Source organism: Manihot esculenta, chromosome 2 (genome assembly GCF_001659605.2).
Source record: "Manihot esculenta cultivar AM560-2 chromosome 2, M.esculenta_v8, whole genome shotgun sequence".
NCBI lineage: Eukaryota > Viridiplantae > Streptophyta > Magnoliopsida > Malpighiales > Euphorbiaceae > Manihot > Manihot esculenta.
The window spans coordinates 6,486,375-6,613,778 of NC_035162.2; the positions used below are offsets into that span (position 1 = coordinate 6,486,375).

General features: G+C 35.7%; 18 protein-coding genes, 2 long non-coding RNA genes, 1 other non-coding gene and 1 pseudogene across 31 annotated transcripts; 9 read left to right on the top strand and 13 right to left on the bottom strand.

Moving 5' to 3' along the window:
• Nucleotides 1-7,528: 7,528 nt before the first annotated feature.
• On the top strand, nt 7,529-16,048 carry LOC110608599 (auxin response factor 8). 2 transcript variants are annotated; one of them, XM_021747866.2, is made up of 14 exons: nt 7,529-8,231; nt 8,475-8,587; nt 8,695-8,793; nt 8,928-8,984; nt 9,107-9,262; nt 9,358-9,442; nt 10,902-10,992; nt 11,069-11,233; nt 11,309-11,431; nt 12,067-12,142; nt 12,664-12,811; nt 14,216-15,219; nt 15,309-15,499; nt 15,602-16,048. In XM_021747866.2, the coding sequence occupies exons 1-14, from the start codon at nt 8,189-8,191 to the stop codon at nt 15,714-15,716; spliced, it is 2,466 nt and encodes an 821-aa protein (XP_021603558.1). In that variant the 5' UTR covers nt 7,529-8,188; the 3' UTR covers nt 15,717-16,048. The 2 variants fall into 2 exon arrangements, with proteins under 2 accessions (XP_021603558.1, XP_021603560.1); XM_021747868.2 differs by having other exon boundaries at nt 8,216-8,231; nt 8,666-8,793.
• Nucleotides 16,049-18,336: 2,288 nt separating this feature from the next.
• On the bottom strand, nt 18,337-19,236 carry LOC110605036. The gene has a single exon (XM_021743334.2). The coding sequence runs from the start codon at nt 19,146-19,148 to the stop codon at nt 18,555-18,557; it is 594 nt and encodes a 197-aa protein (XP_021599026.1). The 5' UTR covers nt 19,149-19,236; the 3' UTR covers nt 18,337-18,554.
• A 1,242-nt stretch (nt 19,237-20,478) lies between these two features.
• LOC110603098 (protein LEAD-SENSITIVE 1) lies at nt 20,479-23,576 on the top strand. Its single transcript, XM_021740779.2, has 2 exons — nt 20,479-20,733; nt 22,714-23,576. The coding sequence occupies exons 1-2, from the start codon at nt 20,640-20,642 to the stop codon at nt 23,385-23,387; spliced, it is 768 nt and encodes a 255-aa protein (XP_021596471.1). The 5' UTR covers nt 20,479-20,639; the 3' UTR covers nt 23,388-23,576.
• Nucleotides 23,577-23,820: 244 nt separating this feature from the next.
• On the bottom strand, nt 23,821-33,890 carry LOC110609353 (glycogen synthase). Of its 7 annotated transcripts, none has more exons than XM_021748874.2 (16): nt 33,712-33,890; nt 33,427-33,597; nt 32,633-33,154; nt 32,092-32,190; nt 31,950-32,002; nt 31,418-31,475; nt 30,969-31,051; nt 30,327-30,404; nt 29,564-29,643; nt 28,917-29,113; nt 28,061-28,135; nt 26,870-26,910; nt 26,426-26,531; nt 25,931-26,013; nt 24,989-25,062; nt 23,821-24,349 (listed from the first exon to the last, which is right to left on the bottom strand). In XM_021748874.2, exons 2-16 carry the CDS (start codon nt 33,589-33,591, stop codon nt 24,237-24,239), a joined length of 1,827 nt encoding a protein of 608 aa, XP_021604566.1. In that variant the 5' UTR covers nt 33,592-33,597; nt 33,712-33,890; the 3' UTR covers nt 23,821-24,236. The 7 variants fall into 7 exon arrangements, 5 of the variants coding, with proteins under 5 accessions (XP_021604566.1, XP_021604567.1, XP_021604565.1 ...); XM_021748875.2 differs by having other exon boundaries at nt 25,947-26,013; nt 33,427-33,606; XM_021748873.2 differs by having other exon boundaries at nt 33,427-33,606; nt 33,712-33,889.
• A 1,934-nt stretch (nt 33,891-35,824) lies between these two features.
• On the bottom strand, nt 35,825-41,970 carry LOC110609359 (serine/threonine-protein kinase STY13). Its single transcript, XM_021748888.2, has 4 exons — nt 41,824-41,970; nt 41,519-41,745; nt 37,711-38,697; nt 35,825-36,456 (listed from the first exon to the last, which is right to left on the bottom strand). Exons 3-4 carry the CDS (start codon nt 38,613-38,615, stop codon nt 36,117-36,119), a joined length of 1,245 nt encoding a protein of 414 aa, XP_021604580.1. The 5' UTR covers nt 38,616-38,697; nt 41,519-41,745; nt 41,824-41,970; the 3' UTR covers nt 35,825-36,116.
• Nucleotides 41,971-42,850: 880 nt separating this feature from the next.
• On the bottom strand, nt 42,851-48,196 carry LOC110609973 (annotated as a pseudogene).
• A 1,846-nt stretch (nt 48,197-50,042) lies between these two features.
• LOC110609868 lies at nt 50,043-50,839 on the top strand. The gene is made up of 2 exons (XR_002487091.2): nt 50,043-50,224; nt 50,348-50,839. It is a non-coding gene; the product is annotated as an uncharacterized LOC110609868 (long non-coding RNA).
• A 665-nt stretch (nt 50,840-51,504) lies between these two features.
• Nucleotides 51,505-53,891, bottom strand: LOC110609867 (basic leucine zipper 34). The gene is made up of 5 exons (XM_021749693.2): nt 53,673-53,891; nt 52,572-53,076; nt 52,219-52,294; nt 51,986-52,112; nt 51,505-51,880 (listed from the first exon to the last, which is right to left on the bottom strand). Exons 2-5 carry the CDS (start codon nt 53,063-53,065, stop codon nt 51,732-51,734), a joined length of 846 nt encoding a protein of 281 aa, XP_021605385.1. The 5' UTR covers nt 53,066-53,076; nt 53,673-53,891; the 3' UTR covers nt 51,505-51,731.
• A 756-nt stretch (nt 53,892-54,647) lies between these two features.
• Nucleotides 54,648-57,345, top strand: LOC110608455 (uncharacterized protein At1g65710). Its single transcript, XM_021747674.2, has 2 exons — nt 54,648-56,168; nt 56,262-57,345. The coding sequence occupies exons 1-2, from the start codon at nt 54,897-54,899 to the stop codon at nt 57,171-57,173; spliced, it is 2,184 nt and encodes a 727-aa protein (XP_021603366.1). The 5' UTR covers nt 54,648-54,896; the 3' UTR covers nt 57,174-57,345.
• A 1,459-nt stretch (nt 57,346-58,804) lies between these two features.
• On the top strand, nt 58,805-59,716 carry LOC110609883 (NDR1/HIN1-like protein 6). The gene has a single exon (XM_021749716.2). It carries the CDS (start codon nt 58,920-58,922, stop codon nt 59,676-59,678), a length of 759 nt encoding a protein of 252 aa, XP_021605408.1. The 5' UTR covers nt 58,805-58,919; the 3' UTR covers nt 59,679-59,716.
• Nucleotides 59,717-59,897: 181 nt separating this feature from the next.
• On the bottom strand, nt 59,898-60,707 carry LOC110609702 (kunitz type trypsin inhibitor 111). The gene has a single exon (XM_021749476.2). The coding sequence runs from the start codon at nt 60,639-60,641 to the stop codon at nt 60,054-60,056; it is 588 nt and encodes a 195-aa protein (XP_021605168.1). The 5' UTR covers nt 60,642-60,707; the 3' UTR covers nt 59,898-60,053.
• Nucleotides 60,708-62,372: 1,665 nt separating this feature from the next.
• LOC110605101 (probable metal-nicotianamine transporter YSL7) lies at nt 62,373-67,035 on the bottom strand. Its single transcript, XM_021743421.2, has 6 exons — nt 66,459-67,035; nt 64,495-64,658; nt 64,265-64,362; nt 64,040-64,174; nt 63,715-63,901; nt 62,373-63,607 (listed from the first exon to the last, which is right to left on the bottom strand). Exons 1-6 carry the CDS (start codon nt 66,901-66,903, stop codon nt 62,504-62,506), a joined length of 2,133 nt encoding a protein of 710 aa, XP_021599113.1. The 5' UTR covers nt 66,904-67,035; the 3' UTR covers nt 62,373-62,503.
• Nucleotides 67,036-71,268: 4,233 nt separating this feature from the next.
• Nucleotides 71,269-71,342, bottom strand: TRNAI-AAU. The gene has a single exon. It is a non-coding gene; the product is annotated as a tRNA-Ile (tRNA).
• A 1,061-nt stretch (nt 71,343-72,403) lies between these two features.
• Nucleotides 72,404-74,337, bottom strand: LOC110605107 (2-methylpropanoate--CoA ligase CCL4). Its single transcript, XM_021743432.2, has one exon. The coding sequence runs from the start codon at nt 74,240-74,242 to the stop codon at nt 72,569-72,571; it is 1,674 nt and encodes a 557-aa protein (XP_021599124.1). The 5' UTR covers nt 74,243-74,337; the 3' UTR covers nt 72,404-72,568.
• A 3,228-nt stretch (nt 74,338-77,565) lies between these two features.
• LOC110609257 (U4/U6.U5 tri-snRNP-associated protein 2) lies at nt 77,566-83,008 on the top strand. Of its 2 annotated transcripts, XM_021748711.2 has the most exons (10): nt 77,566-77,735; nt 78,373-78,762; nt 78,856-79,100; nt 79,455-79,539; nt 79,672-79,857; nt 79,958-80,125; nt 80,245-80,448; nt 82,077-82,248; nt 82,352-82,523; nt 82,620-83,008. In XM_021748711.2, the coding sequence occupies exons 2-10, from the start codon at nt 78,394-78,396 to the stop codon at nt 82,711-82,713; spliced, it is 1,695 nt and encodes a 564-aa protein (XP_021604403.1). In that variant the 5' UTR covers nt 77,566-77,735; nt 78,373-78,393; the 3' UTR covers nt 82,714-83,008. The 2 variants fall into 2 exon arrangements, with proteins under 2 accessions (XP_021604403.1, XP_043810010.1); XM_043954075.1 differs by lacking the exons at nt 77,566-77,735; nt 78,373-78,762 and having other exon boundaries at nt 78,960-79,100; nt 79,340-79,539.
• Nucleotides 83,009-84,281: 1,273 nt separating this feature from the next.
• On the top strand, nt 84,282-86,740 carry LOC110607107 (taxadiene 5-alpha hydroxylase). Its single transcript, XM_021746178.2, has 3 exons — nt 84,282-85,554; nt 85,967-86,154; nt 86,441-86,740. The coding sequence occupies exons 1-3, from the start codon at nt 84,591-84,593 to the stop codon at nt 86,738-86,740; spliced, it is 1,452 nt and encodes a 483-aa protein (XP_021601870.1). The 5' UTR covers nt 84,282-84,590.
• A 711-nt stretch (nt 86,741-87,451) lies between these two features.
• LOC110607115 (phosphatidylglycerophosphate phosphatase 1, chloroplastic/mitochondrial) lies at nt 87,452-89,211 on the bottom strand. 2 transcript variants are annotated; one of them, XM_021746189.2, is made up of 5 exons: nt 88,493-89,207; nt 88,311-88,388; nt 88,022-88,095; nt 87,825-87,932; nt 87,452-87,678 (listed from the first exon to the last, which is right to left on the bottom strand). In XM_021746189.2, exons 1-5 carry the CDS (start codon nt 89,172-89,174, stop codon nt 87,565-87,567), a joined length of 1,056 nt encoding a protein of 351 aa, XP_021601881.1. In that variant the 5' UTR covers nt 89,175-89,207; the 3' UTR covers nt 87,452-87,564. The 2 variants fall into 2 exon arrangements, 1 of the variants encoding a protein (XP_021601881.1); XR_002486640.2 differs by having other exon boundaries at nt 87,661-87,678; nt 87,825-87,928; nt 88,493-89,211.
• A 1,274-nt stretch (nt 89,212-90,485) lies between these two features.
• LOC110608720 lies at nt 90,486-92,658 on the top strand. The gene is made up of 3 exons (XM_021748000.2): nt 90,486-91,699; nt 91,844-91,942; nt 92,378-92,658. The coding sequence occupies exons 1-2, from the start codon at nt 90,950-90,952 to the stop codon at nt 91,934-91,936; spliced, it is 843 nt and encodes a 280-aa protein (XP_021603692.1). The 5' UTR covers nt 90,486-90,949; the 3' UTR covers nt 91,937-91,942; nt 92,378-92,658.
• Nucleotides 92,659-93,138: 480 nt separating this feature from the next.
• On the bottom strand, nt 93,139-95,900 carry LOC110608719 (peroxisomal and mitochondrial division factor 2). The gene is made up of 3 exons (XM_021747998.2): nt 95,690-95,900; nt 94,635-95,586; nt 93,139-93,667 (listed from the first exon to the last, which is right to left on the bottom strand). Exon 2 carries the CDS (start codon nt 95,573-95,575, stop codon nt 94,643-94,645), a length of 933 nt encoding a protein of 310 aa, XP_021603690.1. The 5' UTR covers nt 95,576-95,586; nt 95,690-95,900; the 3' UTR covers nt 93,139-93,667; nt 94,635-94,642.
• Nucleotides 95,901-96,855: 955 nt separating this feature from the next.
• On the bottom strand, nt 96,856-98,103 carry LOC110609748 (transcription factor PAR1). The gene has a single exon (XM_021749528.2). The coding sequence runs from the start codon at nt 97,504-97,506 to the stop codon at nt 97,087-97,089; it is 420 nt and encodes a 139-aa protein (XP_021605220.1). The 5' UTR covers nt 97,507-98,103; the 3' UTR covers nt 96,856-97,086.
• A 688-nt stretch (nt 98,104-98,791) lies between these two features.
• On the top strand, nt 98,792-99,725 carry LOC110608711. Its single transcript, XR_002486928.2, has 2 exons — nt 98,792-99,334; nt 99,506-99,725. It is a non-coding gene; the product is annotated as an uncharacterized LOC110608711 (long non-coding RNA).
• A 417-nt stretch (nt 99,726-100,142) lies between these two features.
• On the bottom strand, nt 100,143-109,204 carry LOC110608710 (mitogen-activated protein kinase 10). 2 transcript variants are annotated; one of them, XM_021747989.2, is made up of 10 exons: nt 108,602-109,204; nt 107,373-107,781; nt 106,897-107,024; nt 106,711-106,770; nt 105,643-105,792; nt 103,897-104,052; nt 103,517-103,728; nt 103,264-103,365; nt 101,200-101,369; nt 100,143-101,131 (listed from the first exon to the last, which is right to left on the bottom strand). In XM_021747989.2, the coding sequence occupies exons 1-10, from the start codon at nt 108,623-108,625 to the stop codon at nt 100,968-100,970; spliced, it is 1,575 nt and encodes a 524-aa protein (XP_021603681.1). In that variant the 5' UTR covers nt 108,626-109,204; the 3' UTR covers nt 100,143-100,967. The 2 variants fall into 2 exon arrangements, with proteins under 2 accessions (XP_021603681.1, XP_021603682.1); XM_021747990.2 differs by having other exon boundaries at nt 101,209-101,369; nt 108,602-109,202.
• Nucleotides 109,205-127,404: the final 18,200 nt, after the last annotated feature.

Sequence of the window (127,404 nt, forward strand, 5' to 3'; positions counted from 1 at the left end):
CCATATGGAGTCCAATCTGTTGGACGTCGCCGGTAACCCCACTACGAAGTCCATAGCTATATTTTCCCATTTCCACTCTGGAATAGGTAGCGGGTTAAGCATTCCAGCCGGCTTCTGATGTTCCAGCTTCACCCTCTGACATATCTCGCAGGCTGACACAAACTGTGCCACTTCTTTCTTCATCGCTGGCCACCAATAAACCTTCTTTAAATCCTGATACATCTTGGTGGCTCCGGGGTGAATGCTGTATCTTGCATTATGAGCCTCTCTCATAATGTCTCCTTTTAGCCCTATGTCATCTGGTACACACAATCGACTCCCATAGCGGAGGATCCCCTTATTGTCAAATCTGAACTCACTGTCCTTGCCTGACTGAACAGTCCTGGCAATCTTCACTAACTCTGGGTCCTCATGCTGTTTCTGAGCCACCTGCTCCAGAAACACGGGTGTCACTTTCATCTGAGCAACCAAGGCACCTGTACCAGACAACTCCAACTGTAGACCTTCCTCAATGAGCTTGTAAAACTCCTTCACCACCGGTCTCCTCTCTGCCGTGATGTGGGATAGACTGCCTAGTGACTTCCGGCTTAGGGCGTCTGCCACGACATTCGCCTTACCCGGATGATACTGAATCCTGCAATCATAGTCACTCAGCAACTCTACCCATCTCCTCTGTCTCAAATTCAAATCTCTTTGACTCAGGATGTACTGCAGGCTTTTATGATCTGTGAAGATCTCACATTTTACCCCATAGAGGTAGTGCCTCCACATCTTGAGTGCAAAGATTACTGCTGCCATCTCAAGGTCATGCGTGGGGTAATTCAACTCATGCTTCTTCAGCTGCCTAGAAGCATAAGCAATCACCCTCTCATTCTGCATAAGCACACAACCCAGTCCCACACGGGACGCATCACAAAAGACTGTAAAGTCCTCTCCACTAGATGGCAGAGCTAAAACTGGTGCTGAAGTCAACCTCTTCTTGAGCTCTTCAAAACTCTCTTCGCACTGGTCGGTCCACAGAAACTTCTGATTCTTCCTGGTTAGTCTGGTTAGAGGAGCTGCTATCTTTGAGAAGTCCTGTACGAACCTCCTGTAGTAACCTGCCAAACCCAAGAAACTCCTGATCTCTGTCACTGAAGTGGGTCTAGGCCAGTTAGCCACAGTCTCTGTCTTCTTGGGGTCTACCTCTATCCCATTCTCTGACACTACATGCCCCAAGAATGAAATACTCCTCAGCCAGAACTCGCACTTGGAGAACTTGGCATACAAGCCATGTTCCCTCAGGGTCTGTAAAACCAACCGCAGATGATGGGCATGCTCCTCTGCATTCCTGGAATACACTAAGATATCATCTATGAAGACAATAACAAAGTGATCCAGGTACTGGCTAAACACTCTGTTCATGAGGTCCATGAATGCTGCAGGGGCGTTAGTTAGCCCGAACGGCATTACAAGGAACTCAAAATGCCCATATCTGGTCCTGAAAGCTGTCTTTGGTACGTCTTCTTCCCTGATCCTCAACTGATGATACCCAGATCTCAGATCTATTTTGGAGAAACAACCCGCTCCTGCTAGCTGGTCGAATAGATCGTCGATCCTTGGCAATGGGTACTTGTTCTTGGTAGTGACTTTGTTCAACTGCCTGTAGTCGATACAAAGTCTAAGGAATCCATCCTTCTTCCTCACAAACAGAACTGGAGCACCCCAAGGTGAGGTACTCGGTCGGATGAAGCCCTTGTCTACCAGCTCCTGCAACTGCTCCTTCAACTCTTTCAATTCTGCTGGCGCCATCCTGTAGGGAGGGATAGAGATCGGTCTGGTACCAGGCATTAACTCAATCTCGAACTCTATCTCCCTAGCAGGTGGTAACCCTGGCAGCTCGTCTGGGAACACATCTAAGAACTCTCTAACCACTGGCACCGAGGCGGGCTCTCTAATCTGACTATTTAGCTCTCTCACGTGAGCCAAATACCCCTGACATCCCTTCCTAAGCAACCTACGAGCCTGAAGAGCTGAGATCATACCTCTAGGTGTACCCCTCCTGTCTCCTCTGAAGACAACCTCTGATCCATCCTGACCTCTGAACCTGACTACCTTGTCCCTGCAGTCCAAGGTAGCACCATGGGTAGATAACCAGTCCATCCCTAGAATGACGTCAAAATCTGTCAAATCTAGAACCACAAGGTCGGCGGACATGCATCTCCCCTCAACAAACACAGGACTACACTGACAGACTGACTCTGCCACTGATGGATCACACTTGGGTCCACTGACCCAGAGAGGACACTCTAACTCAGAGATCATCAACCCCAACCTCTGTACGGCTCTCGGAGCAATAAATGAATGAGATGCACCAGGGTCCATCAATGCATATACATCCGAACATCCAATGACGAGATTACCTGCCACCACGGTGTTGGATGCGTCTGCCTCCTGCTGTGTCATTGTGAAGATCCGTGCTGGGGCTGACGGACCTTCACCTCTGAAACCCGCTGAAGAAGAGGCTGCTCCTCTCCCTCTGCCTCTGCCACTGGCCTGAGTCATGGCTGGAGCTGCTGGCTGCGCTACACTGCCTGAAGCTGTCTGCTGGGACTGAGCCATCGGGACTGCTCTTGGACAATCTCGAGCCATATGCCCCTCCTGACCACATCTGAAACAGGCGTTCGTCCCAAACCGACATACTCCCCTGTGTGGCTTACCACACCTCGCACAAACTGCATTATCTGCACCAGAGCTTGAGCCACTCCCAAATCCCAGACTGGACTTGACTTTACTCCAGAACTTATTCTTCTTACCCTTGGGTTTACCCCATCTCTTGCTGCCTGAAGCTGCTGCACTAAGGGTAGAGGGATCTAACTTTCCCCCTCCCGGAGTTTTAGAACCCGAAGCTTGTGCCACTGTCTGCTTAACTGTCCCCTGAACGATGGCACTAGCCTCCATTCTCCTAGCCATGTCTACTATGGCGTGAAAACTCTCTCTATCTGCTGACTGTACCAAGGAGGAATATCTGGGATGGAGCTTCATGATATACCTCCTCGACTTCTTCTGGTCTGTGCTAAGGTCTTGCCCTGCAAATGGCAGCAACTCCATAAACCTGTCGGTATATTCGTCTACACTCATGTCATCAGTTTGCCTCAACTGCTCGAATTCTATCATCTTCAATTCCCTTGAACTATCAGGGAAAGCCCATCCTGCAAACTCATTTGCAAATTCTTCCCAAGTCATGCTGTCCACTCTCGGGTTCACATAATTCTTGAACCACTCCCGTGCCTTTTTGCACTTAAGCGTGAACCCGGCCATCTGAATGGCTCTACTGTCATCCGCCCCTATCTCATCTGTAATTGCCTTGACCCGCTCCAAGTACACAAACGGATCATTACCGGTTTCAAACTGGGGAGCACCCAGCTTCATATAGTCTGTCATCTTAACCTTGCTCCCACTGGCTGAGCTAGGTCTAGGTGGTTGAGCAACTGGGGCTGCTGGTTCTGTAGGTGGTGGAGATGGTGCAACATTTTCTGAGGTAGGATTTGCTGGATTTGGATAATAGGGTGGAGGTGGATACATTGGGTACTGAGAGTACGGTGGGTAGTATGGTGGGTATGGCATCTGTGTGGGATAAGGGGTGAAACTAGGGTAATCCGATGTACCTCCCATCGAATACCCTGGATGGTGTGAATAGGGTGGGTAGTGAGGTGGCTGTACATAACTCGAGGCCTGAGCGCCTCCTTCTGATTCTCCCATGCCTTCTTCCGGCATGCTCACACCGAGACTGCCATCCCTCCTCTGATCTACTTCCATATCCTCAGACGCTCCTCCTTGCACTGTTCCTCTTACTGATCTGCTTCTACCCAGATCCAAAGACCTTCTAGGGTCTCTTGCTACTCTGTCCCTGTTGGACCTGCTAGACATTGCCCTAGGCAATGCTGGAGGACGGGCGCTCATGCCCTCATCCTCAGGTGGTACTCCAGTCAATCTTGCTGATCGACGAGTTCCTCTCATCCTGTTTTCTGAAAAACAGTACACAACACATAAACATTAGCATTATATGGTTCATGTGGGCACACATGAACCCTCATCACATACATCACATATCATAGCATATCATTAATGCGCATGCATACAGTCATGGCATTTCACATCATCATGCAAGACAGGACTCCACATCCTATCCTAGTGGACATGATCTTTTCCTATTGTGCTTGACCTTCTATAACATCTATGAGCCCGACACTCTAGGTCCGACCATATGAACCTAGGGCTTTGATACCATTCTGTAACGACCCGAAAATCGGACCGCTACCGGCGCTAGGATCCGGGTCGACTTAAGGCCGCCGGGACCCGTAGCAAGCCTGACATAAAACCTGTAAACCTGTATAATCCCATACATGATCAACAATATGCATAAAAATTTAAAACTTTTCTTTCCTTTGAACATCAACCAAACTCAACCTGTGCATAACATTAACATAACTTTGATCCCTCTGTGGGATCTCATCTGTGCCCTCAATGGGTAACATACATCTGTTGAGTTGGTTTACATAAACATCAGCAAAATCTCTAAGATCATGTATAAAAGGGATACAACCATCTATGGTCAAGCACATACTAACATCCATGAAACTCATTACATAACTATACTGTACTTTTACATTACAATTTGATCATGTCCATTACTAGCTATTACAAAGGCATAACTTCTTCACTCTAACCGAACTCCCGCACTATACTGTACCTGCAAGCCTGGGGGAAAAGGGAGAGGGATGAGCTAAAAGCCCAGTGAGCTGAACTATTAAAAACACATTAACACTATGCTCTATGAAATGCATCATAACACAAACATTTCACATAAGGGTTGGGTGAACTTGTCACCAATTAGTCCAAGCTAACATAGTGCCAGGCCGTAGCATGGGGTCCTGGTCTTCCTGTCATACATACATTACTCACCATTATCCCAGGGCCTCCTCTGGGCTCCTGGTCTTCGAGTCCACAATCGTGCCAGGCCGTAGAATGGGGTCCTGGTCTTTCATTTCCGTGCCAGGCCGTAGAATGGGGTCCTGGTCTTCCTGTCATGGACTAATTGGGTCATCCAACATTCACCCACATCAACAACAATAGATGCAATGCGGCATATTCGTGAAGCTAATGAAATCATCCTATTGCATAATCATGATGCATGAAACATGATAAAACATTTAATTTAAAAGAGTAAGTTTAGTTCCACTCACCTCTGGCTGACTCTGACAACACCGCAGCTGAACTCACTGCTGGGGTCCTCGGTTCCTCGGGTCCGAACCTACACAGGTGGACTCAAATGAGGGACCAAACATGCTAGAACATAACTCCAAACTACTCCCCAAAAACCCCCTAAAACATCATAAATTAACCATAAGAATACATGCATGAAATGGCTGGACAGGGCACTTTCGGCGGCAGGTTCGGCGGCCAAAAGTCCCTCCAGAGACGAAAGTCAGGCAGGTTCGGCGGCACCTTCGGCGGCCGAAAGTGCCAGACAGAGACGAAAGTCTCTTTTCGGGGGCACCTTCGGCAGCCGAATGCTGCCTCCACAAAAGAGGTTCGGCGGCCGAAACTCCCTTCGGCTGCCGAACCTGGTTTCTGCCAAACGGGCAGAAACTTGGTTCAAACGAACCTCCTGCCTCCCAAAACCATAAATCATGCATATATCTCAACCAAAACATGCATACAAGTTCCTAGGGGCCTCAAACATACATATACCCCATCTACAACACTTCAATCACACACAAACAAGCTACATTGTTCAAAACATCAATATATACCCATAACATCAACATATAACCTAACATGCATTTCTACCCATAGATCTTGCATAAAACTTATTAAAAACCCATAAGGAGCTTAAGATCGGCTCTTACCTCTTGAAGATCGAGAGGAAGACGACCTAAACTTGGAGATCCACGGAAATGAGCTCCTGAGTTCCCAAAGCTCCAAAACTTGTTTCAAAAGCTTAAATCTTCAAAACCAAGTGAAAACAAGTGAGAATATTGAAAGATTTAGAGGAAGAACATTGAAAATGGGTGAGGGACGGCGGGAAGCTCACCTTGGCCGAAAATAGGGGAAAAAAGCTCGCCCGTTTTCGGCTAAGGGACCCTTTTATAGTGGCTGGCCAGACCACGTTCGGGGGCCGAATGTGCCTCCGCATCCTTGCAAATGTTCGGCGGCCGAACTTCACTTTCGGCGGCCGAACCTTTACTTCCCTCACTCATGCTTTCGGGGGCCTAACGTGCCTCCAAAACGCATGCATGTTCGGCGGCCGAACTTGACTTTCGGCGGCCGAACCTGGGTTTTCCTCTAAAGACTTTTCTTGTAAAAACTCATTTAATTTCATACTTAAAATCATAAAACACCTTAAAACATTTTTATAAAACATGATTCTACCCTTCTAGAGGTCTCCGACATCCGAGATTCCACCGGACGGTAGGAATCCCGATACCGGAGTCTAGCCGGGTATTACAATAATTTTAAGTCCGTAATTGATTGAATTGTTCAAACATAAGAACACTTGGTGTAACAACTAAGGAATTGTATGATCTAGCAACATCTCATGCATTTGAGTAGTTAGGATTTGATCTCTCTCTTTCTTCATGCAATTAACAATTGTTTGATGCCTAAGGCCCAATGACGTTTCTTGGCAATTTGTTAATTGGTAATTAATTAGAGAACGTTTCCTATTTGGTTTAATCATAAGGAGAGACATGGTGGTGAGAAGCGTTTTCCATCTTCATAACTAATCTATTGAATCAACCTAAATAACATAAGTTTCAATGATTAATCCAAACAACCAAGGTGGATCAATCTCTTCAACTAAACCTTTCTCAAATTGAATTCCCCTTTTATTTGTTAATTCAGTTTATTCGTTCTCAGTGCGTTCTCTTGGTCCTGATAAGGAAGGTAAGTTTATAATTCTCTGTGGATTCGATCCTTTACCACTATCTGCAGTAGTAATATTGTTGATAATCGAAAATATTATTTTTGATCGATTTCGACAATCGCGGATAAGAGTGCATAAATTTAAAACACAGTTTTACTTAAAAATTTAAAAATATAATTACTACAAAGTTAAAATTCAGGAAAATAACTAATTAACCATGTAAATGGTTTTTGAAATGCTCTTCTTAAAAATTTGCAAATATCAAAAAGCAAGTTGATTCGTTTTTTTTTTAAATTATAAAAATTTAAATCCCTGAAAAAGGGGCAAAAAAAAAAAAACGTGGGATGATGGAATGAGATGGGAGTCATCACTCACTCGCACTCGGTCTTACTTGTCTATCTATCATTCTTTGCTAAATTATTTTTTGTAAACAATAAAATTTTAAAATTCCTGTTTTTTACATAATCCGTACTCTGACAACGACCACTGAAGGATGGTGGCACATGCCTGCTGTCATTTCAGCACCTAACCAACGGCTAAGATCTTTCTGTACGGATCCTTCAACGTTCCAGATTCCATTTCCCCCACCTATTTCTCTCTCTCTCTCTCCCTTTCTGCTCACTACTGCTCTCAGGTCCAGTTTGGTCGGGTCCCTTATAAGAGAGAGAGAACTCACTCTTTCTCTCTCCTTCTCACTGGCTAGTGAGCTTCGAAGCCGAGCCCAAAACCGCACTCTATCTTTCTCAATCGAGATAGTGATAGTTTACTTCGTTTCCTTTCCTTTCTTTGTTTCCCTCCTTAACTCTCTCTCTCTCTTTCTGCTCTTTCATGGGGATCTCGAAGACTGGCTGCTTTATTTCGGGGCTTGATTCATAGTGAAATTACTGGATACTAGATGTTTGAAATAGTAAAGAAGAAGATCTCTATGGATTTGGGTTTGATCTGATTGCAGATGTGTTTGCTTTTTTAGGGCTTTATGTGTTTTAGGGTTTTTGAAGCTGCAGGTGTACTGTCTAATTTTTAGTTTTGATTTCTCTTCCTTTTCCCCTAATTTTTCGGCTGAGTGTTTGTAATAGTAATGGTGTGAATTAAGGAGTGAAGTTGGAAGAGATGAGAGAATGCGAGGGTTTTTTGTTGGATTGGAAGATGATTACTATTATTACTATGGTAGCTGTGAGTGAGGGTTTTATATAGCTAATATTTGTATTAATTAATTAAGACAGTTTACAATTAATATATATATATATAGAAACAAAAGGAGAAATAAATTAAGAGTGGAAGATGAAGCTTTCTACGTCAGGTTTGGGTCAGCAGGGTCATGAAGGTATCTTATTTGTTTTCCCCTTTTATCTCCACCGCCCCCCTTCCCACTTTTTTTATATTTTTCCCCTTGATTTTCTCAAGTCTATTTGTTATTTATGCGTCATTAGAGCTTATTGTTTTCTCATTAAACTTTGCATTTAATTTAGGAGGATGATTAAACCTTCTCGCCGTAAGTAATGAGCAATTGAACTACATTTAGTTTATTTTTCACTGGGTTTTCTTGTTGTATATGTCATGATGATAGGCGAGAAGAAATGTTTGAATTCGGAGCTATGGCATGCCTGCGCTGGACCACTTGTGTCCTTACCAACAGTGGGGAGCCGAGTGGTCTACTTCCCTCAGGGACATAGCGAGCAGGTCTTCTTTTCTTAATTTCTCTTTATTATTCTGGTTTCAAATTGATCCTGTTCCATTTACTTATTTTCAATTTTTCAGTTTTGATTCGAACGGAATGAACTGTGTAGGTAGCTGCCACTACTAACAAAGAAGTTGATGGGCACATACCTAATTACCCAAGCTTGCCGCCCCAGTTGATATGCCAACTCCACAATGTCACTATGCATGTGGGTTCTATTTATTTTTCTCAATTTAAAATTAATTTCCCACTTTTTCTTAAGTTCTTTTTAATTATGTTTATTATTTTTAGCTCCGTTAATGGCGTAAAAAACTGAATTGTGGAATATGCTTGGAATTTCAGGCAGATGTAGAAACAGATGAAGTGTACGCCCAGATGACTTTACAGCCTTTGACACCGGTAATTGTGCATTTGTTTTTAATCGTAAATTGGGTTTATCAAATTGAATTCCAGTTTGGTGATGTTGGTTTGTTTCTATTTAATATTATTTCTAAATTATTTTTGTCATATTGCGTGTATAGCAAGAGCAAAAGGATACATTTCTTCCCATGGAATTGGGAATGCCAAGCAAGCAGCCAACTAATTATTTTTGCAAGACATTGACTGCCAGTGATACTAGTACGCATGGAGGATTCTCTGTTCCCCGTCGTGCTGCAGAGAAAGTGTTTCCTCCCTTGGTAGTCTCTGCCTAGTTTCTCGCTTTCATTTACATTTAGTTCAATGCTAAGGATGTTATATGTATATGTGAATATCTTTTTTTTCTTTTATCCAGGATTTCTCGCAGCAGCCTCCAGCTCAGGAACTTATTGCAAGAGATTTGCATGATGTTGAATGGAAATTTAGGCATATTTTCCGAGGTAGGTATTGGATTTTTTTTTTGGCTCAATAACTATTTTTTTGTGGCTCAATAACTATTTTTTTGGACTTGGCCTTATATTTTAATCTTTTTTAATAAATTGTATTAATATGTATAAGTTGTTAAAATACCGATACAGTTAACACACCATTGTTGTTATATGCTTGCAAGTAGAAATTTCAAGAAGTACTCCATTTCTCTAAAGTGCTATTGCAATTGGCAGTGAAAAAGCTCTGCACTTGGTCAAAATAAGAGTGTCTTACTATGGCAGTATCCATCTTACCTGATCTTTTGTGCTATCAATTGCAATCTAATTGTTGAACCATCTGATCACATTTCTCCATAGCGTTTTACATCTGTGAAATTATTTTTCAATTGTGAGGCAGTTTGGCTCAACTCCTCTATTGGAAGTGCACCTGTCTTCATTGTCAGGTTATCACATTTTTCCCTTTTTTGTGTTTGGGATGGCTATTTTTTTCCCCTGTTGAGAGAGTCTTTCAAGTTAGTGCTCACATCAATTGAGTGTCAAAAATCACAGGTATTTTGAAGAGATGGATGCTACCCAGACTTGGCCTCTAAATTTTTGTCCCTATCAAACAAGAAGAGCTCAAAGTAAATATAGAACATAGGTCTAAAAGTAACTTTCTAGGAAAATCAGTTACTACGTCCTTTGGCGAATTAACCCGCGAAATGGGTTCCATAGAAATTTCAAACTTGAGTTGTTAGATTTAGGAAATAAAAGATCTGAAAAGAATTAACATTGGAAGCCCATCAGTGGTTCATAGTATCAGTGACCTTACACCAACCTTACTGACTTGTGAAAAATTGACATCTTTCTTGATTTCTCTGGTTTGTCTTGTAGGATGTCAGAATAAGTTGTGATGATCTGCTTTAGTATCCATCTGCCTGAAATCTTCCTGGATGGTATTAGTAACCGAATGCAATCGTGTCCATGAGACCCTATAAGTTATTTTAAGAGGCATGGGTGAAAAGCATTGTTTGCGCGTGTGAATTTGGTTCTTTAGTATTTAAGCTAATGATATGTGGTTCAGTAAGATGTGCTGAATTTTATGTTACTATCACAGTGCTCGAGTCATTGGAGGTTGAGATGGGTCTAAATATCCTATGGTCTGCTGGCAGGGAGTTCAACACGATTCTGTTTAAGGGGTTGCTTCTCATATGATTTTTGAATTGAAGTCTTAGATGTTGCCACATGCATTTTGAGATGTTCTTTGAGGATTGTGAACGAGTACTTTTCTATACTAGTTTGCCTGTTGATCCTGTCTGAGGGATAGGGGCAACATGATTGTCTTAGCTTTATTCTAGTAGCTTTTGATGATTCATTTGCAATAATAACTGGTTGTATCATTGCATACATTTTCCAGGATGGTATTCTCATTTTCTTTTTAGCCAGATTGTCATGGCTAGCTGAAATCTTCTATTCCTTGCTCATACTGCAGGACAGCCCAAACGGCATCTGCTCACAACTGGGTGGAGTGTATTTGTTAGTGCCAAAAGACTTGTTGCTGGAGACTCTGTTCTCTTTATCTGGTATATAAAACCTTGTTTCTTTGTCCCACAAAAGTTTTCAGTCAATGCAGATAACATGTAAAATTTCTGCCTCCAGGAATGAGAAAAATCAGCTTCTTTTGGGAATTCGTCGGGCTACTCGACCACAAACTGTAATGCCATCATCCGTATTATCTAGTGATAGTATGCATATTGGGCTTCTTGCAGCTGCAGCTCATGCAGCAGCAACTAATAGCTGTTTTACAGTTTTCTATAATCCAAGGTGCCAAACATATTTTTAAGTTTTATTTTCTTTTAATTGTTTAGTTCTTCCATCTAAAATATTTATTTTTTGCAGGGCTAGTCCATCTGAGTTTGTTATACCCCTTTCCAAATACGTCAAAGCAGTATTCCACACACGTGTTTCAGTTGGGATGCGCTTCCGAATGCTCTTTGAGACTGAAGAATCAAGTGTCCGTAGGTATTATGGTAGTTGATAGTTTACTTTGGTATTCATTATTTACATGTAGGATCATGTATTAATTTATCAGATATTGTATTTTTGTTATCTAATTATTTATGCTTCCTAAATGTCCATCTTATTGATAAATGCTTTAGTGATATGATGATATCTAACTAATATATTCTTTCTATAAAATTCTAACTTATTAGGTCTTTTTAGTATATAATTCATCTTTCAATTGGTTCTGTCTGAACTTCATTGGAAAGTGAACTGTATAAAGCAGAAATAGTTTTCTTGTTTTTTTTATTTTTTATTTTTTATGTCATGCTACTGAGGGTTAGATGGAATGCTTGTCCATTTACTTTTGGAGCATCAGCTGGTCTCTCAAGCTATGGCTTCCATGAATCTGTGCATATGATTTACACATCATTATTTGTTCAGTGAGGAAACAATGTAGTAAATGCACAGCTGTAGAAATATTGTTTAGCTGTTGTGTGAATTGGATTGATGAGTAGGCCATTGGCTGTGACTGTGATAGCATCACATCAAAATCGTTTGAAATGCTGTGCGCGGTACCATGAAATTGCTGCCTGTAACATGATGTATTCTATTGTAACATATTTGTGTTGATGTTGGAAACTTCTATTGGCCAGGTATATGGGCACGATAACGGGCATAAGTGATCTGGATCCTGTCCGGTGGCCCAATTCTCATTGGCGTTCTGTCAAGGTATTTGGACTTAATGTGTATGCTCTGTCCGAACAACCTCAGGCTTGCTTATGCCATTGTTTATTAGTATCATCCTATCAGAATGGCACATCCCCTGATTTTGTGCTTAAAGAGTTGAATGTTCCCCTTGTTCTTTTAGGTTTCCTTTTCAAATGCTCCTCATGTGCCGAGCCCTTTATAGTAGGGTTCGAAATTTTCCTATATTTTAGCGCATATATTGCATTGTGCCATAAATTCTGGATTGTCTAACACAAAGATTGTGATTTGTATACTGACTGTATTAACTTCTGGCGAATGGGTATTAGAGAATTTTAAACAAATGTAAATTCTAGGTAATGTAAATTCTAGGTAATGGAGATTATGCCTATTAGTTGAGAAACTAAAATAACCAGATTTAACTGTATGGTTCTTAACAATTCCTGCGTGTAATAGCCATGCATATTGTTAATATCACATGACGGCCTTGTGTAATTTTATTCCTTGTCCCTTACACTGATTCATACAGTTTCAATTCCTTGTAGGTTGGCTGGGATGAGTCAACTGCTGGTGAGAGGCAACCAAGGGTATCCTTATGGGAGATTGAGCCTTTAACAACTTTCCCCATGTATCCGTCGCTGTTTCCCCTCAGACTCAGGCGTCCTTGGCATCCTGGGCCTTCATCTCTGCTTGGTATTTATTATTTCAATTTGTGGACCTTGCATCTTTTCCTTCATATAATTTCCTGGATTCGTAATATGGATTTGGAGATGTGAAAATACAATTGGATTTTGTCTTATATAAAGAAAGAAGTAGAATAGTAGATAGAGACAAGCCAGTAGAAGTGGAATAGAGGAATAACGTAGTTACTTACTTCACTTTCAGAAAAACACTTTAGTCAGATTTTTACTCAAACATCTGGCCAGGTTACATTGAAACATGATTCTTTAAAGTAATTGGAAATCATGAGTCTGAGAATATTAGTCAAAACTTGGAATGGACCCTTTCTTTTCATAAAAAAAGAGACTTTATTCTTTAATTTTTTTAGGGACAATGTGTTTTGTTTTCTTTTCCAATTTCTGTGGGCTTGTCCTTATGGATCTTTTGGGATGGGGGGAATTCCTTAAGATTTATTCCTGAATGTTGAAGACTAGAATTCCTGATTTATATGAGTTCATGGTTTTGAGTCTCCTTTTGATATAGGATTGAATATGTTTTGTTTTGAGTTACTAGTTATATATTTCTGTACTGCAGGCAACATGCTATTTAATGAGATGTAATATGTAAATGGGTTTTTTGGTTTGTCCCATGGAAGTGAACATAACTTAAGTGTCCACATCTCACATTGTGTTTAATCAATATTTGGTTGTGTACGAGAAAAAAAAATAAAAATTAATAGAATTTCTAAATTTATAGAATTTACTCCATGGATGAAATGGGATTTTATCATTCAGTTAGATACATTGGATCAGTATCTATTTTTCTTTCTTATGGTGTACCATTCAGTATCATTCAGTTAGACACAGTTACACTGACTAAATTGTCATTCCAAGTTCCAATTGCACTCCTGGCTACTCTTAGGCTTTCTGAGACTGGCTAAGTAAATTGCAATAGCTATAATTAATGGCGTGGCAAAGTGCTCTTTGGTGGCAAAGTGCTCTTTGGTGGCAAAGAGTTGTTTCTTCCTTTATTCTTGTGTATTGCATACTTCAACATTTTGTTAGAGTTCTCCTATCTCCACCCCCACAAAAAATATTTTGCTTTAATTCCTGTGAATTCCTTTCTCTTAAACCAATTGCAAAGTCTTTTTGATAGTTTTAAAAAATTTGAATTTTTTTTAAAGCAAGGAAAAAGACCTGTGTATGCTCTAGTGGTTTATTGAGCTTGTGTAGTTAATTTGCAAATATCTAAACTGGTAGTGAAACTGCTTCAGGTAATGTCGGTGTAAAATGCAGTCCAAGCTTTTTGTACCCCTGGCCTTTAGAAGTTTGGCTATTTTGTCCACTATGCTTGCCCTCTGCCTGAAAAGCCCTTTCTCTCTTCACCTCTCCTTGGGTTTTCAATTTTTCTTTATTCTTAAAACTGATTCTTTTGCAGATAACAGAGATGAAGCTGGCAATGGTTTAATGTGGCTAAGGGGTGGTACTGGTGAGCAGGGTCTTCACTCTCTGAATTTTCAAGCTGTTAATATGTTTCCATGGACACAGCAGAGGTTGGATCCAGCATTGCTAGGGAATGATCAGAACCAGTGGTACCAGGCTATGCTTGCAAGTGGTTTAGGAGATCCCCTGAGACAGCAATTTATGCAGTTTCAGCAGCCTTTTCAATATCTTCAACAGTCGAGCAATCATTATCCGCTGTTGCAGCTGCAGCAGCAACAGCAAGCAATTCAACAATCGACCTCTCATAATATACTGCAGGCACAAAATCAGATTTCCACTGAAAGCTTGCCCCGGCATTTACTGCAGCAACAACTGAACAATCAGCCTGATGATCAGGCACAGCAGCAACAACATAATTACCATGATGCACTTCAGATTCAAGGTGAACAACTCAAGAGACAGCAGTCAAATTTGCCATCTCCATCTTTTTCAAAAACAGATTTCATGGACTCAAGCACCAAGTTCTCAGCATCTACTACCCCCATGCAGAACATGCTTGGTTCTCTATGTGCTGAAGGGAGTGGTAATCTTTTGGACTTCACCAGGACTGGTCAGTCTCCGCTAACTACACTAACTGAACAGTTGCCACAACAGTCTTGGGTCCCCAAGTATGCACATTCACAGGTCAATGCCTTTACCAATGCGGTGTCACTTCCACGACCATATCCTGAGAAAGATCATGCTGTGGAGCCAGAAAATTGCAGCTTGGATGCTCAGAATGCTACTAATTTTGGTGTGAATATTGATTCGTCTGGACTCCTACTGCCTACCACACTGCCCAGATATGCCACTTCTACAGTTGATTCTGATGTGTCATCAATGCCTTTAGGGGATCCTGGGTTTCAGAGCTCTATGTATGGTGGTGTCCAAGACTCTTCTGAATTATTGCCTAGTGCAGGGCAAGTTGACCCACCGACCCCAAGTCGAACATTTGTCAAGGTATGATCTAAATGCAACCAATTGGATTCTGCCTTTGTTGCTCAACAGTCATGGTTAAGTGATTCCACTCCTATCTATGCTTTCTTTAGGTTTATAAGTCGGGGTCGGTTGGGCGCTCACTGGACATCTCTCGGTTCAGCAGCTACCATGAGCTGCGAGAGGAACTGGCTCAGATGTTTGGCATTGAGGGGAAGTTAGAAAACCCTCATAGATCAGGCTGGCAGCTTGTATTTGTCGACAGGGAGAATGATGTGCTTCTCCTTGGAGATGACCCATGGGAGTAAGTATACATAATAGCTAATAGAACTGAGATATTTGTCGTGTTTTCTGATAGGATGTCCTCCTATGTTGTAGCCTTATTTTGGTTATTTTTCACCTGCAGAGCATTTGTGAATAATGTTTGGTACATCAAGATACTTTCTCCAGGGGATGTACAAAAGATGGGGGAGCAGGGGTTGGAATCCTTCAGCCCAAATGTAGGCCAAAGGATTGAGTAGAGGTGGGGCTAGAGGCCTTGCCTGCAGCTCTGCACGAATACTGGCGTTTGAGAGCTGTACGACATCCTTCCACGTATTACATGAAATTCTCGCGCTCTAGTGTCGAGATAAGATTTACTAAGTTTTCAACTAGTGTGTTACTATGCATTGTCTCGTAAAATTTATTATATGCTACCCGTTTTGACTAGACTAACTAGTTCTGATGAATTATTTGACTATCTTTGTGGTGGATAAAATACATGTAAATTCACCACAGGCACTTGAAAATTTTTTTTAGAATGTTAGCATATCTCAATTTGTGTGAGCAATCAAAATCTTAGAATCTTTGCTGACTGCTGTTATGAAAAAATAAATTTTCGTTAGCTGCTTTCGATATGTTTCTTTATTTTAACATGCTGAGTGATGTGATTTGCATATTGACTAGAAGGGGATGATGAGATTACAATAGGCCTTGGAATATTTAGGTATACCTCTTCATTTTGAAGGTCTTTTTTTATATATGCATGTCTGCGTGTGTGCCTGTATACATGTGCACACTTTTTTTCTATAATGCAATTCCAAGGTTTTCTTTTACAAAAAGAGTACCGAAATGCATACAATATTAACCAAGTAAAGAAGAAATTGGAAGTCTTTAATAGAGTTTCAAAATATTGTGAATTGATGTTCAATATTAGATGGGTTTGAATACCGGCACGCACAAACCATCACAGGTTCGTGCTAGAAAAGTTATTTCTTTTAGTATTTTATTATTTATTTAGTTATTATTTTACGTGAGAAATTTCTTAAATTCATGTGATTTTGCCAAAGTTCAATTACTCTTCAATAAGCAAGGGGAGAAGAACGTAAATATAAAAGAGAGAGATAAAGGGAAGGAAAGAGAAAAATAGAAACTCATGGGAGAGAATTGGGCGGATCAAGTACTAAAGAAGAAATATTTTGAAATTTAATGCATTGCTTTAACAAACGATTAAATTCTATTACCAATATTCTTTTAAAAGCTTCTTTTTCTGCCAGTCTCGTGTTGGATTCTTTAAATTGGATCGAATAGAAAAATGATTTATACAAAAAAAAAGCCATTCTCCATGGTTTGTTTCATTTGGATTTTTTTTTTTTTTTTCTAAATCAGCATGAATTTTCGAAGGAAAGTGTTCATGTAAACATTATAATAAACGTTCAACGCGTCCCTTGGTTACTTTTACCCCTTTCTTTCTTTTACCATATCTCCACAAAAGTTCTAGAAACCCAGATTGGAGACTATGCTAGCAATTTACGTCTAACGTCTATATTATGCAATTGCAGAACATGAAACACGCATTATATAAAAATAAATTTAGTAGATATTCTTCGTTTTGATTCAAATGTGCTAATTTATAAAGTACTTCTCATAAAAAAAAGGCGAATCTTCAGAATTTTTGAAATATAAAATAAATTTTTATAGATGGATAACTATTCATTCATCAATATTCTCCAACCGTAAATCATTAAATATCAATTATCATTAGTATATATCATATATGTGAATTCTATTTTTCCTAAATTCGATCCTCTAGCAATTCGATCATTTTACAGAGGGGGAAAAAAAGTACGGAGGGTCCGTAATCAACCGCTCAAATGTTAGTGCTCATTGACGATGCGCCAATTCTATTATGATCGACTTTCAGAATTCCAGATCCACTCAAATGTTCGTGCTCAGAATTCTAAAATGGCACAATGCTCCCTTGATCAATTGATTCAATGTATATCTATCAATTTACCCAAAATTGATTCAATGTATTGGGGGAGTAAAGTTTCAGGGTTATATGAATTTAACGATTATGCAAGTTGCAATACTTCATTTTATCAATTATATGAATATGAAATTCACCCAAGAATATGCAAGTATAAGCTATCGCAACATGATTGAACATCCACACACAAGTGATATGCAACCATAATCACAAAGAAAGACTCGTTGGGCAATGTATTTAATATGAAATCCAAAAGTCTGTCCTATATAGGAATCAACTAAATCATGCATCAGAAATTCAAAGCGTCTTAAACCTTATTTCATGTAGAATAGCATATCGATGATCAGAAGCTGCAAGCCTCCTTTGCAACTACCTGAGAATTCAAGCTTGCACTTCAAAGTTTAGACAACAATTACTATGCAAGTGCAACAAATTGCACATAGTATTTGAGTTAGAACAAAGTAGACGCAACACACTAAACAATTATATTTTATTGGTTCAGTCATAGCTCAAACAACAAAGTGTATTTCATGCTCCTGTGTAGTTATGCCTTGTCACTGTTCCAAATTCTGGACAACTTCCTTAAGTTCAGAACATAAACCGTTTCAGTGAATGGCTAAACTTTCCTTGTATTCCATAAGAAAGTAGGCAACCACATTCATCACTATTTGTTCCTGTGCTCCCTTAATGTAAAGTGAGTTCCACAAAATTTGAGATTTACTCCAGGGGTTATTAAAACTGCTAGGTTCCAAAAAAATCTCAACTCAAAAACTCATAAGCAAATTGACTAATTGAGCACACCCTAGAGGGATTTTAAAACTTAATTATCACCCCAAATGTGAATTTAAATTAATTAGGCATCAATATCTAAAAAAGTGCAACATCAACGAAGATAACACAAAAGATATTAATCTATTAGACTTAGAAGACATTAACATATAGCAATAGAAACAATCCATAGGCTTTCTTGACAATAACACACGAGAAAGCAACATTAGCTGTTCAATGATAATCCGCAAGACATAAAAAGAACAATAAAGATAACAGTTGATTAAAACCCTAAGCGAAAAATTAAAAATTCTTGGTTATATATATAAAATGGAAAATCTCCTCATACCACCTCCTTCACCTGCTTAGGCATGGAAACAGCCTCAGGGATCTTAACATAACCCATCTTCTTAGGGCTAACATCATCCGCTTCATCTACATCCTCGCCATCAAATTCCTCGTAGCGGTAATCGTAGCGAGTAGAGAAAAGGGACCAGACCAAGTACATGGTAGCGGCGGTGAGAGCGCCACAACCAACCCCAAAAAGCAAGGCGACGACGACACTGAGAATGTCCTTGGTGCGATCGCGGAGAGAACTCATGTCATAGGAGGAAATGCCAAAAGGCAAGACAGGGCCTTCCTGCCGCCGTTGGATACCTTGTGGCTCAGAAGTATCATAATGATCAACGGCGGGGAAAACCGGACGATCGAGGAAAATCTCAGATGAGGAGTGTTGTTGGGTGATTTCGGTGACGATGGTGACGAATCCGGAGGAGGAACGGCGGTCAAAGTTAGAATTAGGTTTCGGGTAAAGGGGCTTGATGGAGAAAGAATAGGAGGATATGAAGAGGGTTTTGCAGGGTCTAGCGGAGGCAGATAAGGAGATAAACGAAAGAATTGAGAAGAGAAGAAGAAGCTTTGGAATTGGTGAAGCCATTGAAACGGAGAAGAAAGCGAGGGGAGACGAGAACCGTAGTCCGGAGAAGCCAGGCGAATTAAAGATGACGTCGTGGACTCTGCCAGTCGGAGAAGTATTTATAGCCTCATAATTTCATGGGAATTGACATTGCATACTTGTATTTGATTTTAATTTTTAATAACTACAACAATAATTCTCTTAAATTTTATAATTGAATATCTATCTCAGCCATTGGATTTTTTTTTCAAATAAAAATTAAAAATTAAGAAAAATTTTCAAATTTAATTAAATATATTTAACACCAAACTAAATTTAAGTGTTTAATTATTAAATTTGAATTATAAAATTACCCTAATTTTAAAAAATACTATCATGACTTACAATTAAGTTCAAACCTAAATATAGAAAGTATAGTTTGCTTCTAAATTTACACTAATATTGAACAAACTTGAATGGTGGTTAAATTATATTTAACAACTTTCCCCAAAAAAAAAAAAATAAATTATAGAAAAATACCTTAGGCAAGTAAGTTTAAATGGTATACAAGTTTTTTGGTTAATATGAGTGACATATTTTAATTTAATATCATAATTTCAAAGGTTGTTTTAAGATCATTGATCTTAAAGCAAGTAGTTTTAAATCACCAGCCAGTGCCTCTAAATAAATTAATGGAAGATAGATTTCGTTATTGAAGGAAAGATGATACCACATGAGGTGAGAGACATTGTCATTACCTGAGAAAATAAGCTATATATTAGGTAAAGTTAGTAGCGATTATATTAAAAAAAAAATTCATGCAGATATATATACACTCGATCAATTAAAATACCTTAGGCATTTAAATTAAAATATAAAATATATTATAATTTTAATTAATATATTACTTATTTAATGAAAACCGACAGAGAAACCAATTAAAATCATATAAGATATGTTGACGAATTAAATTTATAAAGATTGATAATACATTATAAAAAAAAAAAAAAAAAACTTTCAAAGGAATCTAGAAAGGACATATGCTCCTCCATGAGAATGTAGATACCTTGTCCAAATGAATGACACATGAGCTATTTATAACTATAATACATAATATTGGAAGAAAAATATTTAAAATTATAAAATATTTATACGATATTTTTTTCGATTAATTAAATTTAAGAATTAAAGTTTTAAAAAATATTGAAACTTTACTTATAAAGAAAAAACTGCCTTTTCATTTAAAACGGTTGAAAATTCAAAAAATGATTTAAATTTTAAAAATATTTTTTTTGGTAACTTCTAAAGGATTTTTCAATATAATTATTAAAATAATGAGACGAGCTATAAAAATTGGCAATAACTATTAGCGTGGTATTAATTTTGCCCGAAAGAAAAAGAGTAGAATTTCTCCATGGCAAAGCCTTAGACACAAAGGAATCACTTCGCTTTCGGCTCTCTCTCATCTCTCTATGCTTGTCTGCTTAAAAATTACTCCAGAACAAGAGAGAAGAAGCAGGAAGAAGAAGAAGAATGGGAGTTTTATCTAACAAGATCGGAAGAGATGAGCTGAAGCCAGGGGATCACATCTACTCTTGGAGGCACGCTTATATATACTCCCATCACGGTCTGTATTTCCACTTCCTTTTTCCTTAATTCTACTAGTCTTCTGGGTCTCTGCTTGCATCTGACTGATTTCAAGTTGGTGTCTGATGGTCCCTTATGCTGATACAAATTGGTATCATTTTGGGCTCCTTTTCGGACGCCAGACGTTGTTTTCTGTATTTTTAGCATTTTTGTTTTGTGGGTTTTGGATTTTGAAATAAATGCTGGAGATTTTGTGGTTTCCAATTGTTTGTGTGCTGGTCTGGAATAGAATTAAGTGTCTTTAGCATTCTGTTTTAGTTTTATACTGAAATTAGCACTGCTGCACTTCGATTGCTGGACTATTGTGATTGAGAATTTGATGAAAAATGATGCACATAACACGTTCATTCCGTGATCCAACTCGATTACATTGTGTTCATTTCTTTTCAACCTATTCATGCTTTGGGATAATCTCTTTCACATCATTTCTACCTCAGCTATTGCTCTCTCGCCTTTTTTGTTTCCAAATCGCAATAGAATCATCTTGCTTTCTTCCATTATATCTTGGCATGTAGCCGCTCTGCTTGGGTCCTTCTACACCGCGTCATACACCACGCATGAGTGCAGAGGCACTGGTAATGGTTCTAGATTAGATGAAGGTGTTCTCTTGGTAGGAAGGTGCGGACTTCAGGTGAATTTAGCCCAAAACCAAAGAAAATTAAGAAATTGAACTTCTTCTTTTTTGGACTAAATTTAGAAATCAAGAAGTTTAGCTCAAAATCGTGGAATTAAGTTTTTTAATTTTTGATATGGGTCACTAAATAAATTTAGCCTCAGTTTTTATTTTTTGGGCTAAATTGAGCTTAATTTGAAACTTCTAGACTAATTGGGACAAAAAATTGAGAATAGGTTAAAATTGAAGGTAAGCATTTAATCTTAAATATTTAAAGAAACGTGATATGATGGATGCCTAGAGGGAAATGATCAAATTCATATGAAGTTAGGTCAAAACAGAGCTGGTTATGACCTTCGAAATTCTTCATAAATTTTTAAGAGTAAATTGAGATTTGTACTTGAATTTGGATCTTTATATTTGAAAATGATTCTTAAAAAAAAGAATTGCTGGTTTTGAATTCAATAATGGGATGAGAAAATTGGGCTTTTAGATTTCCTTGTGGTTAGAAAATTAGGTTAGGTCTTCTAGAAAATCAATTAAGTTCAGGTTTTTGGGCGATATGATGACTGTCAAAAGATTGGATAAGAATTAATTTTTTATTAGTTTGAACGTGATGGGATATGTCTACACAGTTCAACCTGTTGGATTCCAGTGCTAGGATTGCATCATCAAACTAAACGAGTATCCAGTTTCCACTTTGGATATTTTGACTTTTAAATTCTAAACTCCATTTATATTTCAATGGTTTGCATGAAACTGACACAAATAAGTCATGTTCTGACCAGCAAGAGGAGATTGCGTCCTTATAAGGGTGTAGTATGATTAAGATACAAAGGTTCCAATACTTATTTTTTGTGCCTACTTTTCTATTCTTATTAATGGGTGTCAACTCAGCTTTATTTTTGTCTTTTAATCCTTAATGGGATCTATGGTGTGAGTTTCTATCTCCTTTCTTCTGTGCATTATGATAAAAATTTTTCAAATGCTAAATTACAATGCTGCTGCTGCACTGTTTCATAGTTTAATTCTTACAACCAGCTGCTAAATCCAAAATAAATGAGTTAAATGATAAAGAGAGGGTGAGAGGTGAGGATAAAATATAATTTGATAGCAAACTGCAAAACTAGAAATTTCAGTTTATGGTTGTAGTGATTTTATTATCTTTCCAAATGGTGGTTACTTCCTGAAAAGGATTCTTAAAGGGAAGTTCACTGTTAATTAGAATTAATAAGGTCGTAAGAATTTAGGAGTTGATAATACAGGAAACAGTTTGGTAGAGAGATTTATGATTGTCATCACAGCTTGCACCTTCGAGCTCTAATAGCATCTGATTTCATACTCCAGGGATATATGTTGGTGATGGAATGGTGATCCACTTCACACGTGGAGCAGGTCAGGAGATTGGGACAGGAACTGTATTAGACAGAATAATTTTCAGCTCTTCTCCTTCTCATCCTTCGGACAATCCATGCCCCAAGTGTGGGGATCAGTCAAGGCTTGATGGTGTCATTAAATCCTGTATAGATTGCTTCCTTTCAGATGGGGAGCTTTACCTCTTTGAATATGGTGTCTCACCAGTTGTCTTTCTTGCTAAGGCTAGAGGAGGGACCTGCACCCTTGCAGCTTCTGATGCACAGGAAGATGTACTTCACCGTGCTTCTTTCCTACTTGAAAATGGTTTTGGTGGATATCATATCTTCAAGAACAACTGCGAGGATTTTGCAATCTACTGTAAGACAGGTCTCCTCGTTTTCACGAGCGTCAGTGTTGGTCGAAGCGGGCAGGCAGCATCCTTATTAGCAGCTGTCTCAGCTATTGTTTCTTCACCTCTTCGATTTTTAACGACCAGCTTTGGCGGGCTGACGGCTGTGGGCTGTGGTATGTATTGCCTCAGCCGGTTTGTTTCTGATATTGGAGTACGTCGTGATGTGATCAAAGTGCCGGTTGAGAGGCTTGTTTCCCAGTCTTCTTCTATTCAAGAGCTGGAAGCTGCAGCCGATGCGTCCAAGGAAAAGTAATATTATTTACCAACAGAAAATTGTTTGTGATACTTGTCCTCTAGTTGATGGTTTGATTTGAACTTAAGAAAAATAAATTTCCCTGTGAATTGTGAGTACATGCACAAATATATAGTGCCTGTGCAAACACATCTATGAATCTGGAAAATTAAGTTGATCAACTTGGTTCTTTTCTTTTTCTTCTTTCAATTCTATCCACTGAATTTTGAGATGTGGATGCTGATGTGAATTAATATAGAAGGCAAATTATGTGAATTCAACATAAGCCATAAGATTCACCAAACGGTGGCCTTTTGCAGAATTTCCAATTCTATTATTATAAAGTTGCTTAAAATATATTTTCATTAAATAATACACGCTTTAAAAATTGCAAGTATCATTAGTTGCTATTGTGAACGTATATTTGCAATAATTTTATAAAATAGGTAGCATATATAAAATTAAAATTATAATGCTAAAAAATTGAAATTTTCGCCATCAATAATCCCAAATCCAAACAAGCTCCAAATTCGAATCCGATCAGCAGGTCTCCAGATAATTTCATACACAACATTGCATAAGCTAAACTAATAGGAGAATTATTAGGGAGAGATAATTTCATACGCTAAACTAATAGGAGAATTATTAGGGAGCTACTTAATGGAAAGAGGATACAGAAGTATAAATTTCAAGCTTAGTAGAACTAAAACAAAATATACAAAATGCAACTTCATAATTCGAAGGGGAAGTGAGGAAAGGATGCGGTAGCAACATCGTTGTTCATATAAAATCCAGCTCTTGAACTTGCATCAAGGAGAAAAGAAAACTGCTCAAATATGTGATGCCTGTAGCAGATTTGTCCTGAAAACCTCAGGATCTCACCCTGATCGAGTCATAAATTTTAATATATTCTCCAGCTGTTTTGTTCCAGCTATTGTCAATTTCAATAACCTTCTGTACAGTGCTATTCCACTCGTCTGGTTCTGCAACCAAAGTGAAAATGAATGAGATGGAAAAAGAAAAAAAAAAAATCTGTAACTCCCTTGTTAGGAACCTATGATTATCATTGATATCCTATTTAAGCAACATTCAAACCATCTGGGATTGTGACCAGCAACAGCCAACCGCTCTGAGAATTTATAAAATTTAATTGCAAAAATGAACTACTTTTGAGTGTCGAATTTATTGAAACATGCCAAAGATACCAAATTGCAAGTCAATGTACTTGTTGATTGTCATTGTTATGTTGGATAACAGTAAAGTTGAACATGTGCCCTAGTTGGTCTAATAAAAGAAATATATTTTTTATGACATGGTGACTTAGCAGCAGCAGGAGCAATATACTGTGTAGCCTTTGACCTCAGCAAGTAACTGATATAGGGTTAACGAAAAATTTGGACCAAATCAAAGTATCTCTTAAACCAGTTTGCAAATCCAATCTATTAATCCAGTGAATTTTTGAAATTTTCAGTCCACATCCAAATCCAATGCATTGACAGCCATAATCAGGTAATGATGACCATGTATCTCCTACCTATGCATAGAGTAAAAAGTTCAATGGTAAAACAAACTGTCAACCGTGTGATGACAAAAATGTACGAACTAATGTGCCCTGGACTTACTGTCTCTGTAGTAAGCAAATGCACGATCTAGAGCCCAATTTAAGGATCCTTCATCAACTCCTTCAAAAATAAACCTGAACAAACACAATCACAATATTCATATTACAATAAGGCAATTGACTGTAATTGACCTTTCAATCCAATAATGTGAAATAAAAATAAACAATAGCTACTCATTGCATTATCAGGCAGTCACAACTCACAGTTTAAACGTTTTACAAATACAATGAGAAGGTGCTGAACAATGTCAGTTTGCACAATGCTTATGCATGCAGATAATAATCATAGTTTATATAACATCTAAAAGAACTGTTAAAAATTGCAATAAAGGATTTCAAAGAAATTAAAGGCACCTAAGATTCTCCAAAAACGGGCCAGAAGAGTTGATCATCTTACAAGCTACACTACTTCATAGTGACCAAGTACTTGACTACATTTACGATACAGCTCCAAACATGTCACATGTGAGGCTCCATGACATTGTCAGTGACACCTAAGAAGCACCAATATAAAGAATTGGCACAAATTGACTTTCACGGTCGCATGATCCTTGTAAGGATCTATCAGTCTGACATGTGCCAACCTTTTCCTTTTTCAATCTAAATGTTAAATCTATTCTTAGGGTGATAGTACAATATAGCTATCATCTATACATGCTATGGAGAACTTTATGTTGTAAACCTGAGGTGTTCCTCTTTTCTACCAACTGCAGTTTTCACCATTAAACAGATTAAAAGACACACCACGCCAAAGGAAAAAAAATTATCAACCAAAATCAAGGACGAGTTAAGCAGGGCAGAGCCACACAGAGGGAAATACATCCTGAGCATGGGGAATCTTTTTTACTGCTGAATATAAATTTAGAACTTGTTTATTATGAAAAACACAAGGACAAGGGCTAAAAGATGAAGGAAAAAAATTGATTATTAAAAATCGTAATACCCATTAGCAATCTCACAGTTTGACTGGTCATCCATGTCAAAGACAGTGTCTGCAAGGCCACCAGTCTTTCTAACAACTGGTATCTGAAACAATCATTAAATTCGAGTGAGACTTTCACCCAGATGTTGCATTCCCTAAATATTATACCATGGATATAATGTTCTAGTATGTCATTGGAACAAGATCTAAAACAAGCCAACAACAATTGACAGAACCTTTTTTTTATGGAATAAACAGACAACTTAGTTCTAGCAAGCATTTATTGTATGTTATTGAAAATTAAGCAATTTTATTAACATTGTAACTAACACAATTTCATGCAATCAATATCATCAAACCTTTAAACTTCAGACATTGTAGATTAATAAATAATTTTCTAGTAATATGAGCATCAATTGAACTAAAAATAACTGAAAACTAATTTTAACAGTATCAGTTAAATCATAATTTAGATGGTGAGATCAATTTCATTTTATAGTGTTAGTACATACATACCGCACCATATCGCATTCCAATCAATTGTGAAAGTCCACATGGTTCATATATGGATGGAACTAATACCATGTCTGCTGCGGCATAAAGCATGTGGGAGAGCTCCTCACTGGAAAAAATACAATCAGCAACTAACTAAATGTCCACTCATGCTAAAGATATGCTAGTTTATATGCATAGTAACCAAATACACCCATTGCAAGAAAGAATTCATTTGACAACAGAAGGGGGAAAAAGTTCTTGCCCCCCATGGAGAGGAGCAGAACTTCAGCATCCAAATACAGCCGTTGCAAGAAATAATTCATTTGACAATAGTAGGGGGAAAAGGGGGAAAGGACAAAAAAGAAAATGATAGATACATACATATATATATATATATATATATAGAGAGAGAGAGAGAGAAGAGGTTTGAAGGAAGTCCTAAAATCAGTAAAGCAGTTTATTTACCTATACATTAATAGGATACGGATGCTGGGACCATGGTTATGCTGGAAAACAGAAAGATAAGCAAGTTTTCATTAGCTTAAAAATATAGATGTAACACAAGGGGCAAATTGCTAAGATATAAACAAAGATAAACAAGATTAATAATTGAAAGAGTTCACTTTTGAACTACGGTATAATTTTTCCACTCCGTACAAATCGTTCTTTCAGTCGAAAAAATTAAAGGACTTTTGATACATGAAAAAGGATCATTAAGTTGTCTGTCCTGCATATTAAGGATTCAGAGCATGCTAATTTGGAAAAATCCTGACCTCCAATGTTAGAAGTAAAAATTGAAAGTACCAGATAATTAAAGGCATCTTAAGCGAAAAAATCTAGAAACAGAATGCAGGTTCATAGAGAAAACTGAAAGTGATTTTTCCAGCAGCTATTAGAACGCTTAGATTTAAAGAAATGAAGCCCAAAGCACAAGCCTCAGCCACAACTGTAGGCCTTTTCTAGAATATTAAAATTTGATGTAGCTGTAAAGTGAATGTTCTGATAATTTAAGAAAACATACATGCAACTTATGGTTGCATCAGGCAGCAAGTAGTATAACTTAAAATTATGGTAAAGCTTATAATAACTAAAAGAACACAAGAACAATAGGACCACTGAATAATACACTAAAATTGAGCGTGGGAAAAGCTGATGGCCAGCAGGTGCCTTGGATTATAAAAGGAGCGACTTTGTGCCAAGAGAAAACTTGAAACCTATTTGATCTCTAGAAATTGATTATTGACCACCTGATGCACATTTGAAACAAGGAACCAATGCGGTATATAAGTGCCAAGAAAACTCACAACCTATTTCATCACTAGAAATTGATTCTGACAACCCAATGCAAACAAGGAAGCATTGCAGCATATATATGCTGTAAATCCAGTGATTCAGGTGTAAATCTCTATGATTTATAAAATTCTTGATTTAAATTTAATTATTCTTAGTCTCTTACCATGAAAGACAGGCCATATCATGGTCAATGAAAATGGAATCCCAACCCAGTGTCAGGCAAGTGTAAAATCAATAGTTACTAAAGACATATCAAGCTCATGTGAATTGCCAGCAAGGGATAATATCATATGGAGAGTTGAAGAAACATTTCCAATCTTGAATTATCATAAAATCTATTAGTCGTTAGCCTAAAATTCATACCAACTCTGCAAGATGTTTGAATTCGCCTTCAAATCGGCTATCTGAAGCTTTTCCAAGAACAATCATCTGCCCACCCTGAATGTACCAATAACATAGCAAAAAGAAACATCAATTCCAATTATGGTCTCAACTTCATCAAGCTTGGCAACCTTTATATAGAATAAATGGCAGCAACAAAAAGGAAAATGATACTTGCAGTTTATGGTGCGATTGGACCCACTTTTAGCTAACAAAGGACCTCATTGTTGATCTTGATTGTTATGGAACTTAAGCATGAAGCATCAAAATTTGAAATTAGAGAACCAAATTACGTAATGGACAAAGCACAGAAGGTTTTGGTCTATCTCCCTAGTTAGATCTGCTGTTCAGCTCAACTAGATTTGCATACACCACACAAAATGAGGGCTTGAATTTAACCATACAATGAGTTTTTTATATTTGGTGTCATACTTACCATCTTGCTCCAAACTATTAAGGAACTTTTATCCTTTTTTTTCTCTTTATTGTGGGGTTGCCCCAAGGGAGGAGGAGGGACGGTAACAAGATAGAAGAATGAGAATAAAAGAGAAGCAAACTTGAAAAGAATCCTATTACAATGTAGTTTGCCCACAGCTCATTTATGATCTCTAGAATGTTTAACAGAGGATTTTAGTGGGAGAGGAGGGTAACAAGATAGAAGAACCAGAATAAAAGAGAAGCAAACTTGAAAAGAATCCTATGACAATGTAGTTTGCCCACAGCTCATGTATGATCTCTAGAATGTTTAACAGAGGATTTTAGTGGGAGATAGGAGGAGAAACAGAACAGATTGTCTGAAAAATATATAAAAAAAAATCTCTTGGGTCGATAAACTTACAAGTTCTTCAATGTACTTAATTGCATGGGTAATCAAATGAAGACCCTTCTGAGGAACTAGTCTACTTATACAAACAACCAAGGGGACCTTAAGCATTGTATCCGGCACATTGTTACCAGATATAATGCCTTCAGAAGCCAAACCGAGTCCCCTTTGTACATAGTGTTTGCATAGCTTCTTTCCCTCAATATTTTGACCTGCAAAAATGAAATAGCAAGAAATAAATACAAGATGATATCCTTCAAATTTACGTGCCAACAGTATAGTGTGTGTAATGCCTTAGTGAAACTTAGAAAGCACTACTAACAACCGAAAAAGGCAAACTGCATGCACCATGACAAGATCAGATATGCATAATGCATCCGAAACAGTTAAGCAGGAATATTTATTTGTTTATTCCATTTATTACTGAAAATTTATATTAAATGAAGGATGAAATAACAAATTAATTATGTTGCTAGCAATCAATTATATTAATGACAAGTAAACAATAGAATAATTAACACCGTAATGATCCTGGCTTTCACACTTCTAATAGTGTGCTATATATGTGTGTGTGTGTGAAGAAGGGATACACAGTATTTAATGGAAATGGAAAATAAGAAATCCTAAGTGAATTAGTTGCAAATAATAACCTAAGAGATTACCACTGAACTTGGCAGGCAGGAAAACATCAGTAGCAGGATTCCACATTGCAGTGTCTATCCCGTTTAAAATACCAAAGTACCTACAGAATTGCACAAAACTAGATTGATAGATGCAAAGAGTGATAGTTATAAATCCATAATAAAAAAGGAAAAAAATAGAGTAGTGCAAAAAAAATGCAAAACTGCAATGTAGAAGTGCAAATTGATCAGTCAACTTTGCAACTCCAAAGCAGAGTGCAAGAGAAATATGTAAAAAAAAAATGATTGCTTATTGATAAGCTGTATGATGAAATATTGGTAATAGAACAGTTCAACAGTTTTCATAAAAAGTAGATTATCAGTTTAATGCTAACAGCTAAACTTTTCCAGTTCTTGCTGACTACTATAAACCTAAATGGTCCAGCTGATTTAGCCATGAAATTTGAACAGGGCAAGAAACCATGAATTTAGTCGTTTAAGAAGTATTTTGCTTTTACAACAAATAAAGATTGTATGTATGTTTGTTTAATCCATGTGTACCCTGCCTAGATGGAAAATTATATAACTTGTACCATATAACCCAGGTTCTAAGAGGCTGCTGCAAGAAGTATGCAAGTTGTGGTTAAGGCCTATCAAGTGATACTAATGTACTGACTGCAAAAGAAATGTCCGAGGTCCTAGCACATAGCATCATAAACTTTTATCATAAGTTACCAAATGGCCCCAGAATAAACAAATATCATAGATTGAATATATATCTAAGTTGGAAATTTGGTAAACATACTTATCACGATGTGCTATCAAGGTGCTTGCCAACCATCGAGAGCAAAGTGTTTCCTTCAGATATGTTGGAGACACTGTACTGAAAATGAAGGAGAATTTGTTACTGGACAACAAAGCATAAATAAGGGCTGATAAACAGGTTACATTATTGAAATAAATTGATGTCTATATTCTTACTTGTTACATACGCTAGATATGTATAACAGGAAAAGTTCATATCTATATTCTTAATGGTTTCACACATGGCATGGCATATCTTAGCAATGTGTAAAAGTTACAATCTAAATTGTCTAATTCACACACAGAGCACAGTTGCTGTATTGCATTGTAAAATAAACCTATGTATACTCATAACAGCCAATATATAGTTAACCACTTAGTTATAATTTTCATTCCATGAATCCTATCTGTCTTGCATTTCCAAATAAGCCACAAGTTTTCAAGAAAAGAAAAAGAGGATAGGATTTAGATTTTCATATTTGGTTAAAATGCCTCAACTAAAGGGACCTAATCACAAATTACTATGATTTGAGTGAGGTTCTTCACCTTGTTGCATTAATCCAAATAGTATTACATCTGAACATTCCGACCATACCAAATTAGACAACATCCATTTAAGCCCATAAAACCTTTAGTTACTTACACTACTGCATTGCTGTACACAATTCCACCTTTCAATAAGCTTAACCTCTCAGGATTGTGGCCAATTGTTCGATCATCAAGTGCCTGCCAAATTAAGATTTACTGGAAGGTTCTAATCAATGGCAATGGTGATTTGGAATTTCATCTATTATTGTAGGTAAATAGCTCCTAGAGGAAGCAGAAGAAGAATATGCAAACCCATGAACACAATTTATCTGTGGGAGCTTGCCACATGTTTAATGGCAAAGAAAACACAGACAAAAAGAAGAAAAAGGTGAAGAGAATAAAAGCTTCTTTAGCATTAATTGCAAATCCCTCTTCGTGGATGTTTAAATGACTCTGAAAATATATGTAGTTTCAAGTGCTGAAAATAAAACTATATACAGGCACATCTGCATATATAGTGAAGAAAGTTAAACAATATGCAAGTGGATGCCATGAAATACTCACTTTGTCAATAGTTGCATATACAGACCCATCAAGACCACACTTGCTAAGTTGTTCTTGTCTGCAATGCAAAAGAAAGCAATAGTTATTACAATAATGGATTTTTTGGAGGAATAAAAGGCAAAATTGACACCCTAAAGTATAGGGCCATGTCCATAATTGCCTAAATACTTTTACTTGGCCCAACTAGAACAAAAGTTTTAGTTTATAGTCAATTTAGTTTATGTTTTTTAATAATAAAAATAATATTGGTTTATAATTACATTAATAAATATTTTTCCTTTAGCAAAAAATTTAAAATTAGAAACTGAAAAGGAAAAAAAATTCCTGAAAATATGACTGGTTGGCACAGTTAATCCATGCTCTCTCTCTCTCTCTTTAGAAAAATTTCTCACTCTAATTTCACCCAATTCTTTACTCCTAATTTCCTTCCTTCTTGAGCTTTTGGCTTCTATTAATCGACAATCATTGATAAAAGAACAAATAGCAATTTAGCTAAAAATTATTGTTAAAAAGAGGAGAAACAATAACATACCGGCACTCTCCATAATGCTCCATATTGTGTATAGTTAATATGACCCGTGGTTTCTACAAACACAAAGTTTTGACGTTAAACAATGAAAATTAGCATTTTCTACCAAGTCAAAGCAGAATAGAACTAACAAAGGCATATAAACCTTAAGTGAAAGATACTGATACATATCCCAGAAAAGCAGAGGCAAAGCACCCGTCTGCCACTCGTGGACATGAATAATGTCAGGTTGAATTCCTGAAACCTGTTAAGATGTATAATCTTGTTAGAAATTTGCAGCTAACAAATTGAGAACTCAAAGATACACTAAAATTAATGAAAGAAAGAAATTATCAAAATAAATTTTAGGACAAATAACCATAAAATCAGTTGGGTCTAGATTTCATCTACTTAATCAAGTTCATTATTCCCCTTCTTTGAAGCAAGAGCGAAATGATACGTGTCAAAATTCTTCTGCATGGTGCCAACTGCCAACCCCACACGCAACTCTTGTGAATTCAAGCAGGTTTTGCTTTTCATCAACTTAATTTAGAAATTTGAACCCATGATATTTAATGATTGTATTATTGATTCAGCTCAAATCATCCAACTAGGTTTTACAGTCATCATCAAATGATACAAGTTCTTGGAAAGTGGATAAATAGATAATTAATTCGAGACAGGAACTCATTATGAAAGCAACAAACCTGCATCCACTCAAGACAAGCACGACTAAAGAACAAATAAGCCTCCAACTCGTTGTATGAACCACCGTACACATGCTGCCCCTTGAAGAATTCATTTGATGGCTCAATAAATATCACTGGAATGCCTGAAACTACTCCTCGATGTGCATTAGTTGGGATCCAGTTCCCATCATGATATGAATTATATACAGTGATTAATGCCAAGTCACTAATTTGCTGCTTTTGAATGCACTCATAAAAGGGAAGCATTATATCCACGGTATGCCCGCGCAATAAGCAAGCACGGGCAAGTCCAGTCACAACATCACCAAGGCCGCCAACTTTGGCTATGGGTGCCATCTCAGCTGTAACGTGAACTATGTGCAAGAGATTGGAATCTTTGACGATGTCCGTAGGAACTTCAGAACTCGCATCCCATGAAGGGAAGTCCCTCTTCCAAAATGGGATCTCATCATCAGGAGAAGGCCAAACAAGTTCTTTTGTAACAAAACCAGCAGAACTTTCTCGTTTCAAGGCGCCCGCCTGCAAAGATTAAATGGCATAACAAACATATGAACCTTCACAACCATACACACAGCTACTCATATTGACATTAAATAGCATTTTGTTAGTAGCGAAAATTATTTCATTCCCAAGAAGTTGCAGACAAGGTATTTGATATCTTTCCACTATATCCAAAATGAACCGATTTTTACATGAAATTCTGAAAAATTGGCGAAAATTCAAGGATAAACTCAGAGTCAAGCGAGTGTTAAATTTCAGAATCCAGCAACAGGAAGGAGAGAGGGAGAGACCTGTACAGAGGGATGGGTCGAAGAAAGGAGCGACATAATGTTGAATTCAGAAGAAAAGAGGTGGTGGGTAGCCATTCCCTTCCTTTTTCGCAGTACTCCTTTCCTTGAATGAAAGCAGCATGGCTTACAAAACTTGCCCACTAGTGCACTCTCCATGATCAGCATAGTTACCTGATCTCTCTATAATTTCGTGTAAAATCAGAAATTTTAAGCAGAGGACGATTGCATTGCTTGAATTATTATCTGATACATTGAAATAAAATTGGGTAAGGAGGATCTTCTTACGTTTTCTTTTCTTGCGCAGTAGCAGCTGATTCTCGTGACCTTGGAGAAGCAAATTAAGCAAATATGGATTCTGAAACGACGAATCTTGACCGCAAAAGAATACTATTTTCATTAATCAATCATTGCAGAAATGACGGGCAACGGATCTGAATCCGTTCGTTATCATCTCTTTTATTTTATTTATGCCATTAAAAAATTGATAGAATTGATACCATATCATCATGCCACATCAATGTTATGTTATCGTTTCATATAAATAAAATTTAGAATTAATCATTAAAAAAATTATATATTTTATTTTATATTTTTATTTTTATTAATTAAATTCTGTTATTTTAATAACCGATTATGAATAGATGAAAATTTAATTATTAAGTTAATTTTTTCACTATTAAATATATTTAAAAATTACTATTATTATTATTTAATTTTTTTTAATTTTTATCAATAATTTTATAATAATAATAATTTATATTAATTTTATTTTGATTAAAATTATTATCAATTATTTTTTTAAATTTATCTAATATACTTACTATTTAACATTACTTTTAAAATTATTATTTAAAAATAATTTTATTAAATATATTAATTATAAAATATTAAAAAATAATTTAAAATAATATTTAATATATTTCAGATTAAAAATATTAAAAATAATAAAATATTTTTTAAATTTTAAATATAGTACTAATTTATCATTTTTTAAATTATATTAATATTTAAAAAAAATTTAAAAAAATTAATAAAATAAATAATTTATCAAAAAAAATTTATAATTTTAACTTTATTATAATTTTATTTTAAAATTTTAAATTATTATTAATTATATCCTAAAACTCATCGACGTAGCAATTTCATTAATGTTACAATTAGAATAATTTTAAATGATTAGATTTTAATTGATAAAAATAAATATAAATAATAATAGTAATAAAATTAAAAATACAAAAAAAAAATTTACCATTAACTTTATTTTAAATAATTTATTTCTGTTTAACAAATTTGAAAAGCGTACGTGTTCTCAAAAACAGAAAAAGAGAAAGCGTATATCTAATTTACAACATTTACACGCTATTTGATAACTAATTTAAATTTTTTAACTTCTTCTGATAAAGATAATTTTACTTCTTTAGTCTATTTCAAATTATAAATAATTTTTTAAGATGATAATTTATTAATACAAACCTATTTCATATATTTAAAAAATTATTTTAAAAAATAATTAAAACAATTTATATTTATTTAGCTATAGATATATTTCTATCGTAGGAGTAGGATATAACCTAATTAGATTATAACATATTAATAAAAAAAAATTTAAAAAAAATTAATAAATTTGATAGAAAATTATTAGATACTTTGAATATGAGATAATACTCCTGAAACATTTCAATAATCTCTCCAAATTATATAATCGTATTGAATATGGCTAAATATTGAAAAAAAATCTCAATTATTTATACAATTTATTTGTAATATTTAATTTTATTATTTTTATTTTCATGTAAATTATTAATTAATAATTATTTATGAAGTGATATTTTATTCTATTAAAAATAAATGAAATATTTTATATAGAATTAATATATTTCTTTAAACTTATAAAAAATAATTATTATGTTAGGATCTATACTCGGTTACTCTCTTTTTGCCTTATTTTGATTATACAAGAATTTTAAACAAAAAAATTATAAATCGATTACACTAATACAATATTAATTTCCCTTATTCGTAATTTATTAAATGAATTTCTTTTTATTTATTTTTTTCTAATATAAACTTTACCAATTATTATTTTAATAAAAATTAATAATTCATATTACTAATTTTTTTTAAAAAAAATAACAAATTTTTATTTTTAATATATATTAAATAAAAAATCAGAAATTTAATAAATAAAATATTTATTCTAAAAAACTTATAATAATTCAGGAGAGATTTTTTAAAAGGAAAAAAAAAAAAAGTACTCAGCGGGTCGAAATGCCATAGTGTTTCTAAAGGTTCATTTACTATGAATTTAGGACATTTCAGAAGCCGAAATGCCACATATCACAGCGAGCGGCTAAACTTTGAATCATCGGGGGTGGGCAGTGAGAAAAGAAGAATCAAGTACAAATCAATAACTTGCATAAACTATGATAAATCTTGAAGAAAAGGAAAGAAAAAATGAGATATTCAGCAGAGCCAAAAGAAGATGAGGAAAAGGGAGAAGGAACTAAAAACTTCTTATCATATCTTTTGCTTCTCTACTTTTAAGAAAGAAATTAAACCTCATAAATACACAAACGCTAAAGGACATCACCACTCACCTCCTCCAGCCTCCTGTTTCTTTTCCATTTTCTTCTTCTCTCTCTCTCTCTATTCTTATGTCCTATTATTATATTTCTTTCCTCTTCTGGAAATCAGTCCACTGTCATCGGTAAGGCCATGCAACATCTGAATCGAGCTTTGCGGACAGTGGTCAAGATCTCTGTCTCTGCATTCTCAAGCATTTTCACAACTTCAATGAAAGGTGGCCTAACATCAGGATTGGCATCCCAGCAACGGGTCATAATCTCACTCAGAACAGGTAAACAATCATTGGGAATGACAGGACGGACACCCTTGTTCACCACAGCGAATGCCGCCTGCACAGCTGTCATATTCTGGAAAGGAAGCATTCCTGTGATGAGTTCCCATAAAACAATCCCAAAACTATAGACATCTACTTTTTGCGTGTAAGGCCTGTGCTGTATCATCTCCCTGCAAAGCCATTAAAGGAAACAAGCATACAAGTCATAAGAGTATTAGATTGCAGATCTGCCAACCGCCCTGTAGTTTTTAGAAATTCACTGCACGTGTCACTTTAACCTGACAACTTATAAGCCAAACAGAACTGATACAATACAACCAACCAACTTCACAATTGTTTTCATATTGCAGTTAAATATAAAATAATGGATAATTAAACAAGGATAGAAAACCAAGATTGTTTTCACATTGCAGTTAAATACAAAAATAATGGATCATTAACCAAGACAGTATAAATGTAATTAGAAAATAATTAGGAGCAGCAGCAAAATGTGACAACCAACAAACATATATATATAAAATAAATAAGAAGTAGCAAGACAAGCATACATCAATGCGCAAAAATAGTAAATAATGCGTTGAGTTTCACTTCAAGAAGTTTGTTTGAATATAATTACACTATGAAATTTTCGAAAATGAACCGACATATGTAAGAGTTTGCAGCTTACTGGGAGTTGAGTAGTAACATTGAGTAAACATACATGAGAAAACCTAGAAGAAATTTTCTGACAGAAAAGAGGTTTCTCTGCTACATACAAAGACTTTTGTATGAAATAATGGAAGTCCTATAAAATAAATTTCAATAGGCATACATACAAATATACTACATACAATATCAAAAGGGAACAGTGTCAAAAGTCAAATCATAGAAGAGAGAGTTTTGAACCAAGGACAGTTCTAAATAACCAACACAGAAATGGAATTACTAGCAAAAAACTAAGGCTAATCCACAAAAGAAGAAGAAGAGGCAAGTGTGTGAATCTTTGAAAAAACGCATGAGATAAGCCTACATGGCATAACTACAATGATTGTTGTGCTATAGAACTTTTTGTTGAATCGCCTTTAAACACTTTATTAAGACAGAGTTAGTGGGCAATACCCGCATGGGCATGAGCACATCTGGATTGTAAAATATAGAGGTCATTGGCACTGAATAATTCTACAACCTCAACTCTAATAAGCATGAGGTTTAGATAAATGGTAATCTAAAGTACATCAGCATATGAGAATAAGATAAAGTGGTCAGATAGGCATAGCAATAGCACATCATGTATAATAATGAATACACTTTTATTGGATTGATAACTTTTCCCACGGGAAGTATGCAAATTTAAGAGAAAAAACATGTACATAAATATAAAGGAAAAATTACCTATAAAATTCTAAATTAATACAAGGTTAAAAAAAGAAAAAGAAAAAACTTACGGTGCCATCCAGCGATATGTCCCCGTCTCTGGTGTCATTCCTTCAGTCTGCACCTCAATGCGAGCAACCCCAAAATCTGCAATCTTTATAGATTTATCTCCAAAAATCAAAAGATTGTCAGACTTTAAATCCCTATGAATTAGACCAAGCCCATGAACATACTCCATTCCTCTTGCAACATCCAAGGCCTGCTTGACTGCCAATTTCAATGGCACTGCCCTGTTATGTCGCCTCATTAGGAACTGACGCATTGAACCTCCTTTTGCATATTCTGTCACTATGCACCATACCATTGGTTTCCGACAAGCACCAACAAAACCAACAATGTTGGGATGTTTTAGCGTGGCTAGCATCATAACTTCTTGCTGAAATTGTTGCTCCATCAACTTTGCTCTTTCTGGGTCATTTTCTGGCCTCTCCAAGATCTTGATGGCAACTTCTTCACCATTGTAAGTTCCTCTGTAGAGTTTCCCAAAAGCTCCTTGAGCAAAAGCTGCCCCCATATTAAGCTTCCTTAAATCAATAGTCCACTCATCAAAATTTTCAAGGCCCTCTGTGGGGGAATTGCTATCCATCAGTGCACGGGCTAGTGCATCATCATTCAAAGCATGTGTAACTCTTCCATTATGGTTAACACTCTGTTGAACAGAGTAGTTATCATCAGCATGCCGCCGCAATCCTTGGTGATTCAAAATGCGAGTGTGAGAATCATTTGACCCGATACTTTCTATGGACATTGCAACAGACCTTCCACCATTGCTTGTTTGCAAGCTATCATAACTGTCAATAGACATATTTGAATTTTCACCAAGTTTATGATAGAAACCTTGTGATAAATCATCATAATTGTTATCATGACTGTTTTGGCCAATAATTCCAGGAAATTTTGGCCCCCCTTCCAACATCTTCCTCCTTGACAAGCAAGATTCAAAGTCCACTTATTACTTCAGCATCAGAAACTAAGACTAAATGTGCTCTTCAGAAAACCTGAAAACCAAAACAAATAAAGAGTTCTTTCAGGATATCATTCAGAATGTAGTTTTGCAATATATTACCCTCTAAGATTCTAAACAAAAAGATACAACTAAGCCCTTGGGTAAGAAAAGACAATAATCTGAATGTATAACTATGATATTATTTCTACCTCGCACAAGCCTAACATGAGAAAATAACAAAAATGAGATCCTCATTAGCACATATCTTAAGAAATTGGATCTGACATGACCCAAAAATAATATAAAACTCACTGGTAATATCCCTAAAGAAGAAAAAGGCAAACAGAACATAAACAACATTAGCTCCGAAAAGAGAAATGAACACCACAAAACCATTCACTTCTATGTACAACATATTCTGAAGAAAACACTCTCACATGTTATTATCAAGAAAGCTCTTTATGAGGAACTACTCTTTTCAGACCTATAATCATTTTTTTCCTCAATTGAACAACTCATTGATTTAAAGTAAGCTTTTTTCTCATAAGAGATTGTTTTTTAGAATTATTTGCGGAAAAGGGATGCATGAAAACTTATTTTCCAAATAGGGGTGAATTTGGCCAAGTAGGACACATCAATATTCAGTCGCTATTCAAAATAGCGATAGGTTGAAGCGGACAAACTTACCTTCAAGTCACATATAAAGATAATGACTTGAACACAGACTGACAGCAATATCTGGCCGAAGAAACAAGTTGTAATTATCACTTGAGTAAATAACAAAAGGTGGCAGGTTTCTGTGAATGGTATGTGCCACTTGGCCTAGATGCCTAAGCATTCATGAAAAGGCCGATGCAATTTACTAATACCCAGTATCTCTTCAAAAACCCAGATAGATAATAAAATGATATGACAATTCAGAATTATATATATATATATATACACCAAAGGTGGGACAGGGAGAATTGATTATGCAAAATGAAATTGCAATTCAGAAGCAGCTTAAGACTGAACCCTTATTAATAATAAAAAATTGGAGAGATTATATTAAAAAAATGTATTATTTTCTGTCTCTATGTTGATATTTTTGTAAGGTGATGAGAAGCAGTGGACTGGAGAAGAAAAAACAACTCAACATACATTGAAAAAATAAAAAATGCAGATATACTGCTCATTACCTTCAGGTCTCTCAAACTACTAAATGGTGGTAATGGATTCCATTGGCTTTTAATAAGGAGGGGGTGCCATGTTATCAAAATGATAGATTTTGTTGCCCAAAGCAAGTGAGCTGACAATGGAAAATAATCAACATTGAAAATAAAATTAAAACCCACAAATAATATGAGATAATAATGTAAAAACTTTAATGATGGAGATGGGAAATATTAACCGAAGTTGGTGATAATGGGGGTTTAGAGTTGGAGAAGAAGTAAACGAAATGGTAGGCCAAAATGTGTCCTATTGATTTCGCGATTGAATTGGTACTTTCTTCTTCTTCTTTTTTTTCTTTTTTTCAAAAATGAAATATCCCAAAAGCACTTTAGAATAAGTCCCAACCAATCCTATCTTTCTCTCTACCTCTCCAACAAGCAGCCAAGTCTCCTTATTTTAGTATATATGCTTAGAAATGCCTATTTCCTCATTACAATCACAATTAATCATCATCGCCACTGACCTTTCTCTTCTTCCTTTTGTGAGAATATGTGGGTTTTCTAATTGGTCAAATGGGTATATTAGGATTAATGTGGGTTTTGTGACTAGGCCGAATCATGAATAATATTCATGCCCAACCTGCCAGCTTTTTTTATTTGTTCAAGTCACGACTTAATAATCACGATTTTTTGTCCCTTTAGTTGTGATCTTTATATGTGATTTGGAGGATAACTTTGTCCAGTTCAACCAGTCACTATTTAATTGAATGGCAACTCGAATGCTAACAAGGTCCTGCGCGGCCAAATTCACCCCTATTGGGAAATAATTTTTCATTCCATAATAGTTTTTTAAAACAAGCCCTTCTAGAAAAAGCTCCCTTCATAAACAAGTGGAATTTAATACAAGAACACCTTATAGAAGAGAGAAAATGTGCAAGCATCTCTCATATAAATTATAAATAAGTTGAATTTAAGAAATCAATAGCAGAAAAGAAAGACCCTGATTAGCATTGCTATTTATAAAAGAAAATAATAATAAAAAAGGACAGCCAGCGCACATATTTAAATTTCATATTTCAACTTACAACCACATAATAGTTTTAATGCAACCCAATCTCATTCTTTAAGAAAACCTTAAACAATCACACAGGAACAAGGGATTCAATAAGAAGAAAAATAACACAATCAAATACTTATGACACCAATATAGTAGATACAAATGAAGTAATAAACTTTAAAAAACACTTTAAGAATGTATACTGAGTTGCATTTATGACTTTCACCCAACAGAGAGAAGATTTCCCTTCAAAACCAACATTTTGAACACAAATTCGAATAAGTTCTCAATAACTAGAATAATTTTGACACATGGGAACTAATATATCAAGGAGAGAATCATCATAAATCACTTCAAAAATCATTGTCAGTGGTCAAAACTCGCAAAATTTACACCACAAACAACAAGAATCCCAACTGGAACAGCAGAAAACACCCACCACCCACCCAATTTTAGACACCAGTCTCCACCTACAGCTTTTAACTTCTTAAACATCTAATGTCCTCAATATAAATAAATTCAACCTGCTTCAGAAAAAAATAAATAAACAAATTGAATAAAGGAGTGCCCATTTAAAGCTATTTCAACCCATAAGCTCATGGATGAGAAAACAGCTTGCGGGAAAATTATGCTCAAAGAAAAAATAGGAACGATTAGGACTTTACCCTGTTGTCTGGAGATTGACTTTCTATTCCGGTTCTGCAATACCATGAAACAAATCAACATCAAAGGTAGAGTGGGAGATCGAGAGCTCCTCAGCAAGTTCAAGGCCCAGAGGAAACCGATAGGTCTGCACACTTCTCCCAATTAAAGGCAAGGGGCAAATCAGAATGAAATTCCCAAAAGAACCTCGATCCTTCCGTCTTGATTCTGTGATTTTTCCTTTTTCACGCTGTCCAGGAGGAGGGATTCAGAGGAGCTACGATAGATGGAGAGAGAGAGATGAAGAAGAAGATGAGAGAAAGAGTACCTTCTGAGTCCAAGATGGTTGTGCTCAAAAAGAGAGGTTGAGGAGAGTGAAGACAAAGATCGAGTCTTCGAAGAGCAAAATCGACTGTGAAGACCGAAAATCACAGAAATGAGAAAAACGACTTATTTATTTAGTAATATATTCTATAATTATACTGCTGCTTTTGTTTTTTTGAGAAGGCTGTATTTTATCCTAGCATTCTAATAAGGAAATACTATTGTTTTATACTATTTTCGTCTACAATTTTTGTTTATCTTTATTATATATATATAATTTTTTAATAATATCTATTTTAAAAATATTAAATTTTATTAAATATTAAAAATTATTTTAAAAAATTTCTATAAGATAAAATTAAATAGAATTATAATAATTAATTTATATGATATTATAATTAAAAATAATAATAATTTTGAGACAACTAAAAAATAAAAGGTGAATAAAAATTATGAAATAAAGAAACTAAAATTTTTATGCAATAAACATTACTTGAATTAATATGATGAATATAATTATTTAAAAAATGCTAAAATATAAGAAATAATTTAATATATTCAATAGATTTTTATGAAATAATTTTTTATACAAAGTTATTTATAAAATATATGAGATAAAACACGTAAAATTATTTCATAAATTTTATAATTTCAAATTTTTATAAAAAATTATTTTAATTTAAATAATATATTAATAGAATTTGAGGTTTATATTATGCATAGAGACTTTATCAAGTTCAATAGAATTATTAATGGATTTTTTCAATTCATCTTTTAGTATTCTCTATTTTTTTTATATATTATTGATAATCCAATTAATATTATATTATTATATTAAATTCAAATTAAAATATATGCACAATTAATTTCACATTAATTTTAATTTTTGAAATTAATTTATGTCATTTTGATTAAATACATATTTATACACATGTAAAGTTAAAATTTTTTACTATATTAATATTTACTTGTGCGTAAAAATACATATGAAAAGAAGTGAAAAGAAGAGAATGGAAGAGCAGAGATCAAGAAGACAAGGAAAAGGGATAAACAACTAAACCAAGAATTAACTGTTCTTAATCGTTGCTTTCTCCTTCTCTCTATTCTTAACTTTAAGAGACAAAATAAAACCTGATAAATACACAATGCTAAAAGACATCATCACAAAGCCTGCTACAGCTTCTTTACTCTTTTCCATTTTCATTTTTTCGGAACTTTCTTCTTTATTCTTGTGTCCTACTATTATGTTTCTTTTCTTCTTCTGGAAATCAATCCAGTGTCCTTGGCATGGTTATGCAACATCTGAAACGAGCCTTGTGGACATTGGTCATGATCTGAGTCTCTGCACTCTTCAGCATTTTCACAACTTCAACAAAGAGTGGTCTGAAATCATGGTTCGCATCCCAACAACGACTCATAATCTCACCAAGCGCAGGTAAGCAATCATGGGGAATGACAGGACGGACACCCTTGTTCACCACTGCAACTGCAGCCTGCACTGCTGTCTTATCTTGGAAAGGAAGCATTCCTGTGATGAGTTTCCACAAAACAATCCCAAAGCTATAGACATCCACCTTCTGTGTGTAGGGCCTGTGCTGAATCATCTCCCTAGAAAGCCAGAAAATAAAGAAGCAAACATGTCATAGGAGTATTAGATTCCAGATATGGAATGCCTAGCTGCCTTTGAGAATGTTCATTAGGGGAAAAAACAATATTTCATCCGAGCCAAAAGCTAGTCCTATTTGTTGTTTAATGTGGATTAAGAAAATATAGTTAACATTGTTAAAACAATAAATTTTAATTTGAAACGGATGAAAAGGAAAGCAAGCCTATCCTTCTGAGACGAGGAGAGTAATAATCTTAATAACACTTGTTAACATCAATGCTGACTTCCTATACTACTTGATCAAGTAAAAAATCTTTAACAAATTCATTGAATTGCAGTGTGCCAGCTCAAACCGGAAAGAAAAACAATCTTAATTAACCAGTGAAACATATGGTTCATATTTCACTTCTAGAAGTTAATTAGACAGAAAAAGGTCAATATCCACAAGCACAGTCATATAGGAAAAAGTACCAATTGAGAAGGAACATATGAAACAGACCCTAGTCAAAAGTCAAACACAGAATTGAGATGCCATGCATCCAACAATCAGGCTGATGAAATAGCACGGAAGTTTTTCTTCATGCAATAACATTAGTACAACAAATGATTCAACTTAAAATTAAAATCAAAATGTGGGGTTTGAATGAACTTCATAGCACATATCACTTTCTAAACCTGAAACCTTATAAGCAAAATAAAAGTGCTAATGCTACAACAAAAAAACTTAACTGTTGTTTTCATATTGTAGCTGAAAATAAGAATATTGGATAATTAAACATGTGGATCTGAGGAGCACAAGACAACTCAGACATTAAAAATGCAATTCAAACAAGTTTAAGAAAAGTTTAAAAAAAGAAAAAAAAGTGCACTTTTTTTAGTTTATTTTCCCTTCTTTAGACCTTTTCACAAAAGTGTGTAATAAACAGAAATATGTTCCTAGAAATCACAAAATCTAGTTTATAGAATTTTCTTTTTTCCCTTAGTAAGGCATTGTCCAACAACTCAGCCATGAGCCACCACACTAACACCACCACCCCTAACATCCACCACTGCTATTGGTACCACTCTATGACCACTGCAACGGCAATCACCACCACCACCACCACCACCATCATCCTATAAACTACAGTTACTTCCGATGCCATCACCCTACACCATTGCAATTGTCAACACTCCACCATCATCACCACCAGTACGAGCAACCACCACTCTTCTTCCTCGTCACCATCACCACAGTCCTCCAAACCTCCACTGCCTCTATTATTAGAAAAGCATATCTGAAGGATATCTCAAGAAAATTATACACACATGTATTTGGACAATATAAAAATTTTGAAATTAAAAAAAACAATAGAAAACAGTCTTGAGAAAGAAAACTATAAACAGTTTTTTGTTTTTTCAGAAAAAAAAACATCAAACATCAATCATGAAACAGGCCCCTAAATAGGCCACATGTTTATAAGATGAAAAGTAGCAGCAAAAGATGAGTATATAAATCTTTCCTAGTGAATCTTTTTTTTTTTAAACAAAGATAATAGCATCTCTGTATTGGACGTAGTCTGAGGAAAAGTTTGCTCATAGCAAGGAATTGAGAAGTAACATTATGTAAACATACCTTATAAATCATAGAAGAAGATATCTACCAGAACAAGGGATATGTATGCTTGCCTAGCAAAGACCTTACAGAAATGAAATAGTTGAAAGTTGAAAAAGGGAAGTTCACTAGGTTTATGTACCAATTTAATATAATGTTAAAGTAAATCGTATCAGAAGTCAAAAGTATAGAAGAGAGACTAAAATGTGAAAAGCCACAAAACACCAAAGCTAATCCAACAAAGAATACCAAGAAAACAATAAATAGGCTATGCAACGAAATTACCTAGTAAGCAAGTAAATCTTAGTCAAGATGCACATTATAACTGCGCATCAGCATAACTATAACAATTATTATTCTACCAACAATAGTAAATAGAAATCATTCACTAAAAAGTTTTGTTAAATCACCTTCAAAAACTATGCTAATATAGAAGTGTCCCTGCATGGGCATAAGCACATCAAGTCCATGAAATATAGATATCATTGACACTGAATGCTTCTACAACCTTAGCTCTCATAATTAATGAACTAATAAATTCAATTTATAAACGACAATCTAAGTGCATTCGCATTATGAGAATAAAATAAAATGGTCACCAGGGGCATGACAATAGCACAACATGCGACACTTAAAAAAATTAATTTATATTGCTTTAAAACTTTGCCCTCGAGAAGCATGCTTAATTTAGAAGAGAGAATACGTACACAAATAAAAGGGAAATGGAGAAAATTCTGAATTAATATAAGGTGAAAAAGAAATCTTACGGTGCCATCCAGCAGTATGTCCCCATCTCTGGCGTCATTCCTTCAGTCTGCACCTCAATGCGAGCAACCCCAAAATCCGCAATCTTTATAGATTTGTCTCTAAAAATCAGAAGATTGTCAGATTTTAAATCCCTATGAATCAGACTAAGCCCATGAACATAGGCCATTCTTCATGCAACATCCAATGCCTGCTTGACTGCCAATTTCAGCAGCACTACCCTGTTGTGCCGCTTCATTAAAAACTGACGCACTGAACCTCCTTTTGCATATTCTCTAACTGTACACCAAACCATTGGTTTCCGACAGGCACCAATAAATCGAACAATGTTAGGATGTTTTAATGTGGCTAGTATCATAACTTCCTGCTGAAATTGTTGCTCCATCAACTTCACCCTTTCTGGGTCATTTTCTGGTCTCCAAGATTTTGATGGCAACTTCCTCACCATTGTAAGTTCCTCTGTATAGTTTCCCGAATGCTCCTTGCACAAAAGCTGCACCCATATCAAGCTTCCTCAAATCAATGGTCCACTCATCAAAATTCTCAAGGCCCTCTGTTGGGGGATTGCTATCCATTAATGCATGGGCCAGTGCATCATCATTCAAATCATGTGTGACTCTTCCTCTATCGTTAACACTCTGTTGAATAGAGTAGTTGTCATTTGCACGCCGCCGAAGTCCTTGGTGGTTCAAAATGCGAGTGTGAGAATCATTTGATCCAATACTTTTTATGGACATTGTAACGGACCCTCCACCATTGCTTGTTTGCAAGCTATCATAACTGTCTATTGACATATTGGAATTTTCACCAAGTTTACGATAGAATCCTTGTGATAATTCATGATAAGCATTATCATGATGGTTTAGGTCAATAATTCCAGGAAATTTAGGATCTCCTTCCAACATGTTCCTCTTGGAGATGCAATACCTCAAAGTTCACTTATTTCTTCAGCATCAGAAACTAGGACCAAACTGTTGTCTTCGGAAAACCCTGAAACCAGAAGCAACCAAAGCTCTTTCAGCAAATCATTCTCGGCAAGCAACATACATAATTACATTCTAATGATTGAAATAACATATGCAGCCAAGCCCTAGTGCAACTACATATGTAGGTTTTGTCTAGGCATAAGACTTACATGAGAAAGACAACAAAACAATGATCTTCCTATCGTGACCCAAAAAATATAAATTCACACCCTAAAAGAAGAAAAAGGCAAGAGAATATGACAACATAGTAGTCCAAAAAGGAAAGAAAATGAACCAGCACAAAAATGATCATTTCTTTTGTATAAAATATCATGAAGAAAAACCCTTTTAAACGTTGGCTATTGATGTTATGCCCTAAAAACACAAAATCAGCAAACTACAAGCTAAATTCTTACATACCCAGAAGCATAAAAAGTCAATTGTACAACATAAACAATGTTAAACCCAAGAAAGATCTTTCGGAAGAAGCCATTACTCAATGGAAAGACCCATAAACATAACACTAGAGCTAAATTAAACAAAAATACGCCAATTTCACGAGTAACCTGAATTAACACGATAACAACTTTTGGAATAGAGAAAAAGGTGCAAGCATCACTCAAATAAATTATTTGATGTGTCAATAGGAAAAAAAAAAAAAAAACATAAGAAAACAAAGAACCCAGCTAGCCAGCAAAGAGATGTGCACATCTACAAACCCCATATTTCAGTTCACGTGTAGAACAATACCATTCTTTAAGAAAAATAAAACAATCAATCACTAGAATGAAAGCAGCACTAAGAATAGAAACAATACATGAACACAATTAAATGCTTACAAAAACCAATATACTAGTTAAAATAAAGCAATCATACTTTCAGAATCTTCACTAAATTGTAATTAGGATTTCTATCCAACAAAGACAAGTTTTCCCATCAGAAACCAAACCATTTCTCCACCTACCCAATGTAAGCTTTTAAGCCCCTGAACATCTAATGTCTCATATGAATGAAGTGAATACTACAAGTTCTTACCTTACTGTCTGGAGATTGACTTTCCATTTCTGTGGTTCCGCGGTACCCAGAACAAATCAACTGGAAACGCTACCGTGGAGGGGTCGAGAGCTTCCCAGCAAGTTCAAGACTGAGAAAAACAGATGGGTCCGTAACCTTTTCCAATATGAGTAAGACACAAATCAGAAAGAAGAATTCCCGGAAAACCCTCGATCCTTTACTCTTGTTTCTGTTATTTTTCCTTTTTCTCGCTATCCAAACGTCTACCAGTGAGAGAGATACAGAGATCCCATGAGAGAGAGAGAGAGAGATGACCCTCTGAATCTGAGATGGTTAAAGTGCTCAAAAAGAGAAGAAGAAAGAAGGTGAAAACAAAGATCGAGTCTTGAGCAAATTCGACTGTGAAGACGGCAAACCAACTAAAGAAAGACCCCCAGAAAACTATTTTTATATCGAAATGAGAAAATCGATTTATTTGTATTATTGTAATATTATATTATATTTCTAAATCCTTTCTTCTATTATATTATAAAATATATATATAATTTTCCTCTTTAAATATACTAATTTTCGAAAATAATTAAATTTATCAGAATATTTAATAAATAGCGACGATTATAATTTTTTAAAAATATAATATATTATAATAATCTCTCAAAATAAATTATAAACGATTATTTTATTATATTTTTATTATAAAAATAAAAAATATATATATTTTTTAATTTTTTAATATATCTCTTATTACTTATATGACTAAAAAAAATATAATTTATGGCTATTCTTTGTAATATTGTATTTAAAGAAAATAAAAATGAACTCTGCTCTTTTGAGTGCAACAAATTTTAAAATATATTCAACACTTATATTTGTTGAAATAAAAAACAATTATCTTTATAATGATGATTTGTTAAATGGAGGGAACTGCCTGCAGCTGCAGCCTAGCCCATTACAGTTTTATGAGAATTCACTTTAGAGAAATTTCTATATAACTCAAATTATTTAATTTTTCAATCTAAAATTATATTTTTTTATATTCTCTTATTTTATAAATTTTATTCACTTTATTTTTTATATATATATTAAAAAATATAATTTTTTATTAATTATATTCATTTTAAAAATATTAAATTTTATTAAATATTACAAAATATATAATTAAATAAAATTATAATAATACAATAATTTTAAAATAACTAATTAAATAAATAAAAATTATGGAATGGATAAAATAATTAACTCTTCTCAACATTTTAAAAATTTGGTAATCACAACCAACACAACATTTGCACTTAAAAAGTAATGTAATATTTATATTTAGGAGTTAAAATATTTATTAATACAATTTTATATTTAATATTAATAAAATATATAATTAATAAATTTAAATTTAATATAATTATATTAAATTATTTATAATTTAATTATAAGTATATTTAATAAAAATATAATTATAATTCATTAAATTTAAATCTATTAAAATTTTATTTAATTAGATCAATAAAAAAAATTAACTATATAATTTTATTTTAATAATAAAGAAGCTAAGCGCAAAGACGAACGCACACTTTTAAGTAATTTTTTAAGAAAAATTATTATTAAATTTTTAAATATAAAAAAATAATTACTTCAAATTTACACAATTAAAATATTTTTTATTTTATAAAATCAAAATTTTTAATTATTTTATCAAAAAATTCACCAACTTATCTTAAATATTTATATTATTTAATTTTATAATTTTAATTATACATATTATTTAATATATGTAAGTTTAAGTGTTTATAATATTTAATTTTTATGATTAAGATTAAATAAATTGATTAATAATTTTTTTAATAAATTATTAAACAATTTAATTTTATAAAATAAAGACACATTTTACTCTAACAATTTTAATATAGAGATGAACTAATATATTTTTTAAAAATTTAGAAACTTAATAGTAATTCTCTCTTAAAATAAAATTGAAACTTCAAATATTATTTTTACATAATCAAATCACCTTTTGATATTTGGTTCAAGATTGTGAATTGGTTCTATCCAATTATAAAGAAGTAAACTGTAGTTTTATTCATAGGTCTGCGAATGATGTCGCTCATATTCTATCAACATCGGCTCATTCTGAGTCGCTCTCCTTCATATAATTTCTTTGATCACTGACCCTTAATGATATTTTTCTCATTTGAAAAAAAAAAATTATTTCTATATTTATTTTCAATTTAAAAAATTTGATTTTAATCAATCCCGCCAAAAAGTGAAACCCATAAATATTCCATTTTCTTTGTAGCCTTTTCAAATTTATTTTCAAGATCTTTCCCTCGTATGGGTGTTTGTCGTAGAAATCTACCAAATCGGCGCCGGAAAGCTCAAGCAGATAAGCCAGTTCTTCACCAAAGAGACCTTTAGTCTCCTCCTCTTTTTCTCTACCCTTATCCCTGAAATTCGTCAATTTCCAGAGGTATTTATCTGAATATCCCACAATTTATTGTCAATTCTTGAAATTTTTGTGGGTTTTAAATTGGAAGTCGTTTAAACTTTAGATAATTGGTTTCTTATCAAGTTTTATACGGCTTTTCTTTAGATTTTACCCCTCTTTCCAAGTTATGGGCTTCAGTTCGCTATATGCAATTTATTTTGCCTGCCAATTTCTGCCCAAAATTTCAAGGTCTAATCCCAGCACACATTGAACGCCATGCTAGTCCATTTATCTCAGAATAAACCGGCCGTCAGTTGGCTAATTATGATTGTGAATCTGCTTTGAGTTACTCGGATGAGGACTTGGATGTATTTATGTGCTGTTTATTTAGTTTGATGGTGCATATACTGCATTCTGAGTAAAGAAATTAGCTTATTTCAGCGTCATTTAGTGTCTAGTTTTCCATTTGTTTTTGTTGTGTTTCTAAATTCCATTGCTAGTTATTCCTTAACCTTTCAAATTCACCACTTAGATATTTAAAAATCAGTGGGAATAGAGGTTTATTGAGCGTATCATGCAATGCATAATCTTTAATAGGTATTCAAATGTGCTAGGCAAGTGTTGAAGTAAAGAAGAATAAGAAGAAGAATTGAAATCTTTTGCATGAATTTTCACATTGAAATAGGCTTTTGATGCTGACTGCAGTTCCTCAAATCATATTTTCAATTTATAACCTTAAGCATGAACAAGAGTTAAAAACTAGACTGCATATATAACATGTGGGAATCAGCATCACCACATAGCTACGACAAAGAAGCATAAAAGTCATAGAATTAGGAATATTCCTTTTAACTTAAGTTGGTTATGCAGAAACAGGTTACTGTCAATTTGTATAATATCTCCACAAGGCTCTATTATCTGGAGTCGGATGAAAATTTATGTTTTAAGTCGAAGTTATATCCCCCATTTGGCACGATTCAGTTCATAAGATAAAAAATTTTATGAATTTTTATAAAATTATATATAATTTCATTTTTTTTAAATGAAAATTTTATAAATTGAAAAAGAAATAAATTCTTACAGAAAAAGTTTGAGAGAAATGTAATTGAATTAAATAAATTCTTGTGAAATTTTTGATTTCATAAAGTTGACAGAAGTGGAGAAAGGGCAGAACTAAATAAGAGAGAGAGGGATCATGCTTATAATCGAAGTTATTGTTTCACTTTTGTTAATTTCAATTATTTAGTTGTAATATTATATGATCACTTAAAATTAACCATAATTAAAATAAAAGGTAAAAGGAAATTGATAAATTGCTTGGGATAAGGACTGAAGTAAAACATATACAACTACAACAACATAATTCGAGTTACTATGACTATTAGAACCCTATTACGTAAGGTCCCAAATCAGTAATAATAACAAAAAAAAAAACATATAAATTCGGATTTATTTATATTAAACAGACTTCTTTTGTTTACTGAAGTCTAAGTGTAGAGTGAGCCTCTAACTAAGTTGCTAGGATCCAACTCCCCTTCTTGGTACTATTCTATGTGCATAGGTTAGCAAATTGCAATTCAACTTCCCTACTTTTGGATTGTCGATGAGCAGGACGCTTCTGCTTCTGGTTCTGCTGTTGCTGTTGACAGTGCAGAACTTGAAGTCTAGCTATCTCTCTCTCAAGCATGTCCTGCTCCACTGTATTCACAACTCCATTCTTATATACGTAAATTCATTTAAAGATATACCAAAATAAAAGAAGGTTTAGTTTGATATGGTTTTAAAACACTGAAAAATACTTACAATATTTTAAGAGTTGTTCCTGAGACAAGCTATCCAGACGCTGCTTTAAAGCGCGATTTTCCATATTCAGCATGAGAACTTGCTGGTCTAAATAATGAATTGCAGCTGTAAATTCAGTTCCTTCTGCCTATAAGACAAATTAACATCAAGAACGCATCAAGTTTCGTATGTTTAGTAAAGGGGCTAATCTTGTGAGGTTATGAGCTACGCCTAGCTTCCAAGCTAGTTCTTACTTGTAAAATTTGAACACTCCTTTCTAGTTCTGCTATATACTGAAGTTTCCGCAGACGTGCACTTCGAGCAGATTGCCTGCATCGATAACAACATACAAATATCAAAACTTAAAAGGCTGGTTCGTTCTCCAGTTAGTTTTTTAAGCTCTCTGTATGAGTATGAAAGTTAGCTTTTGTTTTGAATTTCTACTTAACCGTTTTGAGATTTTTCAAAGATATTTGCATACAATAAAAGGGAAATTTAGCCTAAAACAGTATTCACTTGCCAATGGACTTTTTTCCTCCCTTAGAAGTTTTAAATGTTAATTAGAAAAATAAGTTGTGACGTTGGAGAAAAGAAGCATGAGACATACTGTTTGGAACGCCTGGAATCTGTTTTGGAGGCAGTAGCAGCAATAGAGCTATCACTGACATTTGAACTTTCTTGATTTTTCATTGCTTTGGGGGGCACATTCCTTCCTGATTTTTGTGGAAAAGATGATTTACAAATCTGATCTACAGTGGTATCCCCTGAAAGTGGAAGGAGGCATTCGAAGCCAGTTTCAAAAGTTAAAGGTGATCCCAAGAGTGCATCGGAGTCGCTTGAAGATCGGTGATGAGCAATGCATAGAGGTGAATCTGGCTCATCAAGGAGGTCATCAAGCCAAGAAGGTTGCTCTAGGAGATAGCCATCAGATGAGGCGCGGTAATGGAGCACCTCTCCTACAACCTTTGTGGAGGTTTTTGAGTTTGTAATAGAGCTAGAAATGAAATCAGAATGGGGTGAAACAATCACTTGGAAAGGGCTTCTTGGAGGTAACATTGGATATTTCTTGCTTATGACTGATGACCCACTAGAAATTTCCATTCCTTGATAGCCTGCAAAAAGTACAAGGAAAAATTATCATGACTTAATGCACTATATCTATCCAAAAATCTCATATCAAAATGAGCATGATGAATATGTTTCCTTTTATTAATGCCAAAGAATGATTGGTTATGCCATAGAAGATGTTGTAATAAATGAGAAAGTCACATGGCATGAAAAATAATGCATTCCAATCCAACCTATTTATAATTGCTTAGATCTATCATTTATGGCATTTATGTGATCTCATTCATTTGTGCATATTTACATGATGGAGAATTCCTCTCTTTCATAAAGTTTCAGACAGTACTTGCACAATTAAAACTACAGCATCAACAGTCTCAAAAATGGGAAAAATAACCCAAAATTTTATAAATTCCAAATAGGGACTAAAAGGTCTACCAGCTATTTTGACAACAGGAATGCAAATGAAGGAAAGGAAAACAAACAAGACACAAATAAATTAGATTAAAGTTATGCTTTCTTATTTCTCGTCATTGAAGAACATAATGATATAACATTTTGATCACATACATCAATAGGATTCATTTGATTTAGACCACATCTTGTAATTCAACAAAATGTAAGCTTAGGGAGAGAGGAGTACCTGCACATTAATATGCAAAGACACAAAGCGTTATGCACAAATCAAAAAGAAATGTGCAGTAAGCCTCATGTGAATTATGTTGCCAATTTAATCACATCACAAATCTATCTCTATCTCTATCTCTATCTCTGAAAGGTTGAGAGAGATAGCCAAAGAGGAAGAGGGAAATAAATCCAAAGGATATTAGCATACATGTTTTAAGGAAATACCAAATAAAGTTAATGGTTAAAGAGTGTTTTACGTAAGCACATAATATTCATTACTTATTTAGGTAATTATTCAGTGTTTTTGAAATATATATATATTATTTTTCTCTATTCATTAGACCTATTTTCTTATATTTTTAAAGCATTTACACTTTATTAAATGCATTATTTTCACATAAAAAAATTCATAATTTCTCAATAATCATTTATATTTATCATCAAATGCTAAAAATAAAGATCATGAAAACTTTTATATATGAAATTATAATCATGTTTTATATTTTCGTGTTAATATATATAAGAAGATAAGAAAAATTACACGAAAAAAGGGTTGGATATGTTTTCTAGCAATTTTCATCTGATATGTTTCCATTACTGGTTGCGGCAGGGACAGAGTAATTAACTTAATTAACAAAATGCTATTTGAACAACGAGATAGCCGTTGGAGGAATTTGAATTGAAACAAATAAAAAGAATAAAGATGTAAAGATTCGAGAATAAATATTATTATAAGAGAATGTTTGTTATTTTTTAAGCAATTATATATAAAAAAAACCCAGTAAGAATTTGGTATTTTGTGGGAGCTCAGTAAGTGGTGACAGTAAACATTCATCCAACGGCTCTCACTTCGCTTTAACGGTTCTTTTTCTTTCTTTACTTTCTTTTACCTTCCCAGATCTGCCCGCCCTCTCTCTCAAAAATTTGAAATCTTTTCTTCCTTTCTCTCTCCATCTTCCCCCATCTCTCTCTCTGTGGATTACTATTAATAACCAAAAGCTTATCTTTTGAAAATGTCTTCTGCGACAACGTACCCCACCCTGTCTCTCTTTTATCTATTACAAGAGCGGTCCGAAGAGTAATCAATTTGCCTCTGGGCTCTGACCCATCTTTTATCCTCAGCTAATTCAGTCCTTATAATTTAAATTCCATTGCTTCACCTTCTCTTTCTCCCATTCTGTGACTTATCTCTTTCTCATTATCTCTCTCTTTTATTCTCTGCTGTATTGGGTCACCAATTATGGGTGGCTGTTTAAGCAGGAAAAAGGCTTCTCCTTTGAATGCAGCTGGCCCGGTCTCCGTTGCAGCCATGGAAGCTGTAGGTCCAGGCAAGTTGTGTGAGACTAGTTCTGTCAAAGGGGAACCTGATTTTCAAATCAAGGAAAAGCTAGTCGGGGAAGAGAAGGTGAAGAAACAAGTAGCGGCTGAAGAAGAAGCAGGTTTGGTGAAGAAGGATGTTGTTATGATAAAACACAGGAAGAGCCATGATAGAGAGAAACCATCTCCTCCTCCTCAGAAGGATGTGGTCTTAGCAGACGAAAACATGGTTGCTCCTGCTATTCCGAGTTGTACAAGCGTTAACCCAAGTGCTGATGTCATTGAAATGGGTAGTAATGCGGTGGTGAGGACATCAAGCTGCACAAAAGAGGAGCTGGATGCTATTCTCATACAATGTGGTAGGCTTAGCAGGAGCAATTCCTCTGGAGCTGGAAAGGCTGCTTCTTCTGGCAGGAAGTACTCCGGTCGCAAGAGGAGTTACGACTTGGATCACAATGACCAAGACCAAGATCTTGAGGTTGCTCCTGCTGCTAATTATGATGCCAAAAAGAGAGGCAGTGATTCGAAGTGCAACGATGGTGACGATGATGAGACTAGCTCGGAGAGAAGGCAACATCGCCAGCGCCATCGCCAGCGCCATTCGGGTAGGACTTCTCCTTCTCCTTCTTCACAAGGAAGGAGGAGGACACCCAGCAGGGAAAGAGAGCAGCGTTCTGGAAGTCGAGAGAGAGGAAGTGGTAGCAGTAGTAGCGGGAGACGAGTGAGTCAGTCACCGGGTAGAAGATCAGAAACTACCCCAACTGCGAATTCTACTGGTGCTAGGCCTGGAAAGATGGTCTCAGTTCCTGCTACTGTTTCTTCCTTGACAATGGATAGAAGCAACATTTGTGAGGAATCACAAACGGCTACCGCCATTAAACGAATCTCTGTGAAGAAAAATGTTGGAGACGCAGCCTTGGCGGCCTCAAGGGGTGCGGCATCTCCCCGTTCTCAATCCCCGGCGAGAGCAAGTGCTAAGGGTTCCAACGAGAATAATCAGCAGCCATCGCTTAGTCGCAGTTCTTCAAGGAAGGCAGAGCATTCTCCTTACAGGAGAAACCCATTGAGTGAAATCGATCCAAATTCCCTTGTGTATGCACAAGCAACTGGCAATAACAAAACTGCCTGTATCAACAACAGCAATAGCGGCAGCAGAGTACAAACCAGAAACAAAGAAATTGAAGTACAAGCGGCGGTAAAGGAATCTATCAATGTTCTAAATCAAATTCACCTTAATTTTTTCTGATTTACATGATTTCCCATGCCTTTGCTTCTTCTTTATTTTCAGGCTCAAATGCAGAAGACAAGTGCTGAGACAAACAACAGGTCAGTTGCTCAAGCGACTAATTGCAGAGGAAGCACAAACGGAGTGAAAGAAGCACCAGTTATTGTGGATGAGGCTAAAGCACAGCAGCCAATGAGCACGTTGGTTGCTGCCGGAGCTGAGTTGAAGCCTCAAACACTAACAAGAAGTAGGTCAGCCAGGAGATCTCGAGACCTAGACTTCAATCCTGAAACTTTGTTGAACCCCAACCCATCATATACTGCGCTATTGCTTGAAGACATACAAAGTTTTCACCAAAAGAATACCACCACCACCACCGCAACTCCTCCATTTACAGTTCCACCATGCGTCACCAAAGCCTGTTCCATTCTTGAAGCAGTTGCTGATCTCAACTCCACTACAAGCTCCAATCTCTCATGTGCATTTGTTGAGGATAGAAGAAGCCCTACCACCATGGGAGCTAATCCTGTTGTGAAGAAACAATCAGAGGCAAAAGATCCTTTTGTAGAATCTGAAGTCCAAGTAAGCGATGATCTAATGGAACCAAGTTTCCACAAGTATGTGACAGTGAGAAGGGGAGGCACAAGATGTGTAGAAGACATGGATGAACAAGAATCCTCGGGCAGCAACAGCTTTGTGAGTGGTAGCCAACAACAGTGGGGATATTCAACCTCTTCATGGGAACCAAACTCAGCTGATTCAACTGATCGTTGGACTTCAAGATCAAATACCAAAGAGGAGGATGAGAAGAACCCATCAGAACTTCAAAAGCATGCTATATCTGAATCAGGCCGTGGCATGGAAGAGGCTAGGAGGGGATTTAGTGGGCAGAGGACTGGAATTGGGCGTGGAAGATTTGGGACCAGTAAAAATATTCACTCAAATCTGATTGTTGCAGCTACTGCTTCAACATAAAACTAATGATTAATGGATCATCCATCTGGGTTGTAATTTTAATTCCACTGAATCTGTGGTTTCCAGTTGTAAACATTTAGTTGTTGTTGGTGGTTGCAAACTTGCAACCTTTCTTTTCATTTTTATTTGAAGCCATGATCATCTAATCTATTCAAAAGAGATTTTTCTTCCTTTTCCTTTCTCTTCAAATTTGTGTTCATTGTTTTGAAGTAAGCATGTTTTAGTTGCAAATTTGCAATTGGAAATTGTAAATGTATTTTATAATTTTTAAATGTTGGCTTATATTTACAATTTAAGCTTACCATTTTTTTTTGGGACTGCATTACATTAAAGGCAATACTACAAATTGGGCCTGAGAGGCATAAGAAGAGCCCAAAACTACTTCAAAAGCCCTAGCCAATCACTAGGTAACGGAAGACAAGACAACCGCTGTGAACCAACGGCCAAACCACCGCCTACACCGTCACCGTCTGCTTCGAGGATAAACAGCTGTATCAAATCTTACCGTTAAAGCCTTGTTTAATTGGAAATAATTTAAATAAGGAATTTAAATTTTTTAAAAATGCTAAAATTTTATTTATTTAGTTGATAATTTTTTTATTTTTTAAAAGTTAAATTGTGTTTTTTTTTTTTAATGCAGGAAGAATAAACTACTTTTATTAATCCAGATAAATTAATTCAGAAAAAATTAGTTTTTTAAACCAAATTTAAAATTCAGTTTCAAAACATGAACATTAATTATTAATATGATAATTAAGAAGAAAGAACCATTAACATAAGATTGGAATCCGTTGCATATGATAATATTTTTAAAATTTGGAAAGGGTTAGGTAAGAGATGTGTCATTACTTCAAAAAATGAAATTTGAATATGATGATTTTATATTTACAAAAGTTAATTACTTTTTCTTAATTATTATTATTATTATTATTAAACTTAATTGACGCGGCGCTGCATCACGACTTTTTCAAGCTTCTACTCCTACTCAACGCTCATCCATGGAGATTACAACATTGAACCTAACGTTTTCTTACTAGTTTTTTTTATTTATTCCATTTTCCATAATTATAAAAATAATTTTATCATTATGGAGTTAAAATTCTATGTCACATTATCTTTAAAGTAATTAACTTCAATTAATTTTATAAAATAATTCAAGTTCAAATACTCTTTCTTTTATTATAAAACAGAATAAAAAATTTAACTTTGATTGAAGCGTGTTATAATATCATTGTTTTAGAAGTTGAACTGGTCAATGAATCGGGTTATTGTCCGATTGATTAAATGATCTGACGAATTAAAGAATAATTTAAACCTTTTTAATATTTATTTAAGATAAAATTCCAATAAATAAATAAATACACATTGACAAACGCTTTCTTCAAACAAGGAAGCAACGGCTAAATGTTTAATTTAATATTTAGGTTATTTAATTTAATTATTTTCAATTTTTTCTTTAAATTAATTTAGAAGTGTTAGTTTAATCTCAATTTAACCTAAATTTTAAATTTTTTTTTTAGTAAAATTTATTTAAATAAGAATAATTGCGATTTACCTCCCTAAAAGTCAAAGACAGGCTGCATTTATGACCTAATGAATCCTCCCATTAAGCAAGACTTTCCTTATAAAATCTGCATCGCATATCATCACAAGAGAATATATTTCCACTAGCTAGAAGAAAGAGGAACAAGAATTTAGGCATTTCTTCGCAATTATCGTTTTTTTTTTTTTCTTCAACTTCAATTAATGGCAGATCAGCAGAAAATCCATCCAGTCACCCAAGATGTGGAAGCAGCACACCCACCCACAGTTCCATTAATGCCTAGGAACTCTTCCAAGTCTGATAATGGCGATCCTGTTGAGCATTTTCCTCCCTTACGGCGTACCATTCCGGTGATGCACTCTAAACCACCCAAGAGAAGAAGCTGTTGCTGCAGGTGCTTGTGTTGGACTCTCAGTATTGTCTTGCTCCTTATAGTCATAATCGGAGTCGTTGCCGGAATCCTCTACCTTGTTTTCCGGCCAAAACTTCCAGACTATTCGGTGGATAGACTCCGAATAACCCAGTTCAATCTCAGCAGCGATTCAAGCTTGTCTGCAGCGTTTGATGTGACAATTACTGCAAAAAATCCAAACAAGAAAATCGGAATCTACTACGAGGGAGGGAGCCATATAAGTGTGTGGTACACAGGAACGAAACTATGTGAAGGATCGCTGCCGAAATTCTACCAGGGACACAGGAACACGACAGTGCTGATCGTGCCATTGGCAGGGCAAACACAGGACGCAAATGGGCTGTTGACTTCCCTGCAACAGCAGCAGCAGGAGAACGGAATCGTTCCTTTGAACCTTAGGGTTAAGCAGCCAGTGAGAATAAAGCTTGGGAAGTTGAAATTAATGAAAGTGAAGTTCTGGGTCAAATGCAAGCTCGATGTGGACAGCTTATCTGCCAATAACGCCATTAGTATTAGAAATAGTAGTTGTAAGTTCAGGTTTAGGTTATAACTTTTTTAATTATTTTTATTTTATTTTATTATTGTTATTATTAAAATATTTCCTATAAATATTATAAAATTATAAAATAATTAAAAATACATTTGAAATTATTTCTTAAAATACATTATTATAACTATTTATATATTAATTATTTCTGTTATTAAAGCATAATATAATAATGTAATATGATAAAATAAAAACATAAAAATAATAATAATAATTCATTGGAAATACAAAATCATCTTTATATCCCCATTCAATTTTATTCTGCATATATACACAATGACCATGGAAAAACCACGTTATTTATTCACCAGTACGTAATAATTCAATGCCAAACGACACCGTTGCTATTGTCTCTTTCCCCGAAACATAGATAATCAATTAAGCCCTTCTAAATCGGAAGGGAAATGCAGGACCATCTAAGACAAGCAACCTCTTGTTATTCTCAATCAGAATACCAGCAGACCCACACCTTGGCCTACCACAATCTGGGCACGACTCAGTAGGGCACCATACGAAATTGTAGCCTCCTCTACTACTTTGAATGGCGAAGTAATCTGCCTCCCCTGCAGTCACAATGAATCGCCTTCCTGTCTCTGGGTCAGCTTCCCCTACCCTCCAAGCAGTAGACTGGATACAAGTAGTAAATGCTTGAAAGGTAACAGTCAAGTCTCTGGACTCTCTGATGATCGTCTCCTCATTAGCGTACGGCTTCAAGATGACTGGAAAACCCTGAGACACAACTTGTGCGATGGGTTCCTGACCAACATACAATGGGCAGGAATCGTTGCGGTCGATCAGGGTTAAACCGCCGGCAACATCAGTTATAGCGGGAAGTACATAGTATTCTACCCCACTTTCCAGAGGCTGGCCGTTGGTGTCTAGCACTGGTGTCTGAGCCACAGCGCATATGGCCATTGAAATTAGCCATAGAGTGAAGAAGCTCACAGATGATGCAAATGATCGCATGGTGGTTTAGTTAGAAGTCGAATTTTGAGAAGAAGTGTATTGGAGTTTGGAATAGGTATATGTGGATAGAGCTTCATATTTATAGGAGAAGCATGCATGTGTACGGACATCAATTTATAGTCGGAGACACACGGCAGTAAAAATTTTCTATTCGTCTTTATCCAATTGATTATTTCTTGCGACGTAAGTAATTGAAAATTTGTAGCCTTTCAAGGTTGGAGGTCGTGAATGTACAACAGTTTAAAGTTCGTAAGATAGATACAAATGCCAGGGAAATTAAGATTTTTCAAAGATAAACTTCCATCTCAGCAAATTATGCATATAGACATTTCGAAAGTTAATTTTTGATATGGGGCAAAACTCCCTCTCAGTAATATTACGCAACATATATATGCCTCACACCATAAAGTTTTCATCATTTTGTTCAGAAGAGGTAATTAATATATTTATATTGTCAACAATAAGTTAGATTTCATTAGAAATCATATGCCCCTCAAACCAAATATAATCATAAAAATACAAGCTTAGAAAAAGATTAAAAAAAATTCTAAGAGATTCAAAATAAACACAAGCTTGGACCAAGATCCACAAATTTTAGGAACTCTTAGCAGCCAAGAAGAAGTCTCTCCATCGCCTGCTTAGCTCTAATTATTGGACTTCCATTTAAAAGAAAATATTTAGAAGCCAAATAAAGAGCAAGTATACTTTGTATAATCAATCTCATCATGAAAAAACACACATGTAAGCATCAAAACCCTACAATCGCACTAGGATTGCAATCATGAATTCCAATTTAAATAATTCTATGATACAACAAACAAAACCTTTTTTGTTTCCCTGCTTCACAGTATAAGTAGGAGGGAAAGTTAAGTTTTGGGTAATCACTGCAGCGATAAGGACACAGCGGGGGATGCAGGTGGAAATTTGTAGCTTTAAATGAGTGGGGATGTTCGTCGAGTTATTCGAATTATTCAAGTGATTTATTTTTCTTCCACAATAGGTTGAATAAAATTAAAATAAAACTCAATTTTTGGGGGGAAAATAAATTATGTGTAAAATATTATTTTCTAAATAAATATTAAGCATAAATATATTTTTAATAAAATAATTTATTTTCTATTAATTATTTGATTGTAATATTGAAAAATAAAAATATTAATAAATTTATAAATGACAAGATATCCAAATTATATTTTTAATGGTTGCATTCCTATAAACTATTTGCAAGTAATTCAAACCTTCGATTTTCACATTTAGATATTTCTGAACTAAATTTAATTTTAAATGATTATAAATTTTTATTAGACTTAAAAACTGATATTTTTGTTAAATGGATTCGTTGTCATACTACTCTAACTACTCATATTTTGATTAGAGAATCTATTAGGTAGTATTGTCTCTCTATTGGAATGATCCATTTTTATTTGATAGAATTTTGTAACTTTGCTTTATAAAAACAAAAAACAAAATCTAAAAAATATTTTCAAATAATGGAGCTAAATTAGGCTCAGGGCGAATTGGAATTAGCAATCCCTTGTTCGTCGCTTGTATCGGCTCTATTTAGCCAAAAAATTCCCTTCCACAAAATATCTTTCCTCCTAACCCTGAATGATCTTTTTTTTTCTTAATTTACACCCAGCGTCTCCTAACATTCTTATTGTTCAATTTGAAGAGTGATGTGCAACAAAAATGTGACGCAAATAGATCCTACGGGAGTAAGATATAGCGTGATCTTGTGAAAACAAAGCTAAGAAAAGTATACGCTTGAATTGCATAGCAGGAGAAAAAAATGATATTGTCTCCGAATGAAAAATAAGACATAAATGTAAAGAGCAAATTAAAGTTGTAGCTATAGCATTCATCTAAGAATTTAAGAAAGTGTCCACCTTCAAATTTTGGCTCTTGGAAAGGAATTTCATGCATATTGGTGGCCTCACTCCTGCCAAAGACAGTATGGAGCTAGGCAAAGTCCATATCCCATCACCACATATCAACCCAGAAGCTACAGCGGGTCCAAATGCACTGGCCTTGCCCTTATTAATCCTCTTCCAGATGAATAATATAAAGCTCCCAACACACATGTCAATAGCGAAGTAGCCTCCAATGTAGAAGGGTATCGCCATTGCCATTGGTACAGGTATAAAACGAGCTCTCCTCTTCCCCACTGCATCTCTGATGGCATTGATAATTATGGCTGCAGCGAAGAATATGTAGCAGAGCGTAAGACAGTGCCTTGGTAAGGCTGAGAAACCTTCAACCCCTAGAATCGACATGTTTCGATAAACAAGAGCAAAAGGAGCTGGATATTCTGAGCTAGGGGCACCAAGATTATGGAAAGCCTTGTAGAAGAGCCAGAAAACACACGGAGAGATGACACAGCCCATTGCAGTTCCAATAACTTGGCTCACAAACATTGACTTTGGTGAAGCTAATGTCATGTAACCTGTCTTGAAGTCTTGCATAAGGTCAGATGCTGTGGATACTATGTTCATCATCACTCCACATGCTGCTAAACCTGCGATAACCCCACCATTTGCAGCTCCTGCCCATGCCCCAATTGTGAAGATGGCTAGCTTCCCATAGGTGGATGCAAGGGACCAATCTGTTAGCCCACAACCATAAGCATTACAGAAGGCTAGTATTGGAGCTATAGCGTATATCACTACGATATAGTACCACTTGAGCTGATGGAAAATGTGAGGAACTGTGACAATCGAGACTATTGCAATAATGACGTAGCCACCGACAGCAAACCATGACGGGATTTGGTCTCTGAGAAATAGTTCTGATCGCCGTTGTTCATCATAAGAAAGAGTTCGAGAAGTCACAGGAGAAGACCTATTAGCAACTGGGAGAACAGTGTCGTTAGAATTGAATTGCTTATACAATCCGGATAGAGTATGTCCAAGGACTTTGCAGAAGTTGTAGGCACCATCGCCAAGGATCATTGCTATGGCTATGAAGACCTGTATGATCAAGTATAAAGCAAATACATATCATGAAGCTTTCTATGCATGCAGAAGCAATATTGGTCTTAATGAATTCTTGAGCTTGAAAAAAAGACTGCCGTCACCTTGTAACCTTGTAGGCCATGGAGGCCGGAGCTATGCTCTGCAGCGTACCAATCACCTTCTCTATTTTTTATGAGAGGCCACATGATACCCCATGAAAGGATTGCTCCAATTAGCAGAGATACGTTGATTAGATATGGACAGATCATTCCAACACCAACATATGTAGCAGAGAAATCAAAATAAAACCTGGTTACAAGAAATGAAAATTATAAAAATGCATTGAAGGCTTGCTGTGTTTCAAAATATATGGGAATATTAACTAGGCGAGCCAATAGAGAAAGAAAGAAAAACTCGAAGCTTGTCAATAGAGCAAAGGATAAGTACTTATTCTGATAGGCCTTGAGGCCAAAAGTGGGGAAGTTTACGAATCCACAGTCATCTCCTGCAGTGAAAAACCATTGAAAGAAACCCCACAAGAAGCTAAAAGAGAAGAACTTTCCTAATTCTCTCACTTGCTTCCTGCATAAAAGAGCTCGAGGAGACCAAATTGTCTTAGTTTTGACCAAATACTATAAGAAACCTTAACAAAAGAAATGGGTTCTTCCTTACTTCGCTAACTTGGCACCTTGAGGAGTATGAAAGCTATTGATAAGATGAGCAGTAGCAGTGCCGCTTGGATAGGTCAATTTGAAATCGATAATCATTATCTAAAGCATAGAAATTAATATTCAATATCATTAAAAAAAGAAACAAAAGAATCACACAAGTAATTAATCGTATCTTTCTTTGTTTGATAGACTTGTTTAAGAAATACATATAATTGAGTGTTTGGAACGTACCTTCCGAAGAGGCACCACAGAAAAGAGGCCAAGAAAGCTAACAACAAAAAGAAAGCCAATCATCCACCCCAGTGATGGGTTCTTAATATTCTGTGCATCACTGACTTCTGTTGACTGCTTAGCCACAGCTTCACTCATTCCAAAGAGGTAACTACCAAAACCACCTGCGCCATGTTTGAAGTCAAGATACAAATACCTAAAGCCCGTTTATGTCGATGATAGTTTCATGTACGAAAATAGCAAAACAACTGTTTTCACTTCATACTAAATTATCGAATAAAAACTAAATGTCAATATGGTCCATTAAATTAATCCCACATGGAAGTTAATGTCTTTAAGTATCATGTTTTATTTTTCACATCTGATATTTCAAGTCTAATAGAATATATTCATAATTTTAAAATAAAGTTTTAAGACTTGAAACATGTAATAATAAACTAAAAGTATTTCTCTGTATATTTTTAATTAATTATTTTCTTAATTTTGTTGGCAACTTAAGTAAAGTCGTTTCATTTCCTATGTAGAAGATTATAGAAAATATCTGAAATGCATAATGCATTATTATATACTCACGAATACAGAGTCTTTTGAAAAAAACTACATAAATTGATGGTGTATATAATTTAATTAATAAAAAAATAATATATTATAATTTTTTTGGATACTAATATGGTTTTAGATAAAATAAAATCTCTTATTAATTAAATGTATACATCTGTATCCAAGACTTTTCCATCATACATTACAACCATAGACCTAATTTTGCATCCAACTCTTTGGGTATAAATTCTATTACTGAGTAATTGTATGATATTAATTATAAAATTAATGAGAAAATATGCAAAACAAACCTAGCTTTTTTTTTATTCAATGGCTAAAAGTATTTCACTTATCAGTAGACTTGTAGACGAGTCTTCATTCCCTAATCTCGCATAGAAAATAGAGGCAGAACAGTCTCATTTTTTCTTTTTTTCTTTTTTTTTTTTTTGCCCAAATATACAGCCTACATATAAACCTATGTAAGACAATAATTAAATTAATAATTTGTATGTCCAAAATTTTGAAAGAATAAAATATTTATAATATAATATAAAAACTTAAAAGATAAAATAGAATTAATGTTCTCTAATTTAAAATATCAAATATAATAAATTAAAATCATATATTTATTCATAAATGAGAGCATCAAATTATAGATTCATAAAAAATAATATTATAAGAATATATTTATAAAATGTGTAATTTATGATTTGGAAAGCAAAAGCAGTGTCGTTTTAGCATGAATCATATGATCATCATGGGTTCAACTTTTTCAAAGGAGGGAGGGTTGGAAGGATAAAATGATAATTCCAAGTAAATTGATAACGTCGAACTTTGACAAGGATTTCGCAAGTGACAAGGGGATTTCCTTTTATGCCGTTCCCTAACAGCTAAGCAATGCTTCTACTGTACGATTTTGTTAATTCAGAATACACAATTAATATTAAGAACTGAATATATATATAGTATATAAACACACATATGAAAAAGTTCTTGCCCAATGAATTTGCATCCAGCTAATATTTGAGGCAAAAAGCCAAACAGCTAATATAAATATATGAGATTTTATAATTTTTTAAATAAATGTTAATATAATTTTATATTTAAACTCATATAAATTTAAATTACACAAATTTTTCTCATATATATACTAAAAAATATTTAATTATGATTACTCTGTGCAGTCTTTAAAATTTTATTTGTAATTAAACACAAAAATATAGTCATAAAAAGAAGAAAAAAATTTATTTTTTTTGAAAAAAACATGTAAATGAAGAAAAACTCAGTTTGCGATTCGATTCAGAATGTCAATATTAATTTAATTAAATAATATTTTCACATTACAAAATTGGAAAACCACAACTTTTTAAAGGGGAAAAGGGAAGAAAATTGAGATTAAATTACGAGAAGTTTAGAGTACGTACCGCTAAAAGCAATACCGGAGGTGGCGACAACACAGGTCTGGATGACGGTGTTCTCTTGACGGGTAAATGGTTGCTTTAAGAAGCCAGCCTTGTTGAGGAGCTTTGTCCAAGTCTTGACGAAGAAGAAGCCTAAGAGACCAGCAGAGACGTTGAGGGAGGGGATGACACCAGTAGTGAGATTGAGTTTCATCACTATAAAGCTGAACAAAATCCCCAAAATAAAGCTGACAACGAGAGCTCTGAGGGTGAGTTGATTCTGCCATGGAGGAACCTCTTTAGACTCGAAGATCTTCTCGATGGATTCCGGTTCTGGTTCTCGTTCAAGTCCTTTAGCAACATTATTATTTTTCTTCTTCTCATTTTCAGCATCGTGAATATGAACGTGTTCATCGTCTTGTGCGACATGGGAGGATCGGTTTCGTTCTTCATTGGTGTCAATTGCCATTTTACGGATCTGGAAGAAGAGGAGAAGAAAGACAGTGAGGCTGATTTGTAGCAATGCGGTTGTGAAACTGAAAGGCGTGTAATAAATAGTGTGGGGAGAGAGAGAAGAAAGGGAGAAAGGAGTATGTGAGACTGTTGCGCACAGCCGTATAGAAGCGAGAACCAAATCAATTGGGTTTATTATTATTTTGAATTCACGTTTTGGGTCAGATTTTTTCAGGCCCACAGTCTGAACACGTTTTTATAAACAATTAGCCACTAAACGACGTCTCTTTGGGAAGTCAGCTTTTTCAATTTCAGCCCGCGGATTTGGATCATCATCCACTTGCTCATTTATGTCGATGCCTTCAAACTCAAATTGAATTGCGAGAATTATATATTCCCAATTGGATTCGCAACGGAGGCAGTCTTACCTTACGGTAAGGCGGTAAGCAATGAGAAGAGGAGACGCCCTCGAATTGATAACCAATCGGTTGGGCGCTAAACCGTTGTCACCTGGTCAATGCTCAGACTAGGGATGTTTGCGGTAGCATAACGCAAAAATGAACTTAGCTCAAGCCGGATATGTTTCACATATTTAGGGTCGGTGTGCTTACAAAAAATATTTTTTTAATAAAATATTTTTTAATTTTTTGATATTTGAAATAATGAAGACGAAAAATATTTTTTTATTTAATGAAAAAGTTAAGTTATTTTAAGAAATTTATTTATTTTTAAATAGAATGTTATTTTTTATACTTTTAAGTATTTTATTATGACTTATACATAAAAATTTATTAATATATTTTATTTTTTAAATTAAATAATAAAAAATAAGTTATTTCATAAAAAATATTTTTTAAATATAAATTAATTTTTATAAACAAAAATTTAATATTTAAAGTTTTAATATTATTTATTTTAATTTAATCAAATTTATTTTAAATTTAATTGATATAATTAAAATAAAATTTTACTCTAACAGTCTAATCTGTTAAAAAAATAGAATATAAAATAGTTGGCGTAAAACAAAAGCGAGTATAATATTTTGAGCCGATTATATTAAAATAATATATTTTAATTTTTATAATTATTTATTTTTATATTATAAAAATATAAAATTAATTATTATATCTTTTAAAAATTCAATTAGTATCGATTTATAGATCGAAAATTTCATCATTACAGATATAATATAAAATTTATTGAATTATATTATCTAAGGCTAATTTAAAAAGTCCCTCATGTATTTGAGAAGATAAATCTTGATAAAAAGTATAGACACACAGTATTTAAATCTTTTTTTTATATATAAATTAAAAATTATTTAATTATATTTTGATGATTTAAATATCAGTTCATAATCTATTTGAATGATTGTAACTGTATTACATTATTATTATTTAAAATATAATATAATCCATTTAATTTTATAAAATTAAATTTAATAATTTATATAATATATATTTAAAATTTTAATTTATATTTAAAATTTTGTAATAATTAAAAAAAATATCAACTTTATATCTTATTTTTTCCATAATATGTATAATAAATAAAATAATTATTAAAATTCTTATCTAATTAATTTTTTAATAATTAAACAAAATATCAACTGTATATAATATGTATAATAAATATATAAATATATTTAATTATTATTTATATAAATCTATTTAATTATTTATTTATATAAACAAATTCTGATGACAGATATTTAATACAGAAAATACAAACTCAAACCCACGTGTCGTTTTAAATTTAATTATGTACAACCTAAACTTCTAGTAATAAAATTCATTTATATCGGATACCTGCAACTCCCTACTCATAAACTTTCATAATATTCTTTTGTGTGTAATCATTGATTCTTTAAAAAATTATAATAATAATTTACACAGTATAAACGCGATCAAAACTCTTTAAAAAAATATATATAATTTTAAATGAAAAAATAATATTTATTATTTCGAGATTTGGTTCACTTTTGTTCGTAATTAGCCATTCATAAATTTCAATTAAATCCAAATAGTTTTGAATCAAATCCTTCTTTTTAAATCACCCTCCTTGTAAGCAAGTTATTTACATACTGGATTTGATCTGTTAATAAGTTCACCATAATCAACATATTTTAGCAATTTCCTATCATCATTTCTTTCTCTATTTAGTCCGATTCTCAAAACATCCAAACGATCTGCAAGTTTCTAGAAGGGTTCTTTGAAACGCCCAAATAAATGCTCTATTTATTACTCAAAGAGTTGCTTCAATCGTTGCAACACTCTATTCTCTGTGGAGCTCCATCTTACCGTCACGGAGAACACTGTCATTGCTGTTGGTCACCATGCTTTGATACTACCTAATGCAGCATAAACGCGTTCAAAAGCAAACTGGAGGGTGAAGTTCCACAGGGAAACAAGGTGTTACTATAATTTGAGCAACGCTTTGACAATAAATAGAACGTTTGTCCAGGCATTTTGAGGAACGCTTTCAAAAACTTTCAGATCATTTGGATGCTCTGAGAGTCAGACCGAACAGGAGAAGGAATAATGGTAGGAGATAGCCTATATATGCTGCTTGTGGTGAACTTATAAACAGACCAGACCTAACACGTAGACAACTTGCTTGCAAGGAGGATAATTCAAAAGATGAATTCGATCCAAAACTACCTCAATTCGATCGAAATTGATGAATGACTGGCCATGAATAGAGGTGATATGAACAAAAATTATTTTTTTATTCAAAATTATAAACCTTTCTCTAGACTTATTTAGAGTTTACTTCTAAATGTGTTTATGCTGCGTTAATAATTAATTCTTATTAATATATTAATTTTTAATTAGAAGTTTATCTTATGTTCATATTTTATTGCAATTGTTTCATTTATGTGGTTTTTTCATATATATATATATATATATAATTATGTAATGTATTTAAGTTAAATTTTAGAAATGGTTTTTGATACTAAATAAAAGAGTTAAAAGTAATCTATCGCTCTTTAAAATAAATAAAATGAACTGATTGATGTTTATAAACATTCACTTTATTGCTCAAATTAGTAATTTATAAGCAGTGAAAATAATGTATAAGAATACATATATCAAATTTTATGTATATTTTATTTCTAAATTTTAAGAAAACGAAATTAGTTGGTGAATTTTCTAAAAATTAGATTAGCATCGACTAACGAATAATAGTTTCCGTGATTATTGATGTAACGAAAATGTATTATATAATATTTTTAACGATAATTTAAATATCATAAAAGACTCGATCGAACATAATAAGCCAAAATTTTTACTATTTCGAGTAATAACTATCATAATAACTGAATATTCTTTTTAAATAAGATTTGAGTAATGAAATATTACGATTTATTAACATTTTACTATCTGATTCTGTCTTATAATTATACCTCATAACACATTTTAAATGAATATAATATTATATCAATGTCTTAATAATTTGTTATTTACATTAATAACATAATTTTTATAGAAAAATTTATGGTTTTTAATTTTTTAAAAACTATAATTTTATCCCGTGCAAAATAGTTATCTAAAATTTATTTTTCTATGTATATAGTATTCATTTGCATTTGTGGTAAAATTGCAACTAATAAATAATTTTATTATTAATAAATTTTTATACTGTGATTTTAAATATTAAATGTAAAAATATTAAATCATATTATTAAAATAAATAAATGAATTTATAATCCAAAGGCTGCAAAGCTTCTATTTTATTTGCAATTTATTATTTAAAATTATTTTTAAATTTTAAATACTAAAACTTTAATCTATACGAAATTATAATAAGTATTTAAATTTGAAATTATAATTAATTAATAATTTAATTATTAATAAAATTTTGTAATGTGAATTAAGAATATTAAATTATATTATTAAAATAAAATAATAAATCATCCACGTGTGGATTAAACAACTAATTTCTATTTAATTACAAGCTAAGCAAAATTATATTTCGATTGATATGGTTGAAATATGCGATCTTTTATTTATATAAGTGTGAAATTTATTTTTAATAATTATAAAAAATAATATTTTTATAAGAGTGAGATACTAACCAATAATTTATCAGCAACGGAAATTATATTTTTTTTAATTGAAATTTAATAAAAGAACCTATTAGTTTTATTTGCAATAAATTATATGTAAAAACAAAAAGAAATAAATTTAATTATAGGTAAATACACTATTTTTTGCATAAATAATTTATTTTATAATGATTATTTTAAAAAATTAAATTAAGAAGAATTAGCTTCTTTTATTCACTATGTTTCTGAACGTGGTAATTAATAAAAAAAATCAATTAAGTTAGATTTTTGCAAACTTTTTAGTTTTCAAATAAGATGCATTTATATATAAATTGGCCCATGCAGGTCTCGAACCTGCGACCTTCGCGTTATTAGCACGACGCTCTAACCAACTGAGCTAATAGGCCGGTCGTTAATAATTTGCAACAGTACTTAATATTTTGAGTAATGTAAATCATATGTAACTCTACCTTCTTTTTTTCTTTTTTTTTTTTCAATAATTTCATATTTATTTTATTTTAGATTAATCTCTTTTTGTTTTTCAGATATCCTTTTTCTTTAACCTCTCTATTTGTGTAAAGTGGAATTCTCCATGTACTTTTCTTATCTTATGAACGTTATTTTTTTACAATTTTATTTTTACAAATAGTTATTATTTTAAAATATTATTAATTTTTTCAAATAAGCATTTTTTTCAATTATAGCAATTATAATTGAGATATGAATATAGTTTAAAAGTTAGGCCAACAGTATTTTGTCTTATTTATAGAATTATAATTTTATATTAAAATTATAAACTTTATATACTTTTTATTGATTTAAACTTTTTAATGAAAATAATGTGGGTTGAAAGTTTATAACTATTTATAGATAGGTTGTGTTTGTGCAATCAACTAATTTTGTTCGATTTTGAATTTAAATTAAATTTAAAAATTAAATAATTAAATTTAATATTTTAAATGGTAATACTAAATCAAATTTAAAAACTAAACCATTCAAACTAAAATAAATAAGTATACAACCATTTTATGATAAGAAATTTTCAAAGTTAAATTAACTCATTTATTTTTTGCTGAACTTTTTTGCTTCAATTCAGTATATTATTATTATTATTAGAATTTTAAATTTTTGTACTTTGCTTATGAAAATTGAAATAACAAAATAATTATATTCAATGAATTTTTTAATAGCATCTGAAAATATACATGTATTCAAAAACATACTTCAATTTGTCTCTTTTGAATTTGATCCGGAGCCTTAAGCCTATTATCAAGTTGATTTCAGTTCATGTCCAAGAAGGAAATATTTAAAATTACTTCGATTAGGTTAAAAAAACAGATTTCAATTTTTTTTTTTTTTTTTGTGAAATCAGAGTTTTTTATTTGGATTAAGCTGAAGGATCAATTCGCTGGATTAGACATAACTGCTCAGAGTCCTTTAAGTTCAGTGTTCAATTTGATCAAATATAAGTGACCATAAGTTTTATTTTTTTTTTATTGACGATTATAATTCGACGCCTATTTTACAAAAAAAAAGAAACGTTAATTACTATACCGTTACCAGACGAAACGAAACAGGAAAGAAAGGCATACACGAGCGACTGATTCTTGACGACCCCACTACGAAGGAATCTTCACAAGCGACTGATTCTTGACGACCCCATGGCCTTCGCCATTTCTCTTAGCACATACTTCTTAATCTTCCCCGTCGACGTCTTTGGTAGCTCTTCCTTCACCACCACCGTTTTAGGCACCATGTAATGCGGCAATCTAGCCCTGCAATATGCAATTATCTCCTTCTCTGTTGCTGCCTTCTCATTATTATCCCCATTCTTCAAACTCACAAATGCACACGCTGTCTCACCCCAGAACTCATCTGGCCTAGCGACAACTGCTGCCTCGTTGATCATTGGGTTCGTGTATAGCACAGTCTCCACCTCAACGCTGCTCAAGTTCTCCCCACCACTAATGATCACATCCTTGGATCGGTCCTTTATCTCTAAGTAACCATCAGTGTGCATTACTCCCATGTCTCCCGTGTAGAACCAACCATTTTCTGTCAAACACTTTGAGGTGCCATCTGGGTCTTTCAAGTAACCTAACATCAGGCACCCACCTCTCAACAAAATTTCACCTTGCGATGACCCATCTCTTTTCACGCTCACTCCTGACTCTGGATCTACCACGTCCACCTCTGTCATTCCAATGGTTCTCACTCCTTGCCTTGCTTTTAGCCTCGCTTTCTCTGTTGCAGGGAGAAGATTCCACTGTGGTTTCCACGCGCAGGAGACAACGACTCCACCTGTTTCCGTCAATCCATAACCGTGACTCACTATGAACCCCAACGACTCCGTCCGGGAGAGTACAGGCGCCGGTGGTGGAGCTCCCGCGGTGAGTATGTTCACTGGGCTTTCCAATGTAGTTTTGTTCTCGGCTAGGTAATTTGCAAGCATGTTGAGCACCACCGGCGCACCACACATGTGAGTGACCTTGTGTCCTCTGATCAAACTGTATATAGTGGGAGAATCAAATTTTCGGAGACAGATATTGGTCCCACCCACGACTGCCATGCCCCACGTGTAGCTCCACCCGTTGGCGTGAAACATGGGTAGCGTCCATAGGAACACCGGTTGCTTTGGTACAGACCAGTCAATCAGAGAGTCAACGGTGATGATAAAAGAACCCCGGTGGCAATGAACCACTCCTTTAGGAGACGACGTCGTGCCTGAAGTGTAGTTTAACACTATTGGGTCCCATTCACTATTTGGGCGGATCCACTTGAAGCCAGGATCACCTTTTCCGAGCAAGTCCTCATACGTGTCGATGAAATCAACGGCTACTGTTGCATTCAGTGGAGCTGAGAGCTCATCGTCAGTGATAAGGACAAGAATCGGAGGTTTTACGCTTCTTGGAAGCAGAGAGATGGCTTCAAGAACTAAGGACTTGGAGAAGTAGTCAACAAAGAGGAGCTTTGATTCACTGTGATGGAGGAGGACGGAGATAGATCGGGCATCAAGACGAGTATTAATGGTGTTGAGGATAGCGCCGGCCATGGGAACAGCAAAATGAAGCTCGTACATGGCGGGGATGTTGGGGGCAATGACGGAGACGACCTGGCGGGGTTTGATGCCGAGGGAGGAGAGAGAAGAGGCTAGTTGGAGACATCGGCGGTGAGTTTGAGACCAGGTGTAAGAGGTGGCGCTATAAATGATGGATGGGCAATCGCCATAGACGGTGGCAGCCCTTTCCAAGAAGCCGAGTGGGGTTAGAGGAGAGGAGTTGGCCGGCGATGGTTTGAGGTGCTCCATCTGGATCGTAATCCTAACAACCAAATCTATGGAATGGGTAGGGAAAGAGTTGCAGCGATGTGTCTACACGCCGGTTGCTATAATTATAGAACATTCTGAACTAAGGCTCCAAAATAATTTCCTATTTGTAAAATATATTTTTTATGAAGATATTTTTCTAACAAAATAATTTATTTTTTTATTATATTATTTTAATTTAATAAATAAATTTATATATAAAATTAATAAAACTTTTAAATGTTGAAAATCACTTTATAAAAATATGTTTTTCAACAAACTAATGGAGGCTAAAATACTAAATAAATAAATGTGGGCTGTAACTGATAATGACTCCTATTATTTAACTGAAAAATTGGCCGTTGACTCTTTGCTGGATCTAGTAAAAAATGTCAATTTATTATCTACTCAGTACACACACTAAATTTTTTATTAACAATTTGGTTTGGCTAGAAAGGTGCATGACTACTTTCTATTTATTTTATTCAAACTGAATTAACTAACTAAATTAAATATATGTAGAATTTCAATTTGATCTTATTTTTTCAGATTCGATTTTTCCTCAATGTTCATCCCTGTCTATTACCATGTGAGATGTAGGCTTGCTTTCTTCTCTTTTGTTTTTTTTCTTTAAACTCAGTTTGTCTTCATGATAAAAAAAATTTATTAAATTATAAAAATTAATTGAATTATAGAACGTCATGATAAATCAGCAAATACATTCACATGATTAAAAAAAGCTAAACCGGTTAAAATGATTTAATAGTTTAAAGATATATACTAGCTAGTTTTCTTATTTACATCTTTGTACCAAGGAATATTAGCTATTATACTTATTGTTAATTATTTTAATAATGAATAACTATTATGATAGTAGTTATTTTTTTTTTTAATAAAAATTAAAAATTGAGAAGTAGAAAATGATATTTCTGAAATTTATTTCGATGCATTTATCACCGGATTAAATTTATGAATGCATAATTAAATGTTATAAATTAATAGTTATTATATTCGTAGTTAAATAATTATATTTTAATTCAATCAAAATAATACATGGTTTTAAAATTAATACCGACCATAGCTTTATTTGTTAATGGAATTAATGTTCAATCGTTTTTTTAAATGACATATTTGTCCTTCACTTTTTTAAAGGAAGGTAAAAAGTCATTTATTTAAAATTTAGCAGTTACAGTATATCTATGAAATATAAAAATTTAAAAACTGTCAGAAAATATCTAATATTTTAATAAAGAAACTAGAGTTTTAAATATAAAAAGAAAAAATTGAGGATATTTTGTTTAAAAAATAAAAAATTAATAAATATAAGTAAATATTACTTTTTTCCGTTACATAATATATATATATATATGATATCAAATATATATATAATTATAAAAAATAAAAAATATCAATATATATATATATTGATGAAAGAAAAATATGAGACCGGAATCAATAGATGAAATTGCAAAAATAATAGAGAAACCTGCACAATACGTCATGAAAGAGTGCTAAATTGTAATTTTTATGTCTCAGGTCTTGAGCTTCCTAATGAATGAATCTTTTAGCTTCTGGAAAAAAAAAACGTAAAAAAAGAAAAATAAAATAAAAGAATAATTTGTAAGTTTTCAATTTGCATGAATGTCATCAGCTTTGCATAAAATGTTTGGCAGTCCTGGAACATGAGAAATAGCAGTGGTTGGAGTTTTTATTTATGGCTTACGCGTGATATGCTCATGGGAAGTGATCATGATTTTTTTCTTTAATCATGTAATATACATTGATAGATGAAATAGCAAAAAAATAGAAAGATGTGCACAATACGGATGCAAACTCGGTTGGGGCTTGTAAAAGAAAAAAAAAGACTTATTGACCCAAAAATATCATAATTTTACAAAATTATATATATATATATATATAGTTTTTTTAATCGATAAAAAACAAATAAATAAATAAATAAGATAACTATTTTTGGTTTTTAAAACACAAATAAAGAACATGAAAACAAATTTTGGCATCCGAACGTGCTTTCAATTTTATTGGATATGAGAAAATGAAAAATTAAAAACTACAACCATTTCGAACCTACCTTAATTTAAAGTTTTCTTATCTGGCTTTGCATGATGACATGGAAAAGTTTGGCCGTCATGGAACACGAGAGGTGGTTGAAATTTTTATAATATTAACAAAATAATAATAATAACGAAAAAATAACAATAATCTAAGATATTTTTACTTTTATTTTCTATAATCTATAAAGTAATTATTTTTTATAAAAAAAATTATTAAATTAAAAAAAAATGACCATTCAAAAAATATAAAAAAAAATTCATACTTACCTCTAGAGACTTAACTCAATGATAAATATTTTCAAATAAATTTAAGAAATTTCAAATTTTACTCTCCAATTTTTAATTTTCATTTTAAAATAAAAACTACACTTTAAAATATAAAAATAACAACATACTTTTAAAATAATATAATAAAACATTTATTTTAATTAATAATGATTTATTAATTTGATATAATTTTATTATATTAATTTATAAAAAAACAAATTTATATATTTTAAAAAATAAAATTTTAATTAATTTAAAATGATTATTTTACCAAAATAAATATTACTTTACATAAATTCATAATATATTTAATATGTTTCCGTAACAAAGTAAAACTTACTTTATCTTACAGCAACTGATTAACTCTTTGAAAATATTTGTTTTCATTTTAGCTATAATAATTTTATTATAAATATAAAAAAATATTTTTAAAATATATATTCAACATTTTTTTAAAAAAAGGATGATTTTTTAGATGAGAAATATATTTAAACAATAATTATAAAAATCATTTTTATTAAATTTTAAACAATCCTTTAAACTACTGGAGTAAATTGTTAATTCTACTAATTCATATTTTGTTAGTAAGTGACACATGACAAATATTTAGAAACTCTCACTCTTTACATGTCTATGTATATATATATATATATAAAATGTGGGTGATCCATTTTATTTTATCGATTGAAAAAGTGAATTTTGAATTGTTTCAGTGAATATTTATTTTTTATAATTTTAAATAAAATATGTATAAAAATTATAATTAATTTATACATGAAAAATTAAATAAAATATTTTTAATTAATTATGTCGAAAAACTAACTAAAAATCTACTCAATAACTAATTACAAAAAAAAAGAAAAGATAAAAGTTAATTTAATAATATGAGAGCCTGGTTGGAGAAATCAAAATTACAGGACCCAGATTAACTTTTGTTTAATTCAGGAGTCAATTTCTGATTTTCTCCAATAAAATAGCCAAAACTGTGACGTTTGAGCTTAGGGTTGTAGCATCCTCAACAGTCATTTGTTGCTGATGCCTTTCTTCTCTCCTTACTTCAGCCTGCTCTGTCACTTTCCCTCTGCTGCTGTTGTCACTCTCTCTTCCCGATCACTCCATAGACGGTTGTTCACAACAACGATGGTGCTCTTCAACAGGTCCGTCTCCTTTCTTCTCCTCTGCAAACTTCATTTCAATTTGCAACTTGTGGCTGTGACCTGAGATTTCTGGTGACTCTTGAGGTCTCTGGAGGCTGTAATTCTTAGTGATAACGTCCATATGAGGGAATCGTTTATCATGACATTCTTATATGGTATGCTTGATGAACTTGTATGTGTTAATAGTGTAATTATAATTTAGAAGGAATAAAAGGAACGGATTTTGGTGGGTTTGGGTGGTAGGCGGGTACCTAATTGGGTTTGAGACAATTTTCAGATAGTAGGGTTGTTAAACAGGCTCTTTCGGAGTAGAGTAATTGTTATACTTAGTACCACCCGCTGCAATTCCTTGTAGCAAAGGATTGATGTTTATCAGGTTTGCGATGTGTATGTAGTTAGGAGAGCATAATTTTTGTGGTACCAACTGCAATTCCTAGTAGCAAGGATTAAATTTGATCAGGTTTGAGATGGGTATGGTACTTGGAAGTTGGGAGGGTAAATGGACTTTTAGGGCAATGTGGATACTTCTTTAACTATGTTATGTCTTGTGAGACTATAGTTTATCTGTGAACTTTAGTTTTCAACAGTTTCAGATTCACTATAATTAGCTACTTTCTGACATATTTTATGTGAACAGTGACATCTGAGATAGCATAAAATGAAAACAAAAAGAGAAGATAATAATGTGGAGAGTGAGAAACGTTCCCCAAAGCGGCGAAGAGTGGTTGAAAACCACTCTTCTTCTGCATCTCCTTCTCCACAAATCATTGATAACCCACTTGTGCCCTACAATGACATGGATGATGATGAAGATGATGAAAGAATGAGAAGAGAACGGAATAACAATAACAGAGCAGGTGAATATGGAGAAGGTGTAGCAGGGAATGGCTATCAAGGTCCAGATGTAGAAGACAAAGAAGAAGAAGAAGAAGATGATGATGATGGACAAGGGTCCAATCAAGAGAACCGGAGGAATCTAATTGAGCCTCGTGAAGACTGCCCTTATCTTGATACTGTGAATCGTCAGGTAAATTATTTATTTTTGGTAATCTGTGAGTTTTTTTTATTTTTGCAGTTATACAGATTTTTATGCAGACACATCTTTTGTTTTTGGTTTTAGGCGTTGGATTTTGATTTCGAGAAATTTTGTTCTGTCTCTTTGTCAAACCTGAATGTATATGCATGTTTGGTTTGTGGGAAATATTACCAAGGGAGAGGGAAGAAATCCCATGCATATACTCATAGCCTTGAAGCAGGACACCATGTCTATATTAATCTTCAGACTGAGAAAGTTTACTGCCTTCCTGATGGATATCAAATTATTGACCCATCGCTGGATGACATTCGGCATGTTCTGAACCCGAGGTCTCTCTCTCTCTCTCTTAATTATTGATTTTATCATACGCCATGTTTATCAATTCTTTCATTTGAAATTCTATGACTTTTAATATGTGTGCTGGCATGTGTTGCCAAATGAGGACCAGAGCATCCAACAAAAGAGGAAAAAATCTAAAATGTGTAGCTCTACCGACTTCTGGTGCAGTGTTTATCTAGCGACTCTCTTTTATATTTGTGATAAACTAATTAAACAGTCATTGGTGTAGGTGATATGTTTCACATGCGGCACGTTATACATTGAATTTTCATATGATGTTCCTAGGCGTGTTAAAGAACTTTGCAGCACTATGTTGCCAATGTGTACTGCATCTCTTCATGCAGGTTTACTAGGGATCAGGTTGATCAACTTGACAAAAACAGACAATGGTCCAGGGCACTTGATGGGTCTGATTATCTTCCTGGAATGGTATGTTTTGACACTGATTCATCATATGGTCATTGCGGAGTCATTGCTTATGTCAAACTTGAATGTGTACTAAGATGTCGTTTCTGGTAGTTGAACATTGTTAACTTTATCCTTGATTTTGGAAATCTACAGGTGGGCCTGAATAACATTAAAGAGACTGATTTTGTTAATGTCACTATTCAGTCTCTAATGAGAGTTACACCTTTAAGAAATTTCTTCCTTATCCCTGAAAACTATCAGCATTGCAGATCTCCTCTTGTTCATCGCTTTGGAGAACTCACAAGAAAGATATGGCATGCTAGGAACTTTAAAGGACAGGTGTGGTGTTTTTGAGATAGTGATTGGAGCTGTTGTTGTTTTTGACATGTAGTAATTGGAGCTGCTGTTCTTGAATTCATATGAACTTTTACATTTACAGGTGAGCCCGCATGAATTTCTCCAAGCAATTATGAAAGCCAGTAAAAAACGATTTCGGATAGGACAGCAGTCTGATCCTGTGGAGTTCATGGCATGGCTTCTTAATACACTACATGCAGATCTTAGAAATTCAAAGAAAAATAACAGCATTATTTATGAGTGCTTTCAGGTTGTACTCACTTTTTTTTTTCTTAAAAAAACTTCTTTTCTTATAAAATAAAATTAGTTCATAGCATTATTACTTTGGTTAATCATTTACCTCAGTTGTGCTTATCTGACACATGACAGGGGGAGCTGGAAGTTGTAAAAGAGATTCCTAGCAAATTTATTGTTGATAAGAAGGCAAATGGCGATGACCAGAATGTTGATGGTGGGAATGAACATGATGATGTTTTCACAGAAACTTCTACAATGCCATTCTTGATGCTTGGACTGGATTTGCCACCACCACCTCTATTTAAAGATGTGATGGAAAAGAATATAATACCCCAGGTACTTGTTGCATTCTGCATTAGGTTGAAATTGCTTTGCATCATATTCTAATTTTACATTAAGAAATGCAATAATTGTACCATGTGACATGATGTCATTGTTAACATTCCCCAATATCTTGTATAGCTCCTTCCACCTTCGAAGTGATTGACATGAACTCTGAATCATCACCTGCCATCCTATGAAGAAACTACCATTCCAATACTTTTATTCGCTTGATAACTCATAAAGGCCCAATTCTTGGTGCCTTATGTTGCCTATGTTGCCTATGTTGCCTTGGGCCTTTATAATTATGCATAATCCCAACACCATCACTAGGTATGCTTTTCTTTTGAGAAAAATAAATCACATAATAACAATAACCTCTGATGAAGTAGGTACCTTTTTTTATTTCAAGGCTGCTTCAAATATCAACTTGTATCAACTTGTCTTGTTTCCTCTTTATCCTAGAAGTCACTAATTGTAAACCTGAACAATCACCCTTACAGTAAGAAACTATAGTCACTAATTGTAAACCTAAACAATCACCATCAAGCTAAGAAACTATGTACTCATGAAAAATGTCACAAATTCAATAGTTTCATAAAGCTTGAAGAACAACAACGGATTTTTATGGAAGTGTCCTTGAATTTCTATTTTAGCATTCAGTTTAGTACATTTTATTATTTCTTTTTGCACTGTAAACAGATTTTAATTTGCTTTATTTGTAATGACAATGCGTAAAGCATCCACTTAAGGGCAAGCCCCAGCTGCATTGCCTGATTTTGGCTAGGGATTCCATATATACTTTGGCTTTTATCTGCTTGTTAAATGTTATTCTGCATCTCTTGATCCTCGGATGTCTGTGTTCTAGAGTATTGAGGTGGCCTTAGTGTAATGTAGAAGGGGTGCTGGTGACTCATTTTTGGGTTTGAGCAATTGGAAGTCGGTTACTAGTGGTAGATTGCAGATGAGAGGTGGACTTTTATTTTTTATTGTTTCCTTTTCTTATTGTGAAGTTTGGGGTATGGTGGATGAATAGTGGTGCTAAGAGGGACTGGTGTGATGGTGAATTGGTGATGATGAACAATATGGACAGAGTGCTTATGCTTCTACTTCCTCCTGTGGTGGCTCAAAGTTCTGTTGGTAATTAGTAGTTTTGTACTGAACTGTGTTGCAAATAAAAGTTCTGGGGCTCAATTGCATGGAATAATAACAAAAGTATCTGATTAGTGACAAGGCAGAAATTCTGACTTCAGAGGCAAAATGTAGGATCTGATTAGTAGTTTATGGTACCATTACATAACCAGTTTTTAGTGACCATAAAAATGTTGTCAGATTATTTCCTAACCTATTTTGGCAAATCTCACTTCATGTGCTTTTCAATTGCAGCAGGATTCGACTTCGATTGACATCATTTGTCAGTAGAGTTTGTACTCTATTGAAGTGGCCCTTAGTGTCCATAGGATTGAATTTTGGAGAAATTCTTTATCTTTGAAAATTGTGGCAAGTTGATTGTTATTTAATTTTGTATGGATCTTTGGGTAGTATGTTTCCAACCTGTGACTTGTCCTGTTGATGCTTCTTCTTTTATTGTTTTCCCCCCGAGGGATGGGGAAAACTGATTTTACTTGTGCTCTTATTTTCAGGTTCCTCTGTTCAATATACTGAAGAAATTTGATGGTGAAATGGTGACTGAAGTTGTCCGCCCTCGTGTTGCCCGGATGAAATATCGAGTCACTAGATTGCCACAGTATTTAGTACTCCACATGCAACGGTTCAAAAAGAACAACTTTTTTATTGAGAAAAATCCAACCTTAGGTGAGATTTATTTGGCATTTGTGAATCTAGGGATACTGACAAAATAAAAAGCACCTTGGTTTGGTTGGGCATAAGGTAGCGCTGATTGATGTTAATATTACAGTCAACTTTCCTGTGAAGAACTTGGAACTGAAGGATTATATACCATTGCCAATGCCGAAAGAGAATGAGAAGTTGCGATCTAAGTATGATTTGATAGCCAATATTGTTCATGATGGAAAACCCAAGGAGGGATTCTACAGAGTGTTTGTGCAGCGGAAATCAGAGGAGCTATGGTATTCCCATTCCTAATGCCTTGTTTTTTAGTGGATTTTAATGTGATCAATATTTAATAAGTAGATGGTGTGACATTTTATATTGAATGTTTTCAGGTATGAGATGCAGGATCTGCATGTTTCTGAAACTCTTCCACAAATGGTTGCGCTATCTGAGGCATATGTGCAGATATATGAGCAGCAGAAGTAGCAGTAGCATTTAGAGGAAATCCCATTGTTTTCTGTAGTTCATTTTAGATACATAGTTTTTAACTTCCCACAAATGTTTGCGAATGAGAAGACTCTAAGGAAAAATATTGAAAATTCGGCCAAAGAAAGTTGGCTGCATTTTTTTCTATATGGTGAAAGTGGAAGGCAGCATCATTAGTTGAATCTCGACTTTGAAAAGAATCCGTCTGTGGGAGCATGTATCTTACCTTGAAACTGTAACTCTGCCAATCAATTGTACATGCGTTTTAACAGTTTATTTTATTTTATTTTTACTATATTCACTCTGTTACTGTGAAGTAATTTGATATGCCTGTAAATTGTTTGTCCTAATATTTGTTATAAATGCTTGTTCAAAAAACATATAAACTATCAAATAAACAAAAAAAAAAAAAAGTGATTTTCCCCCTTACTTTCAACTCTTATCCCTTCCCCCTCTGCGAGTCGGCACGTCCAAAACAATCCACTCGCCTTGATCTATTATTATTTTTAATTTCCTTACAAGTATCTTTTAGTTGAAATGACTCCATATTCAACATTGAATCTGGTTATCACACATCGTACCAAGATTGGGTAATTTGCAAAAAATCTTAATGCCACAGAAAATACATCATTTCAACTTAATTTAAAAAAAATATATATTTATCTTTTAACCATCTTTAATGATGCATACCCTGTTCCATATCTTATTATTAATTTTCTTTTACTATGAAAACCTCATGTTCCAGATAGAAATATCCTGCGATTTCTTTTTTTCTTCCTGATGCTTTTACTTACAAAAGAAGAATTTAATAGTTGGAGCTACCTGATTTTCAGGGATTCTGTGCGATAATTAATAGCTCGAACAACAAGACAGATTCTCATAGGTGGCAATTCCCACGCATTCTTCAAGATCAAATTAAGGTTCAAATGCTTTAAGCCTTAAACTTTTCTTTTTTAAGGAGTTTCAACACAACATAATCACCATAACTACACCATTAACACTACAGAAATTAGAATTAAGTTGCAATAATAATAGGGTAGACCCATAAAATAATAAATGTAACCTTTATATATATATATATATATATATATATATATATATATATATATATATATTTAAATGGAAATTTGAGCGGAGAAAAAGAACTTGAGATCTTTTAAATTTATTCAGATACACGTAAATTTACTATTGGACTAAATATGTGAGTGCAAATATAATCCTTATATTTATAATTATGAGAAATGCATATCAAATGAATATTAATTTTTCGATCGTATAATATTGAAAATAGTAAAAATATTTTTTCACTAATTACACACATACTTATATATAATTAATTATTTGAAAGCTAAAAAAAATGAATGTTGAGTGTATATCTTTTTTAGCATATTCCTATATTCATCCTAGATCTAATCCAAGTAGGATTTGTCTGTAAGAATTAATTAACATCTATGTGAATACATAACCAATTTGAGTATATTAAAATAATAATAATTTGAATATATTAAAAAAATCTCTGTTCTGGCATATCAATTGATGGATATGAGTTTGAACACGAAATTCTTCATATGCACTATTCAATTCAGTGAACCTTGTACAAGGTAGAAGAGAGCCCTGAATAGCACATGTTATAACTATTTTCTTATTACCCTATTATCATGTAAATCTTCTTTCATTAACAAGTCAAGCTAAATTAATTATTTTAATATCATGGGGACGGTTGTGGCGGTTTATTTTCTTGACTTTCTTACAAACTCAACTGATTCTCATCATTTCTTCTTATCATGAGCTCCTTCACCTCACCATAACAAACTATAAATTCTGGCTTTTGGGTCTCATGTTTCTCACACATATTTGCACCTTCAAAAACAAATATAATGGTAATGGAAATCGTCGGCGATTCTATGTCTTGGGCTTTCTTTTGCTTGGCTGCAGCAATCCTCTCTGCCATTCTCTTGACACACAAGAGAGTTCATAGGCAGAACAAGTGGAAACTGCCACCAGGAGAAATGGGACTCCCTTGGATTGGCGAAACAATGGAGTTCTTCAAAGCACAACGCAAGAACCGAATGTTCGAGGAGTTTGTTCAACCTCGGATGGCAAAATATGGGAAGATATTCAAAACAAGGCTGATGGGTTCTCCAACAATCATAGTCAATGGAGCTGAAGCCAACAGGTTTTTCTTGTCAAATGAGTTCAAGTTGGTGAAAAGCTCTTGGCCTGCAGCCTCTGTTCAGCTCATGGGGAGCAACTCTATCATGGAAAAGCAAGGAGACCAGCATCGTTGCCTCCGAGGACTAATAAGCAATACACTTAGCCCTGCTGGGCTTGAGGTTTTAGTGCCAAAAATATGCAACTCGATTGAGCTGCACATAGAGAAACACTGGAACAATAGCCTAGATAGAGTAAGCCTTTACCATTCTACCAAAGTGTTGACATTTAGCATAGTGTTCGAGTGCTTGTTAGGGATCAAAGTTGAGGCAGGGACTTTGAGTACTTTCGAGAGAATTTTGGATGGAGTTTTTGCAGCACCTCTTGCTTTTCCTGGGTCTAGGTTTTTCAAAGCGAAGAAGGCAAGGAAGGAAGTGGAGAAGATGCTGAGAGAGATAGTGAGAGATAAGAAGAAGAAAATGGAAGAAGGAAGGGAAGGAGAGGATGAGTTAGGAAGTTTGCTTTCTCAGTTACTTGGTGGGATGATTAGAGGGGAGATTAGAGAAGAGGAGGTTATAGATAATGTGATTTTGCTAGTGTTTGCAGCTCATGACACAACCTCTTTTGCTATTGCTATGACTTTCAAAATGATAGCCCAGCATGCAGATTGCCATAATCTCCTCCTTCGAGGTACTCCCTTTATTAACTCCATTTTGTTTAATATTTATTGAAATATTGGTTAAAATTTCTTGTTTATAAATCAAGGAAAATTGCACGTGAGACACCTACTGCATTTGTGAACATCACATATTTTTCTATTAATCCAAAGGTCTTTCATATTAATACTATTTTTTTTTTCTAAAAAAGAAAGTCTTAACAATCATGCCCTTTAAAGGGTATAGAAAGATGATTTTCAATGTAGAGAAAATTTTTATCTTTACAATGAAAATACAAGTTATAATTGTTGTGGAAGTGTGCAATCTATAGCATGTGCAGTCTATAGCATGTTACTAATATTTTACTAAAAAAATGTTGTGAAGACATCCATTAGTAATGTTTAAAGCATGCAATGAATTATGAATAATGCAATTGTTGTGGACAGAGCACATTGAGATAATGAAGCAGAAAACAGAGGGTGAGAGTCTAACAATGGAAGACGTGAAGAAGATAAAATATACTTGGCAAGTTGCACGTGAAAGCATGAGGCTTTTCCCTCCCATCTTTGGCTCCTTCAGAAAAGCAATTGTCGACATTGAATTTCAAGGATTCACTATTCCTAGAGGATGGAAGGTTCTCCCCTATCTTTATCTCTTTGCTGTTTGCCACTTTTCCCGTTTTGGATCACTTAGACGAAGATGAGATTCACAACTTTTTTACTTCAATTTTTTTTTTCTATTTTAAGACCACTAGAAATAATTCATAGGTTAATATAACCAGTTTGCTTAAGTGAATTGATTTAGTAAGAAATCATTTCAAAAACACTTCTATAAGATCATGTCAATATATAAATTTTATTTTATGTCAAAAAAGGGATAGTCGGATTGAATTGAAAGTTAACGAATTAATCATTTTGCAGGTGCTGTGGACAACTCATGGGACACATTATAATGATGAGTATTTCGAGGATCCACTAAAATTCGATCCAAGTAGGTTCGAGGAGACGATTCCACCATATGTGTACATTCCCTTTGGGGGAGGACCAAGACTCTGTGCAGGATACCAGCTAGCCAAGCTCAACATCCTCATTTTTGTGCACTATGTGGTGACGCGTTATGACTGGTCATTGATCTACCCAGATGAGCAAATCACCATGGATCCTCTCCCCTTCCCTTCCCATGGAATGCCCATCAAACTTTCTCCCAAGTCTAGAGTATAAGTGAGAGTATCTCTAAATAAACTATCATTGCCAATCATTGAAACCCTTCAAAATGAATAAATGAGTTCAATGAAATCCATGGAACAAAAAGAATCAGACTATCGATTTCATGGGGCTGAGGGTCTTCCATGCCTCTTTTACTAGCAAAATAAGAATAACAGCAATTAATTGAACCAGATATTCAGCTTCTTTCTTTCTTACCTGAATTCATAGAGGTTAATACTTTCTTTTCTCTCTTGAATGGTATAGATTTGACACTTAATTTTTCTAACGTGGAAAGCCAACTGCAAAATATGTAATCTAAGCAGGTCAGAAACAGGATTCTCCAAAAGTATTCATTCACAAATACACCTCCATACAGGATTCTGCATGTATAAAATACTTCCTCTCTTCCATGGAGTAATAATGGCCAATTTATAAGAAATTCAGAGGAGTTCAAATCTTTCAATGAGATGACAAGTTAAAGTAATTATTGAAATGATGAAACTGCATAAGATATAAACTTTTATGATGCCATCAACCGTGTATCATGATTATTAGCATAAGTGTTGCTACATGAGTGACTCCTCAAAGGAGCAACGAACCTGCACTACATAGAGCAGGGTCAATTATCGTTTTATGAAGAAACATTGTAGTTCTATCGGAATATGTACTTCATCAATATAATATTGGATTTCTATTCTATTCCTGTTTCAAAATTTCATATTCAAATGGCTGTCAATCTTAATTTTATAACAATAAATTAAAGAAACAAATAAATAAGACAAGTATTCATTAAAACAATTAGCAGCTACAACTGTAATATTGAATATGTCAACCTTTTACTAAGGTGGCAAATCTTTTACACATTGCTCAGCATCTGTCAGTAGACTGTGTCTAATTGGCTTCAATCCTCTTCTTAACCAATAGCTCGTAAGTGACACTTCTAGTTCCCTCACCTGAGAACATTTCTTCAATCAAAATCAATCAAACATTGAAGTGAAACAATAGCAACGTACCCCTTCTGTACTTCTGCTTGTACCCATTTATGACAAAATAACAATCAAAATAACGACATTTATGCATGAAAGAGGAAAAGGCCAACCTGCCTAACAATGAATGGCTCCTCAGCAAGACTCAATGGCTCTGTTAATATAGTCAAAAAGCCATTCCGGTTTCCATAAACAACATCTGTGAAGGGTCGATCACCTACCTGCCACAACCAAAATTTTATCATCCATCTACAATTAACTCAAACCATGCAGACCACTTAAGAAGTTCAGAATGTATATCTATGCATACCATGATCAGTTCAGATGATTTACAGCCAAAGTGTTTTTCGATTTCTTCAGCTGTTCCAGCTGGTTTCTTGACCCCTATAGTGCAATGAGCCGAAATGAGTAAGCACGCATCAATATTACACAAATTAGGCGCTTTGGGGGGGGTATCAAGAGCAGCAGTTTTGGCGTATTTACCAAGAAAAATCACCCGGAATCTCAAGCAGTCTTGTGATAATGAATCAAAATATGAAGCAAAGAAGTATGAAGTTTTGCTTCAGGATTAGATATCAATTAGACAACGAAAAACTTACTGTGCCTTACGACTTTGATCCCAATTGCCTTCTCAAGAGCCCTGGCTTTGGAACCATCATGATCATACTCATAAAGGCCTAACCCATAAAACCAATAACATACAACGCAATAGCTTATCAATTGAAAAGAACCAACAGCAACTATAACAAGATAACATTATAAAAGGGAATGCCAAAATTACCAGCTGAGTTACTAAACACAGCGAGATCATTGCCAAAAACCGATTTACACTGCTCTATCGATGACCCAAGAGGATCCCACAGTGTCAAAGTGTAAGGCACTGTGATCGTATTGTCCTTATCAAATACAACCCCCTTAAAACCTCTCCTATGCAGCTCTGCCCAATCAATATACCTTATATCTCGCACTTTTAGATGCGGAAGAGCTAAATGCTGCTCTTTGACCAACATTGCCACCGAAGAAACAATCCCTTCAACGTTGATTCTTTGGCCCAATGCCGCTTTCAAATCTACCCACCACATGTTTGTGAAAAGTCCTTTCGGTTTCTTGATACGCGTATGCCGTTTATCTTCCTTTTCCACCTCTTTCTCTTGGTTTTGGGCTTTTGGGTTTTGGTTAGTGATGGAGTTACCGTCAATGGCAAATAAAGAATGACGGTATCTTGGGTCTGAGCAGCTTGTGCTTTCGGTGGTATGGCAATTATCTTGCTGTTTGTGGTTGCAATTGCTTGTTGTGAGGAGAGGGAGAGAAGAGATGTTTTTGGAGTGAGTTTGGGACTTGGGAAGGGAAACAGAATTAGATTTTAGTCTGTGATGGGAACGACAAGGAAAAATGTGAAGAGAAGTTGGGACGAGGTAAGTGTAGCTGGGCAAGGGAGCAACATTAGCGCACAGCATTTCCATTTACTATTCTATCTGGCTTCGGGGCTTTTAATAATATTTTTCTGACCGAAATAGTACAGGCACAGTACTACAATTTTTTTTTAAACTCTAATTTAGTCAATCTAATTTAGTGAAATGCAACATTTTATCTCTCTGTTTTAAAAAGTTTTCAATTTAGTCACTGTAATTTTTAAAAATTATGACATTAGTCCCTCCCGTTAAATTTTCAGTTAAATCACCGTTAATTTTAATTAAAATGACTAAAATACCTATTCTCTCTCCTTCCTCCTCCTCCTCTTCTTCTTCTCTTTTCCGATCTCTTTCTTCTTCTTCTTCTTCTTCTTCTTCTTCTTCTTCTTCTTCTTCTTCTTCTTCTTCTTCTTCTTCTTCTTCTTCTTCTTCCTGATCTCCTTCTTTTGCTTCTTCTTCTTCTTCTTCTCTTTTCCGATCTCCTTTCTATGAGTGTAATTTATTTTTAATTTTTATCAAATTTAATTTAATGTATACTTTAATAATTATTTTTTGATAGGTAATTTTATATTATTATTTCTATAATGTAGTATTATTATAGTAAATTACTTTAGACATGAAATATAATTTATAACAATAAATATGAAAATACTTTATTAGCATGCAGATTAAACTTCAGAAAATTTATATTAAGGCATGTCCAATGTATTATTTCAATATATCTAAAATTAAAAAAAAAAGCATAATTTTCAACAATCATAATGTAGATTTAAATTAATTTTTTCTTAATGTTTAATTCTAAGTCTGCCATTGGTTGCATTTATCATTGAGGGGAAAAAACATATTTTTTTAGCTATTTTGATTCACTGCACGGACAGAAAAGGATATGATGAAGTAATAATACTTATAGTAATATTTTTGGAGCAGTGTTTTCTCATCTACCGAATTATATATATTTTAAAAGATAATTTAATTTTTTATTTTAAAAAATATATTAAAATATTTATAAAATATTAAATAATTTAATAAATATTTTTTTTAAAATTTTAAACATTAAATTTTATACTATTTAATTTTTATAATATGAAAAAATTAATTAATTAATTTTTTAATTTTATAAAAATATAAATTAATTAGTATTTAAAATTTTTTCTTCGCATTTAATAGATAAAATTAATTGATTAACTAATTATTAGAATTTTTAAAATTTTAAAAACGTTGAAGTGTGTTTTTTAAAATTAAAATTTTTACTATTTTAAAAAAAAATATTAGGAATGAATCTTGATGGCAAATGTGCATAGAAAATATTGAAAAATCTCCCATACCTACCATTCCATGCTTCTCAGCTTCTCTGTGATCCAATTCCAAAATCCTCAAGAGACAACCACCATTCAGCTCTCTCTCCCTTGAAGTCATTGCTTCCACATCCCAACACAATATCATATCTGTTCATTATTTTAACCAAGTACCAACACAATATCTCCCAGTCTTCTCCACCTACCTTTCAACTTCTAGCTTTTTCAATTCGCTTGCCATTTGCCCATCCAATTTTTCTGTGGTTTAGATAATTCTTTCTTGCTTTCCTTTGATGGGTTTTTACTCATTTGTCATCTCTTGATTTGGTTCCATCCCCGTATCCTTCCTTCTTAAGCAAACTGGCATAGGATTTCTTGATCCATTTGGATAAACAGAGCAAGTAAAGGTCGTGCTATATCTCATAATTGCTGTGTGCCAAGATATTTCCGAGAGCAGAAAAGAGGAACTCCTTTTTCTTTTTTGTTGTGTTCTTCTCAATCCGTGTTTCTGCTCATCAAGCATAAGCGATAATGGAGGGGTTCCCAAATGGGAAAATTGAGGTGGCCCAGAAAGTGGGAACAGATGAAGGAGACAACACAGGAGTTATCAAAGATTTTGAGGAACTCAAACCTGAAGTTGAGTCTGTGAGAGAATTTGATGTTGATGGGAATTCTGAGTCTTCCAGAGGAACTCATGCTTTGTTGAACTCTGATAGTAGCAACAGTCCAGAGGAAGAAGCGGAAACTGAAGATCACAATCTTTTGGCAAAGGATTTGGGAACATTGGAGGAAGAGGTGGAGAAAGATGTTACTGACATCATAGTTGAGTCAGCTGAGCCTATTGTGCCTTTGCCACAGGAACTGTCTCCGACTATAGAAGTATCAACCGAGACATCACAGGAGCCTGATGTGACTGCAGAGGATCAAACAGAGATTGAAGTGAAAATCTTCCCATCTGAGAACGAGGCCAATGAGAAAACATCTTCTGAGGAAGTAAAGCTGCCATCTTCTGATGATAAGCTTGATTTGTCTGCAGTTGCAACAGTCGTGGTGTCAGAAGGAATCCAGGAGAAAAATAATGGTGGGGTTCCTCCAGCTTTAAGAGATGTGGAATCTAAGGAAGTTGAGGAAGCAAAAGTGGCAGCTTTGGAGGACAATGGGGAGCCCTCTGGCTTTGTTGATAAAAAAACTGGGGAAAATATTGATGATCTATTGAAGCCATCAAACGATGCTACTACTGTTGGAAGCAGTGATGGTTTCCTAGAGAGCATAGGAAATCCTGTCAGTATATTCTCTGAGATCCAATGATTGAGATTAATCTATCCTGTTCTTTCTCTTTTCTTTTCTTTTTTTCACACCACAGTTTAGGCCTTAGAATTTTTCGCTGATAAGATGTTACTAATTCTGTTATGAATTCGTTGGCAGCATGTTATATCTCTTGGTCAGCGCAGCGTGCAACGTACGTATTGGAGGAGTTGCTGTGGCCTTTTTGAAGTTCTCCGGCGATCAAACAGGTGACTCAAGGTGAGCCTACTTCTAAATAAGTTCATTTCATTTCTGTCTGGCTTATTCTTATTTTTCCTTTTTTTTGGGTTTAATCTGGGAAGGGATGAGACATTAATCGATAGGGATCTTATGAGCTAATCAATGGAGTGAGAAATTAATCATGTGAAAATTCTGTCAAGCGAAAAAGCCAAGAGTAATCTTTCACTCTTTTACTCTTTCACTCTTTCACTCTTTCACTCTTCAAGCTTCTACTTCATTTTCAAGTAAACTGTTTCCACTTTTTAAAATTGCATTACGCCAAAAAGGAACAAAGCTATCTTGCTGCTTCTATCTTTGCATTACACCATAGAAGTAAATGTGAAAGAAATAACTAATATTGTTTTCTTTTTGAGGGCTTCCGAACTTATGCAGCCAAAAATGCTAACATTTGTTTTCTTCCTTTCTGTGATGCAGATATCATTGACTTCAGACTTCTACTAAGCTATGAAGCTTGCAGATCATAATTTATCGTTTCTAGTATTTCTGTATAACAGTGTTAAAGAAGAAAAACTGCCAAGAAGAATTGCTTGAGAGTTTTTGAAATGAGTGTTAAAACTTGTTAGGCCTCTCAAGTTTGTTATTTATATGGCGTGTGTGCTGTGGTTAAAGACTTCGATGGCCGAAATCCACAATACTTTCGTTCGTATATTTTGACAACACTATTAATTCAATTGGAAGGAACATGATCTTGTTGCTTTTTTGTGGTGTGGGTATGTTTGTCCCTGTGTGCTTATCATTATATCGTTGAAAGAATTTATTGTTGTTCATATGAACTGCTTATTTTTATGGCACTATGATATTTATCAAATCTTTTATGATTGGTTTCTAAAGTCTCCAAAGCTATCTTTGCCAGACATACCGTAGCTAAATGCTGGAAACTGATAGGAAGGAATTGTGGAACACTGCTTCCATTGAATGGACATTTGATTCATATGCCTATGTGACTCATACTTTGATCATGATCTTTGGACTCATCTATTAAAACTGCTGTTCTGGTTATTTTTGTTCATCTCATTGAAGAATTGCCACATTGATGATGTAAAATAGAGCATTCTGCATTACTGCCATTGGATTTGTACCTTGTAGTCGTACTGAAATTTTTCATCATTGGTGGATTGGGGTTGCAGGTTAAGGCCTGATAGAGATATGGCACCATGTAGTATTTTCCATTTGAATTGATTCCTGAATCAAGTTACTATTAATGCTATAAATAAATAGGTGCACATAATAGCTATATAAAAGAAAGAGAGAGAGAACAATGAAACTCCACACTAACAAGCAGCAAACAAAAAACAGGGAGGTTATGAAATGGAGTTTACTAATATCATCCGTCTCCAACAGATAGGTTGGGTGCAAAGGTTTGGTGGGTTAAGAGTAGAAAACTGCAGCAATCAAGCTATTGCAAGATCCCACGAAATGGCGATCACCTTCAGGAGTCCTCACTGGATAACTGAGCTCTCTGGCTACTATGTTGTCATGGCCATCACAGAAGTTTTGATGATCTATGGATTGCAAGGGGTTCTGAATAAAAACAACAGCCATTACAGGATAATGCAAATGAGTAAGTCCAGCTTCAGCAATCATGAGCCCCACACATCATTTTGTTTAGTGCTTGCTAATGGAAGATATTATTTACTGGTCCACCCTGTGTATCTGTTTTAGTAGCCTAAGTGGTAATCATGATAGAAAGCACATCCAAATGTCCTGGAGAAATGGAAATTCAAACCACAACGAAGATTAAGAAGAAAATGCAGGAAAAAAAAAAATAAAAGAGGGAGCATAATAAAGGGCGTGGGGGGGTAAAGGGACAATTGTGCAATATCAAAACCAAAGAACCATTATCCAGTAAATTTGAAGTTAATTTTGGTACGACAATTAAGCATAATTCATCCAAATACATCCTTGAGAACGGGCATGAAGCCAAACGTATAGCTAGTCAATACGGATTACATGCACACCACTCATCTGAAAACAGAGTTCCTTCACACCTAACATGCTATCATTTTCCAGCATATGGCTACCAAATATGGCGGCAAAGTTCGTTTTCTCTTTGAGAATTTCAAAACCAAACAAAGATATCATAATTAAAATGTATTCTAACCGATCAACCAGAAAACAAGTTAAATTATGGACAGACATGGCAAAACAATAGAAGAAGCAAACATGACTCACAGCACACGACAACAAGACAAAAACAAAAATGATAGTATGGTGAAGCGAGGCTCATCACGCAAATCTAAAATTTAAAAACAAGGAAACAACATCAACTAAGCAATGTTTTTATATTTTGTGGATTACTCAAAGTGAAAAGAAATAGTGAGAACTGGGGGAAAATTGAGTAGCACATCTTAACTAAGTTCATAATGCAAATGGACAAACATACAAATATTCAATGAGATACACTACTGACAGATAATGTCAGCGGTTACAACAGCTGCACTAAATCCATATCAAGTAATTCCTCTATAAGTATATTGAATAATTTAGTACTTCAAATAAAACAATTAAGTCAACATTTAAACTTCAAAAACACACCACAAATTAGTGTAAACCACGATCCTTAATAAGCTCAAAAACAAGGCCAAGTAAAACGACATTCCACCTAACAAAATTTTGAAATACGTTCCTTTTTTAAAAAAAAAAAAAACTTGGGAATTCAACAAACCCTAACCTCTTGAATTATGTCCGCTTAACATTAGCATAGCAAACATAAACCACAGCAGCTGCGGCAGCGATAGCACCTGTTGATCCTACAGCCAGCAACGGCCATTGCATCTTCAGCCCCTTAGACACCTGATCAGTGCTCTCAACTTGAATGCCATTAATAGCCTCTACAGTCCTCTCCTTAAATCCACCAACCACCTTTTCTGCTTTCTCAGCCTCCTTCAGTAACTCTGCCGTCTTTGCTTCCATGTCTCTCAACTTCTCCTGGGACGCTTTCATTCTATTCTCCAATCCCTCCTTCTTTGCCACCTCACTCTCCAATTCCAGGAATCTATTCCTATACTGAAAAATCTCTCTCTCATTTTCAGATAATTTCTCTTTCATCTCCTCTTCAATCCTCACCCACTTACTCCTTTCCTCGCTTTCTTTCACTTCCAAAACTCCAATCTTTCTCTCCAATTCCCTTACGATCTGTTCTGTCTCCACTATCTCATTCTTCAACTCATCAAGCTTCACATCCTTTTCTCCCAATGCCCTCTTCAGCTCATAAATTGCAGCATTCGCTTCCTCACTATCGCTCATTGATGTGATCAAGTCATGTTGGAGCCTAGAGACCTCCGTCTCGAGCTGCACAGCTCTGTTAGCAATGGATTCCAACGCTCTCTTGCTCTCCTCCGACTGTTCCATCTCTTTCCCCAGCGCTTCCAGCCTCTGTTTCAGCGCTGACTCTCCGGATTTCAGTGAATCGATCTCCGCCGTTAATTGCCGCATCTGATCTTTTATTTCTCCGTTTTCGTTATCTAGGGACGACTTCTCCTTCTCTAAATTGTCGATCTTCTTCTTTAGCATGGCCTCGTTCTCGCGTTCATCAGCATCGTAGAAGCTCTCATCCGGCTGATCGTCATTCTCTGCTGCTACGCCGTTAGCGATCGACTCGTCATCCGCCATAAATAGTCCAACTTAAAAAAGAGAATAAAATAAAAAAGACTATTAATAATAATCAGATAGTAAGAAAATCAAATCAAAGATTCATATATGATGTGCCTCAGCAACCAAACAAACCTTAAAGACCGTTGTTCAGATTGTAGAGAAAAAATTCGAGGAGATTTTCCAGGAAAGTGAGAATGGGGAAGGGACAAAAAAGCCTCAACCTTTCTTTTTGAAGTGGAAATGCTGAATCCGATTCGATATGGAATAGGGTTTTCTTTTTCATCAAGATGGAAGGCCGAGAACGGTTCAAGTCCAGTGAGAGGCAATTTGGCGTCTGTGAGGAGCACGTGTCTTAAAGTTGTGGGATCCACCTGTGATTAACGCATTTGCGCAGCACCTGCCTCCTTTCGTTGGAAAGTTTTGCTTTGGGCTATATTTGGTATGCAGCCTGCAACGAATTTACTCAAGAATGCTATTATCATTTCAATGCCGAGCCTGGTTCGATCTGGGCCTGATACGGGTTAAATATTTGGACTGTTGAGTCATTAGAATAAAACGAGGCCCGACTCTAAATCCCACGTGTATATTATTCTATACCACTCGGTTCCTTATATTAAGCCTTTCTCTTTTAAGAACCGACGAATATGACCACTCGGTTCCTTTCCGAGACCATCTCTGCTAACAGTGTTTAGTATTCTTATGTTTTTTTGAAATAGGAGATTGGGGGAGTCGAACCTTAGACCTCTTAAGATTAAGAATGTATTTTCCACCAGGCTAAGTCTCGAAGTATACAGTATTTAGTATTCTAATAATATCAAAATGTGTATTGAAAATGATCAATTAATGATTTATAAAAAAGTTAATTACTCATTAACTTTTAGCTGAGTGCTATAAAAAGTTAAAAGCTGTTGCAATATGCAATATTCTCAAACATTTTCGAAAAAAAACTAAGTAATATTGTCAAACAGCACCTAAGTCGTCGGATCCTCAGATGCAAACCATTGATCTCAACAATTAACCTGAGAGACAATTAACTCATCATTGAACCTGTTAACCCTTTTGATCTGGTAATAAATATTTGCCTTTTCAGTTTTTTTTTTTTTTCAAATGATGGGATGATAATGATAATCACTATTCATAAAAATAAACCAATGAAAAAAATTGTACCAACTCTTAACAGCCAGTGAAGAAAGGAAGACGAAGCACAAGAGACGACAGTTAACACAGACCAACAGTGGAATGCAATTTTTACCATTCTAACATTTTCTAATTCTTACAAATTTAGTAACTAAAATTCCTAAACTAAAACCATATTTCAACATTCCCATTCATTTCTGATTGCCAACAAGAATTTCAAAAGACAAATATATTAACAAAAAAAAAACCCACAAGTGTTGGAAGAAAAAAAAACTTAATTTAAAAAATAGAAAATTAAGAGGAAAAAACTCGCAATATGTTAAAATATTAAAAAAAAAAAGGAGAGAAAAATAGGGGAATTAAACCCACAAGTGTTGATAGGATCCTTAAAATTAACCTCCGAACTTGCTCTTCTCCTTCTCCATCCCTTCAAGAAAGCTTGCGAAAGTCCTCATGGCTTTAATTTGACACTGCAGAGCCAATATATAACCAGCAGTCTCTTCAAATAACTTGTCAACTTCGAGCGACTCTCCTCCGGGAACTATCCTCTGCAATGCCACAATCTTTCTCTCTACTTCTTCTTTCTCTTCATCGTCATCTTGACTGTTTCCACTCATCACTCCATGATCCTTTTCTTGAATCTTCATTTCTCTTCTGTTCCTTCTTGTTCTACGGTGAGTCTCCGGTCTCCTGCCTCGTCGGAAACTAACTAAAGATTCATGCACTGCGTTTTTATCCTCTGATTTTTTGTGGGCTTTCCTTTGTTTTTTGTGAAATGCGGGTACGTCTTCTTGGTTTAGAGTATTATCCATGGATACACAGTAGAAGCCTTCAGAAGAAGGAGGAGGAGGAGAAGGTTATTGCTGAGTGCTGAGAATGAGCTGAGGTTGTTGAATTATTGTTGAGTTTCAGAAATGTCAATGCCAACGAAGCTGGGCCCACCTTTATTTGGCTTCCCAAGTCCTTGTTTTGGATTGGAGTGTGGAGGTGAAGATCACTGGTTTCAGAGGCGCGTGGTGGATGTGAGGACGATTAGTGGCGACATGTGAAATGTAGAGGGGAGCATTTAAACGAGCAAAAGGTTGCGAAAGGGTCCAGTCCAGTGCATGGTGCGATGGTGGAGGTGTGCGTGGGAGAGTCAGAGTGGATTCATAAGACCACGCGCCGACAGGAGGCGAGTGGCTGGGATCACCTGTGGCTGTGAGATGGGGTGTGACGTGGGTCCACTAAGCAAAACAAAGGGAAGAGGAAGCACATGTGATCACATGATTTTCTTGAACCTAACACCACCCATGTGCCTGCCTCTCTCTCTCTCCCCCCTATGATCCATATCACTAGCAATGGCATGGGTGCCACGTGTACCTTTTTGACGGGACCCACCTAGAGCCCCACAAAATATTTTTCTTTTTCTTTTTAATATTATTGTATAGCAAATTGATTTTGTCTTAAACAATATTCGCCTTGATGGAGATTTTTTTTCAATCGTAATTATAATATTAAAATAATATAATTAATCTAATTAAAATAATAAAGTTTATTTAATTTTAGCATTTAAATAAATATATATTAGAGTTAATAAATACATTATTAATTTCAAATTAAAAATAATATAACTTGAGCAAAAAAATCATACGAAGTGATTTCAAATTTGAGTTTTCTAATTCACTAATATCAGCAATGATAATAAAACCTTAGCTTTTTTTTTATAAGATTGTGAAATGAATCGTTTTAATTCTAAATTGAATTAAATTAAATTAACTATAATTTGAATTAAATTAAATGATGACTGAATTCAATCAAGTCAAAGTAAAAAAAATTAATTAAATTTGATTTAATTTATTAATTTGAACATTTTTATAAATTTTTTTATTTATTTAGAACTATAAATTTATGTAAATTAGAGTTTACGACTTATAAAAATCCATAAATCAATAAGAAAAACTATCAAATTAAATATTTAAGTATGATAGTTTTTGCATAATTTAAAATTAAATTGTGAGGAATTAACTTTTGTTTATAAAAATTTAAAAATAATAATAATAAAGGGAGAAGAGGAGTGGTAGGTGCAGAGAGTGGTGGTGTTTCCAGGAGGGAAACCGAAAGAGGAATAGGTGATGGGGAGGGAGTGGGGGTGCCGGATTACCGGGGATCAATGTGATCAGATATCAGAGACACCTAATTAGTTGTTTCTTTCACCCACAACACGTCACCTGCTTCATTTTTCTTTTATCACGCACAAATTCTCGGATCCAAATCCAATCTCTCATTTTTTGTTTTTCTATGTATTATCCGTACTTTTTTCAAGTACAATATTGGTTAATTTAATTATCCTCAATTATTTCTTTCGTAATCAATTATTTTATTTTATATATCTTTTTTTAGATATAGTTTCTTTCCATGCCAAAAAAGTTATGCATTTTTTTCTCAATTTTTTAATTTTTTTGCTAAAAAATTGAAACACGCCCTTACCCGTGTCGAGGGAGAGCGTCGTCTCTCTTGTCTGTGAGAATTGTTTCCTCCGTTTGTTATGGTGTGTGTAGGGGTTGGAAATCTTGTGCCTTAGGATGAGGGATTTCATGGTTAGATCTTGCTTTATCTGAAGCTTCAGAAGTCTTCTCCACGGATAATCCAAGCAGGCTGGTATTTTAGAAGATGTGAAAGTGTTGTTGATATAATTCCTATGGCTATTATGAGATTGAGATGTCTAAATTCTACCTTGCCTTTCTTGGATTCTCCGACAATTACTTGGCTACTTGCTTTCCTTTTTTGTAGTTGATTGCTATCCCGTAACTTGCACATTTTCTGTTACAGTTGTTTTGTCTCCATGGAACTCTGCTTGTTGGATTTAGGTGAAGTTGTGCGTCCAAAAGTCCCTTTGGTAGCCGGTGGTGGCTTCTATTGGCGATGATAGTGCAACGCAACGCGCATGTGTTCTTCTGCCCGGATCTTCTGGTTTCGTTCCCCATATGTTTAGCTCTATAACTCCTTGTAATTTTGGCTGCGGATGTTTGTATTTGGCCTTGAGAGAGAAGCTGTAATGGTTTTCTACTTAGTTTTTGTGCTCTTTAATGAAATAACTTTCTTCATAAAAATTTTTTTCTATAAATTGTTGCAAATCAATCCCTAATCTTGAAACCTTTATAATTATAACTTATAAGTAGTGATAATTTTTCCTGGGGAGTCTCTCACAATTTCTCTTTCATCCACTGAAATTGTCCTCGTTGATAACTGCCTATGTTACCCATAATGCTGAAGATGTCGTAAAACTTTCAAGTTTGTTGGTAGTTTGCATGAGAAACATCGGAAAATAAGCATTTAGATTTCATCCATCGTGATTCGATTTGTCTATGAAGACTATTTATAACTTAAATCCATCTAAATATTGATTTTGTTAATGTTATAATTTCACTGTCTATGCAAATAACAAAATCGATAGAGATGCACAAGATGGCCACCAGTAAACCTCTCTGTATCGTTTGATTGAGCAACCCTAGCTCACTCAAATTCAACATCCATTGGAAATGTTCAACATCTTTTTTGAAGGAAAAAAAAAAGGGAAAAACCATATTCCAGCACTGAAAATTTAAAGGACCTGAGATCTTTATTTTCTGTTCCCTCTCTCTTCTCTCACTAGATTCCATATTCCCACAAATACAGTCTGGGCAATGTAAGAAGCGACCGGTTCCATCTCATTAGACATCGGAGCAAGGCAGGAAACAGAAAGGGCGTAAAGCAACCATATTGAGCGATCTCCCCAAGATAGTAACTAGAAGGATCCACAATTGCATTGATACAGCGATGAGGAAAGAGAAGCAACGCTTGCTTTCTTCGTGAATTTATCTTATAATGATGTCCTCACATGGAATTTTACCGCAATACACTTGAGGTCTTTTTTACAGCTCAATCTAATACATAGTTCTCATGATCAGACCTAGTGCCTAACAGGCTCTCCATCGCTCCATGCTTACTGTACATAGATCCGTCCATTCAGCACAAGACCTTTCACTGCTTTAGTACATCCTCGTCGTACCATACTGAACCTACCATCTTTTCCGTGAGAAGCAGTGCTGATCCCATCGTACTGGGCCTTGGCGTGCAACGAGTTTGTATTGATTTTAATTCGGTCATCAGCTTATTCCACCTTATTCACTCCTGCCCGGTTCAGAAAGAAAGGGTTGGAGTCGATGTTGACAGCCATATCTGGCGCATATTTGGTAGCTATGCCACACTGCTGGACTTGCTTTTCTGAAGAATGCAGGTTCTCCGCGGCAGATTACTCTTGCTTCCCAGTGCTAGTTTTGCGGTAACCGTATGCTGGAGGGATAGTCTGAGCAGGAAGGAATGAGCCTCTCACAAATGTCCTAGGGTCATAGGCATCTTTCATGATATTTCCACTCTCATATGGAACAATTGGTCCCACAGCTTTTCCTGGTTTAGCTGTTCCAGTAAATTATTATTTACTGTTGAAATAATATTTAACCCCAAAATGAGGTAGCAACAGGTACCGACAGTACCTTGTGGAATTCTTTGTGGCGCAGGCAGGGTTGATATATTTACATGAGCTCCCTCAGAATAACGGGAAGTTTTGTTGTATGTTGTCTCTGCAGGTCGAACTCTCAAGGAAGCAATGCTCTGTTCTCTGGAAGGAACTGTATTTGAATGTATAATTGTGGACCTGCAAACGGCATGAAAGGATATAGTGTAAATTGCAATCAGCAAGGATATTCAAAGGAAACAAAGGCCAAACACAATGCACAAGCTAGCTAGGCAGTTAGAGGTCAAGGGTGATTTTAAAGCAACATCTTAAAAACCTGTTAAGAAGTCAAGATATTACCAGTTTATAATAAAGTTTCCGGTCAAAAGTAAATTACATTAGTAAATTTTTTGAAGAAAACTAAAATCATCTTGACTCCTATAGTTTCACCACTGCCTAATTCATTGAAATAAAATATGGTAGTCTTGTATTCTCAGCAGGACAGCATCTAAAATAAACGTAACCAATGTGTATGATCAATATGAATGATATGGCTGAATTAGAGGGAACTTTACACAGGATGGCAATTTTTTTGTTAGGGATGGAACAGTCATTATCTAAAACCTAGGCACAAACAGCAAACTTTTCATTGTTTCAAGCATGTCCCACACTATTATTGCTTCCAATTTTCAGAAATTTCTGAAGTTTAGATGAAAACAATAGCATACAACAACTGACTATAACTACTACAGACACTAGCTGTTAAGTCTGTTAACATCATAATATCATTGTCTAATTTTACTTGTCATATAACATAAACAGCAAGAAACTAGTTAAGCAACATAACATAACAACTAGTAGCAAATAATAAGAAGAGGATGAGAACAGTTTCAACTTTCAAAGTAGGGGTGTTCGTAGATTGGATCAATCCATTAAATCCAACAAATCCAATCCAACTAACAAACTTGGTTAAATAGTTATGTTGGATTGGTTTAGATAATTTATCTAATTTGTATAGTCTTTTGTTGGTTAACTAACAAATAACCATTTTATATCCGATTATATATTCTAATCCTAATTTAATCTTATCTTCTTTAGTTTTGTGTTGGTTTGGATATAATATTAATTAGATTTTTTTTGTATTTCTATTATTATTAGTAATGTAATCTCTCAGCACAATTTTTTTTATTATTTTTATTTTTTTAATTTCTGAAAGATTACAATTAGCCATAATTTTTGCACCTGTAATATATTTTGCATATATTATGCAGACATTTTTTTTATCTTTCTGCAATTATTTTAGGAGTAATAATTTTTTAATTTCTGCAAAATTAAAATTAGCCACATTTCTAAAACAAAGGGTTAAAATAATGCAAGGAAATTTTTTTTTTTTTTTAATTTCTGCAAACTTAAAATTAGTCATGTTTTTGAAAAAAGTTAAAATGATATGTAGAATTTTTTTTAATTTTTTAATTCATGCAAAATTAAAATTAGTCACATTTCTGGAAAAGAAGAGTTAAAATAATATGTAAAATTTATTTTCTTTTTTATATTATTTTTTAATTTCTACAAAATTAAAATTAGTCACATTTCTGAAAAAGTTAAAATAACATGCAGAAATTACTTAAACTTTTTTATTTTAATTTTTTAAAATTCTGAAAAATTAAAATTAAAGTTATAATTTTTATTTTTGAAGTTAACTTTTTTTTTTGAGTTTGCAAGATTTAGAAGTGTATAATTTATAAAATTAATCAGATGTTTTTTACTTCTTATTATTTGAAATGTAATATCTAAATTTAATTATTTTATTTATTTTTTATGATACTTCCTAATTTATATTTTTTAGTTATATTTTTATTATTTTAGCAAATTTACAGTTAAGACCTGAATGAATGTCTTTTCATTGTATTTCATAACTAGTAAAATTTATTTTAATAGTTGACGGGAGTGTGGGACTATTAAATGGTTTGAATGGTTAACCAATGAATAAGATATATTGTTAGATCCAAATTTGATCCAAATCAACCATTGAACACCCTCCTCGTTTCAAGTAAACAAATAATTTAGCTACAGAAGAAAATCCCATATTATTTACCTGGGAAGCGATGTGTGCTTTCTTTCAAGTGGAATTACCGGCCCACTTTTACCACTATTTTCCTCAAGATGTGTGAACTGCCTTCTGAACTGATCAACAGCACTGTGTACAAAATAAATATAAAATTACAGTGGAAGCAAAGAGATAACTATATTGACTACATCTGTAAAATGGATACTATTAGAGAAACCAAGAAATTTAGAACCTTGGTTTCTTATCACCAAAGATGTAGAGAGGAAGAGTGATAAGGAACCTTGGATAAAGAAAGTTAGTCCTCTCAGTTCCACATTTGTAGTCCTTGAGCAACTGAGGATGGTATTCAAGTATCTCGCGAAAAATTAGCTCTCTTACGTCTTCCTTTGTGACCTTTCGCCTCTCAAACTCAAACTCTATCTTTGTTATTGGTTGACAGGATGGCTCCCTTTCAACTTTTGCCAGTCCCTTGAAATAAGGATCTGCTAGTGCCTGGTGAAGAATCAGAGTCATCAGACCAAAAAATTTGACTAATTACTCGCTGTAAAGCAAAACATCCAGATGCCACCGCCTAAAGTCATCAGCTTTGGTGTTGTGTGTTAAGGAAGAAAAAGACCATTTTTTTTATTGGGGGGGGGGGGGGGGGGGGACAAAGCAAACCTCTTCAGCCGTTGGCCGATCTTTTGGATCAAAAGCAAGTAGCCTTCCCAGTAGACGCAGCGCCAGTGGATCACCATTTGGGAATTTCTGACCAAATGGCATGGGCGGCTTTTTCCTCATGGTAGTTAAATATCTCCTTGCCTTATCATTTCGAACCTGGAAAGGATGAAGTTGATAATGGATAAAATTTATGATCCATGACATATTCTTACAAATTATAGGCCCGCATATTTGAGGGGGATAATTTATTTAGGTTGTTTCAGTCTTTTAATTACAAGGTACAAGAACATAACATGGGTTAGGGTTACTTTACATACCTATATAAGTAATTCATTGAAGCTTCAACCTCTTAACGTTATCTGTATTTTTTTTTTAATTTCCTTTTCATGGTTCTACAACTGTGTTCTGTGCAATAAACTATCGGCGTTGGTGTTTGTATCATTGTATGTGCATGCAGGTATGTAAGTTCATGGTGATATGCCTAGGCGTGGGTATTCGCTATTCAGTCTATATGCATGGAGGTAAAATGAGCAATCACAGACACCAGTTAAGGTCCATTTGTTTCACTAAAAATAATAAATATGGAAAATAATTTGAGGATCATTTTCCAACTTATTAGCAATTGTTTGGTTGCAACTTACAATAATGGAAATGAAAATCAGTTGACATCATTTGCTTGCATTTTAGAATACTACAACAACAACAAAGTCTTAATCCCAAACTAGTTGAGGTCGCCTATATGAATCATTTTTCGTCATGTACCTATGTTTACTACCAATTCTGAATCAATATCCAGAAATTGTAAATTTTTAGATATTACTTCCCTCTACATCATTTAAGATCTCTCCCTTTCCCTTCTCACTCCTTCCACCAACTTATTTACAATCTTCTTGGGTATTTTTAGGGCATAAAAACCGCTACCAATGCCAAACCAAACCAAAGGCTACAAGGATCCTAAGGTGTTTGAATTGTAGTCCCCATATATGACATTTTAACCTCTTCAACGATACTGACCCAACAATTACCTTTGGTGCCTTGAATGACTAGTAATCCCCTCCATTGCCACATGAAAGGATTACTCGAGGATAGTTTTCATACACAGGTAGATGATCTTAATAGTAATTTGGCTTAACGAAGTTCACAAACAGTTGCATGATAGTTTTATGCTTAATTCCACATATATATTACATTGACAAATATTTCCAATACCACTTCAATGAACACTACTGTACACATGGCCAAGTGTTATTGGTCAAAGATGTTGACTTCAAATATATGAAAATTGTCACAACTTCTGAATTCTTCAATTCAATTTAATAACCCAATATTAGTTAAGAATCGTTATAAAAGTATCGTGAGATGCAAAAGAGGATATTGAACACTCAAACAAATAAAATCTGGTGTCTTATCAAAGATGAACAACAGTAATTGGTAGACTATAATAAGAACGTTTTCATGGAGTTTGATAGTTTCCTTATGGATTTCCCTCTTTCAACAAGTTTTTCAAAGTCCAGACATTGCTCTCCTCTTTTAAATGAGGAAGTCATTTTCCTCGAACACGGCATAATTTATCGTTAACTAGTAAAACATTTTCCATTAAACCAATTATCATAAGTTCCAAAAACACCAGAAAAGTGCAGAAAATAATTTCCATGAACAAATGTAGCCTAAGTGTGAAATAAGACTTGAGAAACATGACCAAATAATCATAATAGAAATAATAAAAATAATAATAATTTGACATACCTGTGATATTGTATCTAATGATGGGGTACCAAGCAGATCCGTCATCAAATCCAGTTGATGAACAACATTTTTTCCAGGAAAGAGTGGTCTCCCTGTTAGTACTTCAGCAAAGATGCAGCCTATACTCCATATATCAATTGCTGGTGTATACTGTATCCAGATGTCATTAGGTTAAAACAACAGTAAAATGAATGCTATGAAAGAGAGCAAAGCCTTGCAAGACAACCAAAATCGTGCTTTACAATTTTAACAGAAAAAGAAAAAACTTCCATCCTGCTCTTATATATGGTAAAACCCAAAACAGTTGCAGAAAAACCTAAAAACTTGTTTTCCTTCCTCACCGTGGTAATTATTTATCTAATTCTCAGTATTATGGACATTGGATACACTGAAATTTTAAAGATATATTGATTCTTTTCTGTGAAGCATGTCTTTGATGTGAAGTAGCAAATGGGTTATGAAATATGAATAACATAAAAGATAGAATTGGATAGGATGTCATATATTGGACATCATGCCGTCTCCGATGCAAGGTGATATTAAGAATTGGACATCTACATAATGGAGAAGGGAAACAAAACAAGATAGGGAAAAGGACAAGAAAAACATAGAATTAGAAACAATTAAGTAAATCACTAGGAGGAAAAAGCTTACTTACCATGGCAAGCCACAACTTCGTATGACCAATATAACATTGGTGGCTGCCATTTGACAGATGATGCTTTAGGAGCCAATTATATTCCTATTTCTATATGAAAATCATGTTAGCTCACAAACAAGTTTATAATTTACCTATTTGGCTCTCTAAATGTTAAAACTAAAATTAAACCACAAAACATAAACTCCTTGAAAAGGGAATTTAACCACTGGATGGCTATCTGTGAAATACACTCATACCCACTTCTTTCTTCACAGAATTCTCATCTCATAGACAAGAAAGTAAAATTATAGAACAACTCCAGGGCCATAGTCCTAAATAACAACAATTATGGAAATTTGTTCTACGAATCATAGATTTTAATACTAAATCAATTTTAAATTTGTCCAGACATATGTTCAAAGACAAACCTTGGAGAAAAATGATCCACAAAGTTCAGGAGCTCTGTACCATCGTGTTGCAACATAGTCCTGTGATAAAAAATGAAATTTGAAACCATTAGCTCCTCCATTCCTATGTATATAGAGATACATATGATATCGTCTATGCATGAAGAATAGCAATTATAATAGGTCTAAATGTATAAAATGGCATACCGTCCAAAATATTGTTGAGGGGGCATCACTGAAAGCAACTCTTGCTAGCCCAAAATCACAAATTTTAAGTTTACAGTTTGCATTTGCCAATATATTCTTAGGTTTTAAATCTCGATGATAGACATTTGCTGCAGGCAATAAGATAAGGATTAGATTTGTGTCCAAATTTGAATAAAAAAGGAAACAGCAGAAAGGAATGAAAAAGATAAATGAAGATATAATAAAGAATAGCATCCAAAATTCCAGGAAAGAGAGAAATTTCAAATAATATAACAGTACAACAGAAACGGATGACTTATGCAAGAGATGAATTTATCACCAATCTAAAAATGATCAGAGCAAGACAAGGCATCGTTTTGAAACCTTCCATATCTATATATGTCATCCATGGCAATGGCCAATTGGCAGACAGTTTGATTTTGAAAAATAAGATGTAAAAGCATTGAAGAAGTAAAGCAATAAGAGATCTATCATACCTGTGTGGATATACTTTAACGCCCGAAGAAGCTGGTAAAGAAAAAATTGATGGTGCTCTCGCGTCAAGTCATTATTGGCTTTAATGACTTGATGCAGATCTGACTCCATCAACTCAAAAACAACATAAACATCTTTAAAGTCCCTTCCTGAAGGTGGAAGCATAACATGTTTAATTTCTACAATATCAGGGTGCCTTAGGAGTCTAAGCAGCTTTATTTCACGAAGAATACGAGCAGCATCTGATATGTGTTCAAAAATATCACGTATTTTCTTTATTGCCACTTTTTCACCAGTGTGAGTGTCTATTGCTGAGCAAACAAGGCCATAACTGCCTTTGCCAATAACTTCGAGAATTTTATACCTATTGGCATCACCATATTCAGAGAAAAAGTCCATCTCTGTTGAATTCTGAAGCACAAAATTCCAAGTTAGACTTAGATGATAGTATAAAGAAGTACCATTATAATTGATAAATACACTGCAGGAAGCTCATACTAAACCTCCTTTAACAAATAAGCATGCACTTAGTGTTCTGACTGTGTCTGTGCATGTAGTGCACTTGGAGTTATGTATGAAACAAATATTAATTCTATTAATTTAACATATTAAACATAGGAAGCTCATAAAGCAAATGGCACCAGTAAAATACGAGAAGACTGGAAAACAAACATAAATATTTACCATGTACTCAGAAAATAAAAAATGAATTTTAACTAGACAAACTAAGTCACTAAGTAAGAGCTCTAAGTATCCTTAACTAAGAGCCATCAAATCTTGAAACACCAAGCATTTACGAGCTTAAGCCACCTAACCTAGCACAGTAGCACCCATCAAAGGAACGTATCTATTTATATCACAATTTTCAATTTCTTAGAGTAACCTACCAGGATATCCCACCTACCTACCAAACAAACCGGTTGTTTCTCTTTTGAGTTTTTTTTTTTTTTTTTGGCATTAGGAGTGAATAGTGGCCTAAGCATTGCAAAGTTTTCTTTCATAAATAATTTTTCGTTGAGATATTGAAAGGGTTAGCTAATGAACATTCAAGAATATTTATCTCCTTATTATTATGCTTCATCTTCAATTGTATGTAAAAAGGTAATAACTTCTCAAATCTCAAAAAGACATAAAACTAATCAGAAATTTCTCTTAGATAAAGAAGAAACTGAAGGGAAAAAAAGGATTAATGAGCCTTAGCAATGTAATTGACACAAGAATAATCCATCACCTTCTTCCGGTGATCTTGCTGCATTATCTTTTGGTTCTCTCTATCAAAACTGCCAAACTTAACAAGCGTTTGTCCAAACAACGATCTGCTTGAGCCAGTTCAGAAAGCAAACCAGCAATAACAACAATAATAAACCTCAACAATACCAGAAGCAACAAAAATAATTACGAAGAGAGGATCAGCCACATTTACCCCACCTACCCCTGCTCCTTATGAACAGCCCACAATCCCACCATATTCTCCTCCTCGAATCCTTCAACACCACAAATAAATTCCAAACAGCAACCAATTCTCTCATACACTCCTCCGCCTCCTCCTCCTTCCAAAATCCAACTAGCATAAGTCGGCGACCGACTTTCGACAATTCAGCAACCAAAAGAATAACAAATCAAGCATTTCCTTAACCTTTCCGTTAACCTTTCCGTCTTCCTTTGCGTATAGATCCAAAAAAATTCAGAACCCTAGACCAGAGCTGTTATAGCTTTGGTTTCTTTCTCTCCTTTTATTAATCTTCAAAGGAAGCTGTAGAGTGTGTGGCTTAGAGTGCGCAGAAGCTGCAAGATCTCAACACCGACAACAGAGGCGTATCACGTACGGCGTGAATCTAGAGCGACAATAAAAAGAAGTTCAGTGGCAGCGGTATCTAGCGGACGTAGAAATATACGGATATGGGTATTTCAATACGGAAGTGGCAGTATTCTGTAATTATTCGGAATTTCATGGGTATATATGTTGGGAATTTATCAATTTAGGGAGAGTAGAAGGAAGTATGAATTTTTGGCCCCACAATTTTTAGAGGGAATGGCATTGCTTTGTTGTTCAAACTATTTGGTCGGTGAAAATTTAAAATACCAATTGGGATTTTTTTTTTTTTTAATTAAGGAATTACTTAGCTTTCGATTCTGCAAGTTTTTATAATCTTTGCATCATTATTAAATGATTTTGATTGATTGGTATGATTTTTTTTCTTTTAATGGTCATTTGATATTTTAATTAATTATATTTTATTTTTTCTTATTACTATAAGTTTTTTAACATTTTATTGTTAATTTTGTTTAATAAATGTTTACAAGGGAGGCCCAATAAGAAAACAAGTTTGCTGAAAAGGCTCAGTGGGAATAATATCTAGGGCAGTTATTCTTTTTTATTTTTCGAGAAGCTATAATTTTTTTCTCATATAAAATAAAATAAAGTATGAAAAAAGTATTTATTGTCAATAATAAAAAAAATTAATTTCAAAGTTAAAAAAAACATTTTGCCCTTTCATAAATAAAAATAAATATAATATTTTAAAACCCTACAACATTGACGATAGAGAATTCTGCTAAAAATATTAAAATAATTTAAAATTGTTTGGAATGATTCCTTTGTAATATTTCAGAAACTTCCCTTATTTTTAAACTTATTTATGGATTTTTTAATATTAACATCATTGATTATATACGTTAGTATTTTTTTAAAATTAAAGAAATATTTTTCTATGGGTCAATTCAATTCCAATACATATCCTCAATAAATGAAATATCCTTTGGCTTTCATTGTAATCTATGAAATTTTATAAGAGAAATGTATAATTATTTTACAATTGTATCTTAATTTTTTTATAAAAATATTATATATTAACAATTTTTTTATAATTATATAATTTATTTATATTCTCATTAAAAATTAACGTAAAAAATTAATTTAGCATAAAAAATTATAAATTAATAAATAAAAATTTTAAATAAAATTGTTTCACCTATTTGTATTTCTATTGCATGTCCTAGATTGGGTGCTCTAGATTTAATCACAAGACAAAAAAATATCTTTATATATATATTTAGGTTTAAATATTATTTAATTAGGATTTTTTTGTTAATTTAAATATTTTTTATATTAAAAATAAATTTTTTCATTAATTTTTAACAAAAATATAAATAAAAAATATAATTATAAAAATATCATTAGTATACAATATTTTTATAAAAAAAGTGTCAAGGATAAAATTATACAAAAGTAGATAGTTTGAGATTTTCATGTATATATATATATGCATAAAAATATTCAATTTAGTGTATAAGGAAATTAAGACAATTTTCGTATTTAATTTTTAGAAATTTACATTGAATAAGCAAAGCATTTTAATTTTACAAATAAAATACACATATTAATTATAAAATATTTAATATAATTTATATTAAATACAAATTAATATTTTTAAATTTGGATTATGATCCACATATTTAAATATACTCATTTTATCATTCTCCTATCAAAGGTTTACAAAGAGTTGGATAATATAATACCCGGCTAGAGTCCGGCATCGGCATTCTACTTTCCGATGGAATCTCGGATGTCGAAATCCGCTAGAAGGGTAAGAGTTCTGGTTTTGTAAAGAATTTTAGTAAGTTTTCATGTTTTAAGTGTAAAAGGAAATGAGTTTTTGAAAGAAAAGAGCCAAGGAAGAAATGCAAGGTTCGGCCGCCGAAGGTGAAGTTCGGCCGCCGAACATACATGAGTTTTGGTTTCACGGTAGGCCGCCGAAGGTTGTAATACCCGGCTAGACTCCGGTATCGGAATTCCTACCGTCCGGTGGAATCTCGGATGTCGGAAACCTCTAGAAGGGTAAAAGCATGTTTTATAAAATGTTTTCATGTTTTTAATGTTTTTAAGTACGAAATTTAATGAGTTTTTGCATGAAAAATCTTTGGAGGAAAACCCAGGTTCGGCCGCCGAAAGACGAGTTCGGCCGCCGAACATGCATGTGATTAGGAGGCACGTTAGGCCCCCGAAAGCATGAGAGGGAAATCCAGGTTCGGCCGCCGAACCTTATGTTCGGCCGCCGAACTTGCATGAGTTGTGGAGGCACATTCGGCCCCCGAACGTGGCCTGGCCAGCCACATATAAAAGGGTCCCTTTGGTCCGCATGGGCGAGCTTTTTCTCTCCCATTGTCGGCCAAGGTGAGTCTCCGCCGCTCCTCCCTCAACCTTGAGTGTTTTCCCTAGATCTTTCATGTTTTTCATGAGTTTTAACTTCTATTTTGAAGATTTGTGAGCAAAGAGCAAGTTTTGGGTGCTTGGAGGTTCAAGGAGCTCAATCTCTTCATCTCCAAGCTAGGATCGTCTTCCCTCTCGTTTCTTCAAGAGGTAAGCTCGGATCCACCCTTATTATGCGTTTTAAACAAGTTTTATGAAGTTTTAAGGGGTAGAATGCATGTTAGGGTATATGTTGAACTTATGGGTCTTTGATGCTTTGATGAACAATGTGGCATGTTTGATGTGTGTTTGAAGTGTTGTAGATGGGGTATATGCATGTTTGAGGCCCCTAGGAACTTGTATGCATGCTTTGGTTGAAAAATATGCATGATTTATTGTAATACCCGGCTAGACTCCGGTATCGGGATCCCGACCGTCCGGTGGGACCTCGGTTGTCGGAAACCTCTAGAAGGGTAAAACTATGATTTTATGAAGTGTTTTCATGTATTTCAATGGTTTTAAGTATGAAATTAAATGAGTTTTTGCATGAAAAGTCTTTGGAGGAAAACCCAGGTTCGGCCGCCGAAAGTCAAGTTCGGCCGCCGAACATGCATGCGTTTTGGAGGCACGTTAGGCCCCCGAAAGCATGAGTGAGGGAAGTCCAGGTTCGGCCGCCGAACCTCATGTTCGGCCGCCGAACATGGCATGCATGCGGAGGCACATTCGGCCCCCGAACGTGGCCTGGCCAGCCACTATAAAAGGGTCTCTTTGGTCCGCACGGGCGAGCTTTTCTTCCCCGTTGTCAGCCAAGGTAAACCTTCGCCGCCCCTCACCAATCTTGAGCATTTTCCTTCAATCTTTCACGTTTTTAACAAGTTTATAACTTTGTTTTGAAGATCTACAAGTTTTAAGCACGTTTGAGTACTTTGAGGTTCAAGGAGCTTAATCCTCCCATCTTTGAGTCAAGGTCGTTTTCCTCTCGATCTTCAAGAGGTAAGGGTCGATCTTGAACTCTCATTATGTTTTAAATAAGTTTTATGCAAGATCTAAGGGTTAGACTGCATGTTTAGGTTATGTGTATGTTTATGGGTTTTGATGACTTTTTGAACAATGTTGTAACGACCCGGAAACCGGTACCCCTCAGTAACGGTCCGAACCATCACTGGCACTTCAACAAGCCTAAGGGAGCTTCAAATAACTTTAAACTCCAACAAACAAGCTCACAAGACACACATCAAACATAAAGGATTCATAAACCCTATTATGCACATCTCATGCAAACTCATGCCTAGCTCCCTTTTCCCTTTACAAAACTCCTAAAAACATCATAAGAACCATGGATCAACACTTACCTCTTGAAGAACAAAGGCTGAGATGATCCAACCTCAAAGATATGGAGAAACCAAGCTTCAAAAGCTTCAAACTCCAAAACCTTGTTTAAAGCTCACAACTCTTCAAAACAAGGGTAAAACTCATTAAAACCGTGAAAGATTTGAAGAAAAACCATGAAAATACTTTAAGGAGATCAAGACCTCACCTAGGTCAGAAGGAGAGAAGAAACCTCCTCCTTTTTCTGCCACTCGGTGCCCTTATAGATGAGCAACCGCCTCAGGTTCGGCTGCCGAATCGCATGCAAAACTATGCAACTTTCGGGGGCCGAACATAACCTTCGGGGGCCGAACATTGGGCACTTTAGGCGGCCGAACTTAACCTTAGGGGGCCGAACATGGCAAAATGCCTCCTTGGCCATATCTCTTCAAAACTCAATCCTTTTCTACGCTAAACCTTTAAAACACTTGCACATATTTTAGAAAACTTTCTCTTACCCTTCCAGAGACCTCTGACATCCTCGAACTCCCCCGGATGGTAGGAATTCCGATGTCTGAATCTAGCCGGGTATTACATTCTTCCCTCCTTTAAAAACATTCGTCCTCGAATGTTAAAACAACAACAATAAACATACAGGGAAACAAGAAGAAAGCCTACCATCGGTCTCTACGAAGAGACACAGATACCCCTGGAGTAAAACTCCCGGGTTGGCTATACTGTCTGACTTTGCTGACCCTTCACTGCTTAGGCTATGTCTACACTGAGTGTTTACCACTCTTGCTTGTACACAATCGACCTGACTCTTTCCTATGACTACTAACTTTTCTTTTCTTTGCCTTTTCTCAGCTTATTCGCACTCCTCTGGTTATACTAACCTGTACTTCTGACTACGGATCTTCCTTTCTCTTTGATGCTTCTCGGCTTAATAACTCTACGAAAATGCTAGATGACTTGGCTATCACGTTCTCTCTCTCTACTTACTTTCGATGTTATATTGTGACACATCACAATGAAACAGACATGCCCTAAAATTGCACTCAGCTTACAGAACTTGACCTCTATGCCATGTTCTCTGAAAATCTACAACATTTCGTAGATAACGGGCATGCTTCTCTGTTTCTCTAAACTATTCTACGATTTTGCTGCGCACTCTGATCCTTGCCCGCTTTTCTTCTTCTTTACTATACTGGCTTCTTCTCTTTTGATCCCTTTTTTAACTACACTGGACTATCTCTAGCGCTCTAGCTCTCTAGCTCTCTAGCTATCTGTTTCTGTCGGATAACTTGAAAAGCAACTTCTGACTGAGGGCAGCTAACATCTCATCTGCCTCACCTAGGACATACTGTCTTGTATACTCAGAGTCGCTGAGCAGTTTTACCCCTTACCTCTGGTTTAAACTCTTCATGACAATCAAAATCTCATCTCTACGCAACTGTTAACTGACTTTTCTCTAACTTTCGACAGATAGTTCCCAACTCTCGGATCGATTATAGAAAACAACCGGCTTCTACTAGCTGGTCCTATAGATCATCCATTCTGCACGGGAACACCTGTCCTTGGTAGTGATTTTGTGCAACTAGTCACAGTTGTGACAAAATCTCAAGGTTTCATCCTTCATTTCTCACAACGATACTGGAACATTCCAGGGTGTGTGGTACTAAGTCGGATAGAAGCCTTTACTACCAAGTTCTACTATCGCTCTTCAGTCTGTAACTGCTTTTCACTTAACTTGCAATTCCACTGGGTTTGCTAATGGTAAACCTGCTAACTTGTCTGGGATAACATATAACACTCTTTCTTTTTTCCTGTCTATGAATACTGAGGCTGGTTCCCTGACCTGGCTATGCGCTCAAACAAGAGCAAGAAAACTCCTGACTAACTTCCCTAACGAATGCACGAGCCTGTAGGGTTGATATCAAACTGCTGGGTATGCTAAACTGTCCCCCTCTAAGGACTAACTCTGACCCATCCGAGCCTCTGAACTCTGAACTGTCCTACCTTGTCTTTGCAGACGTAGGTAGTACCTCGAGTAGCTAGCCAATCCGCCCTAGGTTGACATCATCAGTCACCCCTAGAACCATAAGGTCAGCTGGACGGCATCTACTACTCTCAACATACTCTGACCTGAACCGACAGACTGACTCTGCCATAGATGGATCACACTCTTGGGCCCTCTGACCCAAAGAGAACACTCTAAGCCAGAAGTTATCAACCCCTCCTCTATTTATGGCTCTCAAAACAACAGGGAAAGAAACATCAGGGTCCACTAAAATCTACACATCTGAACACCCGCAAGTGAACGTATCGGACATCACCGTGTTCGATGTGTTAGCCTCCTACTGAGTCAGGATGAAGATCCAAGCTAAAGCTAACGAATCTTCCCTCGAGAACCGACTAAAGAAAAGGAGAACTCTCTTCTCTTGCCTCAACCCCTGTCCTAAAACATGGCTAGAGCTACAGGCTGAGTTACACTACTAGAAGTCATCTGCTGGGACTGTGCCAATCAGGGCCGCAGTAGGACACTCACATAACATGAGTCCTTCCTGCTCGCATCTATACATGCCGTAGTCCCATACCAACAGACTACTTTTGTGTACACTCCATGCCGCACGTATCCAGACCAATCTGAATTAAAGCTCAATCGCCACCTAATCCCAGACTAACCTGAACTCTCTATTTATTCTCTGCTCTCTTCTCCCTCATATACTCTTCTCTTTGCTTACTTTTCTCTTACTTACCTTTCTTTTTTTTTTCTTACTTTTCACCTATGCTCTGCCTTATTTCTATACTTAAGGTCTACCCTCAGAGATGAGAGATCACTCTCTCTCTACTTGGATTTCTATAATCCACGGCTATTGCTCTCGAGTTCTTTCCTGGTAACCTTTAACAAAACACTCGTCTCTGAACCTTTATCTCTGAACATCTAACTCTACTATACCGTATTATTCTCACATCAACTGATATTCTATTACTGTCCAGAAAACCACACACATCAGAACACGCAAAAGTGAGCTTACCTGGCACCACTGTGTTCGGTGTGTCTGTCTCTGGCTGAACCTGGGTGAAAATCCGAGCCGGAACTAACGGACGTCCACTGAAGGAACCTCCTGAAGAAGGGACTACCCCTCTTTCTCTACCTCTGCCCTGCACCGAGGCTGGAGCTTCTGGTGGAATTATATTGTCTGCGGATGTCTGTGGGAACTGTGCTGACATGACCGTAATGGGACATTCTCGTGCCATGTGCCCCTCCTGTCCGCACCTGAAACATGCTGTTGTCCCAGCCCGACATACGCCTTTGTGCCTCCTACCGCACTTCACACATCTAGAACTATCCCAACCAGAACTCAAACCCTCGCGAAAACTCATGCCAAACTGTACCCTATTCCAGAACTCTCTTTTCTTTGACCCTTTCAGGCCTCTCACTTTCTTTTTATTCTTTGCAGCAGCCTCACCCAAAGGGAAACGATCAATGTTCTCTGGGTAAGTTTCTACACTCATATTTTCTGTCTGCTCTAGCTGCGCAAAGTCACTCTTCTGACACTCCCTTGGGCTCTCTGGACAAACCCATCCTGTAAACTCTGTAGCAAACTGTTCCCAGGATAAGCTTTCTACCCTCGGGTCCACATACTGGTTGAACCATTCCCTTGCCTTCTCACATTTCAATGTAACCCCTGCCATCTGTATGGCTCTACTCTCATTAGCTCCCAACTCATCGGTTATCAGCTTAACCATTCTAAGATACTCAACAGGGTCATCACCAGTCTCAAATTTGGGAACATCCAACCTCAAATAAGCTGTCATCTGTACCATACTTTCCCCAGGTGAACTAGGCTTGGGTGTTTGGACAATTGGGGCTACTGGTTCTCCTGGTGGTGGAGGAGATGCAACATGCCCTAGGTTAGGGTTTACTGACCCTGGGTAACCAAAGAAGGGTGGAAACATGGTATACTGTGGATATGACGGGTAAAAGGAAGGATAAGGCATAAAGGTGGGATATGGGTTATATCTAGGAAACTCTGATGTACCTCTCATCGGGTACTCTACCCCCCACTGATAGGGTGGATACTGAGGTGGAACAAATCTCGAGGCCTGAGTGCCTCCTTGAGACTCACCCATATCTCCTCCCAACCTACTTCTACTAACGCTATCATCTCTACTCTGCTCATCCTCCTCTCCTTCTCTCATCAACCCTAACATACTACTCTGAACAACTCCCCTTCTACTCTCATCAATAGACCTTTTAGGGTCCCTTGATGTACCTTCTCTGCTTAAACTATCGGATGTTGCCCTTTGCAGAACGGGGAGATGAGCATCCATGTCCTCATCCTCCGGCGGAGCTCCTGTCAATCTAGCAGATCGACGAGTTCCTCTCATCCTGCCTCTGAAAAAGCACAACAGCACACACAATATCATCAAATGATCCATGTGAAAACACATGAATCCTTAACACATATCAAACATATCAATAATGCACATGCAACTCATCATGGCATTTCACATCAGCATGCAAGACAGGACTCCACATCCTATCCTAGTGGACATGATTTGAACTTATTGTGCTTTCCTTCCTATACAAGACAACACCTCTTTCCGATGTGGGAATCTGATCCTTGAGCATCTTCGCTCAACACACCGTACTCGAAGATCTACAAATCTGACATCTTAACCTCTTTCCGATGTGAGATAGCTCTGATCCCGGAGTATACTGACTCAGCACATCGTACTCTAGAGGCCCTATGCTCTGATACCAATCTGTAACGACCCGGAAACCGGTACCCCTCAGTAACGGTCCGAACCATCACTGGCACTAGGATCCAGATCGGCTTAAGGCCGCCGGGACCCGTAGCAAGCCGACTATACTCTCTGTGTACCTGATAAATCCCATACATGATACAAAGATACTCAACAATCTTGTAAAACTTTGTAGGCTTAACTACTGCTACTCAGATATAGCAATCTGAAATGGCCCTCAGGGCCTATACTAGGGACTACTATCTGCTGTGGATCAAGGGAATGAAACCCTTTTAATCTGTAACACATTCCACTGGTATCTCATCGAAGCCATACATTAAGCCTAACTCACACATTTCTCATCAAGAAACGTAAAACAGGATTCATGTACAGGGGATTAATCATACATCACACTATAGCAATGATACTAGGAAAAGCACAAGTCTATCCAGTATACGACAGTACATATCTATACATTACATTACAACTAATCTTTTAATTACATCATGTCCACTACACTATTACAGCATACATTCAAGCACAACTTTCCTCTGTACTCTTGCTGACTTTGACTTCCCATAGCTATCTCAGAACCTGCAAAACTGGGGTTAAGGGAGTGGGATGAGCTCTAGAGCCCAGTGAGGAGGAACAATAAAAACAGTTCATTCATTACATGCTCTCATGAAATGCATCACATCACAAACATATCATCTCAAGGATGAATTTGTCACCAATAACCCTTAACTACATGTTATAATAATGCCAACTGTGCCAAGGAGACTATGTCATCACCTGGTCTACACTTATCTCTCTGATATCATAACATGACCAACTGTGCCAAGGAGACGAAGTCTCACCTGGTCTACACTTAACTCTGATTTGACAGCCCAGCTGTCTCACTCATAGTACCAGGAGCGACCTGGACTATCCAGGGGCGACCTGGTATGGCTATCTCATGCCATAACTCTGTATCTGCTCTCTGTCAAGGGCTAAGGATCATCCAACATTCATCCACAGGAACAACAACTTATGCAATGCAGCATATTCGTGAATTCTAATGCAACACAACCTAAGATATAACATGGCAGTTTATGATGCATGGATCATGCTAGAATCGTGTCATTTCTCAAAATAAAATATTCAGTTTAGTTCCACTCACCTCTAGCCAATGCTGGCTAACTCTGGGCCAACTCTAACTCTGGAGCCTCCTCGGTTCCTCGGTCCAATCCTACACAGATGGACGTAAATGAGGTACCAAACATACTCTAACATAACTATGAACATCTCTCCAAAAACCCTCTAAAACATCACAAAACATGCATGCAAAACAAGCAAAGGAAGGCTGGACAGGGCACCTTCGGCAGCACCTTCGGCGGCCGAATGTCTCCTCCAGAGACGAAAGTCAGGCATGTTCGGCGGCCTAACTTGGACTTTCGGGGGCCGAACCTGAGTTTAGCCAGAACTCAGTTTCGTGCACAAGGACGCCTGCCAGTCCCTCCATCACCTGTTCAGACCTCAACACATGCATTTAACCCTTCTAAAACATGCATAAACACTTCAACAAGCCTAAGGGAGCTTCAAATAACTTTAAACTCCAACAAACAAGCTCACAAGACACACATCAAACATAAAGGATTCATAAACCCTATTATGCACATCTCATGCAAACTCATGCCTAGCTCCCTTTTCCCTTTACAAAACTCCTAAAAACATCATAAGAACCATGGATCAACACTTACCTCTTGAAGAACAAAGGCTGAGATGATCCAACCTCAAAGATATGGAGAAACCAAGCTTCAAAAGCTTCAAACTCCAAAACCTTGTTTAAAGCTCACAACTCTTCAAAACAAGGGTAAAACTCATTAAAACCGTGAAAGATTTGAAGAAAAACCATGAAAATACTTTAAGGAGATCAAGACCTCACCTAGGTCAGAAGGAGAGAAGAAACCTCCTCCTTTTTCTGCCACTCGGTGCCCTTATAGATGAGCAACCGCCTCAGGTTCGGCTGCCGAATCGCATGCAAAACTATGCAACTTTCGGGGGCCGAACATAACCTTCGGGGGCCGAACATTGGGCACTTTAGGCGGCCGAACTTAACCTTAGGGGGCCGAACATGGCAAAATGCCTCCTTGGCCATATCTCTTCAAAACTCAATCCTTTTCTACGCTAAACCTTTAAAACACTTGCACATATTTTAGAAAACTTTCTCTTACCCTTCCAGAGACCTCTGACATCCTCGAACTCCCCCGGATGGTAGGAATTCCGATGTCTGAATCTAGCCGGGTATTACAAATGTAGCTTGATTGTATGTGATTGAAGTGTTGTAGATAGGGTATATGCATGTTTGAGGCCCCTAGGAACTTGTATGCATGCTTTGGTTGAACAATATGCATGTTTGGAAGGTTTGGAGGCGAAATGTGCTAAGGGAGCCAAGTTTCTGTCCTTTGGCAGAAACCAGGTTCGGCAGCCGAAGGTACTTTCGGCCGCCGAACATGGCTGGGGAGGCAGGCCTTTCGGCTGCCGAAGTTGCCCCCGAAAAGAGACTTTCGTCTCTGTCTGGCACTTTCGGCCGCCGAAGGTGCCGCCGAACCTACCTGAGTTTCGTCTCTGTCCAGGACTTTCGGCCGCCGAAGGTGCCGCCGAAGGTGCCCTGTTCAGCCATTTCGTGCATGTTTTCATGGGATGTTTTCAGGATGTTTTAGGGGGTCTTTGGGGAGTATTTTGGAGTCATGTTCATGTATGTTTGGTGCCTCATTTGAGTCCACCTGTGTAGGTTCGGACCCGAGGAACCGAGACCCCAGGTTGTGAGATAGTCGTTCTGAGTACGTTGTTAAAGCCTCAGTTCCCAGGTGAGTGGAACAACTCCTTAAGCTTTAAAGTAAAGGAATAAATGAATGAATCATAAAGCATTGCCCATGCATCATTATGCTATGCAATATTAGGTTGTATGCATTAGAATTCACGAATATGTTGCATTGCATACTTTGTTGTTGATGTGGATGAATGTTGAATGATCCATTAGCCCTTGTATGTCATGATAGCCTATGTGAGTCCAGGTGTGCCTGCTACGGCTCCACGCCCCTGGCACTATGACTGATTATGAAAGTCCGGGTGTGCCTGCTACGGCTCTACGCCCCCGGCATGTATGAGTAATAAAGATTGGGGCTAAATGGTGACAAGTTCATCCTTGTTGTGAAATGTTTGTGTTATGGCGCATACATGAAAGCATGAATAAGAAAAGAAAGAAAAAGTTAAATGATAATAATAATAATAAAATGAATAATAATATACCTAAAAATGGAGGAATTAAAACAAATGTTTTTAGTTTCTGCTCACTGGGCTCTAGTAGCTCACCCCACTCCCTTTATCCCCAGAGTTGCAGGTACAGGATAGATCAAGAAGTCGGCTAGAGTGAAGTCAAGCCTTGTATGTTGTAATAGATAGTAGTGGACATGAACATGATGTAATGAGTAATGTATAGTTATGATATGTAATGATAATGATGATTGAGGATTAGTATGTGCTTGACCCTATGTTTATGGTTATCCCCTTGGTACATGATCTATAGAAATGTTTTTATGATGTATTTGATAGTCCAAGCTTATCGAATGATGAAATACCCCATTGGAGCATTTGATGAGGACTCCAGTGGTGGTTATGTTATTAGATGTGCACATGTTCAGGTTAAGCTTGGAAAAAGAAAGAAAAAGTTTACAGCTTTATGTATGTTGATCATGTATGGGATATTACAGGTTACAGGAGGTATGCTTGGCTTGCTACGGGTCCCGGCGGCCTTAAGCCGATCTGGATCCTAGCGCCGGTAACGGGTCGGATTTCCGGGTCGTTACAGAGTGGTATCAGAGCCCTAGGTTCATATGGTCGGACCTAGTATGTCGGGCTCATAGATGTTCTAGAAGGTCAAGCACACTAGGAAAATCATGTCCACTAGGATAGGATGTAGAGTCCTGTCTATATGATGATATGATATGCCATGATAATATGCATGTGCATAATTGCTATGATATGATGCTATGTATGTGATGAGGGTTCATGTGTTTCCACATGAACCATATGATGCTAATGATTGTTTATGCTATGTGCTGTTTTTCAGAAGAAAGAATGAGGGGAACTCGTCGATCTGCACGATTGACTGGAGCGCCACCTCAGGACGAGGGCGCTGATGCCCGTCCTTCAGCTTTGCCTAGGGCAATGTCCAGTAGGTCCAACAGAGACAGAGTAGCTAGAGACCCTAGAAGGTCTTTGGATCTGGGAAGAAGCAGATCAGTAAGGGGAACAGTGCAGGGAAGAATGTCTGAGGATATGGAAGTAGATCAGAGGAGGGATGGCAGTCTCGGTGTGAGCATGCCGGAAGAGGGCATGGGAGAATCAGAAGGAGGCACTCAGGCCTCGAGTTATGTCCAGCCACATCACTACCCACCCTATTCACACCATCCAGGGTATTCGATGGGAGGTACATCGGATAACCCCAGTTTTAGCCCTTATCCTCCACATATGCCATACCCACCTTACTACCCACCGTACTCTCAGTACCCCATGTACCCACCTCCACCTCCCTATACCAGTACAGCAAACCCTACCCCAGGGGATGTTGCACCTCCACCACCACCAGTACCTACTGTCCCGGAAACACAAGTACCCAAGCCTACCTCATCTAGAGGGAGCAAGGTCAAGATGACCGATTACATGAAGTTGGGTGCTCCTCAGTACAGAGCAGGTGATGACCCTTTTGAGTATCTGAGCAGGGTCAAGACTATTACAGATGAGATAGGGGCTGATGACAGTAGAGCCATTCAGATGGCTGGGTTCACACTGGAGTGCAAGAAGGCACGTAGTTGGTTTAAGAACTATGTGAACCCGAGAGCGGACAGTATGTCCTGGGAGGAGTTCGCAAATGAGTTTGCAGAATGGGCTTTCCCTGAGAGCTCTAGAGAGCAGAAGATGATAGAATTCGAACAGTTGAGGCAGACTGATCAGATGAGTGTGGAGGAGTACACAGACAGGTTCCTGGAGTTGTTGCCATATGCTGGGCTGAATTTGGACACAGATCAAAAGAAGTCAAGGAGATATATTATGAGGCTGCACTCCAGGTATTCCTCTTTGGTACAGTCAGCAGAGAGGGAGAGTTTCCATGCCATAGTGGATATGGCTAGGAGAATGGAGGCTAGTGCTATCGTTGAGGGGAAGGTAAAACAGTCAGTGGCACAGTCTTCTGGTTCCAAGACCCCAGGTGGGGAAAGGTTAGACTCTTCTTCTCTGAGTGCATCAGTTGCAGGTAGTAAGAAGTGGGACAGAGGTCACAGAAAATCTAAGAAGAATAAGTTCTGGAACAAGATCAAGTCAGGTCTGGGTTTAGGCAGTGGCTCAAGCTCTGGCGCAGAGGTTACAGCATGTATGAGATGTGGAAGACCACACAAGGGAGTATGTCTGGCGGGGACAAACACATGTTTCAGATGCGGACAGGCGGGTCATTTGGCTCGAGACTGTCCTAGAGGAGCCTTTGCAGCACCGTCTCAGCAGACAGCCTCCGGCAGTGTGGTGCAGCCAGTAGCTCCAACCGCAACACAGGCCAGTGGCAGAGGCAGGGAGAGAGGGTCAGCCTCTTCATCAGCAGGATACAGAGGTGAAGGTCCATCAGCTCCGGCACGGATCTTCACTATGACTCAGCAGGAGGCCAGCACATCCAACACCGTGGTGGCAGGTAATCTCATCGTTGGTTGTTCTGATGTGTATGCCTTAATGGACCCGGGTGCATCTCATTCTTTTGTTGCTCCGAGAGTCGTGGAGAGGGTAGGATTGATGGTCTCTGGGTTAGAGTGTCCCCTATGGGTCAGTGGACCCAAGTGTGACCCGTCAGTGGCAGAGGCAGTCTGCCAATGTAGTCCAGTTTTCATAGAGGGAAGATGCCTTTCCGCCGACCTCGTGGTTCTAGATTTGACAGATTTTGACGTCATTCTAGGGATGGATTGGTTATCGACCCATGGTGCTACCTTGGACTGTAGAGACAAGGTAGTCAGATTCAGAGATCAGGATGGGTCAGAGGTCGTCTTCAGAGGAGACAAGAGGGGTACACCTAGAGGTCTAATCTCAGCTCTTCAGGCTCGTAGGTTGCTTAGGAGGGGATGTCAGGGGTTTCTAGCTCATGTGAGGGAGTCAGACAGTCATGTCAGAGAGCCCGCCTCAGTGCCTGTGGTGAGTGAGTTCTTAGATGTTTTCCCAGACGAGCTGCCAGGGTTACCACCTGCTAGGGAGATAGAGTTCGAGATTGAGTTAATGCCTGGTACCAGACCGATCTCTATCCCTCCCTACAGGATGGCACCAGCTGAATTGAAAGAACTGAAGGAACAGTTGCAAGAGCTGGTAGATAAGGGTTTCATCCGACCGAGTACTTCACCTTGGGGTGCTCCGGTTTTGTTTGTGAGGAAGAAGGATGGATCCCTTAGACTTTGTATCGACTACAGACAGTTGAACAAGGTCACTACCAAGAACAAGTACCCTTTGCCGAGGATCGACGATCTATTCGATCAACTAGCAGGAGCAAGTTGTTTCTCCAAAATAGATCTGAGATCAGGGTACCATCAGTTGAGGATAAGGAATGAAGATATACCGAAGACAGCTTTCAGGACCAGGTATGGGCACTATGAGTTCCTTGTGATGCCGTTTGGGCTGACCAACGCCCCTGCAGCATTCATGGACCTCATGAACAGAGTATTCAGTCAGTATCTGGATCACTTCGTTATTGTCTTCATAGATGATATCTTAGTGTATTCCCGAAATGCAGAGGAGCATGCCCATCACCTGAGGACAGTTTTGCAGACCTTGAGAGAGCATGGCTTGTATGCCAAGTTCTCCAAGTGTGAGTTTTGGCTTAGGAGCATATCATTCTTGGGGCACATTGTGTCAGAACAGGGTATTGAAGTAGACCCCAAGAAGGTAGAGGCTGTAGCTAACTGGCCTAGACCCACCACAGTGACCGAGATCAAGAGTTTTCTGGGTTTAGCAGGTTACTACAGGAGGTTCGTTCAGGACTTCTCAAAGATTGCTGCTCCTATGACCAAATTGACAAAGAAGAATCAGAAGTTCATATGGACCGATCAGTGTGAGGAAAGCTTTGAGGAGCTTAAGAGGAGGTTGACTTCAGCACCGGTGTTAGCTCTGCCAAAAAGTGATGATGACTTCTCCGTATATTGTGATGCGTCCCGTGTGGGACTGGGTTGTGTACTAATGCAAAATGAGAGGGTGATCGCTTATGCTTCTAGACAGCTGAAGAAGCATGAGCTGAATTACCCCACACATGACCTAGAAATGGCAGCAGTGATCTTTGCACTCAAGATGTGGAGGCATTACCTTTATGGGGTAAAGTGTGAGATCTTCACAGATCATAAGAGCCTGCAGTACATCCTGAGTCAGAGAGAACTGAACATGAGGCAGAGGAGATGGGTAGAACTGTTGAGTGACTATGATTGCAAGATTCAGTACCATCCGGGTAAGGCGAATGTTGTGGCAGACGCCCTAAGCCGGAAATCACTCGGCAGTCTATCCCACATTTCAGCAGAGAGGAGGCCGGTGGTGAAGGAGTTCCACAGACTTATGAGTGAGGGATTACAGTTGGAGTTGTCTGGCACAGGTGCCTTAGTGGCTCAGATGAGAGTGACACCCGTATTTCTGGAGCAGGTAGCTCAGAAACAGCATGAGGACCCAGAGTTGGTCAGGATAGCCAGAACGGTTCAGTCAGGCCAGAGTAATGAGTTCAAGTTTGATGATAAGGGGATCCTCCGCTACGGGAACAGATTATGTGTGCCAGATGACATTGGTCTGAAGGGAGATATTATGGGGGAAGCCCATAATACCAGGTATAGTGTTCACCCTGGAGCCACCAAGATGTATCAGGATCTGAAGAGAGTGTATTGGTGGCCAGCTATGAAGAAGGACGTGGCACTGTTCGTGTCAGCCTGCGATGTGTGTCAGAGGGTGAAACTAGAGCATCAGAAGCCGGCTGGAATGTTGAATCCACTACCGATTCCAGAGTGGAAATGGGAGAATATAGCTATGGACTTCGTAGTGGGGTTACCGGCGACGTCCAACAGATTGGACTCCATATGGGTGATTGTGGACAGACTCACCAAATCTGCTCACTTCATCCCTGTCAGGAGTGGTTACTCTGTGGACAAGTTGGCGCAGGTGTACGTAGATGAGATTGTCAGACTGCATGGGGTCCCGGTATCTATAGTGTCAGATAGAGGGCCCCAGTTCACCTCCAGGTTTTGGCGGAGTCTGCAGAACGCTATGGGTACCAGATTAGACTTCAGTACTGCCTTCCACCCACAGACAGACGGACAGTCAGAGAGGACCATCCAGACAATAGAGGATATGCTCAGAATGTGTGTGCTAGATTTTGGCGGTTCTTGGAGGCAGCATCTACCTTTGGTGGAGTTTGCCTACAATAACAGCTATCATGCTAGCATAGGGATGGCTCCATATGAAGCTTTGTATGGGAGGAAGTGCAGATCACCTATCTGCTGGGAGGAAGTAGGAGAGAGGACTCTTGCGGGTCCGGAGTTAGTAGAGCTTACCAGCAGGGTGGTACCCATAATCAGAGAGAGGATCAGGACTGCTGCTAGTCGGCAAAAGAGTTATGCAGATATCCGCAGAAGACAGCTAGAGTTCCAGGAGGGGGATTTGGTTTTGCTCAAGGTGTCTCCTATGAAAGGAGTGGTTCGGTTCGGGAAGAAGGGTAAGTTAGCTCCACGGTACATCGGTCCTTTCGAGGTGCTTCAGAGGGTCGGTAATGTGTCGTACAAGCTAGACTTGCCTGCTTCGATGGAGAGAATCCATCCGGTTTTCCATGTTTCTCTGTTACGGAAGTATGTGTCAGATCCGAGCAAGGTTCTTAGTGAGCCTGATGTAGAGATCCAAGAGGATCTCACCTATGTAGAACAGCCAGTGCGGATCCTAGACACTCAGATCAGAAAGCTGAGGAACAAGGAAATTCCGATGGTGAAAGTCCTTTGGAACCACCACAATATTGAAGAATGCACCTGGGAGACACGGGAGTCCATGCTCCAGCAATACCCCCATCTGTTTTGAGGTGAGTGTTAGTTGTCCTATGTGTTGCATGTATGATATGTTGTATGTTATGATTGATGCCATGCTTTGTATGTTAGTTGAGGAACATTCGGGGACGAATGTTCTTAAGGGGGGGAGAATGTAATACCCGGCTAGACTCCGGTATCGGGATCCCGACCGTCCGGTGGGACCTCGGTTGTCGGAAACCTCTAGAAGGGTAAAACTATGATTTTATGAAGTGTTTTCATGTATTTCAATGGTTTTAAGTATGAAATTAAATGAGTTTTTGCATGAAAAGTCTTTGGAGGAAAACCCAGGTTCGGCCGCCGAAAGTCAAGTTCGGCCGCCGAACATGCATGCGTTTTGGAGGCACGTTAGGCCCCCGAAAGCATGAGTGAGGGAAGTCCAGGTTCGGCCGCCGAACCTCATGTTCGGCCGCCGAACATGGCATGCATGCGGAGGCACATTCGGCCCCCGAACGTGGCCTGGCCAGCCACTATAAAAGGGTCTCTTTGGTCCGCACGGGCGAGCTTTTCTTCCCCGTTGTCAGCCAAGGTAAACCTTCGCCGCCCCTCACCAATCTTGAGCATTTTCCTTCAATCTTTCACGTTTTTAACAAGTTTATAACTTTGTTTTGAAGATCTACAAGTTTTAAGCACGTTTGAGTACTTTGAGGTTCAAGGAGCTTAATCCTCCCATCT

What these genes read in the sequence shown, in the direction of transcription:
- LOC110609748 (XM_021749528.2), bottom strand. Translation starts at nt 97,506, where the DNA reads ATGGATAATACTCTAAACCAAGAAGACGTACCCGCATTTCACAAAAAA.
- LOC110608720 (XM_021748000.2), top strand. Translation starts at nt 90,950, where the DNA reads ATGGAGGGGTTCCCAAATGGGAAAATTGAGGTGGCCCAGAAAGTGGGA. An exon ending in TAGAGAGCATAGGAAATCCT is followed by an intron (nt 91,700 to 91,843) that starts GTCAGTATATTC and finishes ATTCGTTGGCAG; the next exon opens with CATGTTATATCTCTTGGTCA.
- LOC110609702 (XM_021749476.2), bottom strand. Translation starts at nt 60,641, where the DNA reads ATGCGATCATTTGCATCATCTGTGAGCTTCTTCACTCTATGGCTAATT.
- LOC110607107 (XM_021746178.2), top strand. Translation starts at nt 84,591, where the DNA reads ATGGTAATGGAAATCGTCGGCGATTCTATGTCTTGGGCTTTCTTTTGC. An exon ending in CCATAATCTCCTCCTTCGAG is followed by an intron (nt 85,555 to 85,966) that starts GTACTCCCTTTA and finishes TGTTGTGGACAG; the next exon opens with AGCACATTGAGATAATGAAG. An exon ending in CTATTCCTAGAGGATGGAAG is followed by an intron (nt 86,155 to 86,440) that starts GTTCTCCCCTAT and finishes ATCATTTTGCAG; the next exon opens with GTGCTGTGGACAACTCATGG.
- LOC110605036 (XM_021743334.2), bottom strand. Translation starts at nt 19,148, where the DNA reads ATGGCTTCACCAATTCCAAAGCTTCTTCTTCTCTTCTCAATTCTTTCG.
- LOC110608710 (XM_021747989.2), bottom strand. Translation starts at nt 108,625, where the DNA reads ATGCAGCAAGATCACCGGAAGAAG. An exon ending in GTTAAAGTATATCCACACAG is followed by an intron (nt 107,025 to 107,372) that starts GTATGATAGATC and finishes TATTGCCTGCAG; the next exon opens with CAAATGTCTATCATCGAGAT. An exon ending in AATTCCACAAGGTACTGTCG is followed by an intron (nt 101,132 to 101,199) that starts GTACCTGTTGCT and finishes TTACTGGAACAG; the next exon opens with CTAAACCAGGAAAAGCTGTG.
- LOC110608719 (XM_021747998.2), bottom strand. Translation starts at nt 95,575, where the DNA reads ATGGCGGATGACGAGTCGATCGCTAACGGCGTAGCAGCAGAGAATGAC.
- LOC110605107 (XM_021743432.2), bottom strand. Translation starts at nt 74,242, where the DNA reads ATGGAGCACCTCAAACCATCGCCGGCCAACTCCTCTCCTCTAACCCCA.
- LOC110608599 (XM_021747866.2), top strand. Translation starts at nt 8,189, where the DNA reads ATGAAGCTTTCTACGTCAGGTTTGGGTCAGCAGGGTCATGAAG. An exon ending in CTCAGGGACATAGCGAGCAG is followed by an intron (nt 8,588 to 8,694) that starts GTCTTCTTTTCT and finishes TGAACTGTGTAG; the next exon opens with GTAGCTGCCACTACTAACAA. An exon ending in CTTGGAGATGACCCATGGGA is followed by an intron (nt 15,500 to 15,601) that starts GTAAGTATACAT and finishes TTTCACCTGCAG; the next exon opens with AGCATTTGTGAATAATGTTT.
- LOC110609883 (XM_021749716.2), top strand. Translation starts at nt 58,920, where the DNA reads ATGGCAGATCAGCAGAAAATCCATCCAGTCACCCAAGATGTGGAAGCA.
- LOC110609257 (XM_021748711.2), top strand. Translation starts at nt 78,394, where the DNA reads ATGAAAACAAAAAGAGAAGATAATAATGTGGAGAGTGAGAAACGTTCC. An exon ending in CGGCATGTTCTGAACCCGAG is followed by an intron (nt 79,101 to 79,454) that starts GTCTCTCTCTCT and finishes CTCTTCATGCAG; the next exon opens with GTTTACTAGGGATCAGGTTG. An exon ending in CTGATTATCTTCCTGGAATG is followed by an intron (nt 79,540 to 79,671) that starts GTATGTTTTGAC and finishes GGAAATCTACAG; the next exon opens with GTGGGCCTGAATAACATTAA.
- LOC110609353 (XM_021748874.2), bottom strand. Translation starts at nt 33,591, where the DNA reads ATGCTGATCATGGAGAGTGCACTAGTGGGCAAGTTTTGTAAGCCATGC. An exon ending in ATCAGTATCTTTCACTTAAG is followed by an intron (nt 32,003 to 32,091) that starts GTTTATATGCCT and finishes TTGTGTTTGTAG; the next exon opens with AAACCACGGGTCATATTAAC. An exon ending in GAGCATTATGGAGAGTGCCG is followed by an intron (nt 31,476 to 31,949) that starts GTATGTTATTGT and finishes TTTGCATTGCAG; the next exon opens with ACAAGAACAACTTAGCAAGT.
- LOC110609359 (XM_021748888.2), bottom strand. Translation starts at nt 38,615, where the DNA reads ATGTTGGAAGGGGGGCCAAAATTTCCTGGAATTATTGGCCAAAACAGT. An exon ending in ACATATCGCTGGATGGCACC is followed by an intron (nt 36,457 to 37,710) that starts GTAAGTTTTTTC and finishes ATGGCTTTGCAG; the next exon opens with GGAGATGATACAGCACAGGC.
- LOC110609867 (XM_021749693.2), bottom strand. Translation starts at nt 53,065, where the DNA reads ATGGAAATTTCTAGTGGGTCATCAGTCATAAGCAAGAAATATCCAATG. An exon ending in GATTCCAGGCGTTCCAAACA is followed by an intron (nt 52,295 to 52,571) that starts GTATGTCTCATG and finishes TTATCGATGCAG; the next exon opens with GCAATCTGCTCGAAGTGCAC. An exon ending in GGAGTGTTCAAATTTTACAA is followed by an intron (nt 52,113 to 52,218) that starts GTAAGAACTAGC and finishes TTTGTCTTATAG; the next exon opens with GCAGAAGGAACTGAATTTAC.
- LOC110605101 (XM_021743421.2), bottom strand. Translation starts at nt 66,903, where the DNA reads ATGGCAATTGACACCAATGAAGAACGAAACCGATCCTCCCATGTCGCA. An exon ending in CTGTGGTGCCTCTTCGGAAG is followed by an intron (nt 64,363 to 64,494) that starts GTACGTTCCAAA and finishes TCTATGCTTTAG; the next exon opens with ATAATGATTATCGATTTCAA. An exon ending in CAAGGTGCCAAGTTAGCGAA is followed by an intron (nt 64,175 to 64,264) that starts GTAAGGAAGAAC and finishes TCTTTTATGCAG; the next exon opens with GAAGCAAGTGAGAGAATTAG.
- LOC110607115 (XM_021746189.2), bottom strand. Translation starts at nt 89,174, where the DNA reads ATGGAAATGCTGTGCGCTAATGTTGCTCCCTTGCCCAGCTACACTTAC. An exon ending in AATCATCTGAACTGATCATG is followed by an intron (nt 87,933 to 88,021) that starts GTATGCATAGAT and finishes TGGTTGTGGCAG; the next exon opens with GTAGGTGATCGACCCTTCAC. An exon ending in AGCCATTCATTGTTAGGCAG is followed by an intron (nt 87,679 to 87,824) that starts GTTGGCCTTTTC and finishes AAATGTTCTCAG; the next exon opens with GTGAGGGAACTAGAAGTGTC.
- LOC110603098 (XM_021740779.2), top strand. Translation starts at nt 20,640, where the DNA reads ATGGGAGTTTTATCTAACAAGATCGGAAGAGATGAGCTGAAGCCAGGG. An exon ending in TTATATATACTCCCATCACG is followed by an intron (nt 20,734 to 22,713) that starts GTCTGTATTTCC and finishes TTCATACTCCAG; the next exon opens with GGATATATGTTGGTGATGGA.
- LOC110608455 (XM_021747674.2), top strand. Translation starts at nt 54,897, where the DNA reads ATGGGTGGCTGTTTAAGCAGGAAAAAGGCTTCTCCTTTGAATGCAGCT. An exon ending in AAATTGAAGTACAAGCGGCG is followed by an intron (nt 56,169 to 56,261) that starts GTAAAGGAATCT and finishes CTTTATTTTCAG; the next exon opens with GCTCAAATGCAGAAGACAAG.